Source organism: Netta rufina (assembly GCF_964035555.1).
Source record: "Netta rufina genome assembly, chromosome: 5".
NCBI classification, from domain to species: domain Eukaryota; kingdom Metazoa; phylum Chordata; class Aves; order Anseriformes; family Anatidae; genus Netta; species Netta rufina.
The window spans coordinates 23,832,247-23,965,446 of NC_140128.1; the positions used below are offsets into that span (position 1 = coordinate 23,832,247).

The 133,200-nt window shown below is 36.6% G+C and overlaps 1 protein-coding gene across 3 annotated transcripts; it reads left to right on the plus strand.

The window, feature by feature from the left end:
• Positions 1-46,477: 46,477 nt before the first annotated feature.
• On the plus strand, positions 46,478-116,898 carry STXBP6 (syntaxin binding protein 6; the record flags this gene model as incomplete). Of its 3 annotated transcripts, none has more annotated exons than XM_084288041.1 (5): positions 46,478-46,631; positions 98,694-98,824; positions 100,586-100,751; positions 111,670-111,827; positions 116,847-116,898. In XM_084288041.1, 5 exons carry the CDS (start codon positions 46,478-46,480, stop codon positions 116,868-116,870), a joined length of 633 nt encoding a protein of 210 aa, XP_084144167.1. In that variant the 3' UTR covers positions 116,871-116,898. The 3 variants fall into 3 exon arrangements, with proteins under 3 accessions (XP_084144167.1, XP_084144168.1, XP_084144169.1); XM_084288042.1 differs by having other exon boundaries at positions 111,691-111,827; XM_084288043.1 differs by lacking the exons at positions 98,694-98,824; positions 100,586-100,751.
• Positions 116,899-133,200: the final 16,302 nt, after the last annotated feature.

Consider the following 133,200-nt stretch of genomic DNA (forward strand, 5'->3'; position numbering starts at 1 on the left):
AAGGGCCCTATTTTTTTCCAGAGCTGAGCCAATAAGCGATGTTGTTTTGCACCTCTGTGAGAGCATATTTAAGACAGGGAAAAAAATGCTGCGCCACACAGCAGCTGGGAGGGAGAGAGCAGTGACAAATGGCCTTGCAGGCACCAAGGTCAGTGTAGAAGGAGGGGGAGAGGTGCTCCAGGCGCCGGAGCAGAAGTCCCCTGTGGCCTGTGGTGAGGACCATGGTGAAGCAGGATGTCCCCCTGCAGCCCATGGAGTACCACGGTGGAGCAGGGTTCCATGCTGCAGCCCATGGAAGAGACCACGGTGGAGCAGGTGGACCTGCACCGATGGAAGCTGCCGCCTGTGGAAGACCCCTGCCGGAGCAGATTCCAGGCCGGACCTGTAGCCCGTGGAGAGGAGACCACGCAGGAGCAGGTGACCTGGCAGGAGATGCTGCCCGTAGGGGAGCCAGGTTGGAGCAGTTTTCTCCTGAGGGATGGACCCCATGGTACGGACCCATATCTGGAACAGTTCTGGAAGAGCTGCTGCCTGTGGGAAGCCCACACTGGATCAGTTCATCAAGGACTGCATCCCGTGGGTGGGACCCCACAGCACAGGGGACGAGAGTGACCGAGAAGGAGCAGCAGAGAAGAAGCGCTGTAGACTGACCATAACCCCCATTCCCCTGTTCCCCTGCGCCGCTCGGGGGGGAGGAGGTGGAAGAGGGTGGATGGGGGGGGAAGGTGCTTTTGGTTTCTTTCTTTTGTTTCTCACTTCTCTAGCTTGTTAGTAATGAGCAATAAATCTTACTATCTTCTTATGCTGAGTCTGTTTTGCCCGTTACAATAATTATTGTGCGATTTTCTCGTCCTTATCTCAACCCTTGATCCCTTTTCACATATTGTCTCCCCATTCCTCTTTGAAGAAGGGGAGTGAGAGAGCTGCTGTGGTGGAGCTCGGCTGCCCACTCGAGCGGAACCACGACAGTTGTCTGACTAGCTCCCTCAGGGAATGGTGTTATTAACCAGCTAACAAGGAGTGCAAAATTATCTATTGAGCATTTGATTTGTTGTCAGAATACACAAGCCCATTTCACCTGACTTTTTTCAAATGCTTGGAGGGGATGGGTACTACACAGTGTATGATTTGAAATTTGATTTTCTTAAATATAAGATAAAATTCAAAAGTTATTGAGTATACTTTAAAATTTGTTAAGCTTGCTACTGTTTTTTTACTGTACGCAGTCAGATACCTTTAAAAGTTTGAGATATTTACAGTGCTTGAACTGATCAAACTCCAAGGCTCTTCTCTCTGAAGTCTCTTCTCCTGACGGTCCAGGTGGGTAACAGAGGGTAAGTACACAGCTTCACAATGCTCAGGCCTCACCACACAAGACTGTTCCACCTCTAGCACAGAAATCCCCAGGCACCTGTACTGAGCCTTTGAGGACTGTTATTAGCTCAGGAAGCTAATAATGTTCAATTATCTCCCCATAAATGCACACATAAATATATATGTATATAGGTTACAGATACAGATATATACATAAAAAAACATATATGTTCATTAAATAGGCTATGAATTTCATTCTTAAGACCACTGATTTCATTCTTTCTGCCTCTAAAGACAAGATTTACTTTGTTGTCATTGATATTGGCAATGTATCTTACAGCTTTCAGATTGTAATTTGGATTCTGTCCAATAATCCTAATTATGCTAAAAAAGCACATTCCCCCCTCACACATACTTTTCTATCTGTTCATCTGTCCAAGGAACCTGTTCACAGAAATTGTGACTAATATAATTTCCATGTAACCTCTAGCACTGGCTATCACTGGACCTCTTTTAGTGGTAACTAGTTAGCAGAGCCTATAGTTGATTTTATTAGAAACAGATTTAAATCTAATCCTGAATTTAACACAATTTATTTCACATGTTAAGTTTACCATACAGAGAACTTTGAAATTATTTTTAATTTGATGTGTTCTCAGAAAAAGCAGACAGATGGTAAATGGTGGAAAAAGAAAGGCAAAAAAAAAAAGGGGGGGGGGGAGGGGCAGGAACTCAGGGCATGTGCCTGTATTTGTATGTGCATACCTGTACTCAGTTATGGGCCCAGGCACTTGCACACACAAACAACATTCATCTGTCCTGCACAGTCAGCTGAAAGGCAAGACAGTTTGATCGCTGTTCTATTTTCTATGCATCCTCCAGCATGTAGTATATCTTCAGTTATCTGTCTATACTACCTTTAAATCTTGTTATTATCAAGCTGTTTCAAATATGATCTTTAACTTGAGGAAAATACATGTCTTGTATGTTTTATGTTTTAAATATAAAATCACATATTGGTTTATGCTCAAAAAAAAAAAAAAAAAAAAAGGCCTATAATCATTGCCATGATAAAAAATGAAAAATGAAAGGTTTTCTGCAAAAACAAAAATTTTCAAAATCAGTTGGATTTTTTTCCATTCACAGATTCAAGTTGAATTGAACAAGAAGGTAATCTAGGAAGTGATTTAGGAAGGAATACTACAGAGCTAATAAAATATTCTCCAAGTGCTTTGTAGAAGCATCATAGAAGCATCCAGTTCTGTCTGCTTTTTCTCCACTTTACCGTAAAATTTATTTTTCAAATAATTTATAGGTACAGATTGCTAGGTAGTCTCAACTCCAAAGCTAGAAATAAAAAATAAAATATAAAATCCACAGCTCTCATTGTTTTAAAATTAACTATTATGAAAGCACATTTCTAACAGTTCTGAACTCCTCACATTTCATACTCAGCCCAATGACCTTTAGCACTAGTCTCCACGTGGCTATGATACTAAGCACTTAGTGATGATAAACAGAAAGGCATGCCACACAAATGATAGATAATTTGCTGTTGCATTCCCCATACCGTATTACAAATCACACTACAATTTCTGTGGTCAAGTCATGTCCATCATCAGGCCAGGCAGCAGGTGACATCACACCTGTGAACTCCCCTAGTAAGCATTACACATAGACCTTATCTACTGTTCAAGAGAAACCTGCAATTAGCGTCTAAGCCAATCAGGTCTAATAAAATGTTACAGTCTTCATAGTCTCATAAGCAAGCACTAAGCAAAACCTTTTAAACCTCCTACTGGTGTCTAACCCACAGCATGACTTGAAAAGGACATCATGAGAACTTTAGGAAAATGTCACAAACTCTTCCAAGACCTCTGAGGTTCACTTGTGCTTCTTGCTGCATGTTCCAAAGCTTTCTGAAATATCACTGGTATTGAAAGACAATTCTTCTTTGTCTCATTTTTAGGTAGGTATCTTTAAACTGGTCCCTGCACATCCTGTGACAATAAACTTTCATGTGTTTATTTGAGGAAGCTGAGCAGTTCTAATGTATCCTAGTATTTTGAGATTCTGATTTTACACATACACACACACCCCTATATATATACACCTTGATGTTATCTTAATTAGATTTGAATCAAGGGCTATTTCTTTTGGACTGTGTTTATTCTTAATTAAACACTGTAATTTTCAGTTGGAGATAAGACTTAGGGGAGATCTGGGTTTGCAGCTAGGGATATTACTTTTAATCTAAACAGGAAATTAATAGACATCAGAACATACCAGTGAAAAAACCTGCTTTTTCTGTGAACACTAATAATTCCTATTAATTCTGTGTAGCAGGTTGTACACAATTTCTTTTTGTTAATCAATATTTATTAATACTGAGCACTTCCAGAAGAAAATATCATTCAGCACGGATAACAGAAACTATATTTTTATGTTAAAAACTTATTTGTATATTTTGAGAAATACCGGTGGAATCCTGCCAATTTATTTTCTTACTTATGCATGCATTCTTTCATCATCAGAAAAAGCAATACTGCTCATTTCATTCTGAAGCGAAAATAAAAGCAGAGTTACAGTCCTTCAAACAACACGCTGGGGATATGCTATATTTTTGTAGGATACACACTGCTCATTTCAGATGACTAGTTCCTGCCTGTATCTACTCTGAGTGAGGGTCTACCCCTACTGCTGCCAGCCCTCTACAGCCACCACCTGTGACTCTTCTGGCTGGCTGCTTGCCCACAAGGTAACAGCAACACCACTGGCTCTAGAGCCTGACCCTGCCACCTACCACATCCCCTGACTCACTTCGTTACTTGTAAACACAAGCTTGGATTTGCTATGCGGGGTTTTCTGATCTGAGGGCTCTGGCAATTAGCAAGAATAGCACTGCATGCAAGTGATTGCAGAAAACAATTCTGGCTTTAACTGTGCTGCAGCCTGAGAAATCCAAATGTCTGAGACACAGCTTCCCCCTCCACATAGTTCATTGTACCATGCACTTTCTTATGAGTTGTTATCACTATCTTGCACCTGTCAAGCATTTAAATTGGCTAATGACTTTAGCTATGTACATGAACACCAGCACTTGTTGTTAGCAGCCTCGTTCATTCAGTTTATGCTATCTATCTTTAAATGTTATGTTTGAACATTTCCAGCCTGCTCAATTTCCCATATAGTACTCAGGTGTCTGCATGGTCTTTTGTTAGTCCTGTGATGGACTACAGACACCCTGCTCATTACTGTTTTATCAGGCTGGTTATCAGTGACAGTCCTAGGTACTCTAGTGGTACAGCTGCACAGCTGTAATAGATTTCCTGCTTTCCAGGCCTGCACTTGGAGGCAATATTTCTGGGAAGCAGTTTATTGTCCGAAATTTGATTTTAAGAATCTTGTTTATCTCATGTACAAGCCACTTCCACAATCTCATCTGCTCCTGGAGAAAAGGCTAAATTTTGCTTTTGGATATTTGGATGAGTCTTAGGCCCGGATAGCCATCAGGAAGATCTCGGTAGCTCTGTTTCAGTGGAATTTCAGAATCTGGACCTCCCTTCTGATCCCACAGGACCACAGAATGTACGGAGAAGAAGCTCAGTGTCTTTTTTTCTGAGAACTCAGCCCTGCCAACTCTCGTGGCTCTGAAGAGACGTGCTTTGGCAGAATTATTGAAAGTGGTTTAAGACAGTATCACTTGCCAGGTTTAAGCTCTGTCTCCTGGCCAGAGATTGCTGTAAAGGATGTTTAGGTCAGAAGTGAGGTTAGTTAACACTGAGGTAGTAGAATATGGATTTGGGTAGGAGAGTCACAAATGCATGACCTGTTCTACTGTGAAGACAGTAACCTCTGTGAAAGAGTCTGGCATACTGCTGTGGGCACTAGGCTCTCAAATTTATTCATTTAATTCTACCAGACATCACTTGTCAGAACCCTTCAGCACTCAAAGTATTTTACGTGGTTGATTGACAGATCTCTGTATGAGTTATATGTACATGTAAATGCACTTACTTGCCTGGACCTCCTTGGCATGAAGGCTGAAGTCTGTTGGACAGTTTTGGTGTGTTAATCTAAGTAATAAATATATTCAGTTGTAGGATGGGAGCAATGGCTTAGCACACATGTGCCACTTGGCCTGACAAGGCCCAAGGACATTGAAGAAGGCATTTTGCAGAAACAGTACAAGTCACTGTAAATGTTTAAACATAAACTGAAGTCCGTCAACATAATTCAGCATTTGTACTAGCAACAGTTAACTTACCAAAAGTAAATACCATCAGATCAAAAGATGATGGGAGCAAAATTGAGACATATCTGAAAGGCCTGAGAGTAGCTGCGAAATTAAAAGCTGGATTTCAAGTTCTGCTCTAATTTGAAATATATCACCTGCAGAGAATCTACAGGGAAAGAAAAGAAAGAAACAACCACCACAACACACTAGAATAAGAATAAAGGAAAAAAAATTGAAGGGCTGACAAGTGTCATTTTGATTGTTCCCAAAAGCATATTCAGCTTTTTTTCATCTTGGTTTCTGGCATTAGGCAATTAAATGACCTTCTCAGCTTGTGTTACTGTTCTATGTGGTTGTGGAGACATTAGCAAAGTTTAAAAGACTCGGTATTTATGTACTAGATAAAAATAGATCACATTTCTGGACATTCCCAAGTTTATCCTTCTGAAAAATGACAGTCATGAACTCTTGAAAGGACTCAGTATGGCAACAGTTCTGATTGTCCCTGCTACTATGTGAAGGAGTAACCTTGTCTGCAGCTTTGCCTCTTGGAACTGTGGCCTGTGTTCCCGCATCCTTCTCAGGGCTGTGCATCCAGCCACAGGACCAGGAAGCCGGAGACATTTAGCTGTAACAGCAATTGGGATCACTCACACAAAACAGATCTATCTTTTGGAAATTTATTCTTAAAAACTGAAGGCCACTGGGGGCTGAACATCTTTACATTTAAGATGAGGAGGAAGTAAGGCGTTTGTGGGTGGCTGTTGCCTCCAACAAAAGTTGATCGGCCTGTTTCCAAGACACCCGTGCAAAAGCTATTGAAATTAACATGAGTCATTCACTGGATTTCAGAGCACTTTTAAGGGAGGCCTGAAGGAGCAGCAGTACGGCAGACTGTAATGGTCTGAGAGACGGAGGCCCTTGTGAACAACTGCCACTGCACTGCATCGGTAACCATTGGATTAAATGATGGGGACAAAACACACAGTGAGCAACCAATAACAGTACATTTTGTGTAACAAGCGGAAACTGTACTAACTACAGTTCAAGTTGACAATCACACAAAAATACAGTGTTATAAACACTGCAAAATACAGCACCAAAATATTTTGATACATCGAGAGTGTTTATTTTCATACTGGGCAGCACATTGTCTTTAGGCACTGGGTTCTCAGCGCTGCCACCGTGAAGAACGGCAGCAGTCCCAGCTCTGTGGCATGGGGCCGGACACCTCATAGCACCAGGAGCGGGGCGTGTGGCGACAAACTCTTTCCAGCCTCGATCTCTGGCTGTGGGCCGGGGTCTGATGCTCCAGCAGAACGTGATGGTGCTGCCCTCAGGGTCCCAGTGTGAGCCTGGGCAGTCGATCCCATTCTTTCCCGACGGGAGGTTCCCCGTCCGTGTTTCTTTCCGTGCTGTTGTTCCACCTGGGCGCTGTTTGGGCAGGCAGAGCCCGCCCCACACCGCCGGTACTCTGTGACAGCGAGCGAGCGCGCTCCAGTTTTCCTGCAAAACTCACGAGAGCGCTAAAAGGCTGCTTAACCGAGTTGTTCGGTAAAAAAAAAAAATAAAATAAAAAAAAAAAAAGCTGCTTTAGCGAGTAACTCCACTCCGCAGCTTTGTCCGCCCGAACTCCTGCAGCCGGGGCTCGGCGCTGACGTTGCCCGGCGGGGCTCCTTTGTCCCCTCCCCGCCGGCAGGTCCCAAACTCTGGTCCCAGCGCGTTGGTTTCCTCCCGCGGCCCGGAGCCTCTTCCTGTCCCCACTGCCGCCACCTCCACCGCGCAACGCCCGCTGAGCCGCCGGTTCGAGGCCGGCCCGGGCCGGGACCGGGGCCAGCGCCGGCGCCGAGGGCGCGTGCCTGCCGGCCGGCGGGGCTCTGTCTGTCGGCCGGCGGGGGTCCGTCGGTCGGCGGGCGGCGCGGATTGGCGCAGCCGGCGCACGTGGGGCCGCCCTAGCGCCTCGGCGCTGGCAGCGCGGCGGCCGCCGCCACGGGAGCTCCGTGCGGGGCGGCGCGGCACCCGGCCGCGGCGAGGAGGGCGGCGGGACCCAGCCGAGCCGAGCGCAGCCGGCACGAAGGTGAGCGGGGGGCGGCCGCGGCGCGCTGGGGATCCCCGGGGGGAGCCCGGCAGGGTCGGCTGTCGGAGCACACCCCAAAACCTGCGCAACGCCGGCGGTGGGGGTCCCCGGGTTACCCCCGGTGAGCTGCTCCGAGGGGTGGAGGGCGGCGTACAGCCGGCCGGGAGCGTTCAGAGGGATCTGCTGGGCTGCTTCCAACTGATGGTTTAGGGGTAACCTTGACAGCCCGGGGGAGCCGCCGCCGCTGCCCTCCCTGCTTTCTGCTCTCAGCGGCTCCGTTAATGGGAAAGTAAAACTTGGAGCGCCGGGCTGCTTCTATCGGCATCGCCGAGGCACTGCCGCTGCTGAAGTCTGAAGTTCGAGGAAATATTATTGACCTTTATTTAGAGAAACGTGCGGGTCTGTTTTCACCTCGTTTTGCCCTCCGCCAGGCAGAGGAGTTTGCATTTTGCGAGTTGCATCCCTTTTAGAAGCCCTGCGTCTTTCCATAAATGTAAGTGAGCTTTTGGGATATCTCCAGCTTGGCTGTTTTCCCTTTATGAGTCAGAAACAGTGTTACAGCTTTTCATTGCTTGAACGGGATCCACAGCCCCGTGGCATTCCTTTTGAGTTTTAAGAGTTCCTGCTCATGCGGTGGGAATAATCTGGCATCTCTTTGTGTTTGGCATTACTGAGGACAGGAGCAATCCTTTCTCGTTGAGCAAGGCTGGAGGATGTCAGCGTGGTGTCTCAGTTCTCTTTGGATTGCAACATCTCCAGGCTGCAGCATCTAGCTATGGAAGAGATCTTGGTGCTCTGCCATCCCTCTCATAAGAGAGGGGCAAACAGGCAGCACTGAAATTGCACCTTGGTGGTGATGTACTCTTTTTTTAGCAAGTTATAGGTTGATTTTCCTTATATCATTTCCAAGCACCCCTTGGCTCTTGAATTGTTCAGTGAGTGTAGTTGGTTTAAAGAGTCCCCCCTTGAAATACAGTTTTACAGCTTCTTGCCCTTAGGAAGAATGATCCTCCTTGGGGATGATGGTACTCTGCTTGATACATTACTGGAGAAAAGCTCTCTTTCAGTAAAATGTTTTAGGGCCTTTCTACCTGGGGGGATGCAGTTACTGCATAGTCGTGCCACATTAATTTCCCTTGTGCACATTCTTGATTTACATTAAGAATATGCCTTAAAAGTTGGATGCTACCTTTTAAAGATGCATTAAATTAAATAAAGGAAAAAGGAAGCACTGTGACGTTTTCAGGGCAGGGTGAAAGCACTCCTTTGGGAGTTAGCCCAAGCACCATTTTGTGATAGCTTCCTCAGATGAAGGAATTGCCAGGTGGAAAAAGTCTTGAAGAACTGTGCTATGGAAAGTAGGTGTTCTTTTACCACTGTGTACGAGTGTTTGCTGTGGGGACTGAGACTGCTTTGAGTTACACACGTTGATTTCACATCTCCATTTTCTTTATCTTTGCATTCCTGAGTGTCCCCTCCATATGCAGTCTGGATCTGAACACTTTGAGTTAGGGAGGCATGATGAGAATGCAGTTGAAGTGTGCCATGGGAGGCCCAGGGGTAGTAACTGCTTAGGGCTTTTTTTTTCTAGATGTGGATTCAGATCATGTCACCTCTTTTTTGTGCATGTGTGATTTTTTACGAAGTAAGGATGTATTGAAAATAAGCTAACTGTAAAATTCTTAGTATGAAGGGGGTTTTGTCCCCTCCCAATTGTGTATTTGTTCATTATGTAGGCTACTCGTACTAGAAGCTCACTTCTTAAATAAGAATTCCTCAGTAGATACTTTGTACTGTTGTTAGTGGATTAGAGCGTAAATTTTAGAGACCTTAAAAATACCTTTTATCAAAAATGTGCAGTTTTTAAAAAATATGGGACAGAAGATCTGTGTTGTATTATGAATAAAATCCTGTAAAAAGAGATTCTATAGAGCAGTAGCCATAGGTCTGTTTTTTGAAGGAGGTAAGCTGTTTGAATAATAGTGCATTTGTTCTTTCTTCCTCTTTTCATCCTCTGTAACTTAACGTTCCTTTTCAGTGTACAGCTGGTAAGTTAGCCTTGCCAAGGTTGTACAAAGTGTTTTAATCACAGTTTTGGAAGCCAGTGTTTGGATAACATGATGATAGATGACAAATTAGTTTCTCCTGTTTTTAACCAAACAGGAATGCTCTAGCTAATGTGTATACAGAGACAAATCAAGTCCTTCAAGAGAACACTTAATTTTCATGCTCTTGATTGGCAGTCTGTAGTGATGTTGGGGATTTGAAAAACAGATGAACTGAAAATCTGTGGCATTAATTTTTATCATAGCCAGATATGCCAGTGAATTCATTAATACACTTTTGGATATGACTGCAGCATGCAGTACTGTGTTAACTGTATATAAGTGTCTAAATTTAGTTGTTCGGTTTATTTCTTGTTGTTTGGAGTCAGGATACACAGACTAGGGCTATAATCTAAACTAGGATCTTACCAGTGCTGATGAGTATCACCTGATTGTTTCTGGTAGTTTGTAGTATAACATTGGTTCTCTAACTTGGTTCTACAAGTCTTTAATTGAGAATAAGTAAACCTTTTTTTATTTTTGAAAAAGTATGCTGGTATCTGAGACAAATTTCTTAAATAATAACATCAATTACAAACAATATGTTAACAAGAGACGGAAAAGGCATAAGTGTCATAGAGCATTTGAACTCTCATGTAAGTGGGGAAACTGGTTTAAGGGGACGAGGGAAGGGCAATGCCTCTTATTCCTGCCTTTTTCCTTCTTTTTTTTTTTTTTTTTCTCCACTCCTCTGACTGAAGTGCTACATCAGAAATGAATGATGGTTTCTCAGGAAGCAAATGTATTTTTAAGGCTATATATAGCAGAAATAAACTTGTGAAATGTATTCACTGGGTAATAGAGGGAAGAACAGAGACTAGATAATTTTTCAAAATCAGTGCATTCAAACTCTTCAGACTCCTGATACCCTCCCGCCATCCCCAGAGGTCATGTTCTGGAAATCTGTTTTCTTTCTCCTGTATACATTTCTTGAAGACCCAGTTGAGTTTTGTCATACACTGTTTGTTGTGACAGCCCAGACTACGTAGCTGAACATTAAGGTAAAGCTTGGGCATGTTTTTCCATCCCAATCTTAGGCAGACATCCCGTGCACCTGAGTTCTTTGACTTTGAAACACAGAATGATGCTGTGGGGCTTCTTTGTCACAAGTATGAGAGGTCCTAATTCCTTGCCAGTTAGTATTGTGTGACTGTAGATTAGCTCAAGAGTGTTCTCTTTTCTTCCTTTCCCTTCCATATTTTTTATTAGGCAAATAGTATTGGGAAAAGCATCTTGGCTGTCCTTGAGTGCTGCAAGTTTGGGAGCAGTTTGGACTGCAGTGCTCCTGGAAGGGTGGGCTGTAGTCTTTGGAAGATTTCATAGACGTTGGATTTTTTTTATGCTTGGAAGATCTACCTTTGACAATGTTAAAGGAAACATATTTAACTTCTGAATTTTTATATGCAGATTTCAGATAATACAGTTACAGTAACCCCAGGGAAAAAATCTAGACATTTCTGATCTGTAACATTTTGATTTCCATAATAAAATAAGGATTATGAGAGCTCAGTGGAGCAAAATTATGATTGCTCAGTGGAGCAAAATTCATACCAGTGGTTATGAACATGAGTTATTAAAGGTTTTAGTGTCATGAGCTGATATAGATCAAAGTCCAGCACTTAAAGGCGTTTCTTTCTTGCCCTTTAAACTTGGTTCTATACTTGCTGTGGGCATGAGAGCTCCAGGAGTTTTCTTCTTTTCATTTTTTTTTTTTTTTTTTTTTTTTTTTTTTTCCCTGTGCCTTGGCAGAATAGCTGGCATGGTAGACTTTAGACACTTTCTCTTCATTATCTTTTCCTAGAGATCGCATGTGATTTTACATCTGTGAAGTTTCCAAGTAGCATAAAACTCAAGTGATGTAATTACAGCTAGATTCGTTAATGACAGGGGGAAAAAGCAAATTATATATGTCTGTATGAAACACTTCAGATGGAGAGACTTTGCAAAGCAGTTTTCAAGGTAGGTTCAGTTTGTCTTGTTTCCACATAAACCAGTTCGGCTAAACCTGCCTCAGTAATAAATAGTAAATGTGCATGGAGAGGAGTTAACCAACTCCCACTCCAGTTAAACTGAATCAAAACTAACCTGGTTAAGTGGTGAATAAAGTTGTGCTGGAAACAGTTCATTTTGCGTGAAGCATTGCTGTAAAGTAAAGTCAGAAATACAATTTTTATAAAATTCAGTGTTTGTCTGCAGTTAATCTGTGGAAAAAAGTCCTGTAAGTGCTTTTTCTTTCTTCTTGGTAACTGTGCTGGTCAACAAGCTTGTTATTTATGGACTTTGGTTTTGAGACTCCTTTTCACAGGTGATTCTTTGCTATACATGCAGGCTGTCAGAAAGCATTTTTCATATCTTGCAATTAGTTGATTATAGAATGAAAAGAGTAATTCCCTAATTTTGCTCTACTTTTTTTTTTTCAGGATAGTAAAAGTGCAAAATTGGAAAGTGTTTCAGTTCCACTTCAACCTTGCTGGTGTTATTTTGAGGAAGGGAAGAGCAAACATTTGGCCATGTGTAATCCACACTTGGAAACTCCCTCTTGGCAGTTAGAAGTTCAAGGATGTTAACAAGCTGTCTCTTGAATCATTTGTTTTGTGGGCCATTATGCAAGGACATCGACTTGCCCTCTTGATTTAAAGATGCTTAGGTAATCATTAGTATTAGTATAGAGAAAGAAAAGATATAATCAATTACTGGCAGATTTCAGATGGTGGATTTCTGTGAGTTCATTTATTTTCTTGAACTTCTATGGCAGTTTCCTAATGCTGTAATAAAGAGCAACTGAATATACTGATATGCCCAGGGGTTAGTGACTAGTCTGTTAGCAACTTTGTGATTTCTGTATAAAACACTTCAATTAGTTTTGTAGGGAATTAATTCACTGTGGGTTAACAAACAGTTCTATACTCTAACATTATAGATAACACTTATAGAGTGTTATGTTATGTTACTATAGAGTAACACTTGGTTACTCTGTGGGACACACTGTTGGGGTCTTAGTCTTTCAGTCTTGTTGCATTGAAGAACAGATGGGTTTTCAAAGGAGGTGTGTTCCATTTACTCCTAGCAATGCAAAGGACTTCTTACCGGCTTCGTGGTGGCCCTCAGCTCCTTGCTGATACGCAGCTTCTGTACCTTTTGTTATTACCAGTTCTTTCTTCACTGAATGCAAGTTATGTGATGCAGAGAGACAAAAAATTGTCTGGTGTCAGTATGCATCTTTCCACTGGGAATGACCAATAAAAGAACATATCTTCAGCTGTCTTTTGTCTTTGAAAGCCAGATTTAGAGGTAGATATCAAAACTCAGAATTCGCACCTTAGTTTTATTAATTTTAAAATATATATATACACAAAAGTGATTGCCTGAAGAAAGCAATCTGACTTAAAAACATAAAAAGGAAGATCACAGAATCACAGATGGGTTGAAAGAGACCTCTGGAGGTCATCTTGTCCAGCCCCCCCGATTGGTTGTTGTTTTTGAGATGATTGGAATTTTTTTTTGCAGATCTATCATACCTTTCTCTTTAGAAGAAAAGCTGTGCTAAGATTAGCTTTTGTTTGTTTTGTAGGATGTTGAAAGGAAATTGCTATTTGTAAATTTTGATGTTGACTGGTTAAGAGAGAATAACAAACCTAAGAGATTTTGTTTTGTTCTTTTCCCAGTGCTTTGTATACAGATTACCAACTGAGGATAGGGAGGCATTCACAAACAGCATGGAGTTTTAATTTACCAGATCTGAAACTTTCTGAAGTTATCTTTTTTTTCTGAGCCATCTTAAACTGGGAACTTCCATTATACCACAGGTGACTTTCAGAAACAGTAATATTACTTCCCTCCTGCCTCCCTGTGGCTAACATGAGAGCAACCTTAATGCGTTGCTCTCATGTTAGGAGGTTGCATTAACAATCCACGTTGTATTAAAAGTGGTGGAAGAGTGATTTAATTTCTAGGCAGAATGAATGAAGTTCTTAGTTAATAGACCTGAAACTATGAAAAAAACAAATTATTTATTTTTATCTCATTCAGTACAGATGTTCAATTACAATATCAACACACTTCCAGTATGCCCTTTGGGGAAGGATTATTCTTGACTGATTTTAATTCAACCTAACAAAAATGAAACCATGTGTCAGTTTACTTAAATTTTAAAAACATCAGTTTCACTGTAGCCTATATATACTTGCAGCTGTTCAGAAGTGTGTGTCAGAGCAGCAAAGAATGGTTCAGTGCTGTGTCAGGTGCTGGATACTTCCTGCATCATTGGTAATGTATTAAGGTTTGTATTTGAAAAATGCAACCCAAAGTGAATATGTATGTGTGTTTAATTTTTTTTTTCTGTACAACAAACTAATCTGAGTACATTATGTTAGCAGACGGAGGTTGCTTTAAGGTAAGATATTTAGGTCACTTTCAATTTACCAGGGCCTGAAGTATACATTTGTAATTGGTTGTGGACAATTCTGACTTAACTCTTACGGAAATTAAAGAAGAGGCTGTAGTTGATTTGACTGGGAACTGAACATAGTACCTGAGCATGTTTCATCCTGTGGAGTTGCTTCACTTTTCTAGCTCCTATGGTTTTAGGTAGGTTTCAGGCAGTGCTTTAGGATGTAAATATGGGACTAAGTGATACGCATTTTTCAAATGCTAAGATGGTAGTTATGTAATCTGTTCTTGAAATGCCCAAATATACGATTAAGGATTGTTCTCATGATGATGACTTGTATCATATGAAGGTCTTCATTACCCTGTAATAGAAACAAAGTGCATTTGTGGTTCAGTCTGTGCTTAAAACTTGAGTCCTTTATGTCAGGCCTTGTCTTGCACTGCATGTTATGAGTTTATACTGTGACACCTAATTATCCCCAGGTCTATGGTGTCTGTGTTTCCTGTCTAGTCAGTGGAAGTAGTTGGAAGCCTTAAGGGCATGAATTGGAGCATTGTAGTGTTTCACAAAATAGTAATGGCATTACTTCAGTAAGCAGTGTGAGAAAGCATGGGCAGAAATAGCTTTTATGTGAGTTGGGAATAATCATAGAATCATTAAGGTTGGAAAGGACTGGGTGCTGTCCTGTTTACATGTTAGCCCACCACTCTCCATGTAAGCCCCAAGTTGATACTGAATTGTGAGTGGTTCTTTTTCCCAGCCCTGTGGATCCGCTGCTGGGCAACATCTCTGTTTGAACTGGGAAAGCCTTATGAAGGTAAGAGAATTCATTGATCTATGAAGCTTCTTTGGATTATACTAGGACTGATAATTTATATTTAATGCCTTGATGGGATTTCAGATATTATGTTTAATATTTAAAAGTAAAACGTATGTGTCTTGTGGTATTTTCACTATAAGCGCTTATCTGACAGAAGATTAATATACCAGCTCTTATAGGAGTGAGAAACTAAAAGCTTATACTTTGATTAAGGAATTTAGTAAATGTGAGCTTTGTATAGCACACCCTTAGATCATCAGAAGAATCAAGTAAAAGATTAAGGTTCTGTTCAGTTGCTACGCAGTGTTTCAGTTGGGGGGGCAAACAGCATGTGGTTAAAATTTTAAACACTGGTAGTTTAATTTATTTGGAAATCATGAGCCTTAGCCTTCTAAAAAGAGAACTTTAAAGATACCAGCTGAAAGCTGACAAATATCTTGATACTATCATCTTATTTTCTATAAAAGAAAAAAAAAAGTGTACATGTGATATGTGTACACACACTTATTAGTCTTAGTCACAGGTAAAATAAAACTGCTTTTTTTTTTTTAATGTTGTCATTGTGAAAGAGCCACTGATAGTTTTGAATGGAAGAATATCCTATTCCTAGTTACTTGTGTATTAATCTACTAACTCTTCTTACAGAAGTGACTACTTATGCATGAGAGTGTGCAGAGGTCTAGGCTTAGGTAAAGCTTGATCCTCGTGTCACTGGAGTGTAATTACAATGCTCTCCTGTGGTTATTAGGTGGGTGACAAGAATGTTTGCAACTCTGCTTCCCCTCCCTCACCACTAACTAATTAGGGAGCTGACTGCTTTGTGGATGTTTGGGTAAATGAAACTGGGAATTCTCCAGTGATACCAGACGCTCATTTATTTGATGTTTGTCCCCTATGGAAGCTTGTGAAGCAGTGTACTGTCAAGATGCTGAGTTACCATGTGATTAGATGCTTGTTTTGAATAGTAATAGCTGAAGCGAATGATATGCAATCTTCAAATTATCTACCTGAAATCTTTGGAGAGACTTTAAGTACTGTTTTTTGTGTGTGCAGAAATAATATTGTTATTAATTCAAAAGCTAGCTATGTACAGTTTCGGATTTGTTGTTTTGTATTGATTTACTGGGAAAAGTGGAGGGAGGGGGTTGTCTTTGCCAGCAGTCCAGGTAGCACTTTGAATGCTAAGTGGGCCTTCCCTACAGCTCTCCTCTGAAGAAGTAATGGGGCTGAGGAATGCAGCTGTGCAACATGTAGTCTGAGTGTTCATCAGTGGCTGTCACCTGGGGTTGCACAAGTGCTTCCCAAATGCCAAGTTTTTCAATACATCCGGGAGCTAGGTGTGGTTAACCCCAGTTTACTCCTGAAGTGCGTGACCTTACATGAGTTGTTTAGGGTCATGCCACTTCAGTGATAAAACTGCAATCATAATCCGTCATTCTTTTTCCATTTTTAAAGACTTCATTTTTATCTTTTTAAGCAATCCAGAAAAAGACTTGAAGTGTACCTCAGTGAGCATTTGAAATCCCTTGGTATTTGAAGCCGTGGATTTATGCCATGTAGAACCTTGTCCAGTTGATAATACAAACTTCTGCCCCTTTCCATTTTATAACAAAACACTTATTTATGTTTCTAGAATAAAATAGGCAATGGTGTGTATGGACTACTACGTTTCCTGCATGTGCCTGCTGTATTTTGCTCTGTCGTCTGACCTACTTTGTGTAGATACCATGCACAAGAAGGAAATGAATTTCGCAGGTGCAGCAGTAAAAGCCACCCATGTGAACACTTAGGTGTGGGTATTTCTTAGTGACTTGTTCCTGATTTGGTAGCCAGAACTAAAGGAGTGCATTTGCTCACTTCCTGCTGTTGACACAGCAGTAAATCCAGAGTTAGCTTTCTGTATGTTCCCTCCATTATGCAGATTTGTCATGTTCTTGCAACACAGGCTTCCCTGAACATGTTTTGAAGTTAGTCTCATGCTTTGATAAGAGAGCTCTTATCTGTTTCTGCCTGTTTCAAACCCATCCCTTCCACAAAGGTGGTATGAGAAAGATGTGACAGTTTCTCTCCTTCCAATATTGAAAGGGAATCCTGCTTTCCTGAAAGAGTGAAAAATGTACTTTTGCTGGTAGTGAGAGAGAAATATCCTTCTTATTTCATTATGTGTGCTAACATGAGAGTAGTGGGGATCAAAAAAGTTTAACCTGAATGGTGATACAATGTCTTGTAATAAGCTCTTCTGAATAAATTGTTCTGAAAATGGCAGAGATACTGTAAGACTTGAGAAAATACAGCAGTCCCACTGTAAACACAACCAGGATAGAAGGAGGTGAGAATTCAGTACTTCAGGAACACAAGACAAGTGCATGAGAAGCCTTTATCACACTGAGCTATGGAAGCTGGTAGGGCTGTTTATCTGACTAATGAACCAGTGGCACTGGTTCAGCTGTTCTTCTCAGCAAGGATTATTCCCATGACCTGGGCCTACATGTTACCCTGTCTAATCTCGCTCTTAACATCTTCAACCTTTATCATTTTCACTACTCTTTCAGTAGTTCTCATCATTTCATTTTGTTCTTGTCTTTTGAATGTGTCTTTAATTATCAGCCTGCTCTCTTTCAGACCTCATTTGGTGGTCCCCTGTGCCTTCTTAAAGGACTTTGTACGTGTGTATTTCCCTGTTGTGTTTCACCTTGAGCATAAAATTCTGCATCTGTGGAGAGAAGATTTTGACTAGAGATTGATTCTTCCATTGACAAGCTAGTCCTCTCCTCTCCTCTCCTTTCTTTTCCTTATCTAAATCACCATACTTCTTCATACTTCTTCAGCTTATCTTAACGCTGTCTTTTAGGAAGGGGAGAATGTGACTTCTCTAGCTCTTTGTTTCTCTGTGGTTTTCACTTCTCTTCCCTTTCACATTTTATTTTTTTTTTCTTTCTTGTGGGAGTTGCATACTTTAAATGAAACAAAGTTGTTGGTGATAAGGGATGGAAGGCAAGTGTTCTGTAAATACCATTGTGGTACATTCTGTGTCTTTCCAGATCTGCTACACTGTGGCAGGAGGTTGTGAAATATTTTACACTCATTGAGTAAATAGTAGCTGTTAAAATAAACACCGTTATCCAGGTCTGGGTATATTTTTCTAGAAAAACCTTGAACAAAAAGCTGGGAAAAGTAATATATAGAGTAAGGGGTTGAATTTGAGAATGCAGAATGGACAGAGGGCCGTGGAGATATGTTAGATAGGTAACTAATGGTTGTTCCTTCTGCTATATTGGAGCAAAAGAAGTCAATGCAGTGCTGTTGTGGAAAGGTGAAAATAGAAATAAATGTTTGTTAAAGGAAAAGACAAATTTTGGATGGTGAGTGTTTTTTTTACCTCCAAGTGTAGTGTTTACAAGTCTGAGGTAGTATGTACTTTAATACCACGCAGAGTATTCTCTATCTATAAAGCCTAAAATTGGATTAATGCAGATGTAAAGGCAAGAGAAATAGACCCGTTAGTTATCTTTTAATCTTTCATTGAAAAGAGCAATTGATTTCATTGTAAGATTATCTGTATCACAAGGTACAGGGTACTGAATAGCTGCCTCCTGCACTGGTTAGCTTTTTCTCTTGTTCCAGGAAGTCTGAGCACTTTAAACACTGTTAATATATTCATCATACTTACATATTTTTATTAAGAAAATTTCTATTTGTTACCCATAGCAATTTATTTTACCATACATATGTAAATTAATTAGACATCATCTATTTCTGAGACCTCTGCTTTTTTAGAGGGAAACTCATATCTTTTCCTCTCTATAATGTACTTATTTTTGGTGTTTTATATTTCATTCTAGTTTGAAAAATAGTCCTTATATTGAATATGGATTTTCTAAACTTAGGTATCTGTAAAAATCTTCTCTTATATAGATTATGCAGCTGAATAAAACCAATGGTCAATTTGCAGAGCTTCACTTTTAATATTAATAGTACACAAAAGAGCTTAGAACAGAAGTAACCTGAGATAAATTCTGGATTGATAATTTGAGTGCTGGTAAAGGATTTATTGATTGGGTTGATTGAGAAAAGACACATTTTTTGTCTTTGGACTGAACAGAAAGCTGAGGCAATAAGTATTTCTTGGAAGATTTATTTTGGAAGATTTTTTTCTGAAGTTTTATTAACACTGTATCCTTACTTGATTCCAGATGGAATTTTTCAGTTCTCTTTGGGATTTCTATGAAATTGTTCTTTCTACAGCAAGCAAATAATCTCTAGTCTCAAGTATATAAATGATGCTAGAATTGTCAAGCTGAGCGAGCAACTTAAAATAATGAGTTGCAAAGAATTCAAAGTATGCATCTGGCTATTAGGGCCATACCCACACTTTTCTGATATCATCCTTATTTGAAAAAATCTCTCTCTCTTCACTTACTGTGCAGATGGCCCTACAAAAGATCGCTCTTTCAAGAGAGAATGAAACGTCACTAGGCATAGTAGCTAAAAGCACAAAATGCACTTAACTCTGTCCTTCTCAATCTCTAAATCTCTCTGTCATGTGGATTAAGAAGCAGCTCTCATACAGATGAATCCTTTGACAAATTGATATGCTTGTAAAAATTAAATGAAAGCCTTTTAAGAAGTTGCAAGAGCAATGACTGTATCATTCTGTCTGCGTGCACTCGTGTATACCTTGTGTTATAGATGTTGATTTTCCCAGAGTTGCATGTCTTTTTTTTTTTTTTTTAACAACACTTTGTGTATGAAATTTTCTTGGAGAGACAGAAGATTCTCAAATGGAAGGTTCATTAGCCCTTAAGGCATGTATACTTTGCATATGAAACTTTATATACCTTTGTTGAGGCAAATGTAGTAATGGGTGTGGTTTTTGCATTCTTTTGCTGTTGCTAGTGGTTTTTTTGAGGATAAAAAAAAAAGCTAAGCTTTTTTTTTTTTTTTTTTTTACAGTGCATTTTGGGAAGTTGACTAAGCAGGAATAATGGCTATATTGAAGTACTGTAACACTGGTAGTATCCCACTTTTTTAGAGTGTCCTGCGGTGTTGGAACCTTGAAAAAATCTGAACTTCTGGAAAATTCAGCTCAGCTATGATAGTGGAGAATGGAAAGAATAAAGCATACATAGATAAGTGCATGTATCAGACCTGTAAGGGTAATGTTTAGTGGTTTTCATTTTGAAAGTTCTTTGGCTGTCTGTATGTGTGGTGATTCATCTGTGGCCTCACTGTAGTTGTTCTGCTGGATGTAGTCTGTTATATTTTAGTTCAGCATTACTCTTCAGATATGTACTCTTCATCTACACCACACATAAACTTTATTTAAAAATCATTTAATCTTTCTTGTGTGTTTGAAGACTTCAATTTTGACCTCTGAGTTCCTGTTTTTTGTTGTTGTTGTTTTGCTGCTTTTTTTTTTCCCCCACTGTTTTGCTCTGTTCTGACTGATGATGATGGAAGAATTCAGAAAGCTGGCTAGTTTTGTAGACCTGAAGAGTTATTCTGTTCTTGAAACTTGACATAATCAAATCTCAGAAAGTGACAACTGTGATATTAATATAATATGTATTAACATATTAATGATTATATCTGTGATTAAAAAAAATATGGTTGAATCTTCCTTGCATTGGGAAAGATACGTGTACTAGGAAGAGATGATAAATGTAAACATTTATCTTTGATGCTTTAAATATCTGTCCAAAGATCTCTGAGGAATTTTTCCAGTTGATGCACACAGTGGGCACAGAACATCATTAACCTTTGTCATGCTTTTAGCCCAGCAGGCAGCTAATTACCACACAGCCGCTTACTCACTTCCCCACAGTGGGGTTGGAGAGAGAATCAGAAAGGTAAAGTGCAAGAACTCATGGGCTGAGACGAAGACAGTTTACTAGGTAAAGAAAAAGCTGCACACACCAGCAAAGCAAACTCAGGAGTTCATTCTCTACTTTCCATCGGCAGGCAGGGGTTCAGCCACTCCCAGGAAAGCAGGCCTCATCTCACATAATGGTTCCTTGGGAAGGCAAACTCCATCCCTCCAGACATTTCCCTCTTCCTTTCTTTCCCCCAGCTGTTATTGCTGAGCATGTCACCATGTTGTGTGAGACATCCCTATGGCCAGTCTGTGTCAGCTGTCCTGGCTGTGTCCCCTCCAGCTCCTGGTGCACCCCCAGCCTCCCCAGTGGCAGGGCAGCACAAGAATCAATGTCCTTGTCTCTGTGTGAGCACTGTTCTGCAACAATTAAACCATTGCTGTGTTATCTCGACTATTTTCATTCAGAATTCAAAACACAGCATCATACCAGCCTCTGCAAAGAAAACTAGTTCTATTTTAGCCAAAAACATGACAACGTTAAAGAGACTTCTTCCTACAGTACAGGATACGATGAATTTGACTCCAACGAATGCATGATAGTTCAGGGTTCTCCTCCTCTCCAAGAAAGATATTTCTCTGTTCTTAAAAGTCTGTCCTGTCCCCATTGCAGGCTTGTCTTCCTGGGAAAATATAGTTCTCTTCTTTTCTTTCTTCCTATTCCAGTTTCATTCTCCTTATCCTGGTCATGCAACTGAGTTACTTTTATCTCCTTTTCCCTCCCTTCACCAAATCTCACTTTAGAAAGGATGGTTAAGAAGACTGTAGTTGCAGCAGGATGCCTCCTCAGATTACAGCATGATTATTCTGAAATTTTATTACTAAAAAGAAAACTTCAAATTAAAAGAGTGTTGAGCTATCAGCACAAATGATGTTTAAGATGATGTAGAGTATCATGCATGTTAAGATGAAGAATATTGATCGCAAAACAATATTAACAACAGTAATTGCAATAGTATTTTAACAATTCTAGGAGTTTCTAGCTTATGAAAACTTAGTTGAAAATGCTTTTGTTTTGACTTCAGCTTACATTCTTACAGCTGTTTGCCCTTCTCGCTGTATAGTGCTCAAAAATCCCTGAGTTGAGCCATTTTTCTTCCCTTTCAGAAGAGAACAGAGAAGACGATTGTTTTGTGTGAATACAGCTCTAGAACTGCGTACATGGAAATACTAGATCTGAATTGTTCTTATTGCAGTTGTGAGAAGGTACCAAAGTAGTAAATTCTATTGTGCAACAGCAAAGACAGCTAAAGGACAGTAAACATTTGGGTTTTCTCTTGAATCTGATGTGTATTTTTTATTTAACAAGGCTTCATGCTTTTGGAGTGGAAGAGTGGGGAACTTGGGGCAATTCTACGGTGAGGAGCAATTTGAGTTTTTATGTATACCTTTTTTATTTTTTATTTTTTAAACCTTAGATTTGCTGGTTGTCAAATACCTTGCAGCAGTTAACGTATTTACAAAAGGTAGAAGGAATACCACATACATCTTGAATGCTTAGCAAACATTTGTCCTTTACTTTAGACAAGCTCACAAGTGTCAGAATAAACTTATAAGGCTCCAAATGTGCTGGTATACTAAAAGCATTAGTAACCTCAGCTGGAACACAACTGTACGAAAGCATCTGAATATTATCCTTCTATGAAAGGACAGAAGCTGAACTATAAAATAACATATATATTTTACCCACACTGCTGCACAGGGTCACTGCAAAGCAATCCTTCTGAGCTGGATTGTAGGCAATGTCAAGATGATAGGAAGTTCTGTAGGTATGCGTGGTGAAGGAGTACCCCTGTTACTGACAGCTTTTTCTCTGCAAAACAGGGAAATCCAATTTGAACTACTGAAAGAACTGGGGTAGGCACAGTTCTCCTGACTTCTTAAAAAATAAGATTCTGAGGAGGGCAAGTTGTCCTTCCAGAAGGCAGAGAAAACCTAGTTGCAATAGAAGGGCCTAGTTTTTCCTGCTTTTCTGTGAAATGTAACTAGCATCTCTGCAGTTCAAGGAAGGAGAAGAGAGCATTGGGCAACATCTTTGTGAGAGCTGTGGAGTCCACAACAACTAGGTTTGAGAGTGTTGTAAGAAACAATTCTGTAATCTGATGACAGAGAATGTCCAGGGAACAGTGCTATGCTTTAGTTCGGGGTCTTCTCAGTTTATGAGAATGAAAATCAAATTACATGGGCTCGAAGGGAAAATACAATTCATCAGACTTCGTTGTCATTGAGGACAGCAGTAGTAGCCAGAACTGCTTGTTGATTTCAAGCAAACTAGGTAGTGTAATTTTATGTGATTCTAGGTCTTTTGGGATTTCTAATCTTGTTTATGAAACACGGGTAGCTTGAAGAGGTTGTGGGTGTGTGTTTCACATGCGGCCCTTTCTCCCTTTCTCTCGTCTACTCCCTCTCCATTCATATGTTGAAGTTACACCAGATTTTTACTGCGAGCTTCATTCATAAGTGGCTGCACATGTGTAGGCTTCACCTCTCCTCCCTGCTGAAATAACGCTCGGGAAAGTAAGGTAATTATTGTGCTCACTGAAAGTATGTTGTCAAGTAATAGCAACAAGACCATTTTAGTAAGGCTTAAAACTGTGCTAGATTGCTCTCTCATCAAAACACTCTTCTTCAAAGAAAACAGATTTTTAGTTCTCATTTTATGACATATTCAAAAATGTAGTCTACTAGCGTATTTGAATTGGAAGAAATAGGCTCAAAAGTCTGGTTAGTTAAGTATTTTTCCTGGAATTAAAGTTATGTAAGAAATGGCAGTTGGGACACTTTTTTTTTTTTCTTTTTTTTTTTTTCTTTTTTTTTTTCCTGTTACTGCACCTCATTCAGGGAGCACAACCCAAAAAGTCAATAAACTCAGACTAGTGTGGATCTGAGCAAGTAATGTTCCAAGGTTATGGTATTCAGATAAAATGCTTTGCTCCTAATTCCTTTTCTTCTATACCACCTGCAAAGTGCTGAAAAAAAATGTTACATACATTTAAAAAAAAAAAAAAAAAAGAAAAATTACATACATAAATTGGGCTTTTAGATAAATTATTTATTCACCTATATCAACTAAAGTTGCTATCCATTCTTTCCTGTATGGTGAAAGAATAGAGAGAAATTTCTCATAGAGAGAAATTTGGGGGGTTGAATTGTATTGAAATACAATGTACAGGTAGTCCTTTATGGAAAGGGGTCTGCTGAAAAAATTGTCAGCCAATGGGTAGGAAACTGGTGCTGAGGCTTGTTAAAGGATATGGATTGCTTAGGGCATTTTTCAAAAGTGTATCTAAATAGTAAGCACAGGTCAGGAGTTACAGCTCAACTGATGTGGAGTAGAGATATTGAACAGAATGTACTACTCGGGGTGAAAAATTGTATTTCCTTTGTGTCTGGATTATAATAATGGCAAAAGGTACAGAATGTTGGTGCTGATTTAGCATAGAGGCTAACTTTATTCTAAAACTACATAATAAGAAGCAATGTTGCAGTAGCACTGAGGAAACAAACAGCAGACGCTAGAAGGAATTATATTGATAAAGCTAGTTGGGGGAATTTATTTATTTATTTATTTATTCCTTTCTGAGGTGGAGGTTGTGGTGCCTCATAAAGGCAGATCTCTGAAATTTTCTGTTAATGTGAACAACAGTGAGACTTCCAGGATATGGTTCTCTAAAAATTCACTCTTGTAAGGCAAGTGAATGCTTCAATGCAACCAATTTTTTTTTTTTTTTTTTTTTAAGTCTTTTGATCTATGAGTCAGTAGACATCAATCTCAGTGATTCAAGCTCATGATTGTTTGAATTTTAATAGAAGCATTGGTTTCATATTGAAGCTTCTGTAATGCCAGTGGTGGTTGTTTAATGGAGTTTACTTCCATAAATCTATTTCTAAATTTTAGACTTCATTAGTAGTGCAGATACGTCACACAATCTTAGAACCCCATTCTTCTGAATTGTTTTTCCACGTGGTTTCTGGCCAGTGGACTCCGTGTTGCCCTGCCTGGGCAGGGTGTTGTGCCAGGGGACCTCCAGAGGTCCCTTACAATGTTAACCATTATGTGATATCCTTGTTTCAGAGTAAATGAAGAAGGCCCATTTGGCTACTGTTTTCTATGAGTAGCCATGGGAATATTCCCGGATATTTCCAATCTAGCCTTTGCATACTATTTTTTTCTTTCCTTCTTGGCTTAATAACATACTGGCTAGAAACCATACAACCACTCTGTCAAAATACTGTCTCAGGAGGGGAGAAGGGGTGCTGATGTGGGTCAGCAGAAAGATGCTAAAGTAGATGAACTTCCACGTCTAATGTTTTATTTCAGTATATTTTCAGTGTGTCTGTGTTCACTCAGAACAGAATTATAACTAATTAAGATTGATCTTTCCGTTTTGTGGGGTGTTTTTGGAACATCTTGTTTCTATTAGTAAGCCACCTGTTAGGCTTACCTGTTAGTATTGAGGTTTATCAGTCAAGTTCGTAGTGTTTTTGTACCTTTTCCTTACAGAAAAAGATATGCTGTCTGCTCATAGGTGACCTATTTGTTTTGTGTGATGGTGCCAGAAGGTGATAACTGGCACCTCGCTTTTCCATAAAATTTAAGGATGCTTTTTAATGAATTTCCTTTGCTGTTCTTTAAGGGAATTAATTCACATATCACAAGAAACTGCGTGGAGGTTATGTACGGTATCTTATGGCTGTTTCTCTTTTGGCAATGCTTACTAAGCATGTTTCATGATCCCAGTAATTCTGTTCAGTCTAAGCCTAATTTTGGAAAAAAGAAAAACTGATGTGTTGTCTCTGTCTGGACTCAAGGCAAAAACTTTGTAACTGAAGGAATACATGGTTTGTGTTTGAAGAAATTAATATCTAAAGGGAAAACTTCAACATGAGTTGGAATCTTATGTTTTTAGTTTGATTTCAGCTGTTATTGAAGAGGTACTGTAATTTAATACTTCATTTAACCTTTCTTCATGAATATGCTCTAACCATGTCTCTGGTCTCTCTCTCTGTTTGGATATTTGATGACTCTCATTGTGGATTTTTAATTATACGAAAATGGCAACTTTAGTATAAATGGCAGTTTTTGAATCCATTTTCAAATAGACACCTAAGATTTTTGTTCAGATTCTTGTAGATTGCTTTAATGCTGTCACACTGCTCTGATGGGTTCATAGAGTCTTGTAGCAGCTGGAAAAGAGTCTGTCTTTTATAACACTTATCAACATCGCCTTTTACAGTCCGTACAGCAAGCCATCTACTTCTTGCTGTGAAAGTGCTGAGCTATTCTAGTTTAGGCACATGTGACATGTGAGTCTGTTGGACACCTCTACCCTATGCATAAGCACTGCAATTACCTCATGCTTATGTATCACAGGCACGGGCGCTACTCCACTGCATAACACAGAATGCGTATGTAAGAGAGGAATGCCTGGTGGAGCAGTTTAATTAAGTGTGGTGCAAATAGGACACATGCATCTTTCAGACATTGACTGTATATTCTGCATCTAGTACTGATGGTTGTCTTCTGGACTATTGTTTTGATTGGCCAAATCATGATTATCAAGTACAAAATAGAAAAGTTTTTTTTTGTTTTGTTTTTTAAATGTAGATTTGGAAGACTGAGATGTAGGTTTAATCAGAATTTGAATAAAACTATTTTAAGATCAGCACAAGGACAATGTTTTCTTATTTTTAAATGCCAATTTATTAATCCTACTACTGCGTTTTAAGATACCTGTGCATGTCACATAGGCATGCAGCTTGGTGGTGGTTGTGAGTTTGAACTACTGCAGGTGGCTCAAGCAGTACAAATGACATTAGTAGGTAAGTGGGGTAAAAAGATATTAAAACTCCTGGTTTTATATCCTGGAGGAAAAAAATACCTCTGCAAGGAGGTTACCTTGGGGTGGCATTAAAAATACTTTGGACAAATACTAGTTGTAAATGTGTGCTGGAGTCCTCCCTAGGAGGGACTGGATCTTTTGAAGTGCTTTCCAAACCTGTTTTTCAGAATTTCCATGAGTTCAGCTGCTTTCTGGAGCAAAAACTTCCACAGTCTTCTAGTCCTACCTCCCAGAAATAGAAGTTGGCCAGTTGTTTCCAGTTTCTACCATCTGATTGCTTCTACCATCAGTAATTCTTCATGGGTAGTTTACCTGGCATAGGTGCTAGTTCATTTAAAAAGAGAAAATAGCAATAGAGCAATCTCAGTGTTGCTTCTCTATGCAAGAGAGATAAGCAGAATAGGTTTGTTTTATCAACAAGTGGATATATATTGGTTACAATGGGCAGTTATGCTTTCCATTTCATACAAACAAACCAAAAGCAGAGAAAACCTGTGTGAAATAATGAAATCCTTGAAGTTCACCAAGGAATTCACTGTGGAATTATGAAATTCAACGTCAAAACTTTATATGATTGTTCATGGGGAAGTTACAGTCTCATGTTTTCATGGAAATGCTCTTATGTATAGCCAGCATTTTGAGAGGTTAATTAATCTGTTAACATTTGTAACCATTGTCTTATCGATAGTTACTTACTAGTGATCTATGCAATATTTTTTAACTGCATAAATTTCTCAGAAAGAAACGATACCAAAATGTTAATTTCACTGTTTCACTTGTCAAAGAGCTATGCTATTTGAACTTCTTTTCTCTGTTCAGATGTGGTTATAGTTGCAAGGATTTATTTATTGATTTATTTATTTGTAATTCCTTTAAGTTTCCAAGACTATGTCTCCTTGGCATTCAGAAGATTGCCATTACTGACCTATACTGAAATAGAACCATATTGAACTGTGAAGCAAGACTGTTTCTTGCATAATTCTCCTTTCAGGCCTGCTTGGTTTATCTTCTCCTAGGATGGAGTTATGCTCTGAAGATGTTGATAAATATTGATAAGGGTTGTTACAGTCTGAGCAGTTACTTATATTATGCTTGAACTGTTCCTGTGTTTGAATAAGAAGGAATTTTTATTGACACTGGTATGATGTGTCAGGCTCAGTAATTACCATACTGTTGTTAGAGGGGATATCCATCTCATGATCTTGATTTCACGTGAAAGAGCTGCAAGGCTTGGCAGGCCCTTTGTCTCATTTTTTATCTTTTTTTTTTTTTTTTTTTTTTTTTTTTTTTTTTTTTTTAGCATGCTGTTATTAGGCTAGAGTTGCTTGTGTCCTTTTTCTTTCTCACTAAATTTCAGCACAGACTTGGTCAGCCTAAGAACATTCTTATGATGCTGAAGAGTGTTTTGAGGATAATCATCCTTTAGTTTTATTCTGTCCTTTCCAACTTTCCTACAGAAAACATCCTGGCTGAGAGACAGTGTGGCCTTTCTCAGTCAAAGCCAAATCATGCTGCCTCTGTCCTTCTGCAGAAGTCTAGCAGTCTTCCCTCTGAAGATCTGTATCTGCAGGTCTGAGGTCCTTATTGCCCTTGCTAAACACAAAGAAGCACAAAGTTTTCAGTTCACTGATGTAGCTTTGTGATGCGTGCTAACAGCCTTCCCTCTGCTCAGCTGCTGTGCTAGGTGGTCCGTTACCTAATTGCTTTTTTCTTTGAAAATGAAAAACAGCTCAGTCTGGCTAATGTGGCTGAATAGGAGATAGTACTCTGCAAGCTAGTGTTGAGGTGTGTGTGGGATAAGCTTCCTCCATCATGCTTCTCAGCTCTCCCTGGTTTGCTGTCATGTCGTGGTAGCCTCCACTCTCAGGTGATTTGCAGTCTGTTATTTAAAACCTTCTGAAAGCAAGTAAAAAATCAATACTGTTTGCTTGATTCCTTCTTTTGTTTTTCCCGTTCTCTGTCACAATGAGACTTGAAATAGCTGCGTGATAACAAAAGGATCCAGTATAGACTCTGGATCCTGCTTGTTTGTTAGTAAATTTGCTCAAGCTGTTGCTGATGTACATTGTCCTTGTGCAAATAGTTACTTTTGAGCCACTCTTATGTTTTCTGTGTTGATTGAACTGCCTAGGCACCCCATGGTCCTATAACTGCTAAGACTATTCAAAATGCCTATTTAAATATGAAGTTTTTTTGTTTGCTTTACATTTAAAAAAGTAAAGGATTGCAGAAACACCAGTGGCTGTTGGTTGTGCAGGAGGCTGGATTGATGGTATTGTGTGTTGGTTTTTTTTTTTTTTTTTTTTTTTTTTAACACACAGATTGTGAACAAATTCGTAATCCTTTTTGAAAACATAAACCATAGTTCTTTAAAATGCTTTACTAGCCAAATCTTTTGACATGAGTATCCTAAATTTCTTTTGTATAACAAGACTTGTTTTTCTGCTGCTAGCAGTATCTAAGTAGAAGAAGATAGTAATGGTATATATTTATCTTGTTATGGACACTGTGTAAAGGAAACAGTTTGGAAGTATTTTATCTGATGTATCAGAACAGCCTACTCCATTTGGAAGAAATGGTTTTCTGATTTATTTTAAGGTAGAGGGTAGACAAAGAGTGGCATAATTTCAATATTGCCTTTCAAAGCTCTGAAACTAGATTCATTTTGATTCTTACTGGGGAGAATAAAATGGGAACATGTTACAAAATTACATCTCTAAAGCCAGTACTTCTCTGGCTATCCGGAAGTGATCTGCTGATGGAAATGCTGGTGTCCTGAACTCTGCACAATACAGCTGTGTTGTAGCTATTACGTTCTGTGCCTTTTGCATCTTTGTCAGGTAGCTGGCAGTGCAGTTACCAGACCTGAATGTCACAGTCACACATCGTTTGCTTTGCTGCGAAAAGAGAAAATAAAGGCTGGTAGAGAAGTGGCGATTGTAATGTTGTTTTTGTATTGGTCATATCAAAATAGGCATTTTACTAAGGAATTGCTGGGTGCCTCATACAGTGGTACTAAATTCTTAAGTCTCCAACTCACATTCCATCTGTTTGATCAGAATTATTAGTCTTAGTTTGGGCTACTCCTGTATCTCACATTAAAAGTATGCACTTGTTATTTAATTGCCAGAGGGTTTCGTTGCAGATTTTCAGCATTTCAACTGTTTGGATGCATGTCTCCTCTTGCATTTGGTATGAAAAGCTGGGGGGGGTGGAAGCTTTCTTTTTAGGATTGAACCTTATCTAAGGCAATGAATAAAGAACAGAGATCCCGTTAGATGCTAGTGGAAAGTAATATATTAAGCATAAATAGGATATTTTGGAGTTATAAGTTTCTGAAGGTGTTTGGAGCTGATTTGCAGTCCTGTGGATTTCACTGAGATATAAGTGCTCAGACCTTGTTAATGTTTTGACCTGCCAGGTTTTCTTCACTGAAATGCAAATTAGACACACCTTAGAGTAGTGTTGCAAAAGAAACCGGATAAAAAGGAGGAAGTATTATGTTAGAAAACAATGAGCCATGTGCAAAGGAGGATACAGTGATGACAGGGTGGGGGAGGAGATACGTATACACAGGTAAATATCTCTGTTGAACTGGTTAATGCTGGGATTCTGTGCGTTCTAGGGTTAGACAAAAACAGATGTTTACAGAGGGAGGAGGCAAACACCATGTAGTGGTTCCTAATTTAAGTTAGTGCAACTCCACCAATATTAGGCCAGTATGTAACGAAAAACACTGTATTAAAAAATTAACAAGTTTTTCTAAATGAAAACACTCTACTGTTTGGAGATCTGATATCAAACTAAACAATTCTGAAAGTTATCAATTATTTGAGAAACTGTACTTGGGTCTTATTTGCTTCTTGTGACATTAAAATAACAAAATATTATTTTAATGTTTAGTTTTTGACGCCTAAGACCTATGGAAATAAACTTTAAAGTTCAAAACCTGTATATTTAGAAGCTTCAGAGTTTTGCAGCTCATAATTGGGGAAGTAATTCTTTATTGGCAAGAGAATGTTTTATTTTTCTTAAATAAATTTTTCAAACATCTTCAGCATCAACTGCCATTTCAGTTTTGAGACGATAGTGTTAAAAAGGATAAGGCAGGAGCATGACTGAGGTTTCTGCCATGCTTTATTTCCTGCATACAAAATGAAGCCTGATATTTTATGAGCAAGGCATACTAAAGTAATTAATTCATCATAAACAAAACAGCTGTCTCCCAGAAGAAGAAAAAAAAAATGGAAGAAAAAATGCTGGGGATAAGAATGAGTCATAGGTTTGGGAACTGTGCTAGTCTCCGTGCGGTGAGATCACCAGAAGATTTGAGGGTTTTCACTGTGCTTTCCAAGACGAAAAAACGTGAAGTCAGTAAAACCTTCTTTTTATCCATTAGGTTTTGAAATACTGGCTAGTGAGGATACTACATCCCTGTATTCTCTGCATTCTGTGCAGCAGTGCCTAAGGTCAGAGCCATCTTTTCCTGGCTCTGAGCAAGTATGACTGCACTCGGATTAGAGAATTAGATGCTGTCAGATTGTCTCAGACCAGTGGTCAGGTGGAAGAAGAAAATGACTCAAATTCTTGGGCTTGCACGGGAAACAGGGAACAAAGGACATTTCTTCTCCCTGCCCCAAAAAAATATTTCAAGTGAACAGTCTTGAAACAATGGGTTTATTTTTTCACTGAGAAGTCATTCAGTGAGGATAACCCCCAGTGAAGTTCTCTGCTTTGCAGCCATTGTTGCCTGCATGTGGCAAATTACAGTTTATGAAACAAAACGGTGTCAGTAACTGTACACAGACTTGTTCTCTGAACTGTCACCAGCATTAGCTGTTTCATCTCTTGCTCACAGAATACACTCTCTGTGGTTAAGTACTGGTTCCAGGAATTGCAACATACTGTGCATGTGTCTTGCAGAAGTAGAATTACCTAAGTGTTTCATAGAAAATACTCACAAGAGTATTTTCTCAAGAAAAGCATAGGCCAAATCATATTATGCTTACCCCATGATTCATATTATGCTTACCCTTCCTTGACCATAATCTGGAAGAATGCAGCAAGCAAATGTAATGTTCATCAACTCTATTGCGTATATTTTAAAGATCCATCCTTCTTATCTGGAATTTGTACCATCCTTTTTTCATTGTCGGGACCAAGCCTTTCTGCCATTGGCATGTTCTTTGTAAAACAAGTAAACATTAGCATCTAAACAACCTAGAGTTCACCATGGTAGGGCATGCAGAGGATCACAGTTGAGAAATAATGAAGGGGACATAATAAGCAGCATGAAAGAATACCTACCCCATATCCGTCCCTTTTCTCCTCCCCCCACCTTGTAAACTGTAAATTTAACTTAAAATTAAAATTCTTTAATTGTAAGAATTCATAGCAGGCCCTTGTGTTTTGCCAGTGGAAACTATTAACAAGTACATGAAGGATAAGAAGGTAAGTAGGAAGACCCCACTGTAGTAAATTATGCTTAACCAACCTGATTACCTTCTGTGATGAAAGAACTTTCTCAGTGCATGAGAGGAGAGCTGTAGAGAATGGACAAAATGAGGATATATGTATACCTAGTGCAATTTATTTATTCCTGTTCTGATGTTATAGCACTTTGAGAAGTAGGGCTTTGCCTCCCTTTTTCCATAGCTCCCATTCATTTTGTTTTGTCACTGGAAGAGTGTGGGTTCTGTCTTACCCTGCTCTCATTCCTTCTAGGAGATGGTGATGGGGGGGGGGGGGAAGTTTTACCTTTTCATCTTGAATGTAAAGATTGTTTTTAACTCTCTTGTGGCAAAATGTTTAACGACTGTACTACCTACCAAGAACTTTCTAATCTAGCACTTCTTGCATTTAGGATTATACTGTGCTTTTTTTTGTTGTTGTTGTTTGTTTGTTTTTTAATTGATATTTCAGTAGATGTTCTCAGTGTCTTTCTTCCTTTCTTTATTGCAAGCTGGGATTGCCTTCTTCTGTAAGCTTCTTGTCTTTACCTACACCATTTTGACAAACATACAGTTGTTTTATCCTTCCATGTAACCATGCCTCGTTAGTATCTAGATTGCAAACCTGTTAAGGTGGCTGTAGTGGGTTTTTTCTTTATTTTGTACTCAGTGTTGCTCTTTGTAACGTGGATGAATCAGGCACTGAAATGAGCCGTGATCTTGGAAGTCAGCCTTGGAACTTTTGGAATTTGTTTTTCAATTTCTTTGCTAAATCTTGGTAGCCACTATCAAGTGAACTTGTTTGAAATAAATTGTCATAGTGTTTTAGTCTAATGAGTGGACAAGTTTCCACTGGATTCTTCCATGGATTCTGGAACCATGTTTATTTAAATACTGTCCATGTGGAAAAAAATGTAAAGTAAAAGGTAAATTGAAGTTTGACTTGGATTATTCATTATTATATTAACTTTTTTTTTTTCTTGTAGTTGATTTTGTAGGTGGGTGGTTTTAAGGAGTTAGTATAAGGAGGTAATGCTACTGATACCTTTGTTTTGCTTTGTCTTGAGCTTCTCTGTCCCATAATATATGAAAGGAAAAGTCTACAGCAAAGTAAGATTACTTTGTCTAATATATCAAAGTCTAATAGCAGTGGGTAGAGCTTGGTGTGAGTAGAGTTAGAGCGGGCATGTCCTGTGGAGTATTGAAAAAGAAAAAGCTGTGGAGAGGAGTCTATAGGTTCATTGCATTGAGGCATCATAACTGATGCCTCAGAAACGATGAGGATTCAAGAGCAATCAAGTTCCTGAGTGTAGTTCTCAGGCTTGTTTCTAAAGGCATCTACAGAGCTGAGAGTGTAGTCTCAAAACTGAGTTAACACAGTGAGCTGTAGATTATTGCCCAAAGTAGTACATGTTCTCATGAATTCCAGTGTTGATACTAATGATGTGCAGCTGCAAATTTTAGTAGAGGATTAGTGTTCTGATGAATCAACAAAAAGCTGAGAGATGAAAGAGGCTGACCACTTCATTTGGCAGCATCCCACAGTTAAACTGGCATAAGCTGGTGCTGAAAAGCAGCTTTTGGCTGAGGACAGGATTAAATTGATTTCTATGTGAAATAGTTTTTCTACCTGTAATCGGATATGTCTAACTTTGAGCTATTCTATGTATTGATACTCTTGCGTAGTGGTAGCTTGGTTTTGCACACATGGAGGATTTTTTTCATAAAGCTGTTTATGCTGGAAGAAGAATATTACGTTTAAGATAAGCATGTATGTATTCACTTGGATTCCTTTTGTAGTCTGGACACCATGGTAGAGGATGCATGGCTCGCAGTTGTTAAAGATGTAATCTATTTCTTCATGTTACTCTGTCAGAAAGTATCTGTTGGATAAAAATCTTAAGATTGTGTGGGTTATGTGCTTGTTCTTTCAATTGGATGCAGTTTTATCTAATGGTGTTGCTAAGGAGTGTGCCTTTTGGTGTTTTCGTTAGATGGTTCCTGGCAGTAAAAAGTCTGGAGATGTCGTTTTCTTTGTAATATCAATGTTTACAGCTCAGCACTAGATATGGGATGTATTAAGTTGACTTTGGCACAGAACCATTGCAGAGGGTCTGTTGCTGTGGTAGTTAATTTTTATACTTCTGAAATTGATATGGAGAAATTCTTTATCCAGATGAAAATGTATATTTCTAAACTCGATGTACTTCTGGAGCTATGGCTATCTTTGTATAAACCTATGAAGATGTTTTGAGAGATGTTGCTTTAGGGTCTATAACTGCCCACCATTTAGAGAGAATGTAAATTATTCGTAGGTAAGTTGTGAGTGGGAGGATATCTGATGCATTGATTGGGCTGGGATCAGTTTGAAAAATGCCGTTGGTTTGTTTTAAAGCAGCACTCCTGCATTGACACATTAAATGGTTAGATGCCTAAGAGTTATAAATGTAAGTTCTATAAGAAAGAAGCATAGAGTCATTCTTAAACTTCTGAAATGAGTGTTGCAGGGTTTTTGTGTTGTGTGACCTCTCATATAATACTCCTTCCTCCCCTAATGTTTTTTACACAAGTGTAGGTGTAATTGTTTCAGTGTACCTTCTCATGCCATGCTGTATTGTAGTTAGACATGTAAAACATAATCCTTGAAAATGAAAGCATTGAGGGAAAGGTATACTACCATCTCTTTTTTGGGAAAATGTAAAAACATGATAGAAAACTTACTGCTTTGTGTTTGGGCTGTTTAGGTTCCTGTCTCTTGTGCATCTCTGTACTGTAATTTCAGTGTAAAACTAGAAAATGTTACAGTGTGTTGTACAGGTATCCACATATTGATTAACACAGCACTGATCTTTAAGAGTTTTCTCTTTTTTTCTTTTTTTTTTTTTTTTAATCTAAAAGTTATTGCTTTATGTAGATTCATAAACTTGATGAAAACTTTCATATCCTCAGGAAATCACTTGTGATATCTCGTGGTGTGTTTATATACATATATATTTTTTAATCTGGTTTCCAAAGGGTTATCATCACCTGACAAGATGATTTCTCGCTGCCACCTACATGTTTAATGGAAATTTTCTATCTGTTAAAATAGAATGCTAAGTTGCAATCAGTGGTAGAACTATGAAAGCATCAAGGGAGAGGAAAAAGCCAACAGTTTCCTTTCTAGCTTTCTCATATTTCTGTAAGACTAAACAACAAGATATTCATTTAAAAAAGAACTCTTTAAGTGTATAAGGTCAGTTTGCAGTAGTTTTTCCATTAATGTTGTCAGGAGTGCAGAGTCAATCCAACATAGTTGGAGGGGGGACAGGGAGAATGGATAGTGTTTCTAATGATTTCTGAGATAACATCCCTTGAACAAAACACTTAACAAAGCCTTTTTTTTTTTTTTTTTGGTAGTTTTCTTAAATTTGTAAGTCTTCTGGGGGTTTTGCAAGCTTAATTGGGCTCCCCATTTTGAAATATGTGATACTTACGCTTGGGGGATTCATGGGAAGTAGTATGCAATAAGTCAGAAATGTCTTCAACTTGTTCTTTGCCAGAAAATCATAGTTAACTGATAGAATATATCAGGACACTACTAACAGATGGTTTACTACTTCTGCATGTTTTTTGTTTTCACTCAAGTAAAATGTTGGTGTAATGCTTAAAGCATTACAGAGGTCTCTCTGCCCATACAAAGATTTTGGTATCTAAGAACTGGGTGATGGAAGAAGTCTTTTGACAATAGCCAGTAGGTACTGATATATTTAATTCTTAAAAGAATTATATATTTTGTCAGTAAGTGATTTTTTGCTGACGTATTTGGAGTGACTGAAAAAATGTTTTTATTTACCTGAAAAAGCTGATTCACCTTGTGTGGGTGAAGTAGAACACTTCAATTACTTGGAGTTATGTATCATCCCCTTGTATTGCTCTGCTTTTGTACTTTTCCCTGGTGTTAAAAGTCATATAAAAGGAACATCCCTTGAGTTTACTGAGATTACTTCCCTTTTCCTCAAGATGTGGGTGTTGCAGATTGGAAAATTGAAAATTGATCCTGAGAGACCCAAGTTTGTTTCTGGCTTCTCTTTGAGATATTTGATTTAATAGATGATGGCAATGTGAAAAAAAAAACTTACAGTTTATACCAATACTAGTTACATCAGTATGAGTGGAAATAAAACTGAAGTTTTTGGAAACATGATGAAACATGTTTTGGAAACATGAAGAGTGTATGAAATGCATTGGTTGTAGTAAGCCATTGGTAAAAGCACTGTAAGATTGCTGAAGCAGGTTTTTTCTTCAAAACACCTTCAACTAACACTGCAGTAATTTCCTCTCTTTTAGCAACCTGTATGCTAAATTATGAGTCCATTTAACACCTGGTTATTCAGTAATTAGCTAAACAGTACTTGCAGAGTTTGTCCTTGTTGAGCAGCTGTGATTGTTCATGCTAATAAGGGAAAATTGTGTTCCTCTGAGACATCTTTGCCAGAGTAGCTCCCCAGACTTAATGTGCTCTAGTTGCATGGGACATACTGCAGTAATAGCATTGCATACCATTTTTGGATATTCTCATTTGCAACAGGTTCTGATGGATTTTAGTGCAGAAATCAGAGTATATGCTAACAGAGCCTAATTTCCAGCTTTCCCTTTTGCCATGCCTCTGTTTTGCCCAACAAATAATAGAATCAGTACACCAAGAAATTTGTTCCTATCTTGAGACGTGTCCTTTCTTATCAATGAGAAACCTCTTATGAAGTCCTGTGTTTCACCATTCTTTATTTGGTTCAATTCTGTGGATTCCTTGTTGCAAGTTTTGGTTTTGAAAAAAAAATGTTTAGGTTGTCTTCAGCCAGCCAATTTCACACTTCCATCAGTTTGGTAGAAGTTCCTGACATTTCAGAATCTGTCTTTTAATCATTGCTTCTTGATCAGTACAAGCTAACACTGCTGGTGCCTAAGGCAATCCCAGTGTTATCCCTGCTTTTCCTTCCCCTGTGCTGTCACAATCAGCTGTGTAGTGCATTGAGTCAGGGAGCTGATCTGAGTAAAACCAAAACTAATTACTATTTTTCTTCTTTTAAACTGGGTTAAACCTGGATTAATTCTCTTGTCTAATTCACTGCACTACCATATAAGCACTTTTTCTTTAAGGAAGAAAAGGGCACAGGGAAATTGATCATTTCTGACAGCACAGATGCACTAGGTGGGCATAAATTAATTGTGAAACAACAGAAACCTCTGAAAGAAGCTCTGGAACACTACAAATGGCAGTCCTTCAAACTGTTTTTTCTTTCATTAGGGAAAGGGGGCTGCTCTTTCTCTCCACAGTTCTTAAATTTCATTTTTTAATAGTTTTTCTTTCCAGATAAATTCGATGAACAATGGAATAAAACCTATTTTTTAAGGAATTAGAGGGTGACTAGAGAGATCTCAATTGATTTGTTTCTATGATAAGGTATTAGACCATGTGAGTAAGTTAGAACTGGCAGATAGATCACAACTTTAAGGATGCCTTAGATACGGTCTCATGTGATATGAGTCACGAGTGAACTAGAGAAATGCAGTTTATATGGAAATAGCATAAGATGTAGGAACAGAAGAATGATTGTAGAACTGTTTTCAGAGGAGTTGGTATCTTTCTTGTTCTAACTGGAGGAGTAAAGGGTGGCTGCGTTAGCTCCCAAACTGTTACTGACTAAAACGATGGAACACAGAATGTGCATACTAACTTTCAGTGGGTGTCAATCCAGAGAGATCTGGAAATGTGGAAAGGCAGACTTGGAATTCAAAATGATCTTACAGTATTGAAGAAATAGCCTAAAAGTAGTAAATACAGAAATCTCTTGTTAAGTGGGAGTAATGAGTTACTTAGATGTCAAATGAGAAACAAGTTGTGTAATAGTAATTCTTCAGAAGATCTGAAGAATGTAGTAGACAATGGCTTTTGTTCTCATCTACATCTTTTGCTGATCTTTTGGAAAAGTGCTTCCAGTTGACTTTGCCTTAAAAGAAGCTTGAGGACTGCTGTCCAAAAAAGATGTAAGCTCATGGGAGGGAGTCTAGAGAGGTCAGGTGTCTGGAAGCAGAAATCTGTGAGGAATGACAGAAGGAACTGTGGTAACAGCCTACAAAGTCTAAAGGCAGATTTAATAACTGGTCTTAACAGCTAAAAATGCCTAAAAGGTCATAAAAATTAAGCTGACATCTTAAGACTATGATTTTCAGTGTTGCTATGTGGAAGTAGTAGCTCTTGCTGCTATGAATGTCCTGATGTCCTGAAGTAATAAATATAACTTCCCACAAACGCAAATGTGGTATCTCTGGGGCTTTGTTATAACATCTGGCAGTTCCTGAGTTTCTCTGTGAATCCCTTTGTGAGGTTAAAAACATTCCTGTTGCAAAAAGATAATTCCAAGGGCAGTATTCCAAACCAGTTCTTGGTTGTCCTTTAATAAAACAGTTCATGCTTTGAATAGTGTTGCTTAATGTGGTATTTTCTCTTCATATTTTCAAACTTGTGCTTCCTCAAACAATTGTGACTTTCAGTCCTGGGACTCTTCTAATATGAAAATACAGTAACCCGTATCCACCCATGTATCTTCTTGTACCATCTCCTACATAATTTTGTATACCTTCTGGGCAGAGTTCAAACACGGTCTCGTAAAAAGCACAGTCATCCTGCATCTTCTGCTTTTGCTAACATCTGTCTTGAGGAAGTAAGAGTAATTGATGTTGTGTGATCCCTCTTGCTCTCAGTTTTAATAGACTGGGGCACAGCTCAGGAATGAAAACGGCTGCTCTGTCTTGTGCACAAAAGTGGATGTGGTCCTCCTTAAACACTTGTAGAATTCCAGTGATATGCATGGTAATCTCTCATTGTAAGTGCGTGCTTGGAGATTGTGTGTGTGTGTGATGGAGGGAGGTAAACAAAGCTTCTAGGTGAACTTTTTGAAAAAGATTGTTATGGTCTGCCAGATTGAGGCACTTGACGATGTAGACTAAAAGTACATTTCTGGTTTGCATACCCATTTCTTTATAAATACCATTTAGAACTCTTGATGGTTTAGGTCTTCTTAGAGCTGTGGCTCCTTGCAAGTTTCACAGAACTTAAATCATATTCCTTTGGAATGAAAGGTTCACCCTGCTTAGGGTGAAGAACCATGTCAAACATTGATATTTTAGTTGCTTATTGCTTCTATTAGACATTAAAATATTACAACCATGTACTTTGCCACTCCTGTGTATTGTTTTTCTTTTTTCCTTGATTAAAAGCATCACATGTTCTCAAGCCATGAAGTATGGTACCCAGCATGTCCTTTCCCATTCCATTCAACCATTCAACTTATTCGAGAAGCCCTTTGAGAGTCATAGATCATTCAAAGCAGGATGCTTTGGGGTCAAAAACAAACAAACAAACAAAAAAAAAAAAAACAAATGCTGGGATTCTGTTGAACACCTGTAACCAATCCATAGCTTGGTTAAAAAACAGTTAAGGGTTGTAATTCTGACGTGCAGTATGGCAACCAGCCACTGGATCATGTGTTTGACTGGCATCTGTGGGATTCACTTAAGGGGCTTCTTTGTTGTTTATCTTTTGTTTTAGATGTATCTTGTTGATTTGTTGTTTTAGATTTAGGAGCCGTTGCTCTCCAGTCTGCTCGTGTCCAATTCAGCTTGATTGGGCCGGCAGATTGTTTAGTAATTATACTGCTAAGTAAAAACACATTTTGTGTGACTGAATTGCCACTTAACTTGCTGGCTGCACAAATATGTTTACAATTCCATAATTTTCATATTTTAGAATTAATTTTTATTTTAGAATTTATTCAGATGAACCAGTCATCACTGAGAGCTTATTTGAAAAAGTAAATTGGAAATGTGACTGCAAACAAAAGCTCTGGAGAGTGCTCCCCCTGCCCAGTAAATACTTGGAAAAGCCTTGAACTCTTTGTTATTAGGGTGTAATAGATTGTTTTTTTTCTGGCCTGTACAATGGTTTCCGCTAATTAAAAATTTCTCAAAGAAACTCTGTTTTCACTAATGGAGGGATCACAGAAGATACTCTGATCTGTTATTTCAATCCTTTTAAAGATTTTTACCTCAAAGTTTTAAAGCAAAGTTGGTCTACTGGTTAATCCTTGTTTGCAGAGCTAACTAAACTAGGTGTTATGCTTCTAGGATAATGTTAACTTAAAATTATCTACTGCAGACCAGCTCTAGAAACTGTATGTTCTAACATTTGGTTTTGGAGCACTTATTCGTTATTTGTCTTTGTTGTGCTATGATGCTATACTTCTCCAAAGATGTAATAGCTAGTTGTTCAAGACAACAGGAAATACAAAACTTTTGATGAATGGAAATGATCAAACACATAGTCTCAACATTTCTAACAAGTAAATACCAGATAATTATCAGAATAGAAGAAGCTGGGCCATTAATAATGTTGTCTTACAAAGATGTCTGAAGTCGAGGTCTTCTGTCAGGATGGCTAAAAGCGAATTTAAGTGCTTGTTAAAGCTATCAGCAGTAGTTGGTTGCATGCTGTAAGCAGAATTGCAGTGGTTACCCTGTCCTGCAAGCCCACCCCTGCTTGTGATTAAACAGTATCTTTGCACGTAATGACACTTAACATGCTGAACATTTTTTTTTAATCATTCATTCTCTTGTTTCTTATTTCTTCTTGCTGACTTACAAGTTCTGCATGCTGAGGATTAGTTTCCCCAGTGTGTCTGTGTACCATTACCTCAGCATGGATATTGCAACTCCTTTTCTTTGCACTTGTTTGCGTGGCCCTAGAAAACATCTGGGTGGAAAGATAAGTCAGGTGCGTGTTGGCAGGCTGCCGGAAAGCCGTCTGAATTTTTGGCTGACCAGCAAACTATTTAAGCTCATTGTTTCTGAATGTGTGGGATCTCTTCAGGTATCTTCTTAATTTTATTTAATATACTTTTAGAAATTACCTTTAATTCCTACTTCCTCCTCTGTTCCATATACTGTGGACTGGTCAGCTTGTTCTTAGGAGGAAATTTTACTGATACAAATGCCATGGGAAAGCATTGTAGCACAGAAGGGTTTGAGGTGATGCAGTGTACATCAGGCACTAGATCAAATCTGCATGGAAACCTCTTCTCTCTGGCATTTGTGTAGTGCTGCGGGTGCAGTGAGCATCCAGACATCCTGCTCCATAGGACTGCAATGGCTGGAGTGAACACCCACAGGAGGAAAATGGAATTTTCTTTGTTCAGCCAAGAGCATCATTAGAATAATTTGAGCAGAATCAAGTATGTAGAACAAAGGAAGTGTGTGAGGCAGGTTAGTGTGGGCTCTTTACTAAGACTCTTGCATTTACTGAAATACTTGAATCCCCCTTGCCTCAGAAGGGTAGGGCCTTAGAGGCTGGTCTGCCCTGCCCCTGTCAGGAATGTTTTGAGCAAAAACTCTTCTGCCTTCCCACTGCTCAGAGAGCCTGCAATAACATTTTTTACTGTAAGGCATTTTATATTTAAGCATGTTTCCAGAATTACTTTTTTGTCCTAGATATTGAAATGGATACTTCTGAAGGAAATGTGAATTTATCCAGGAGACCAGCACCTTTTTTCCTTTTTTTTTTTTTTTTTTTTTTTTGCTGAGGCACCAAGCAGCTGACATGAGAACTGTCATGTACAAAACGGAACCATTCACTGGGAAAGATCAGGTTGTTGTCCTGTTATAACCACAAGTCAGGTGGTTAAGGAATGGTTTATAGAGGTCAGCGCTTCAGTCCCTCAGGGTTATTATGATTCCCCCAACTATTGGGTAAGACCTATGCGATTAAATTCAGAGGAGACTCTGTGATTAAAAAGGATCACTCTACAGCCCTGTATAAATTGCCTAAAATTTCTCAGATGTGTATTTATGAGTTGGATCCTCTTGGATAGATTGCAGAGAGGTGGATGTTGAGTCACATATAGAAACAAATCCATTTTAAAGGGAACCACCACTCCAAATCTATCCAAAAGAGAATCCAGAAAGAGAAGAGATATTTCATATTTTGGATGCTTGAATCTGTCTCTACATTCACAGGGGGCTGATGTCTGGAATTGATAGTGATGGCTTCCATCCTCCAAACTGCATTCTGAATCTCTCTCTTTGTATCAAACAAAAAGGACAACAAAATATTGTTAAACAGTAAAATAAGAACGGTCCAGAACTGATACGAAAAAAAAAAAAAAATCACATCATGGCTTAAATTTTTTAGTTTATCCATATATTTTTAATTTTGCCTTTTACTAGTTTTTAATCTATTGACGCTCCCTGCCCCAGGAGTTGCATAGGCCTTTCTGTCAAGTAAGCTCAGGGTTTGAAATCCTCGTAGAGCTAGTAATGCGTGCTTAATAATACAGTCATGTGTTACCAATAATACAGTACATATTAATAATGATAACAATACTAATGATTTTAATCCAGGCAATATTGCCTACCTTCCTTTTTCCATCACTGAAAAAGATAATTGTAATAGAAAGTCAATATGCAGTAATTCAACTATTTCTACATCTATGTGTGTGTGTGTGTATATATATATATATATAAAATATACATACATACACAAAGACATATAAAAATTATGATGACCTGGACAGGTAATTAAAAATGAAGGTAAGAAAAAAGCTGCTGCAGGAGGCTGAGTAATTTTTATTATTATCTACCCGCTCCCCACCCCCCCCCAAGCTGAATTTTCCCTATTCAGTTTTCAGCAGAGCTTTGATATTAAGTCAAACACCAAGAGTCTGGGAATGAATTGCTTTCCTGGCGTTCTTAATAATTTCCTATGCTTTGTGAGAAAGGAGATTTTTTTTTTTCTTCTCAGTTGTAATTAGATTGCTTTTCTGTAAAGTTCAGTAGACTTCTGGTGGCCAAAATAACCTTCGTTAAAATAGCATAAGTTAAAGTGGGGGGAGAAATACTTATGTTCCAAAGTATTTGAATTCACACACAGTGGAAATCCACACAGTAGTGGAAAACTGGTAATGATTTGAATTCTTCATGGAGCTAATGCCAAGAACACTACTATATAAATAAATCTGCATGTACTACATGAAGTATTGCATGTACAGCCAGCATCTTTTTTTAATTAAAAGGTTTTTGTTGGAGGATGGAAAAAATTGAGAGTTACGTGTATTCATTGAGCAAGTCTTCCTTATTTTTTTTTTTAGTAAAACAAATAAAAATACTGTACTAAAAATGCTTTTGAAAAAGAGGAGTGCTGGAATGTTTTGCATATTTAACCAAAGGTTATATTAAAGTCTTTTACATAGATCCACCAGTAAATATGGAGAAGGTTACTTATTTATACCTAGCTGCTGGTTTTTGAACTATGAGAAACAATTCAATACAAACTATACTTACTGACAGCTGAATCTCAGAAGTCTGTTAACACATAAGGATATAACTGTTGGGTTGGTGTTTTTTCTTGTTTGTTTTGTTTGTGCTAATGTCAGTTTCCATATTAGACTCAGAAATCATGTCAAGTATTAGATTAATCTTGTTATTCTGGCATTTGAGAGAGCTATATATGTTGAGAATGATTCTTAAACTAAATCTTGAAGTATTATATGAAAGCTTTGAAGCTATAAAGAAATATTTACTGCTACAAACAACTTTAGGTAAGAAAAATTGAAAATAGGGGGCACTGAATTTAGTGCAATCACTCCTTTCTTTATAAATATATACTCTTTTAATCAAGGAGACCTTTTACATCACAGACTGTTTTTGAAATCATGCTTATTTTGCAGTGCATAAATCTGAGAATGTCTGAGAACAGCAGTGGTCCAACAGTCTAGTTGCAGAATTAACAGCCTCAGATTGTGGCTAGCTAGAGAACCTTTTTCTGTAACACAAGTTTATTTTTTACCTGAGAGAATGTGTTGGTTTTCCCATAGAACCACTTATTAGAAATAGTTTAAGCATGTGAAGGTCTGACACTGAAGTTATTTTGGTAAAGATATCAGTCTTTATCTCAGCCAGAAGGAGCTCTTTGTGATTAAAATCATAGTTATTAACAGCAACCTTGAATTTTAAATAAATAAATAAAATAGTCCTAACGTGCCAACAGCTCACATGCTGGTGTATACTGTAGTTATTTCCATAATACAGAACAGGGGAAAATTCTGGTACAATGACCACAAATGTGAAAACAGCCTTTTTTAAGTAACTTACAGGTTACTTACAGAAAAATCTTTTTGATTCTTTTTCCATGTTGATATTTGTTGTTAAAGGATAGGTAACTTTCATGGTAGCAGTTAAAAAATCACATCTTTTTGGAGAGCTGAGCATTCTTTCTTGCAAAAAAACTTTTTCTCAAATTGGTCTAGATTTGTCTTTTACAGGGGCCACTTTTAAATTAAATTGATTTATTATTTTTTTGGTAGGAATGTATGTAAAATGACTTCATGCTATGACTTGTCAGAATTTGCACAGCTCTAATGTTGGTTAACTGTTCTGAAACTGGAGAGTGTTATTGCAGTTGTGTGGTTTTTGTTTGTTTGTTTTTTGTTTTGGCAAAGGATTCTATTTGCACCCAAAATAAGTAGCTTGTTAACTTGATTTGGACCAAATTGTGTTCTCTCACCTCCATGAACACAGGTATTGAAAACAAAACCATAACAGTATCATAAATAGGTACCAACAAAATGCTGAAACGGAAAATGCTAAGACAATTCATTTGCTTATTTTACGTACACTAATATGATGGTTCCATGACTCTCTTGGATTTATTATCTAATCTGACCAGAATTTGTGTTTCTCTTGTGATTAAATTGTGGCAAATATCATCTGCCAATATCATCCCACAGGTAGAATTCATGTCTTCATTAGTTGAGACCTGAATGACCATCTTTAACTTTCCTGTAGAAAGCCTGAAAAGCATGCATCCGTTACTTGTGTAATAAAAAATGAAAATGTATCAGGAGACCTCTCATTAATTTCTGATGCAGATTTAGAGGTTCTATGAGTTTTTCTAATTATTATTATTTTATTTTAAATTTTGTAATGTGTTTTACATAGTGTCTGAAAAAGATATACCGGAGACATTTTGTGTTCTGTTTATATAAGTGAACTTAGAGTCGGAAACAAAAGATCAAGTAAGGAGAAAGCTGAAGGTAGCAGTGTCAGCATGGGACTGGTGATTCTTGGAGATAAGGAATGTTCCTGTTAGGACAGGCATTGAGCAAATAGAAAATGGTCAGAGTGAAAAATAAGTTAGGCTTGAGACATCAAAACGAACGTTGTTCATTTTAAACTTCCCTGAATAAATAATATAGGGCAAGTGATTTAAAAAGTATATGAGGATCAAAAAAGAGGATTGCTTCTGGCTATGAAGTTCCTTTAGATTTAGCAGTCTGTTAGTGGGACCTACATACTTATTAACATATTTCACTGGAGAGTTATTTTGAGTTATAAACTCTGTCATCATAAAATCAGAGTTATATCAGCTCTGTGACTGAGTTCTCTATTCTTTCGTTAGGTTCCTCTGTAAGTTGTGCTCAGATGCACATTTCTTTTGCTGGACGTGCCTGGATATGCAGCTTTCCTCCTGCTCCTTCCCTGTTATGTTTTTTTCTCTCCAAATGTCTCTCCTAAATTGATTGCGCTATTACGTGATGAAACAAATTGAGGAACTGACCTGGGTTAAAATTACTTGGCAAAAATGAAGAGGTGTGGTTTTGTCTAAGCTGATTTTTCTGATGCTGTTTTCCTATGCAGTTGCCCAATTGGCAATTACAGAGGAGTTGAGGGGATAAGTTATTAAAGCTGCAAGAATTGCAGGAGCTGCTTAAGGAGAAGCCCTGTCACTGAAAGCAATGGTCCTGAAAGAATAGTCTTACAGAGATTTTAGGCTTCATGTATTTTCTGTGAATGCTGCTACTTATGCTGCATACTGGCAGTTATACTGCCGGTATGACCTAGCTCAGAGTGGAAGCTGATGAATTTGACCACAGGCTCAGTTCAGTCCCTGTGTACATGGGACAGATGAATTTTCCACCAGTTACCAGAGAAAGAATTAATGAAGCTTTTATGCAGAATGAATTTAGGTACAAAATCTTCTCAGTGAAGAATTTGGATCACACTGAAGTGCTAGCATGGACTGCTCATGCCCAAAATAGGCTAGTTTGAGAGTTTGTGTGGATAACAACAAATAACTTCATGGATGACTACTTTGAAAATTCTACATCACAGTATATGAAATTCTCTTGTAAATTCTTTAAATCATTAAAGACTTTATTTGAAGTTCAGAGGTTCTAATGTAAGTCAGCTGGATTTCCATGTAGCTTTGGAGTAGTTCCTAATACTTTTACTTATGATTTTATTTTTAGAGAGTGTGAGTCTGCTATATCTGGTCTACAATGAATGCCAAATCTGCAATCAACAAAGAAATATTTGCCCCACATGATGAAAGGATGCTGGGAGCTGTCCAAGTAAAAAGAAGAACAAAAAAAAAGATTCCTTTTCTAGCTACTGGGGGTCAGGGTGAATATTTAACGTACATCTGCCTGTCAGGTAAGATTAAAGATTTGGACATACATTTGTCTGTTTTGGTATTTTTGATTAACTGATTAGATGTTATCCCATAGCTGCAAGGTGCTGGGTGACTTGAATCTTAATAATGGAAGCAGAGAATAATGGCACTTGAAATACAGGCTATTAATATTTATACCATATAATACATTGAACAGGTGGTTTCATTGTTCAAAAACTGAAGTGTTCTCACAGCATAGCTGCAGAATATGAACAAATAGAGTAATTGGAAACAGTCCTTGCTTATTGATGTTAAGATCTTTCTTGGAGGGCTGAACTTCATATTGTTTGTTTCTGCTTTTTATGCCCTGAAATTTCTGGTTTGAAGCAAATATATTCTTTTCATATTTGCACCTGTGTTACAAACTTTTTGTGTCCTTTAAATATGCAACTTTCAGTTAAAATATTTTCAGTTCAATGATACACAGCACCACTGTTGTGTTTGATCTCCTGACTTTAAAAGGGGTGAAGAAGGAAATAGTTGGTTTGAAGAAGAAAATGATGTATAGTGATCAGTTTTGAGGTCTCACAGGGAACAGGGAAATGATCTATTGCTGCTAATGTGCTCAGGTGAAATTCATTTGAGCTTCTCCAAAGTCAAACCAGTACCAATGAAAGTCTGAGTTTTGTGGAACAGACTATGTAGTAGTAGGTGTCTGTTTAGCATATGTTGTGCTAGGTATATTTTTACCCTTTCTAATAAAGGTAAATGTACATTTACTTATTTTAGTGTATAAATGAAATTCATTGATTGGGTAACCTGTGGTTAACTATGGTCACAGATTTTTGGCTGTTTTTTTTTTTCTTTTAAGAATGTAATTTGGCTTATTCTTTGAATACTTTCTGGTTATTATAATTGAAAGTAAGATAAATTTTACCAGGATTATGTCTTGAAGCAGTTGGACAGTTGTTTGTGACACTTGTTTGCCTGTAGATTACACCTGTTTTCAAACTTAGCATGGAATTCAGTTGCTTGTTAGGCATTCAGTGCAGTTCTAGATTTCTAGAAATACCCAGCCTCCAGGTACCTCTCTCTCAGGAATGCAGAAGTCCCCCTGTAGTTTCTGTGTCTGCCAAGTGAGTGTGTGTGATTATCTTTGATATCCTAAGGTGCTTTAGTCATATTTTTGAGTATCAGTTGCCTCCTTAGAGGGTGTGTATCTCACTGCAAGTAAAACTAGCAGTCACAGGAAGAAGTGCTCTTGCGAAGTTCGGAAGACTGATACTGTTTCTGAAGTAAATGAAAGATTATGTTTCATGGACTTTGTCAAATTTCTTTCCACGGAAAATTATATTTAACCTTTCAAAATGTACGGTGTAAAACTCAGTGACTCTACAGCTGTTAAGATATCACACACATGCACAGAAAATATACATTTATTAAATATGTTGCCAAATAACGTTTGTATATGTATGTACAAGTACTTATGTTAAATATAAGCTGCAGAGTATCTGTACACACACACTGAGGAGAATAAGACAAAACAGATTCAACACTTGTGGAGTATTCTGCTTGCCATTCTTCCCATGTACAGTAGTTTCAAGGAAGAGTTTGATTCACCTCATCTTTTCCCTAAGGTTGTGGTTTGGATACCCTTTTAAGATGTAAGGATTGCAGGCCTCAATTCCCTCAGGTTGTGAAGGAAGCTGAATCTAGGTCTTCCATCTTTGAAATAAATGTTTAGATCACTAACTTGTTTTGAAGCAAAGGCTCAACTCTTACTCGTTTGGCAGTCAATTTTTAAGAGTCTTGAAGATGTTACATGATCTTAGATGTATCTAATGCCATTCTGCAACAGGATAATGCATAATGAGTAGGGAAGAAACAGCAGATGTCCTGATTTCAGCAGAGTTTCTCACTAATGACAAAGAGAAATATTCAGCGTCCAAATAAAACTACTGTATGTTGGTCACTGAAAAGCTGCATAATTGAGCTAGGAGAGTTTTGTGTGGCTTGCTGTTAGTGAGGTTCTGCAGGGGAATGAGACTTTATTATTATTAAAATATTTAATAATAATAAAGCCTATGCTATCAAACATAATGTATGATCATTAATTTCAATTGACTGAAGAGGCTTGGGAGAGGACTGCCTGGCTGTGTTCATGTTTGAGGACAGATTCAGAATTCCAGAGTGATCAATTTGAATATGAGCCAGCAGTGTGCTCAGGTGACCAAGAAGGCCAACAGCATCCTGGCTTGTACAAGAAACAGTGTGACCAGCAGGGCTAGGGAGGTGATTGTCCCCCTGCACTCGGCTCTGGTGAGGCCGCACCTCAAGTACTGTGTTCAGTTTTGGACCCCTCACTACAAGAAGGACATCGAGATGCTTGAGCGGGTGCAGAGAAGGGCGACGAAGCTGGTGAGGGGCCTGGAGAACAAGTCCTATGAAGAGCGGCTGAGGGAGCTGGGCTTGTTCAGCCTGGAGAAGAGGAGGCTCAGGGGCGACCTTATTGCTTTCTACAGGTACCTTAAAGGAGGCTGTAGCGAGGTGAGGGTTGGTCTGTTCTCCCACGTGCCTGGTGACAGGACGAGGGGGAATGGGCTTAAGTTGCACCAGGGAAGTTTTAGGCTGGATCTTACGAAGAACTTCTTTACCGAAAGGGTTGTTAGACACTGGAACAGGCTGCCCAGGGAAGTGGTGGAGTCACCATCCCTGGAAGTCTAAAAGACGTTTAGATGTAGAGCTTAGGGATATGGTTTAGTGGGGACTGTTAGCGTTAGGTCAGAGGTTGGGCTCGATGATCTTGAGGTCTCTTCCAACCTAGAAATTCTGTGATTCTGTGATCAAAAAGTTAATGTAATGCAATAGGGTCAAGTGCAATTAGTTATTTAGTCAAGAACAATCAATAGCACAAAACTAAAGGGTGAGGAAAAAATGCTTCTGCCACTGAGGTTAAAGGAAATTGTGACAAGGATAAACTGCTTTGCTCTTCCCAATGGCTATGAAGTGATAATGGTTTTAGCTGCAACGAGTAGTTCTGTTATATTTTTAAAAAATAAATAAAAGTAAAATATAATTTAGTAAGGATATATGGGAATGGCAGTTGTGCTGTGTCCCCAGATGGTCTAAGATGAACTATATATGGGGGTTAAAGTATGTACTTGGTGACTTTCCATTTTTTCTGTGATTCAGTGCAAATTATTAGAAGCATCGACGGCTAGCTCTAGATATTAGTTTCCACTTCAAATGACGTATGCTTTAATGCTGTGTTGCAACACCTATCTTAGAAACAACTTTATAAGCCCTTTACTCTTGTCCCACTTTTTCCCCAGGTTTTGCGACATATTAGGTAAATGTAGTGAGTAGAATATATATGTTCTTAGTTTTCTTAGACTGATTTGTGTGGCCTTTACTGGAAGGAATATGATAATTTACAGGCTAGAGCTTAATATGTCAGTTGAAAGAATCCCCTTAGAAACCAATTTGTTATGAGGATTATAAATGTTTGGGGATATAAAATGTCCTGCCTACTTATAATTTCATTCAAGATAGGGCACAGAAATCTAGACGTCAGCCATTGTAAAAGCTATTTCTACATTCTACTGTTTGTAGCTGAAAAAATTACACTGTTAACAGTTGTTTTCCTTTTCTCTTTTGAATTTAAAATACATTATATCACAACTGTTGTCTACCCGCATTTTTGTAAATGAGGATAGAGATCCTGAGCAGGGGGACTGTATCACTGCCACCTGTAGGACTCAAATAGCTGGGATAGTAAAGCATTAGAAGAGTCAAATGATGAAAACAGTGAGATGGGAGAGTAAGAATGATTATTTCAAGTTTTTATTTGAAGTATGTACTGGGCTTCATATTTGACAATACTAAATATTGAATTGGTTAGAAGGAAATACCTATTGATGCTCCAAAAATGTGTACATAATGCTGTCAGCTGCAACTGAAGGTGGATTAACGTAAGGATGCTGTAGAAGGACTGTTTACTGCAACTGTGGAGACATGCAACCTGGAGCTCATTGTAGTGGCAGGGCTGACAAAGTTAGACTGGGAAGCAGCATAGCCAAGAGAGATCTTCTCAGAGATATTTAGTTGAAGAACAGCAAGCAAGGAGTAGACAGATGGGAAACACAGAGGCTGTAGGCAGAACGGAGAAGACGAAAACTGGGATTTTTTTTTTTCATGTAGGAAAGAATTTGACACAGTGAAAAAGCAAGAAATTCAGAGCTGAAAGTGGGTATTTATCACCTCCTCCACACTAGCAGACCTAGTGACAGTTATTGGATCAGATCTAAGTTTTAAATTTGTCACCATTGTCTTATGTAATTGAAACATAAATGTTTAAAATAGTTTTTAGCCTTATTTAGAATGCTGAATTAAATATGAAATACTTAAAAGGTCACTTCAGAGATACAGGATGCTGGCCATCTCTCCTAGCTGCTTGTGTGCAGTTCTGTGTGTTATTTCCTTTGACATGATATCATTATGGCTTCTAAGTAACTTTTAATATTAAAAAGGTTTTTAATTTCATATAGTGCATTGGAAGTGTTCCAGTTTATACGTATGGATGTGGCATTGACCTTTTCAGGACTAAAACTGTATTGCTGTTACAATAAACTGAATGAACCAGATTGTTCCTTTTGAACCTGAATTCCTGTGTGTGATAACACTTAGGTGTTCCACTTTTTCTAGTCCTTCTAGTTAAAAGCTTGGAATTTGAGTGTAAGTTTTAAAAGCTAATACTGTTTAAAACTGGGAGTGGAATCCTTTTTTTCTTTGCTGTCTCCAAATGAAATTAATATATTGTTAACATTGGATGGCTTTATGTGAAAGTAAATTGAGAGTGATGGGGAAAAAAAAAAAGCCCCAAAAGTGCACAGAAATTGTTAAGAAACAACATACAGATATAACATATATTCATTTTTTTTCTTTCTTCATTAAAATTTAACCTCATTGACCATGTCACAGTTATTTTCAAACAACAGGCAGCAAATAGCTTAAAAAGCTATTCGCAGTTACCACAGTATGCGGAGGTGTTGTTTGTTTTTTTTTTCCTGTTTCTAAGTATACAGAGAGACAGGTCTACCTTATTAGTTTAAATAGTTTTGTGAATACCCTCAGTTTGTGCTCTTACAGCACATTTACTTCAGCTAATATCTAACCACACTGCTTGGTTATGCTTCCAACATAAACATCGTATTCTATTTTTGTCTCTAGAGCCATAAAGTTGTCTTTCCACATATAAACTTGTTATTCCTTCTAAACAGATGGCTCATGGAATAGAATATTACCTAGGAATGGCCTATATCTCTTCTTCCTTTGAAGGTAACTTGACATGGCAGTTAGAAATTCCCCATAATTTCATGGGGATTTCCAGTGCTGATTATATGTAATTGACCTGTCCAATTTTCAGTTCAGTGACCATACAGAAAGTAGTGGGAAGGAGTTTCAGATCAAAGTAATTCGTTTTTTCTCCTATATCTTCTCATTTTTTCTTGTCAGTTTTGGTCCTGTACTGAAGTGACCATCTCCCAATTTAGTTTTTCATTTTGAAGGAAACGTTCCTTTTTCAGGAGCTTGTAGTGCAGAGGATTCTCATGTTTCTTTCTCGGATTGTGAGAAACAAAAGTGAATTTCCTTTTTCTGTTTGCTTTCAAGGAGAATGCTGTACTCACCTCACCATAGGGTGTAATGAGTAATTTGTTGGGACAGTTTCCTCTGTTTAAATGTTGTACTGGGGAATGAGAATGATACTTCAGTATTAATGGTCAGACATAGTGCATTCAATTTGGAGGTGGGTCTGGCCTCCATGGATGTCAGGCCCTCTACTGAATGTTTAATTACTTATGCAAAGTAGTACATCATCTACATGAGAGATTCAGCCAGCTCAGAAGAACATGAATACTAAATGGCAGTTTGTTCTTCTTCAAGTTTTGTGTGACTTGGACAGCTGTTTGAAGACAACTGCAGAGCAGCTGTGGTGGTTTCCCTAACCCCACAGATTTCCAGGTTGGTACAACAGGTGGAGCATCTGGGCATGCATTGGTATGTATGTTTGATCGGGGAAGATATGTCTGGTAGCTGTACTCAGCACAAGGGCTGCCAGTTACAAATCATGGCTTTAAGGTAAAAATTCATATTCTGTGTCCCAGCGTACTGGGTTTATGTGGTAAGGCTTTGGTAGCAGGGGGCTTCAGGGGTATTATCTGTGAACACAGCCCAGCAGCTGCACTGTGTCAGACAAGAGCTGGTTCCAAAAGGGACCCGCTGCTGGCCAGAGCTGAGCCAGTGAGGGAAGCTGTTTGTGCCTCTGGGAGATTAGATTTATGAAAGGCAAAATATATAAAATAAAATAATAGCCTGCTGGGCAAGAGCTGCTAGGAGAGGGGAGTGGAAAATGTAGAAAGAAACAACACTGCAGACAAGGTCATTGCAGAAGGAGGGCAGAAGGTGCTCCAGGCACACAGCCAAAGATCCCCTGAAGCCTGTGGAAAGGCCCCTGGCGGAGCAGGCTGTCCTGCTGCAGCCCATGGGTCCCACATGGAGCAAATCTCCATGCTGCAGCCCATGGAGGAGGAGCAGATGGAGCAGGTGGCTGTGGCCACATAAAGCCTGCACCCCATGGAGAGCCCTCACAGGAGCAGGTTCCAAGCCAGAGCTTGGAGTCTGTGGAGAGGAGTCCGTGTAAGAGTAAGCAGATTATCTGTTGGGGGTGCTGCACATGGGGGACCCAGGTTAGAGCAGTTTGCTCCTGGTGGATGGACCCCATGGTACGAACCCATATTGGAGCAGTTCTTGAAGAGCTGCTGTCTGTGGGAAGCCCCCACACGATCAGTTCGGGAAGGATGGCATCCTGTCGGAGGGACCCCATGTGTTGCAGCGGCAGAGTGACCATGAAGGAGCGCACAAGTGCTATAGACTGACCACAGCCCCCATTCCCTGTTCCTTTGCACCACTTGAGAGGAGGAGGTGGAAGGGGGGGGGGGGTAGGTGTTTTTAGTTTGCTTTTAGTCTCTCAGTGCTCTAGTTTGTTTCTAATTTTTAATTCTAAGTTTTGGGCCCCTCGCTACAAGAAGGACATCGAGGTGCTTGAGCGGGTGCAGAGAAGGGCAACGAAGCTGGTGAGGGGCCTGGAGAACAAGTCCTATGAGGAGCGGCTGAGGGAGCTGGGCTTGTTCAGCCTGGAGAAGAGGAGGCTCAGGGGCGACCTTATCGCTCTCTATGGGTACCTCAAGGGAGGCTGTAGCGAGGTGGGGGTTGGTCTGTTCTCCCACGTGCCTGGTGACAGGACGAGGGGGAATGGGCTTAAGTTGAGCCAGGGGAGTTTTAGGTTAGATGTTAGGAAGAACTTCTTCACTGAAAGGGTTGTTAGACATTGGAACAGGCTGCCCAGGGAAGTGGTGGAGTCACCATCCCTGGAAGTCTTCAAAAGACGTTTAGATGTAGAGCTTAGGGAAATGGTTTAGTGGGGACTGTTAGTGTTAGGTCAGAGGTTGGACTCGATGATCTTGAGGTCTCTTCCAACCTAGAAAATTCTGTGATTCTGTGATTCTGTAATAGACAACAAATTACATTAATCTCTCTTGAATCTGTTTTGCCCATGACAGTAACTGGGGAGTGATCTTCCTGTCCTCGTCCAAACCCTTGAGCCCTTTTTCATTGTATTTTCTTGCCCTCTTCCTTTGAGGAAGGGGTGTGAGAGAGCAGTTGTGGTGGAGTTTAGCTAGCTAGCCATCAGGATGAAGCCACCGCAGTCAGAGAAGAGGAATATTAAGTATTCCTCTATCTTGGATGAGTTCATTGGATACTAACCATCACTACAGAAAAGCGTAGTTCCAGTTCTTCACCTAACATTTTTTCATTTTATATGATACCTGATAACTTTCTGATGGCCTATGGAGAAACTAGTGCTGAATTCGATGGACAGGACTTTGCTGTGCAGAAAATGAAAGTAGTGTTCCTTCTGTATTGGCAGCTTTCTATGTCAAAGCACAGATTGATTGGAGACTTTCTCCTGTTGACTACTGATCCCTCTAAACCCTCTGTGTGTAATCAGTACCTGCTTTTGCTTCCAATTAGACTCAGGTGTAACCTATACAGATTTTGTGCAACTTCTGCATTCATGTTGAACAAGTCAATGATAATTTGCTAGTGTGAGTGGAGTTACTATTACAGCATTCTGTGGTTTCCAACATATGCAATTCAATGGCAACTGCTTTGTGTTTTTTCTGGAATTCTGAGGGCTGATGCCTCTCACTGCCTTCGTGGTGCCTACGCTGATGTTCATGTATCTATATAGTGAGTTGACTATCAGCTTATTGAAACTTTTTGTCATTAGTTGTGCAGCTGAGCTGGTGCAAATGCATAAGCAAGGCTCTCTGGCCTTGCTTCATGAACTTCATGAACTTGCATTGTTATGAAACCATTTAGGCAAACATTACAGTTGTGAAAAACAAAGTACAATGAGGAAGATGCTACAAGGAAAACTTTTTTTTTTTAGACAGTAAGAATAGCAAATAATTGGTGTAGACAGCTTTGAAAAAATGTATAATCTGTCATGGAGACCTTTGGGAAGAAGCTGTAGAATTGTGCCAGGAGTTGCATGAAAGGTGACAGATTTTGCCTTCAAGATAGAAAAAGAGGCTTTGAGAGATCACTTGGGTTTACTTCTAGACACTTTTTTTTTTTTGATGACCGCATGATTGCATAGAGGACATTTTTCAGAGTAGCTTCAGGGCAGAAGAAAATAGTCAATACTTATATCATATATGAAATGGCATATAAATCTTGTTTCCATATTTCCATTTTCAATACTTTCAAATTTGAATATCTGGAAAATAATTTTCTGGGTGCATATAGCACACTATATAATACTTAGTTGAAAATTGAAGCTTATAGAAGACAAATTTGTATATTTATTTTTAGTCCTTCTAGCCATGGATCAGTCTTGAAAAAACAGCTTTCCTGTGGAAATACTTAATTTACTGAAGAAGTTTTCTAGGAAGCAAGTTGAAATATGTAAGCTACATATACATAAAATTTAAGGGCATTTGCGAGACTACCTTAAAGTTAGGAGGTTATGGCAAACATTGAAAAGTGCTGAGAACTATGTTCTTTTCAGTATGTATGTTTTTTGCTTCAAAACTTTGAGTGTCTGCATGGTGGAATAGGCTCATTACACTTTCTTCTTTGCTTTGCTTCATTAATTTAGAGGCATCTTGTTTGATCATTCCAATGCTTTCTGTTCTACTTTTGAGTGAGGAGATAATGCCTTCTTGTGATTGTGTACATGACAGATAACTCTATTTTCTTTACCACTTAGTGTGTTTTAGGCTGGTGTTCATATTTTTTTTGCTTAGCAAAGTTATTTCTACTGATATTTAATGATTTTTTTTTTGATTTAATACTATTATGAAAAAAAAAGGAACAGGCTTACTGACACCTGTAAGATTGATATGAAAGCAATTTCTACATAACAAATTTGCAGTTAGAAAACATGCTTATACCATCAAATATGCAAGAATGATTATGGGCTTTCATTTTCCCCTTATTAATGTTTTTTCATAAGTCAATCTGAATGGAATTAGAATCCCTTTTAAATGCTGTAGAATTGAAGCAAATGGGTCTTTTCAATACCCCCACCTTTCTTTACTAGGGTTTCTTTTAACGTTGATTAACCACTTTAGGAATTTGGATGAATTCTGACACTTTCTCTGCCTTTACTTCACCTTTTATAATAGCTACCTAAAAATCATCAACAGCTTTTGAGTTAAAACTCTTGAAAATATTTAAATTTTGTTAATTCTGAAGTATTTTAAAATTTAAATAGAAGTGCGATTATGCAGAGGCATAATGTTATCAATGTTAACATTAGCCTTTTTATTGAGTAAACTAGGGACCATTACAGCCTTGATGATATTTTTGTTCAAATGAAACAAATTACAAGGGATGTCTCAGACTTTGTCTTCTCTAACATGAGCCTTTAACAATACACGTGTTAAGGTGTTAGCTGTTTTTCTGGTTTGTTTTGCTTTAAACAACAATATCAACATCAGTTTTGAACTGTGCTTAGTGGTGCAAATTCAAATCCTTTTTTTTCTATAACCTGGAACAGAAATTAATAACAATAATAATATTAAAAAAAAAAAAAAGGCAAGCAAAAAAAAAAAAACAAACAAGATTCTTTTCCTACCAGTTCTTCAAAGGAAAATGTTCCTGAACATCACCATCCCATCTTGGGAATGTCTTCTTTAAGACAAAGGTTTAATCTTCTAGATACCTATAGGGCAAATGTGTATCTTTGATGTTATGCTCAATGACCTATATTAACTGTTCTGTGTTGACTGTTAAGTTGGGTAAAGGAGAGTACAGATATTTTTGAATTGTTGCTTAACGTGGTTGGATTCAGACAGTATTCATATATGTATAATCTGTATAAATATACACTGAATACATACATACGTATGCATACGTATACATATGTATGAAGTTTTCATCTGTGCTTAGCTACTAGCCTCAGGGCTTGTTGAAAATGTAGCAGCAGTTGTTTGCAGTAATGCTGGTTGATACTAACTGATAGTGCTCAAACATAGCCTGTATGGTAGCTCAGAAGACTGACAGCACTGACAAGGGTAACGTTCCTCTCAAAACCAGTTTCCCTGTTGTGTCACAGCCTCATGATTTTGCCAAGATGTTGACATTGTGGGTGCACAGCTCATATGAAAATGTCAAAATATAATTACCTTCATCTACTTCCAATAGTGACTGTGATAAATTGTGATACTGAATGGAGTTCTTAGCCAAGCCTCTCCTTTATCAGAATTTGTTTTGGTTTTAATAGGTATTTTTGATATTTTAACTCCATAGTACTCAAAAGGATTTTTAGAAGTCTAAAAACCACTTTCTCTTAATGCTGATAAATGCCAACTTCCATTAAATAAAAGGAATTTCAAAAATTAATTCATGTAAGGGTCTTTGAAAATCTTTACCCGTGATCAAATTACATAGGTAGAAAACTGGTGGCTGTTACGTGGGAGCTGGATTAACTTTCTGTTCTTCATTATCAATCTTTTTTGTATTTATTTAAAATAGAGGAAGGAAGATTAATGTATTTCTTTGGTAGGTAGGCTAATTTATTGATCGTATTCAGAGTAATATTGTAATATACATTGATGCTATGATCCTTTCTGACTGTGTCCAGTTGTTCAATTTAAGGTAACCAATTCTTTTTCCATAAGAATTTTGCTTAAGAAGGAATCTTGTTATAGGAAATGTACAGAACTGTCTATTTAAAAGCATCTGGTCAGATTGTTTTTCTCCTTTCTTCTGAAAGCAGAGAAATAATGTATGTATGCTCCCATGCATACATCCTCCCAGTACACTACTTGGTCTAATTTACATGCAGGAAATGCTTTCTAAATTGCAGGCTAACGGTGTGCAGTTCTGTGTCTGACTGATGTTTGATGTTTCACACAATTGCCAGTGGTTTTGCACTTTGATTTATTTTTTTTTTTTTCATAATAGAACCGTAGCAGGTTGAAGCTTGACAGTTACCTATTGTGCATCACTTTGTTTTATAAAATGATACGTAGATCCAAGGAACTTGTATCACTAATACTACCTTCAGCTTTACTCAGAATTGAACTTCTGGAGTTGCTTTTCCCTCCACCTCACACACACATGTGTTCCTTGGAACAACTCCCAAAATACCAAATCAGATGATTTTGGAAGGAAGAAAAACAGAAAGAAAAAAAAATCACACACACACACACAAAAAAAAATCACCAAGCAAAACAAAACCATATAAATCCAGAAAACACGGTGGGAAAAGTAAGGAATCAAATCTGTTTCTTTAGTCAGACATAACTTTTGTAATAATCAAAAGGTATCCCTTTTGGTTTAATATTCATAAATATGAAGCATATATTGATGCAGTAAATTACAAACCTGTATGTTGGAAGTTTTACACTGGAAGCTGTATGTTGTCCTGTTCATCACAACTGAAGCTTAATGAGGTTATTCTTAGCTGGAATTTGTAGCCCTTCCATGGAGGAATCCCAGAATTACTAGGAAGTTTTACAGCAAGTGGTTGAGTTGCAGCATTCTTTTCCCATCCTTCCATGTTCAGAGGAGGTTGGCAACTGTATTCCTTTATCCATTCATTGGAATTATTTATGCTGGGAGGGTTAGCATTTCTAAAGAGTTGGAAGTAGCTTCCTTCAGCACATGCAACATACTTCACTGCAGTGTTTTGCCCAGAACACGGCAGATGCTTGCATCAAGTTTACTGCCAGGTTAAAATGTTTGAATGTCATGTTGTCTTTTGGAGGTGGTTCATTCATTCGTTGTCCAACTGAGTTTTTGGCAGGGGTTAATGCTATCTTATATGTGATAAAAATGCAGAACTAGAATTAAGGATACACTGAACAGTATTTTGTGGTAACTGCTCCTTCAAGTTGAAGTATGGAACCATGAACATAAGACCTGTGTATTTGCTAACTGCTAGCGTTAGAGGAAACGGTTGTCATTTTACCATGACAATTAAAATTGGTGTGTTTTGCTTTGAGGAGGGTTCAGTTTAAACAGTTTTCGTAGTTTTCATGGTACTGGAGAGCGGCCTTTACAATACTCCGCCTCCTTGTGATGTGAATTATTGAACTTTAATCATATGGGGTCGAAAGTATCTTGATCGTTTCCTTGCAGTTGCGTTTCAGAAAGCATTTCTGCCAACTACTGTGTAGTTTTGCTCTTCGTAGCTTCTAAAGAAGGTTATAAGTTCTTTCTTCCTGACCATTGATTGCTGTGTCGCAGACTTTGAGCAGATAAACATCAGATTAAAATCTTATCCTTTTATAGTACTCCAAGCTATAGGAATTGAATCCAGTATGTTGTCATAATTATGCTCTTTGAATTCTGCACAATCAAATAACTTTCAGTGTAGACCAGCCCATAAGAAGTACTTAAAAAAAAAAAAAAAATGCAAAGCCAATTAGAATATTGCATCCAGCTCTTTACTTTTGCTTTTACTGTTGCTTTGCCTGAGATGACTAATGCAGTCCTGTTCTCTAAATATTTTGTTCGTGAATTTTATTTATAAATAATAATAGAAGTGAGTTAAATAGAAACAGAACAGGTCAGGACCAATAACCTGGCTTGCTGCTGTGATTTGCCTGCATCCCCGGTTCATCCAAACTGTTGCCACAGGACCTTCAATACTGCTCAAGTAGCAGACCGTTTAGGAAACCCTGTAGGGAAGGAGGTTTGAGCTAATTCTGTCCATTTCTACCTCAGTGGTGTAATATCCAAATATTTCCAACTGTAACAATACATGTATGTATGCATATGTGATATCTGAAATAAATGTTCTGTATTTACAGCAGCCAACTTTTTCCCTTCAGTCTGCTTAGATTAAGATTTTTACATAACTTGGATTTTGTAATCTGATTATGCATATCCTAACAAGAAGGGAAAAAAAACAACAAATGAAGGGTGGGGAGGCTGAGAGAATATAAACTATGTAAAGTTTTGTTGGCCCTGTATCAAGGAGGATCTACCCATTTGTCCAAGTTAAAACAATCTCTAGTAGCTGTTTAGCTGGAACTGCTTCATAGAGAAAGTCTGCCCCACCCTTTCAGTGGTGCTTTTGCTGTGTTTATTAGAGCTCAACAGTACATAATAACCTTCTGTAGCCTCAGGGAATGATCGAGTTACAGCTGTACTGCAGCTCAAATTTTCTAACACTAGTGTTTGGAAGAATGCCTCATTTAGGTGAAATTTTCCTCGTAGCCTTTTGGCCTCATTTTCCATTATAGTAGTTTAAACAGCTACCTTCATCTTTGAATGGTTCTTCTGAAATGCAGATCACTTCTCTCTAAGCAGATGAGTACTGTGAAACTACAATATCTGTGAATATAAGAAAACCTGCATTAAATTTTTTTCATTGCTTTACAGACATCTCATTTACTATGTCAGAGCATTGTCTTGAGACACATGCAAATTTAGCTATTTTCAATAGGGGACTATATCTTGATTATTTGGTCTTCTTGAAGGTTGCTTGACACAGTCTTTTCTCTTTTCTGTTGAGGTATTTTAGGCTAATGAAGGACCTTAAAAGATTTAAGGTAAATCCCCTTTTTAGGGTGTTGGTCTGAGATACCATTATAATATTATGGAATATATGCATCACATGGTGAAGTTCCTTAGGCAATTTTATCTGCCTAAAACTAGGTGGCTATTAAAAAATTGCTTGAAGTGTCTAGTTGTCCATCTGTATTGTCTCCTCAGATGTTCAGAGGACAGGCTCAGCTGGAAGAGAAGCTGCAACATAAACTTCTTGCTGGATGAAATAACTACTAAATGCTTTTCGTGGATAATATGATATCAGCCCCTGCTGAGTTAGTTATCTTAAATCTCTGCCTCTTGTCACTCTTTGGAAAACAGTAGTGATTATAGGAGCTGTTTTCTGTGACTGGATCAATGTCCAGAAGAGAACAGAACTTTTGATTTAAAAGAATATTTTCTTGCATAATTTATACAAAGTATGCTTTTCCAGAGTGAGGTGAAAAAAATAAAAGCTGAAATAAACAAAAGCTTTCAACCTCCAGTTATAACATTCATCTGCAATCATGGCAGATTCTTAAAGAATTATTGATGGCTCAAGCACTTATTTTTTCTTAAAGTTGTCTAAAATATTGTCCAGTAGGATTTTTTGACAGCTAGAACTTGTTAGATCTACTTGGAAACAACAAGAGCCTATGTAGAGAACTTTTGAAAAAGTTCTGGAATGATTTTCTCCTTAATTCTTGTATTCAGATGTCATGGTTTCTTTTAAGAATAGGTTTCTTATATTTAGCCCCCATAAACGTAGCATACAAGTACACACAAACTATCCATCAACTGTACCATCTGCCTGATGAAGTGCTGGTTGTTTACCCAGTGATAATTGTGTAATTGAAACTACTTGAGAAGCAAAAGGACAAAAATAAGCCTCAACTATGGACAACATAAAATTGAAAAAGTTTTGAAGGGATGCTATGAAATTTGTAAGGAATTGAAAAAAGAGGATTTGAAAGGTTCTAAACTGGTAGATAGACCATTGCATTTCACTAATTAGAAAGTCATGAAGTATTAATTTTTATTCATTTCGACTCTCAAACACCATTCTAATTTGTTAGTAAATTTGCAGTACACCATGGTTTTAAAATAAAATGTTTTCTTGCTAAATTAAAAAAGAAAAGATGTAAAAAAAAAATCTTGCCTTTGAATCAGCTTCTTGAAATAAATATTGATCTGTTTCATATCAGATTGTTGAAAACAATAAGGAGATTATAAGGAGATTAATATATATAATATAAATATAATTAATATAATATATGTAATATATATATAATTAATATAATATATATTGATATATATTAATATATAAGGAGATTAATAAGGAGAGATTTTTTTTTCTTTAGCTGGAAACAGATGTAGCCTAATAAAGCATTTTTGTGCTAATGTCAAATAGCTTCTTTTCTTGGAAGAAAGGTTTAGGAGGGGAAGAGCAGAAGAGAAAGAGTTACTGTGTAACCACAAATTAGTAGAAATAAGGACTTCTCTTGACCCTAATAACGTATAATAATGTGATGATGCATTTTGAAAAACAGGTCGTTCAATCCATTCTGAAATCCTCTGAGAAATAAAGCACTTAATTGTTAACCTCCAGTGGCAGTGGGTTGTTGGTTTTTTTTGTTTGTTTGTTTTTGTTGTTGTTGTTTTTGTTTTGTTTTATCTAGTTCATGGGAACCAACATAGATTTCATTAAAGGCTCTAACTACCTTTTAAACATTACAAAACCTACTTTTTTTATTTAGTGATATTTCAGTACTTCTGTTACACTAATTAAATAGTGTATCAAAAAATTAGTGTGTAGTAAGACAATTATCATTCAAGTAGTCTTCTTAAATGATTCAGAACAGCAGTGTAATCAGTAGAATTATTGTCAAGAATTGTATTAGTTCTTCATTTAGATAAATAGCAGGAACATGTCTCCAGGACTTGAGTAATCAGGGTTGTGTTATTGCTTTGTACCACTTTGGACTTGAGGTTGAATGGAGAAAATTTCATAATTAGAAATTTTTACAGAAATCCCATGAGAGCTGTAGAAAAAGTCTCTGTCACTGAATAATCTTGGCAAGATTATGGAAAAGATCCTCCTGAAAACAATGTCAAGGCACATGCAAGACAAGGAGGTGATCCAAGACAGCCAGCATGGTTTCACTAAGGACAAATCGTACCTGAGCAGTGTGGTGGCCTTCTGTATTGGAGTGACTACGTCAATTGACAAACACAGACCAATTGATATCATCTACCAGGACTTCTTCAAGGCTTTTGACAACAGTCCCACATGACATCCTGGCCTCCAAACTGGAGAGAGATGGATTTGATGGGTGGACCATTCAGTGGATAAGGAATTGGCTTGAAGGTCACACCCAGAGAGTGGTAATCCTGGATCTATGTCCAGGTAGAGGCTACTGACAAGTGGTGTATCTCAGGGGTCTGTCCTCGGACCAGTTTAGTACCATCTATGACATTAGTAACATCTATTTAGACCATCAATGACATAGTGGGATTGAGTGTACCTTTAGCACATTTGCAGATGACACCAAGCTGAGTGGTGCAGTTGATACACCAGAAGGAAGGGATGCCATCTAAAGGGACCTGGACAAGCTTGAGAATTGGGCCCATGTGAACCTAATGAGGTTCAACAAGTCTAAATGCAGGGTTGCTGCATCTGGCCTGGAGGAATCCCAGACAGAATTATAAACTGGGAGAAGAGCTCATTAAGAGCAGCCCTACAGAGAAGGACTTGGGGGTTCTGGTGGATGAAAGGCTCAACATGAGCCAGCAGTGTGTGCTTGCAGCCCAGAAAGCCAACTGTCCTGGGCTGCATCAACAGCAGGGTGGCCAGCAAATCAAGAGAAGGGATTGTGCCCTCCTACTCTGCACTTGTAAGCCCCCCCGCCCCTAGAGTACTGTGTCCAGGCCTGGGACTTCTAGCACAGGAAAGATGTGGACCTTTTAGAGTGAGTCCAGGCTACAAGGATGATTGGAGGCCTGGAGCACCTCTCCTATGAAGAAAGGCTGAGAGAGATGGGAATGTTCAGCCTAGAGAAGAGAAAGCTCCTGGGAGACCTCATTGCGGCCTTTCAACACTTAAAGAGGACTTATTTAAATAAATAAATAAATAAATAAATAAATAAATAGGGAAGTGACTCTGCTCAAATAATGACAGGACAAGGGGAAATGGTTTTAAACTAAAACCATTAGTTTAAGCTAAAACCATTAGTGGCAGGAAGGAGTTGGGAAACTAGTTGGGAGACTTTTGTGTCAATATTCTGTCAAAGGACACAAACAGTATGTAAATATACATAACTTCCCTTTTTAAAGAGGGAAGGGAAGGGGGAAAGATGGCAAAGTAGCCAGACTCTTCAGGCTTTCTTCTTGTGTTCTTTCTATCAGTTTCCCTTTTCCACTCTCATCTTTCTTGCAATCAGTAAGTAGATCTGAGGAATGGGTATTTTTCTTTTCATAGAATCACAGAATATCACAAGTTGGAAGGGACCCATAAGGATCATCAAGTCCAACTCCTGGCACCGTACAGGTCTACCCAAAAGTTTAGACCGTGTGACTAAGAGTACAGTCCAGTTTTTGTTAACATCATTCAGCTTTGTTGGGTAGACAGCACCAGTATGCACTATAAAACTTAGGAAGTAAGTTGTCTTGAAAAGCAGGGAAAATGTAATTTTATAAATCTTGAAATGTATAGGAAATACGAGGATATGTGTTGATGGAAGTCAGACAATTATTGCTATCATTTTCCTTCCTGTTCAACAAACTTTCCTGAGCCCATAATAAGGATCTCTGAATATTTAAAAGGAAAGATCAGTCTAGGGAATATTTGTGTGAGCTTAAGTTGCACCCCATAGAATCTCTAACCGAATTATTCAGCAAGTCTGGAGACTAGTCTGCTTATACAAGAGCAGAAATCTTTTGTCCTGGGCTTATCATGTTTATCAAGTTCACTCAGACAGGTGTACAATGACTTTACAGAAAGATTTCATGACTACAGAAGAGACAGGTTGCTGGAGAGGAGGGAGAATGATTACTTCTGCAATATAATTGCATCAGCATGCTTCAGTGGAATGATTTTTGTAGGTGATGTTATTTAGTGGTATTTTTTTCTGGCATTAGCTGCAAGTAAAATTGAATAACAGTGAGGAAATGAACTTGACACCTCTTCTAGAAAAAGAGGAAGCCACTTCGTTTTCCAGAAAGTCAAGTTTCAAAACTTGGTTTGAAATTTTCATGCTTGGTAGGTAGACTTCAGCTGTTCCCTGTGTGCAACTGTCACTTAAAATTGTTAGAGGTACATTCCATGTCAGACTTTAAATTTTCAGCATGGTAGACCTTAAGTAAACTGAGTTAGTTTTTGTTTTGTGAGGCAATTACTATTGTTAAGTTGTTTGCATTAAAAAAAAAAAAAAGAAAAAAAAAGCTTTTTAAATTTTTAAATTTAAAAATTTATTTTGAACTATGACAGTCATAGTACGTATCAAATATTCTGGCAAATTTTAAAAGTTTATTTTTGAAAAGAAAACCCTATTTGTTTTCTCTACTATCTAGCAATTATGCACAGCTATTGTTTTCTGAAAGAAAATGAGTAGGGCAAGATTATGCCAGGTAAAGACAAAAATACCACCCTTCTTTCAAGTATGTCCTGTTATTTTTAATTTTGTTCCATTAGTTTGGAATGTATCAAAACATCTCTCTCCACGGATGTGTTTAACTGCATTATACTACTCTTGAGGGGAAAAGTATCAGAAGATACAATTGTTTTCAGAAACCCTTTGAAGATAAGTCAAAGTTTCACTGACATTTCTCAGAATAAAAATAGATGTTCACTTTCTTATCAAGTCTATTTATTAGAAATGTTAATAGAAGGCCCAATAATATAGCAGGCAAAAAAAAAAAAAAAATGATCTGTGTCAGAGTGTTTTCATGCAAATGACACATGTAAAATTTAAATCTCTTTAGGAAGAGATGAAGTGTGATGTGATGCTAAATTGTCTAATGTACTCAAAAAAAAAAAAAAAAAAAAGAGTTCTGTCTGTCTCTGCTTTTCCTATTTTAAGTATTTTTTCTGTAACCTATGGTTTCAGACTGTTTCAGCTCAGTCTTGGTCACTTTTTTAATAAATTTCATAAAAGCTGTTCTCATTTCTTTGCTTACTGTGAACATATTCAAACATTTATGCTTTCTAATTACCTTTTTATTTTTAAATCTGTGTGGCTTCAGAACCCTCGATTGCTGATTCAGGGGGAATAATTTGATTTCATGCTGTCCTTCCCATTTTGCATTTCTAAAATGCATTCAAAGGCTGAAAAATGTTTGAAATGCCCTTTTTATGTGAGTAGTTTCTATAAAAACTGTTGCAGACAGCTTCTTTTAGTCTTCTTATTCATGAATAACTCTAGCAAGGTTTTTCGTAATTGTTTCTACTTCTAAATTTTCTGTTTCTTCATGGCTAATTAATTGGATTATTTCTGCTACCATATATATATATATATATGCTACCATATATATATATATGCTACCATATTCTGCTACCATATATATATATATATATATATATATATATATATATATATATGCAGCCTCTTTCTAACTATTTTCTGACACCTGATCGTCTCTTGTGATTGTGTTAGACTGCAACACCTTCTTGGAGAAATTTCTGTCACTAAACATAGTTCCTCACTTCAAGTTAATTCTCATTTTAATTTTGCGCACTTCCTTCCTGAATGTGACTATTCACTAGTAACATGCCATTGTCAACTTGCCTCTGTTTCTGCTTAACTTAACTTCCAGATGTTGAACTTTACACAAGAGTCTAAGTTGTTTTTTTTTGTTTTTTTTTTTAAACAGAAATAGCACTGTTCTTTCTTTCTCAACCATTGCTTATCTCAACCTCTCTTATTCCTAGCCCTGACTAGTAATATTGATGATTGTCTTTTAATGTCATGTGATTATTCCATCTCTTTTTACCTTCTTTGCTCTTTTAAAGCAGTCCATTCCTCTGACTCTTCTGTCTTACAGCCATACTCTTTAATTCTCAATACTACTTCTGTTCCGTTGGACCATATTTTTGTTTTGCTTTGCTTTGTTTTTCTCTTTTCCTTTGTTTCTAGAATCCTGCTACAGCTGCAAACCCAGGCTTCCGTTATAGCAGTTCTGTGAAAATTTGATATCCTATCACTTGGCATCATTCCCTGCTCAGGAGGAATCATTTGGAGTTTAGAACTCCTGTTCCTTCTTCTACATGCACTCATTGCCTTCAGCACTTTTGGATGTTTGCTGTTTTCTGTTGGGTTCTGTGAATTCCATGCTCTCATTGTGTGCCTCTAATTTGAGGTCAAAAGGTATCATTCAGTTGATTTGTGTAATAATTAATGTCCTGTCTCATGAGCTCTGTATAGGGGGTTATATAGCAGAAGGGCAGAGAGGTTGTTCCTGAAAGACGTTTATTTTTGACCACAGAGACTGGTTTTAAAAACCTAGGAAATTAAGAATTAAGAAATTAAGAATCTTGCTGATCTATATTTTCAACTCTGAATGAGTGGGTCATTAGGACATGCTTGTGTGGATGGATCATTGGAAACAACTGCTACATTCTCTTGTTTATTTTTTTTGATTCAGCTGTAAGTTTCTAACATAGCTAGTTCTGATTTGTCTTCCTTTTCACTTGTTAAAACATATTACTAAATCCTCCAGCAGTGCAAAGAGAGCTTTTGTTGGCTCTGCAGTTGTTCATGCTTTCCTTCTTTTTTGCATATGAATCTCAAGAGAAAGAGAATTCACAGCTTCTTCCCCTCTTTTTGCACAGTGGTCTGCATAAATAAATGCATACGCTTTTTTTTTTTTTTTTTTTTTTGAAAAAAAGGTATGTTATATCATCCATGTGTTGAAGCTACATTGAACAACACAGGAAAGGAATACAAATTGATCTCTTGACACATCCATCCTCATATATTTTAAAGCTAACTTCAGTCATAGTTCCTCTGTTTGTTATAAACTGTCTCACAGCATTTCTTGAAAGAGATTGCAGATAAAATTTGAGTAATATGGTGACTTAATTTTTTCCATAAAATGCTTTCTCTGATAGTGTGACAAGTTAATAACACAGTTTGTCAAACATCTGTGTGTATATAGAAAACAGAATAAAAGAAATGCAAATTATTTGGGCCTTAAAGTGATGCCAAAGCAGATAATTTCTCTTACACCATAACAAGAATGCATCATTTTGAGGGCTGATTTAAAATTAAATAAAACTATTTTACCTAAATATGTAAATTATTCTGAAAGGATAAATGTTTTCTTTCATTTTTAGCATTATACAAATACCTCAAGAACTGGATGGATTTTATATTCAATAAATTCTGGATATTTAATAGTGCACATGTAACTTTGTCAGGCTATGTCTTGACTATATGCTTCATCTGTCAAAGCAATCTGACTCAGAGTACACATAGAATTTCCTAGAATAGGAATAACTTGACTGACATGCCCTTTATTTAAGATGTTATTTTTACTGAGCCAGTAGTTTCATAGCCTAGTTATCCTGAAACAAAGACAGTTACCACCAAGTTGCTAAGTGACTGTAAACTTGCATAAGGGGTAAGTAGTACTGTAAGGACAAGAAGTAGACAGCTCACTTTTAATGGTTCTGGTATTAAGCTAAGAATACATGTATTTGTCTGACTTCTCAAGTTCTTGTTTGACACTGACGTGGATACAACTGTGATGGAAATCAGTTTTATCTTACTGGACTGTAAGTACCATGAGATATGTTAGAAGAACCTTGGGATCATAACGTGGCCCATTGCAGGGCCACCTTACACAGGGAATGCTGCTTCCATATTACCCAAAGAGGTTGGCTTGTGCTCTGATATACATGTAGGAAGGCATTCTTAATGTTTCACTAATTACATTACTACAAGCAGACTGAGGCAGGCAAAAGGAGATTGATTTATTAAACTGATGAATATCCAAACATACAAAACCTGTGCTGGTAGGATTCTAGGATCAGGACAGGGTCATGATATTTGAGGAGCAAAAGGTAATTGTTATACATATCTCTAAGAAATAGTGTGTCCTTGGAAAGCAAACACTAAGTGGTGTAATGAATATTGTCCTTTTTTTTACCTGGACATCTTTAGAGCTGTTTTGTTGCTCTGAAACACAGAAAATATTCTTAAATGGTTTTTGTCATTTTTGCCTGAAATTACTTTTGTCTTGTACCAGTAGTGCCTGACATACAGCTGATAACAGTATCTGATAACAGACTTCTAAAGAATTTCATATGGTTTTCTACCAGCTTCAGTGCAACACTTGTTTGAGGTACATTGTCAAAGGAAGTTGGTGAGGTGTCAAGAAGCATACTCCAGACAAAGGGGAGTGGAGAAAGAGAAGAGAGCTGCAGCATATCTGTTCATATCTGCAGCAACTGTATCCTGCTGACAGTACAGCCAACCTATAAAATTAGATGAATATTACCATATCCAGTTCCACCAAGTCTTGTTTTATTTTGCTGCGTTTGTTCAGAATGTCATTAAAGTTATTACACAGATGTTTAGGTGTCTGTGTCCAACCTTCTGTTTGATTGCATTCAAACTTGGTTATTGCTGTTCCACAGAAGCTCTAGCTAGGATAATAGCACACTATTTGAGATGTGTTTGTTGTTTTTTTTTTTTTTTTGTTGTTGTCTTGTTTTGTTTTAAGATAAAGCATTTGTATTTATTTTGCTAGGAAACCTTGACCTCTTGTTCATATAAATGTTTTGATATGGTGCAGGAGAACAGAAATTATTATTTTCCCAACAGAAATTCCTAGTCTCAGGAGTTCTGAGCCACTACTTCACCCAACTAATGGGATATTCAGTGTACTCTGACATACTGTATGGAACATCTTCCTTTGAAGACTGAAAGGTTTTGGATAAGTATGCTGTAAGGTCCTGCCATTCTGATTCCTGTTTCACGTAGGAAAAGGAAACGTTTACTTCCAGTTGTATGTGGTATATAAACACTAAGAAAAAAGAGCCCCGAGACCTAAATCCTGTTATCTAGAACCTCCATCTGTGATAACAATATACTGTGGTCTTGTAATGGTAAATTATTCATCAGCAAGATCTTTTTAGTCAGAGGTTATGGATTACGTAAGTATTGTTTATCATAATTTAGTAATAAAATGTAATAATTTCCTGCTCACATGCTGTTGTATTTTTTAACTCTACAGGGTCATCCACATGATAATCATTCTTGGCTGTATCTCATCTGTATTATGTATTCCACAAGATCTGTGCTGGTGACATTTGTATAAGCTTTCAAGATGCAGCTGCTGTTTATGTTGTTAAATCCTTTTGATTACGTATTCCTTTGAATAAGTTAAGCAACAATGGCAAGAGTGAAGTCTGGGGCTAAACAACTGCAATTTGTGTAGTACTGTCCAGTATACTATGATCAATTTTAAATTTCAGCATTATTAATATACCCAGAATCCACTATGAATGTGCTATATAACTTCTAAAATTAAACTTCTTAAAGCTGAGCTTCATAGGATGGTACAATGAATTCGTAAAAAGGCTGGGATTCTTATTGAAGTTAACTATTATACTATATTGGCAAAAGGAAGCCCTCAGGGTAATATTAATCTGAGGACAATGGTGGTAGTTACAGTATGAGATTGTAGTTTAAAAATAAACCAGTGATAAATCCACATATCTTTAGAATTTATTACTTGTTCACAGAAAGTCTCCTAAACAAGAGAGCCACCCCTCTGCAAAACCCTACCTATAATATCATGCATTTTCTAATCTCTAAAGAAACAACCCTATCTGAGAATTGTTCAGCACAAAAACTGGTCTGCGCTGCATGTGTGGAAGGCTAAGAAATTCCAGGAACTCTAAGTAGATATTGAGATGGTTGACTTTTCTCCAACACGTACAAACAGGAAAAAAATGTAAATAATTTTCAGTCAAGTATCAGTTTGTTTCTGCTTAGAGTACTTGAGCTATCTGGTATGCATCATTCAAAATCCTGTGGGCTTTTGAATCCATGTTTATTTGCTCCATTGAGAGGAATATATGCAGCTCTCATAACTCTTTATATTTCTCAGTAAAGGCATACTCAGATGAGATTTTGTCCTAGTGAGGAGGAATCCAGGCAACCTAAAGCAGAATTCCTGTATTTCTAAGTAGTTCCAGACCAGCATGTATAAATGCACATGTATTGCAAGTCCTGCAGTACATTTTATGATCTTTGTGCATGTAATCGATGCATATACTGTACAGGTGTTTTTGGGATCTTGGGGTATTATTCAATCTCCTCATCTCACTTGAGCAATAAATTTGTGGTAGATCATGCATGTAGTAGATCCTCTTTCTTCATACATAAAACACAATATCTTAAGCAACTTTATATAAGTGGGGTTTCCCATTCCTATCTGAACAAGAATATCCCTAGCAATGACCCAGAGAACTTGCCACAGCATTGACACAGGTACATACTGACATATTTATGCTCTTGTTAACTGTAATGATTTGGATGAGTTTTGTAATATATTCAGTGATGCTTATTAATTTCAAGGTTGTAAGGCTTTAATTACATATTACGTTTTGGCATTGTTAGCGGCAGTTAGGTCCAAGTCCTAACTGCCAGTTCTGGTGTGGGAAGGGGTATTCTCGCACGTCATAGTTGATGCTTTTGCTAAAGAGAGTAGCTTCTGGGTAATCCAGTAGTAAAAGGTAGATTAGATATTCCTCCTGAACAAAAATTGTACTTAACAATAGCTCCAAAACATGACTATTTGCTGGAATAAATAGTCCCCTTTTAAAATTTCGTATATTAAGCTGTCATGATTTTAGAAGCAGCTTCACAAGAAGCCCAATTTTTAGTCTGTCTAGTCCTCTCCTTGTGGCATAGGTCACAGAATATTGCCCTGATGTTAAATTGAAATTTAGTCATCTGTTATCCAGGGGGTACTGATTGACACAGTCCTGGTCATGGAAAGCGAGGTATTAGCTCAATAGTGTATTGGGGGATGCGTCTCAATGCAAAGAACACAGGTCTGAAAGGAGCCTGCACAGCAAGTCTTTCAGCATGAGTCTTCACTCTTAATGTTTTGATGGTAGCTCTGGTGTTGCAATTTTCTCCCTCTCCGATGGCACTGCAGTTTGTGTAGTTGCGTACTGACCTACAGGAGCTAACTCAACTGCAAACTGATTTCTTTTCATGCATTTTTTTTTATCTTGCTCACTTATGATTCCTTTTGTGACTGTGAAACCCGCAGTATGGGACACAGTAAATGCTGAGACAACGGGAGGAGACAGCTGACAGCAGTACCTGACTTAAGCCATAGAATTACTGAGCTTCTAACCACTCTCTGTGCTGTCTCTGCTCTGCAGCTCTTGGTGCTGCTACAAATCCTGCACAAACTGATTCCAGTCATTTGTCCAGAGCTGTATTTGAGATTAGTAAGATCAAGTGAGGTCCTTGATAAACAAGACGTGTAAAAGTGAAATTATATATATATATATATAGTGTGTAAATTGTAACAAGAACAAAGTGAAATTCACATGGTGGAGGTATTAGGCAAGGAGATTTCCTAAGCAGTAGCTATAACCATTATATCATTATTTACTTCAGATGTGCTTTTTTCAAAGATTAGAATGGTAGTTTGCAGAGAGTGCCTCTAAACAATTTGTCATATATACTACTATACGTATTCCAAAGGAGCTAAGGGACACAGCTGCCCATTAAATAAAGATGATGTGGGCAAGCTGCTCAGTATTCTCAGCCACAGAAGGGTTGTTCACAACCCAAATAAGTATTCCAAGCTGGTCACTCAAGCCTCTCAAAGCATCTCAGCAATTGTTGCGTGTGTCCCATTGTGAAGATGATGCCTGTCATATAGGCATTTAACCTTGCCAGATTTATGTGAAATGTGGGCTATATTTTATTTGCCACTAATTTAAGATTTAGTATGTATCAACCTTGTTTGTAGGTGGTCTCAAATCTTCATATTTATAATTTATTGCAATATCTTAATTTTGTATTTATTGGAAAAGTCACTGTATAATTATCCTCCATCCTCATCTTCCTCAGGATAAATGTTTTGATTGCCAGTATTGGACTAGTTCGGGGAGAACATCTGGCATTATTACTTTTGTTGTCACATTCTAATCCTTTTGAATGTCTCATGGTACAATACAAGTACAGAACTGTTTCCTTGTTAAGCAAAAGTATTGCTTCAGATTACATCTCTTGTCCTGCATTTGTCTGCGAGCATGATGCTAACGTGTTCCATGGGTATAAAAGAAAGTTATATAGCTTGAAGGACTTTTATTACTGCACAGAAGACCTTCCTGCAAAACAGCAGGTTATTTAAAATGAAATCAGTGACTTGTGGACAATTTCACAAACACAGAAGGGTGGAAAAGTTTCTGCCATTTTTTGAGATCACTTCTTTAATGTTCAGTGTGTGTGGGTGATGTAGCTGTGAATCATCACTTGACTGATGATGCATTTCACCTTTGCTTAAAAGAAATTGATGTGGTTCAATTACTTGCTTTAAAGTAATCTGATCCCAGTTATTTTCTTCTGGCCACTTACAATACCTATTATTCTGGGAAAGGTACATCCTAATTCAACACAAAAAACAGCAGTATGAGACATCCCTTTAAGCTATAATTAAAAACAAGAAGCCTTATTATTCCTGTATTATTGTCCAGTAATCTTTGAGCGTTTGTGATCTACTGAGACGCTTTTTTAAGCACTCTGTTCATCCCTACCGTAGCTGCTGTTATGCTTCACGCTTTTGAGTTTGACAATGGAGATTGAGAGATTGAGATAAAACCCTTTCAAAATGGATGGGGCTGTTCAGCGCCCTTCCCCTGTAATCTTAGTCCTTGCACCCTTTCAATCCAAATGCCTTTTCCCTGATGTTACTTGTAGTTTCTGTAGCTATTCAGTTTACTCTGGATCACATTAAATTTCTTGTGTTGGCAGTCTTTGCAATTATACTGCATTCAGTAAATCTCTGACAAGGCTAAATTGACTTCTGAAGAGCCTTTTGAAGGCCTCATTACCATTAGTTTTTGTCCTGACATGCTAATAGGAACATATTCCTGCACTTCTAGCAGTGCCAGAGAATTAAGTGCTTGAATACCTGTCCTTATGCAGTATAAATTTTCTGGGTTAATGTTTATTTCTCTTTGTTTCAAATAGCATATTCTTTACAGTCATGGTAGAAGTGGGTCTGTATAACCCCTGGAACTGGGATGCAGATGTGGTTGCATAAGAAAAATTAAACCAATTGATAAAGCAACATACTGCTTGTACTCTTTCTAGCTGGCAAAATGTATTTAGGTTCATAGATAACTGTAGATTTAAGATTTCTAGTTCATATAAGGGTAAACCATTTCAGTATTCTCAGCCCTGGGAAGAGAACAGCAAGGTTCACTGATTGTCTCTTACCATGGTGATGGGAGGTTTTTGTCAGCAAATATCATAGACAGCTGCGTAGTAGTTAGAGAAGTCAGGTTATGCATGCTAATTACTTTATCACAGTGTTTCGCAGATATCCTGATGTCCAATTTATAATTTTTTGAACAGTTTGGATTCTGAAGCAAAACTTGTTGATTCTTGAAAATGTAATGACAGAAAAGGTGCCAGGGAAGAAAGAATATTCTAAGAATAATGCTTCACTGTTGTTTGTTTGCTTTTATGCATAATTTTTATTGTTTACCCTTTGATTTCTGAAATTTTCACATAAAGAGGTTGAGAGGGGGTATTAAGTCCTTTAAAGTGAGGGGTCCTATTTCTTCAATTTTTATTTGATTATTTCAAAGGGAAGCAAAGTACACTGGTTTTATTAAAGCATCTTACTCAGCAGTAGGATGCTCTTTCTGTACTGAAACTTCAATATTTTAAGCAGGTTACAAGCTAGGAATAATTACTGGATGGAAGAAGCAGAAATCTGTGAAACAATGAAAGATTTCTCATTAAGGGAATTAGTCTCAAGGGTAGGTTGGTTTTGGTCTTTTCTTTTTTCTTTTAAGATGCTATGTCTTATTCCTACTATTAATGCATACTCAAGTACTGAACGCTGGAAAATTTTTAAAACTTGTATTTCAAGGAGACGTCTGTGGTGGTGTTCTCTCTTAAATCTTAATCTGAAGCAGCTTAAAAATTAGAATGGCTTTGTTGCTCATTTTCTTTTTTTTTATTTATATTTTTTACTTAGGCTTGGGACTCAAACTTCCCACTGATTGTCCAGGTTAGTTTTCATGGGAGGCAGGATTCCGACCTGCAGGAGCTACAGTAGCTCTTGCAAATATGATGCTACTATAAATTCACAAAGATGCGAACATGAATCTTTATGGTGTGGAGCAAATCCTTTGGCTCTTCTATGTGAAACTAAAAACTGAACTAAATACCTAGAGAACTTTTAAGTTGCTGGGGTTTTGCATTTTCAACTCTATTTTTTTACCTTTCAGTTCTGTTTCTGGTTCATAACACTGTTCTGAATTGAAATTTGTATACTCAACGAAGATGAAAGGGAAAAAAATCTATTATGGAAAGTAAAGGTTCATTGAATAAGGTGTGTGTTTGCAGGGATCAATCTGTGAAAATTAATATTTTTACTGCTTTTGTGCACTTGTTTCTCTTTAATGGAAGTTCTGTCACAGTGTTTCTGTCCTGCTTTTTTCTTTTCAGATAAATTTAATAAGTACTACATGAGACTTTTGTAGAAGGAAAGTATGGAAGCACACTGTACCTCCTTAATGGGTTGAGAAGAGCAGAGGTAGAAGCCAGCTATAGATGTGCCGTGTTTGACCTGCTTTGAATTACCTCTGTCCACTGAAAATGTGTGCTTATCTGCAGGAAACAAAGTTCTTAAGTGATTCATTAGGCAAGAACTTTTTGTACCAAAATTGATTCCTACAGCCAATCATAAATTGTAAGCCATGGTAACATGGTAATAAAGCAGGACTTGATACAGTGCAGCAAGTTCTTCCAGGCTGAGCAAATCAAAGCAGTTATTTATGACTGAAGCAGGATATGGTTTGACACTGCATGGTTGAAATTTTTCTCAGTTTAAACAAGAAATTAGCCTTAGGCCAAGAGTATAGAACAGTGGCTTGGAACTGTTTTCCTCCTGAAACATCAGCCAGAGATGTTGGCTGGCGATAGCTGGCTGTGAAATGGTGCAGAAGAGGAACCGTTAAGGAAAAAGATTGTGCCAAAACTTCCTGTCTTGTTCTCTTCTTATCTTGACTAAAGAAAGTTGTCATGCTGTTGTTGCAGGACTCAGATAGGAAAGGGAAGTGTTACAAGTCTGAACTCTGCAGACAGTACTGGCATATAATAAAAATGTGCAGTTCAGTTAAGCGTTAAGAAACAGTGATATATTGGGCACTAACAGTGAATTTCCCAGCTCAACTTCCGGGAACGGCATACAGCTGAGCTCAGTAAAAGAAATAACCTTTTTTCTAGATGAAAGATACTTTCCCTTGCTTGTACCAGTATACCCAAGACTTCTGTAGTATTCTTTTCAGCTCAGCATCTTGCTTAAGCCTTCAGTCCTGTAAGGGCTTCAGAGAAAGCAGCTAAGAAATACTTCTCTCAGTATTATTTGTTTTGGTTTGGTTTTTGTTTTTCTCTGAGTCAACAAAGTATTTACTATCTTTAAAGGAAATACACATTAAACATGTTTACATTATGTAGTATAGTGGGGTTTGTCTGAATAGCTTTATTGATACTCCTCTATAAGGAAGAAGTAGTTTGTCTATGGCTAGTGTACACAGTGTAGCAATAATGAGAAACAGCCATCTAGTCCTGCTTTCCTTGATACTGGCTAATAATACTTGGAAAGCAAATATAAGAAAATGGCAGTTTAATTATGAACTGTGTGCATAAATACAGTGTTGTTTTTTTTTATTATTATTATTAAACTAATTTGATGCCTTATTGTTACTTTGAGAATTTTTGAGAAAAGGGAGTAGTTCTTCCGTATTCTTCATCTTCTTGCCATCCTTAAAGTTAGGAATTAAACTCCTCCACTGCCTTCACTCTGTAAGTGCTTGGTTTGTCTTGATACCACATAGCAAATGTAGCTTCAGAAAATGTTGTCCAATAGCTTTCTTTTTTCTTATATAAACTTAATATCTTATGCCTCTTCTAAAATGTATTTTCAATTTATGTAGCATAAGAAAATGCATCAATATTTCATCTCACCTCTTAGATGTCTTGTTAATTTTGATCAATATTCAGATTTTTTCTGAATTGCTACAGCTGAATACATGCGCATCTGTTCAGTAATATGGATATGCTTCATGAACACATCACTCGGGACACAGTCCCACTTTTGAGGGTTTTCTACAAGTATTAATAAATTAACAGATGCAACTGTCTTTTTATAGTATTTAATAACTTTATTATATACTTCAAATACATTTTATACCAAGCTTTTTATTTTAGAAGGGCAAACTTATGTGTTTGAGGAGAACATGGCTAATTATTAGGGTCTCTAGCTACTGCTATTAGGATTTGATATGTCTACGATTTTCAGCAAGCTGTGAAAGAGTTTTATTTCAGATAGCATAATGGTTTAAAGAAACTGAAAAAGCTATGGAGTTATTGCTGCCAGCACTATAGTTCAAGGTCAAGCTATATAGTTCAATCTGTAGTTCAGTTACGTTCACATCTTAAATAATAAATTTTGATGTAGTTTTAAGCCACTGAAAAAAGTTCTGATACATATAAACCAAGTAATTTACAGTAAGGACAGCAGATACATTTTGTTTTTTGCTGCACCATTTTACTGGTTTTATCCATGAGTATTTAGGCATGGGGCTAAGAGGGTAATTATAGGAAAGCCTTCATAGTGTAGACAGCAGACAAGCCACCGTTCCTGTAGATTTTTAACCTGTAAATTATACATTAGGTAGGAGCAAATTTTTGAACAATGAGGTTTAAAATAACAGAATATATTAATACAGTGTATTAGAGAATAGGAAGATCAAGAAAATGTTCTCTTATATGTGTGGTATCAGTTTAGTTAGGCTCTTTCCTTTCAGGATGGCGTCTGATTTAGGGGGTATGAAAGCAGGGAACTAAAAAGAAACCCTTAAAGGGTCATAATCAAGTGATGATGTTTAAAAAGGCAAATATAGACACAAAAATGCATGTAGTTAACATGGTAATAAATTTCATAACAGTAATATAGGGGTTGGTTTGCTAAATGCTGACATTTCAGTTAGACCTGGTGTTTGGAAATTTTTAAGTTTCGTGATGTGAATTTGAGTGTGAATGGGGAGAAGCGGGGGAACAAGTAATTTGGTAGAAATGTTCTGGAGTTTTGTTTTTCTTTTACTTAATTCTCTCACTTCAAAGTAACTGCAGTTTTTAGAGTAGTCAGCACACTAAAAATAGTTGTGATGTAAACGTTAAGAATATAGAATGTATTTGAACAGAAGTAAATGCTGATGCTAAGATGGCAGGTAGTTGAATAACAGCATTATTTCTGACTAGTAGGTACATAAATTATGTGTACAATTAGAGTCCATTCGAGCTTTCACTGTAGGCTTATGTAACTATTACTTAAGTTGAAATGTGTAAATTCTCTGCTTACTGTAAGGCTCTTAGACTCAATGTGTGGTGTTAAATAATTGGTCTGATCTTAAGTGTTAGGCCTGTAGCCTGCTGTAATTAAGTAACATTGAAAGAGGCTATTGGTTAGGGTAAAAAATTTATATTATGCAAAACTCATACCAAAAGCAAAAGATTACTAGCTCACTGCTTCAGACTACAACAGTAAATCTATGTATTGGTTTGAATGGAATTTATAAATCTTGATGTAAATCTAATAGTGACATTATGGGAATGCAGTCACATAGAAGACTAGCAAAGGTTTCAATTCTCTGCCTTTCCATCCTTGCAAGCAAATAGGTACTTTGGGTTGAACATCAGGACTGCAAGGTGAGGGAAAGAGCTGGCTGAACCATAGGGGTCCAGGGTGTGATTCTGACCTCAGTGTCTCAGAGTCCCTCCGTCCAGCAGTGAATGATATTATGCAGAGGCCGATCCTAGTTCATGCACTTGTCTATGACCAGGACCATGGGATGTGTTGTGTTTCCCTCAGGTTTGCAGATGATACCAGACTGGAGGGGAACAGTCGATAGATGGGGAGGGGATAGGACTGTTAACAGGCTGCCTCTAGTTGGAGGAGCAGGATGACAGGCACCTTGTGACATTCAGCAAAGGCAAACACAGAGTGCCCAAGGCTGTCACTGATACCAGTGGACATCTTTTCCTCAAGACTGGGTTTGGAGATGTCTCCAAGTCCTGAATCAACTCTGCTTTTAATGACAGGTGCATTACCTAGGAACTAGGATGCCGGTAAATGCAGAGCACTTAGAGAGAGGGAAGCTTCTATTACGACAAAACTGAAGTGATTTTATCCTTGCTCCTGAGAACTATTGTCCAAAGTATTGCTGCTGGGTCATAAATTTGTTTATTATCTTATTCAACATTTAGTAGTGAAGTGTTGCAAGACTGTAAGAATATCATGCTGTGAAAGAAATGGCACTTGAATTTAACCTTCCCAAATCAATTAGTCTCCCTTTAAGGAAATTCCACAGCAATTTCTTATTTGTTGAAGTTGATAATTGAAGCTTACTTTACAATTATAGCTTTCCTGTATTCATTGAGAAGCTATTGGTTAGACATGGTTTTATTTAGTGTGTTCATGTACCTCAATGTAGAACAGGTGGACCTAAGGTTGTGTGCTTTAGGTTAAGTGTTGTTGCAACAGGCGTATGAAGCTGAACACAAATCTATTTTTTTCCATGTGATGTCTACAGCAAGCGTACTGAGACTATATTGCTGTGGACACAAAATATAAGTAGTCTCATTTCAGGACTCCTCTTTCAAAGAAGTCTGAATAATTATTTTGACCTGGCCTAGTTTGATTCTTCTGGTTCCAGGTTGGAAGAAACCAAATGCATGCTTCGAGAGGGTTTCTTGTGAGATATGTGGAGTGCTATAGGTTATCTGTGCTGTTACCTCAAATGCACTAGGATGGACTGAAAAAGAAGTTCGTCATGAGACAAGAAAATGTCATGAGGCAAGAAAACTGCACTGTCAGATTTCACTTTGAAGGTTGTGCATCTCTTTAGGGGTGGTTGTAATTATAGTTCATAATTTCAAACGTGTTTAGAAAATCTTCTGGAATTTGTTGCATTTTATCACATCTTAACAGTGCCAGTTACCAGATTTGCCTGAGTTTATGCTGGTCTGCACCTCATTTCTTACCACAGAGAAGCTATAATTTGGCCAGAAGAATTAAGTACGGGGAGGCATAATGAGCAGTTCATCCATTTTAGAATAAATCGCACTAATTGCAATGTGCAATGATTATATAGTGACAACAGTAGGAACAAATCTGCAAGGTGTTACAGTGTTGCTTGTAGCTTGTTCTCTTTATGTTCAGACTTCGGTTTCATGTGATGAGACATTTAATGGCACACTGCTTGTTTGTTTGCTTATTTTTGGCAGCATTTCTGCATACCCAGATTCTTAACTTTTTTTGCTGTTTAAAGTGATCCTACTCTATTTCTCCCTGGGCTGGGGAGGTGTTTGTCTTCCACATACTAGGACCTTTTTTCAGTATTGGAGCACTGTGGTTTTCTTCTTCTGATAAGGTGCTTGTTTGTGGGGATAAATCATTTTTTATTTAATTGCAGTAGTACTAGTTTCCTCTGTTATTAAAAGCAAACAAACAAAACATCAGGACAATAGCTCTACACCTCTGTAGCTATCATAACAACAATCACAGTGTGGTTCTAAATTACAAAGGCATACCTGCTGCCCAAAGTTTGTGTCCTAGTTGTATAGTTGCCCCTTGATAGGGGCGAACATAGTGAAACTGTTTTTGAATATTTGGTATTCCTGATTTCTTTGATCTATATCTTCATTTTTCAGATCTGCCCTTTTTATTCATTTCACTTTTGAAGTCTTTCAACTGTTGCCTTTATTTATCTGTTTCAAGATATATTTAGTTTTAACCTTCGAAGGTTAATGAAATCATGATCTGAGGTTGTTTTTTTTTTCCTTTCCATGGCTATAAATATAAATGTATTACTCATGCACACAAATTGTAAAAGAAAACATACAGTTTTCCCATCTCAAGGACTGATATCAGAGTCCTGTGTCTGGAAACACTATGGATATCGCTTTAAAAAAAAAATAAAATCCTGTGCATGTGTTTCCTTTATCTTGTCTCTTGTTTACTGCCCATTCACTTACACTTTCACTGGTTGTTTTCCGGTAGGAAACTGATCTAATTCAGTCATGGAAAACACACGCCTTCTTCAAATAATTCACATTTATCTGTGTGGACAGAAACAGTCTGAAGAATGATGAAAAAAACAAAACAAAAAAACACTAGTACTTCTAACAGTCAAGGTTTGATTTCAGTTTTGGTGGTGGGGTCATTTTTGGTGCTGCTTTTTTTGTTTGTGTGGGGTTTTTAGCAAAGCAGATGCATAGGCTTAAATTTTATGAGTAAATTGAGCTTTAGAGTTTTGATGTTTTATATTTTTCTGAGGAAGACTTTTTTTCTCTTTGTTTGCCACAGCAGACCAATCTAAAGTGAGATTGTATTCAAACACTAATCTGCTGCTATGTTTCAAACCAGGCATTAGTATTCCTTCCCTGTCCATATACCTTGACGTAGAGGACCAGAACCTTCAGCTCAGTTGACCCTGTGTAAAGAGGATTAATAGCCCTTCCAAAGGCCACCCCAGTTGTTCATAAAACATGGCTGTTGATGTCTTCTTTTTCAGCTTCTGAGGTATCCTTCACTAATCTATGTTCTGATTCCATCATTCAGCCTCTAAAAACAGAGTACTAGTATCTATGCAAGAGAAATGTTGAAAATAATGGCAAGTTGTCCTGTGAAGGAGGAGGAGTTTTTTAGTTATACCTTATTGGCAAAGGGAGAGTGGCTTTTTTTTTTGATGTTTCAGGAAAAAAATGATATATCAGTAAAGTCTGCTTGACAGTCTTAAATTGTCTTTGGTGGTAGAAAGAAGTACGTGGGTTTTGTTGGGTTTATTTATTTATTTTAATGAAGTACAGAGAATAGCAACATGGTGACAGTAATTTGTAAAATAAAAAAAAAAAAAACAAGAAACTATATAATGTGTTTGGGTGGTTACAGTACTTTTGCCAGTGAGATATTTACTGTTTTCAGTTTTTCTTTGAAAAAATAGTTGTTGTCACAGGTAGGCATAGATGCAACCCAACTAAAGCAGTAGCAAACTATTAATCCACTGAAGAGCAAACAATGAAGCCTGTCTGATGTAGAATGCACAAATCTTATCGTGAAATATAGTCACATCATATGGATTTCAGCAAACCTGTTTGATAAAAAAGTAAAGGAAGTTATGATCCTAAAAGATACAGGAAGTTACGATCTTAAAGACATTGCTAGTGATCATGGCAATTACTTGCAAACAGGTCTTTTCAGTTACAACCAATGTGTCTCTAGGGTGGTAATAAGTTTGTGTTCCTTTTGGTGGATTTGGTGTGGAATACTAAGAATCATTTTTGTTTGATTTTCTGAAATGTAATTAAAAAATGTTTTCCCCCATAATAGCCCAGTACAATAAGTACAGTACAATAAAAAAAAAAAAAAGGTTGATGAACAGCATGTCAGCTGCTATCAAGATCTATAATGTGCAAAGAAGTAAGGTTAAGCTGCTCATTTTTATGCTCTAAAATAAATTAATGAAGAAAACTTCTTTTGTAGCACTGACAGCATAGATTGTTTATTTTTTGGAGCAGTTTTTAGAGGAAAAGTTTCCAGAAGAACTACTATGAACGGTAAAATACATTACCACAAATGAAAAATTAATGCTGTATTACCATAGTAAATTATTAAGGTTTTTAAGATATTCTTTTCTGCTTAAAATGTTAGAGTTATTTCTGCATTCTGCTGTGGGCTTTTGAGACATTTGTGTCTGCAGTATATCAACATTTTTCTCATTAATCACAAGTCATTTGTATCCTAAACCTGTTTTAGATTTTTTTCTTTGGTTTAAAGTGTCATGTGCTATGTTATGGTCAGGACAAAGTTCAGTTTAGGTCTTTGTATCTTTGCAGTAAAGAGATTAAATCTGAAACCAAAATTAATTTAATTGATAGACTCATAAATAAACAGAAGACAATAGTCTTCCATATTAATGGCAAGAAGATTAGGGGCCAATAAGGACTCTATGGCATATACTCCTATGAGGACTATGCCTATGAAGCAGCAGTATATAATCCTGTAATGTAAGGAGCTATACATCTTAAAATACATAAATTAATAGTCCTTAAATGGAAAAGAAAAGCAAAGTTGAAAAAAAAAAAAAAAAAAAAAAAGGAGCTGGTGGTATGCACTTGAGTTGTTTAGTCTTACCTTTGTATGTATGCCCATATGCAAACATAGCGAGGAAGGTAATTAGCTGGATGTACATAAAAAAAAAAAAAAAAAAAAAAAAAAAGTTGTATTTACTATACAACATTTATTATTATTTGAGCAGTCTGAGAATGTACCTTTTCAAAGTAAGTTTTCAAAATAGTTGTTTAAATACATAGTCATCAATCACTCCTCTATGTGACTTCAGGAAGTTAGCCTGTTATGTGAATTTTTGAAGACATGGCTCAGGTAATCTTCCAATCTGTGACAGTGGTCTTCACCTTAAACTAGGGCTAGTCAATATTCTGGGGTATGGAAGTTGTTAGGAAAGTCCTTCAGCCATCTTCTAACTGCATATCAAAATGAGACCTATGTGCACATAACTCTGTCCCATCACAAAATGGATGATGGCCTCTATCTATGTCTTACTTTCTACAACAAATTTTCACCAGATTCTGGGGTTTGTTTTTCTTTAACGGCTAGGAAGGCTCTCTGTTATCCTTGGAAAAGAGAGGCAACTGATGCTTTTTGAAACTTTCTGTGAAAGTTTTCCTGATGAACAGTACAGATGAGAAAGTGATAGTGATGACTGCAGCTATCACTTAAGTCAAATTTTCAGCCCTGTCATTTCAAGATTGTGCAATGGCATATGAGAATAGTTTTGTTGAAATAAAACTATTAGACGTAAAAGTGGCAGTTGATGCATGTTTGGTGTTCTTTAAACTGAAATGTCTTCAACTGGAAGCATCACAAGATACTTTTTCTTAGGATCCTCCCCCAACGTATGTACAGAAGGAAGCACCTACTTACAGAACAAATTGATTCTAAAACACCTTTGCTGTCATTCACTGTCATAAAAAATGGGAAGATATGAGAGGGTTATATTTAATGAATATAAATAAAATTGAAATTGTTTTCACAGGAGCTCCTTCTACTGCCAGTGGGAATCTATGATGTGCACTTAAAGTTCATCTCTCAATAGTTAACTGAAAGTTTTCTGTTTTCAGTCTTTTCCAAATAAAAGCGTCTTTATTTATAGGAATTAGATCCATTTACTGACTCTAGCTGCAATAGAAAATTTTCTTCAGAGCAGCCTGTATGGTGCTGTGTATGGGATTTGCGAATGAAATGGTGTTGATAACACCTGCGTTTTGGCTGTTGTGGGCAGTTCTTACACAGCATCAAGCCCTTCATGTTTTCCCCGCTACGCTCCTCTCCTTTACGCCAAGCAAGTGAGCTGGGAGTAAGCAAGAAGTTGGGAGGGGACACAGCTGGGAGAGCTGATCCAAATTGGCCAAATATATAAATGCCGTGCCATATAACATCATACTCAGCCATAATACTGGGGGTAGAGAGAGAGAAAGGCAGGGGGCTGTCTTCCAACGTGGTTGTGGCTTGGCTGGGCACTGATCTACTTGTGATGGGGGGCCTTTGTGTCACTTTCTGTTGTTTTCTTCAGTTATTGAACCGTCTTTATCTGGATCCAAGAGTTTTCTTGTTTTTGCTCTTCCCTAGCAGAACAGGAGAGAGAAATGGTGGGGGAGTGAGCGGCTGTCTGGGTGCTTGACTGCTGACTGGGATCAACTCACCACAGCTGTGGGTACAAGAAAAAGCTATGAAAGGGACAAACCCCTGTTTAAACAGTGTCATCAGAGTAGTACGGTTCAGTTTACTCTCTTTAGTGTTTCTGCCAGCAGTTCTTTCATTGTTTTTTTCCAAAAATGCAAAGAATGCAATGGAATAAGAAGGATATATTCCATATAACCAGTTTAGAAATACGTAAGCTTAGTATGCACTGATGCGTGAAGTGAATGCTCTTTCTCCCAACTTTCTTTGTATGCGTGTATCTTGAGCGTTCTTCATCAACTTTAAATGAGCCATTTGACTAACTTGTAAAAGTCTAGCTTTATCCTCTTTGTAACATTGATTTCTGAACTGCTTTCCTGTGATTTTGTTTTTTCATGCTACTGGTATGCTTTGTCACCTGTTGTTGCCAGAAAGTGGTGGTGCATTGGAAAAAGCTTTGTATGGATTCAGGAAAACCTTTTACATCACCAAATTTTTGCTGTTTTCTGTTGTAATGTGAAGTGCCTCCAGCAAAAATGTAATAAGCACTGGTACCTGAGCAAAGGAAGAAAAAATTATAACAGCTTAATGTTAAATCTCTGAATGTTTCAATCCACTGGATGCTAAATCTATATATAAATAATACTTTATGTTACAGTCAAAGAAATATATTTTCAGTTAGGATTGGACAGTTTTTCAATAACAGTCTGTCTTTCCTTGAGGTAGGTGGAAGTTCAGAGTGTGGATTTTATGTATGAAGTGAATTGCTTGTGTTGAATCAGCAACATGCAATTCTTTACTATTTTCAGGATCCCTATGAGAGGATTTTTGGTAGAGCTTTTCCCAGTTTTTACTCCTGTGTCTTACAGAAAGTTTAGACGTGAGAATCATTCTGTGTTGTGTGACTTTGAGAAATTCACTCTCTGAGTATCATCTATGAAATGGTAATACTACTTATTTTATGGTGGTGCTCTGAGATTCAGTGCTTTGCATAGGACTTAGAGAGAGTAGAATAAGAACTACAATAACAATTCAGTCACTAAATATTTTAGTAGATGTTCTAGCCACTTACAAAGAAATCCTGTATGTTAATAAAAGTAACCATATGCAATATTTCATATTCCAAGTATTTAAAATACTACATGCAGTAACTCAGTGCTATCTGCTCATAGCACCTTCACATAAAATCTACTCCAGCATAGTTGTGAAATTTGTAACGTAGAGTGTAGAGTGAAAATTTTTCTTGCAGTTCAAACACGTTTCTAGAGTCTCATGAGGGATCGATTCCTTCTGAGCGTTTGATCTTTAAGCATACCTAGGATCCAAGTATTAAGAAAAATGAGTGGCTGTTTATGTAAGACCTGATGTGCTGTAATCCCAGATGTCTAAAAACTATTTCTCATAACATGTTTTGCTGTTAATTTCAGCAAATGCTATGAAGTAACTATTGAAGTAACTAAGCAGTCTTTAATATATGTGTAGTATAAATTATCTGTGTAGTAGGAAATGAGATGTTAACTTGCTTTTGAAGTAGGACACTCTTCAAAATATTGTTCTTCTTCAACTAAGAATTCTGCAGAGTTTTCTGGGGGAGCTTTTTTTGTTTGTATCTAGTGATACTAGTGATAGAATACTTTTCCTTAGTTCATATACTAGCAATGCTTCTATGCTCTCTCTTTACAACCCTTTAGTATGAAAATGGAAGATGTGTATCACTTGATTCACTGACCTGAAGTCTTACTGGCTATCTAATTATTTCTTTCCCGCAAAAATCATATCGCTTAGATGCACTTCCAATTAATGAGATCAGGAACTCAGAAGCTTGCTTTTTGGGCATGTTGATTATTTTGGAACATGCAGTCAGTATTTATCACTCACTTCTGGATTTGTCTGCAGCTCCTTGGTCATTTTCAGTGCAGTGAATTACAGGCTTCTAGCTCAGTCTCTAAGTGTGGGTTTGTATAGCACAAGTACCAAAGTACAGGTGTGCTTCAGTTTCTAGGCACTTCAATTTTCTCCCTCATGTCTGCAAGCTGAAACAATCTCAGTGGGTAGCTACGATAAATCAAGTGAAAGAAAAATAAAGTTTAAAAATGTTACTGTTACACAAATTTTAAATGGAGCATGAACATAAAGCATGGTGGAAAGGGATGAAGGGCCAAAACATTGGGCCCTAGTTCACCAAAACATCGGGCCCTAGTTCAGCAAGACACTTTTTTCTGGAAAATATATTTTCAGCATTTTTGAACATAGCTTTCAGTTCCTCTTCGTTTTCAAATCACTGTTTGTATTCTTTAAGACTTTAAATTTTTAAATATTCCTTCCATCATTTTTGCTCTCAAAGTGCTTTTTGTCAAAGTGCTAAATTGGAATAAAAATAGGTGGTGATGACTTCTGACCCTGAAATGGTGTTGAAAAGGAAATAGTGCCTGAATATCTTGGCAAGGATCAATACTATGTCTATTCGGATAACTGAAACTGTAGGGAATGTTTGTGAAGGTTTTAGGAAGTCTTGATTTAGTGGTTCATGTCAAGAATATGTGTTGGTTGATACCCACTGAAAAGTTGAGGGCTTCGCCATTGAACTTGGTGTTTGCAAGAGCAAGGATTGAAGAGACTTATTGGGTGGGTGGAGAAGAACAGCACTATAGGCATTCGAAGTGTGACAAGGATGCTGTCTGCTGAACTGTCTGTAAAACACTGCACAGTATTCCATACTGTGGAGTTTTTTGGTCTCACCTCTTAACCATCTCAATAGCGTTTAATAAGTAAATTTGCAAAGACTGGCGGCTAATGTTGTTTTGTTGCTTCCATGCTTCTTAAAGCTGTTAAAAATTGCCAGGTATGAATGCATTTCAAAAGTGCGCATACACACACTACTCTGTGGAATACTGTTGGATAGGTAGGATATCAAAATGAGACTTATTGATACGTAAAATATTATTTGGATATTTTGAAGACACATATAACAGATGAACATTCTCCTAAATCTAGTAGTAGCGGTGCTGGTGGTAAGAAGTGGTGATAGTCATATTTTTATGAACTTAATACAAGTTCAGAATGTTCATTATTATACTCACTTCAGAGATTTTCCTACTTTTACATCTCAGGCAATGCGCTACGTGAAATGTGGGTGTTGCTTGCTGTATTCATTTTAGTTGTATGCAGAAAATAATTCAGACCTCTTAAAAAAAAAAAAAAAAAAAAGTCAGCATGTGAAAACGTCCCTTCATTGCAGTTATTACACTTCTAGGCATAAAATGCAAGAAGGGATGGATATTAGGTTTCTATTGTGTAAATGCATTGTGGTTTATATATACTCTGGTAAAGTACTTTCTAGGTTGAGATATGTTTTATTTTTTTTGTTTGTTTGTTTTTGTTTTGTTTTTGTTTTTTGTTTTTCTGTTAGTGAATGGATAAGATTTAAATAACTGACTTCAGTTAAAATTGTATGATGATAACTTGGTACTGCAGTTGTTGGACCACTCGTTTTTCTTCCTACTTGGTCTTTTCCTTCAGTAACACTCTGTATTCTTTCACAGATGTGTTTGTGAATTTTTGGTTTGGTTTGACTTCTGGTTTTGTTTGTTTGATTTAACTTCATAATCTGAAATGGTTGAAGTGCACTTTTATAGTTGCTTATACTGAGAACTGGATGCTATCATGCCACATGTGAATGTGATTTTTTTTTGTAGAATTGTCATCAGAAACTTAGTCATGAATATGCAAGAATCTTTCCACCAAGGTTCTGTCTTAGGCTCCTATGTAGTAGAAGATAAGGATTTTGTATTGAACAGTTATAGTAGAATCCTTAGGTGCATCTGTTGTATGCAAAGTATTTACAGGTAGTCTCTTTTACTGTCTTTCAAGTAATTGATTCAGTTCAAAATCAAGGAAAAAGCACAGTTTTAAAAATCATTTTTTTTTTTAAAAAAAAACTCCTGCAAATATCTATTCTGTTGCAATGGTTCCTTTTACATTCTAGAATCTTAAGTCATTGAGCAATTTATTCCAGCACCTGAAGACTGTCCAGTTATCTAAGCAAACTTACAAATGGAAAACTATTCCCTAATACAGTACTTTTTGTGAGATATTGAGAACAAATTGGAACTTCAGTTTTCCAGAGCCTCTTCCTGCCCCTCAGGACACTTGCTGTGAGGTTCAAACATTGTTTTCAGGCTGATGAGGTAATTCCTAGTGTACTCCCTGCATGCGGATGCACATCTGTTAAATTGTATGGGAATTATGCCAAATTCCACTTTTTAAGAGAAGTACTTAAGTGGTATTGTCTTTAACCATAGTTGCTGGTGCTGAAATGACTAGAATGTAGCAAAAAGAATATCTCGAGACACCTTCATGGACATTCAATGTGGTCAATATTTTCAGACTTGATTTCTAATGTAGATTGAAGTGAGATTTTCTGAAGTATGCATGAGTGTTTGCAAGGCTACATAAAGTATCCTCGGCAATGTTTGTGTAGGTTGCCGTCTTCATTTTAATGAAAAGAAAGTGAATAATATTGAAACTGTAAGTGATCCAGGCTAATTCTCAGTCACCAAATAACTTCTAGTTTTGAGGTGAGGCTCCACCATGCTCAATGAGGTAAAATGCTAATGCAGAATGCTTTTAGCCAGGATCAACAGTAGTTCTGGGCTGGTTGAGAGGTCTCTGATGATGACTTTGGTCCCTGGGTTGTAAGGAAGTTATCTTTCTTCCCTGGGACATGGCAGACATACCTAATACCTTTTTGTGCAGCCGCAATGCCTTGGTAGATAGATCTGTCTGAGCACTATCTTGTTCCTCTTAGCTAGATTTTAATTTAAAAACATCTAAAGAACTTTTTTTTTTTTTTTTACTTTTTTTTTTTTTTGTATTTGAATGGAAATAATTCGAGTTGCAGTTGACTATCTGTATGCAGGAAAAAGGAGGTGGGAAGAGTTTGAAAGTTGGCTACTCTGCAATGTGGAATAGTAAAAGGCAATTCCAACAAAACCTGGAAGTTCAGTCGTCATTCTGGAAGTGAATATGTGTTTAATAAGATTCCTTTCCAAATATTTGCAGTTAAGCAGAAGCATTTTCTCTGGCTATAAAACAAAGTCTGCCATTCTTTCCACTATTAACTGCATCTGTTTATACAACTGTGCCAAAATGAAAAACAATTACTTTGGTATCAATACATTAAACTATATAAAGAATAATTTTAAAAAGCCATTAATTTATAACTGTAATGCTTCTACTTCTCTAGCTTTAAAAGTTTGGTAAGAGTAAAAAAAGAGGCTGTCAAACTGCAGTGGCTGGATTTTATATGATGTTATGGGAGTGGGGGGTTAAAGTGATTAAATAGGCATAAAAAAAAGCATTTATAAGGGCATGTATATACATTGTTCTGTGAAAATAAAAAATGGAAAACCAGGTGAAAAACTGAAGGGAAGGGCACTGGTAATGGGAAAGAGTTTGTTGTTAATGCACTTTGTGGTATGTTTGGAAAGCATACACGCACTCATATATCACTTCACATTGTCTTACACAACATAAACTGTGTTTTCATGTATGTATTGTAACCCAAAGTATTTTTTTCCTTTGAAGACACAACAAAAATTTTCCTTAAATTGTATGTTGAACAATGTATGATTAAATCTTACTTAGAGATACATATTGCTTCCCTTGCCATATATTTTATCTGGAAAGCAGTGAGGCTGGCATCTTATTCTGGACAGTAATACAGAAGGTGTTTATTTAAGCAGGTGGGTAACAAAAACTGTTTTTTGTTTGACCTTCTGGGAAGGACTCCGGGAAAAAGTATGTGTTTAAACTTAGGATTGGTTTGCCTCTGTTGCATTTGAAAACTTTTCCTTGTATTTTTCAAATTGGTGTCAAAACGTACTGTCATGCCTGAAGAAATGGAAGAAATTCATCTTTGATTAAACTGCTGTGTATTTAGGGTTATTGACATCCACTTGCCCTATTTAGTAAGTGGAGAAGATGGGAGCTATGCAGCTGTTCTATGCTTTTAGCTCTTTACATTTCTGATGGTGACAAAAAGCAGAATTGCCAAAGAAAGGAAAGAGGAAAATGGGTAAAAGGAGGAAATGCAATTCTAAGAAATGAAGTGACTTACAAGCCATTTTGACACCTGGCAACCCTTGAGGAGCAAGCAGGCATTTAAAAAAGCCCCCTATCCCTTGCTTCATTTTTAGCTCCTTTTGCTTATTTTTGGTAAGGATTCAAGTCTTTCTCAGCTCACACTGTTGAATGGAAGAGTAAATAGGAAGTGCAAGATGCAGAAAGTCAGGACTAGTGGGAGTGCAAGACCAAGAACACAAGTTTTAATTTGTGCAGTGCTTGTGATAACTACCAATGCAAAATAAGGATGAGAATAATATTGAGGTGAAAGTTTAGTAGGTATTTTGTGACTTTGGGGGAGGTGATGGAGAGGTAAAGTCTGTAAGGTTCTGGAAAAGTACAGAAGATCCTGCATATGTTCTCTTCTCATTCTGTTAATACCCTATGTTGTTCAGGTATCTAACCTGGAATCTCTTCTGTCCCACACACTTTTTAAATGAAACCTGTTCCCCAGAAAAAACTCCTTTTTTTTTTTTTTTTTTTTTTTTTTTTTAAGAAGGAAGATGCAGAACTGAGCTGCAAAACCGCAGACAGTGCTCGCAGCAGTACAACTAGTCCCAAGAACTATATACAAATAACTATACGCAGTTCCGAAGAACTGTATCTGCATAGAACTCTTAGTGGGACTACCTATTTTCAGTTGTGAGCATTTTTTTTTATTTTTTTTTTTCCTGTGCCTAAAATTAATTTTGGAGGTGACCTGGCTACTTAGTAGCACTGCTGTCTCAGAGCATCTCTTTGTATTAGTAGCTGAGGTCTAAGAACAGTGGCGGGTCTCAAGGTTGCAGGAAGTTGGACAACCACAGTGGTAATGCTCAAAGTTCTACAAGAATTAATTTGGTCCCTGTGTTAAATCAGTATTTAGTTGCAAATGCTGAAAACTGGAATTCATAGCAAAGCTCACAACTGTCATGTGAAGCTGCCTAGAAATAGTTTTCCTGAAATCCACATGGTATGCGAAGAGAATTTCATGCATCTGGTCCTTATTCTTTAGTACCTAAGTATGCTAGAATGCACCTTATTTAATTAATCAGCTTTATTTGTCTGACTGTTGAAACGCTATTTGGGGAAATTCGGGAAGTCTTTTATTTGAGCCTTTGTCCATTTCCAAAATGAAATCTGTTGTGTGTTTCTTTAAACATTTGAGACATTTCCATCAGTTACTCTTGCCTTGTTCTCTGAATACAAAACCTCAGACTTGTGCAATGGAGAAGCAATTGAACAGAGGAAAAGAAAGGTCACTGTTCTTTTGAAGGTCAGAAACTACAGATCACCTGACTAACTAGTAGCCATAGCTTGCTAGAATTCTGCACAAGACTGTCAGAATTTTAGTCAATGAGCTTTTGCAAGCGCATGAAACGGTTGTTCCTTTGGAGGCTGGTACTGAAGGGACTTGTTGAATTAGAATTAGATTTAATTGCACAAACAGAACTCTGGAGGGAAAAGGCAGCTTTTCAATATGTAACCCTGGAGAACTGAAAAGTATGGAGGAGTAATTACCTCTTTCACGGTCTGTTCATAACCTACTTTTTTTTTTCTTTAGGAGCGAGGTTTAAAAAGAAAGCATTTCTACCACAAGTACCAAGTCATTTTTATTTATTAGAAAAAATGTATAAAATCTGTATCTGATATTAAATACTATGTTAATAAAAATGTGCTGCTTCTTTTAAATTTACTGTTTTTATTGTGATTAACTGAAAAGTTTCGAAAACTCTTGGCATCTAACTCTGAGAAGTTTTTGCTTTAGGGCAACAATTCTACAACAAGGTAGGAATTATTAAATTCTAGGTGCAGTGACAATGAACTTGCATCACACTGCCATGGTATCCAGTTCAACATTTTCCTCACCAAAGATTTATTTTGAAGAAGTGTTTAGGCTCTCTTGCATTTTAAAGATTTTTTTCCCCATTGTTATTATTATTATTATATAACATATAATATATAATAATAATTGATAATATATATCATATAATTATACATCATATAATATAACATATTATAGCATAATAATATAAATTATATGATATGTCACATAATATAATTTATATTATAGCATAATAATGTTACATATATTATATAATGTTATATAATCATATGTCATATAAATTATATTATTTATTATTTTTATTTATTTATTATTTATTTTATTTTTTATTTATTATTATTTATAGCATAATAATATAAATTATATGATATATAATATATGATTATATAATGATATTATATTATTATTACTATCTGTTATTATTAACAGCTACTTTTCATCATTGGTTATTTGTGAGCTGAGGGATGAATATCCACTGCAGCTCTACAAGATGTGATATACAGCTAGCTTATGCTGACCTAACATTAAATTGATGGGTAGTTTTGAATTGAACTACAGATACAGCCAAGTATATTCAGTAGAATTCTTCACTCAAAAGCAATCTTCAGTCTGTCAGTCTTACAAATGAAAGTAATTTTTTACTAATTTTAATTTTTTTTCTCCTACTTCATTTGTACTATTACCTTTTCTGAAGAACTAGTGACACAATAGCAATAAAAGCTTGGGCTACTGTAAGAGCTATGGAGTACTTGTGTAGTGTCCAGTTATTTAAAAAATAAAAATTTAAAATATCCTGTTATAATGTGAACAGATGCAGCAATCACTAACTGCTTCAAGACTGTACTTAATTTCTCCCTTCAGTAGATACTTCAATCACTCAGCAGTTTAGAAATATACTGAGATATGACTAGAAATTCTGTGAGGCAATCAAACTATTTTTCATAAGATTCCTAATTACCTAAAGAGTTTAAAAGTTATATAATAAACATATCCAAATTTAAAGAACATCCAAAGCAGATATACAGAGTCAAGGCTTCAAGTAAAGATGTTTTTTAGATATGCATTTCAAATATGATACAGTAAATTTCATAATGGGATGGTTTAGAACCTTCACACTATAACTCAGGAACAGGTATTTTGGTGCAGGTATTTAAGAAACTATAACTTCTCATCCTTTTGTCTTTTCTGTACATGATGTACATTTCTGAAAACTGACAAAAAAAAAATATATTCTGGGTTGCAGATGCAATGAATTTTGACTGTGACTTTTTTCTGCCTTAGCTTTCTTTCTGTGTGAAGAGCTGTATAGATTCACTGATTCTAGTGACATGTGGCACTGGATTCTAGCTTAGGTCTGGAGTTCAAATACATTCATTTTAGTGTGCTCTAAGTTATGGGAGCAGTGACTTTATTAACTGTCACAACATGATCTAAACTTAATTATTTCTGCCTCTTAGTTTTGATCTGCTTTTGAAACAGAGTGTTTTACTTAAATACATGTCCTTAAACTTTAACAACATCTTTGAAACTTAATGCTGTGTCTTATTTTTATTTATGACACAAAAGAGTTAGTAACGTCTTAAATCCCAGAAGTAATGCTGTTTCTGGCTCAGTGCTTTTTGGTTATTTGTTAATATACTGTTCTGTATACTGTTTTTTTCTTTTTTTTTTTTTTTCCTTTTCTTTTCTTTTAAGGAAAGGTCCTCAGTGTCTTCAGTTGTAAATTGCTATAGTTGACTTTTCACACATTCTTTCTTAACTTAATGTTAAGTGTATATTCCCAGAAATCAGATAAATAAATCTGTTTTCCCTGTGTCATCATCAGATGCACATAAATACTGTGTGGACCTATCTATTGATGATTTTCAAGCAAATACGTTTTGTCCGCACTGTTCCAACTTCATATTTTCAAGGTCTAATGTTCTTCTACCAAAGCAAACAAACAAAAGCAAACAGTAACACACACACGTACGCACACACACACACACACACAAAATTGAAGCATAATTTTAACATTGTCTCTTACTAAGGTAGATAAAGATTTTAGCAAACACATCTGTATGACTTGTCAGAAAGTGTGGCTAGAAGCATGTAATTGCTTCCAATTTTTTTCAAATTTTTTCAGATCTATGAAAAGACTTCTTACATGTTTGCAATTTAACACCCACCCAGTGGCTTGTGTGAAAGTGCTCTAGTTTGCAAAGCAATGTAATGAGCAGCTGGTGAGGATGGCTTTTCCAGCTTCAAGGGAGTCTGTGCAGAGTTTTAATGACTTCCATGCTACTGTCAAGCTGTCATGGAGGCTTTAAATGAAGGCTTTAAAGCATGTTTGGTGGGTTTGTTAGTAGTTGTGCTTAGAATGGTCTGGAACATCTAGCTTTTTCCCCTAATACAGAGACACAAAAGGTGAAATGCAACTAAGTCTATTTTGCTGCAGACAGTAATTACGAATGAGAGACCTAACGCAAACTGCCGGTATTCCAGGAGTGGCACAACAGCTAACTTAAGACCAAATTTTTATCTAAAACAACAACTGAGATGTTCAAGAGCCTTATAAGTTCCGTAGGACTCAGCCTTTCCAAGCTTTAGTGTGTTGTGGATGATATAGGACCACTCTTCCACTCAAGATGTTTTTATACTTTATCACTAATAGGAATTTTCAAGACTTGCTGAAGCTTAGACACTCAATGTGATCTTTTTGCTGAAATGCTGACTACTAGCAGCTCCAGCTGAAGAGAAAGCTGCTGTTCATTGATTGTTAAAAGTGCTATACAAAGAAATTTAAATAATTAGATTATTCAAATAGGAAAATGTAAACTTAGCCAAGCAATACATGGAGTTTTTGACATTGTTTCACCATCAAATCTGTAAAATCTGGTATTTTTCACCTTGAAAGAATAAATTACCTCTGTTTTGCAAAAACACCAGAATGGATGTCACGTATGAGCCTTCAGAGCAGTGAGAAGTTTGTTGAAATCAAATTTAGGGTTGTAGATCTCACAATCTGTTATCCATAAGATTCTGAGAAAAAAAAAAAAAAAAAAAAAAAAAAAACATTTGATTATACGATTGTTTTGTTTAGTGCTTCCTATTTTTAAATGCTTTGTTTTGCAACACTGCTGGTGTTGATTCTATACGTGGCTTACATATAGTATGCATGTTTTTACTTTTAACATGTCTAATTCAGCTGTATATTATTGTGTAAATTTTCATAGAAGTGAATAAACCACAGAAGGAATAAACCAGAGATCCTAAAATTTGAGCCACTCTTAGATAGCCTTCTACTATTAGTATTACATAGAAAATATATGGAACTGAGTCCAACATAAGAGAAAATGTATGGAACTAAAGTTTCGTATTTCAGAGAGGTCCAAGCATTGAGACCATTGAGCAATCACTGAATCTTTAATACTCATCTCACTCACTTCTAGTCTTTGCATTTCAATAGTTATTCTGATCTAAGTTTGCTGCTACTTTTCTGATACTGTGTTGATTTCCCCCGTTCTGTAACATTTGACCTGCGATTCTGAATCACATACTATGTCAATTTGATTCTCAGTTGTCGTGGTTTAACCCGGCTGGCAGCTAAATACCACGCAGCCGTTCGCTCACCCTCCCCCCTCCCTCTCTGGGACGGGGGAGAGAAATGGAAAGTGAAGCCCGTGAGTTGAGATAAAGACAGTTTAATAAGACAGGAAAATAATAATAACAAAATAATAATAATAATAATAACAATAATGTTACAATGGTGATAATAGGAAAGTAATAATAATATGTACAAACAAGTGATGCACAATGCAATTGCTCACCACCCGCTGACCGATGCCCAGCTTAACCCCGAGCAGTCCGGCCCCCCTCCCCCCGGCTAACCACCCCTATATATTGTTTAGCATGACGTCAGATGGTATGGAATACCCCTTTGGCTAGTTTGGGTCACCTGTCCTGGGTCTGTCCCCTCCCAGCTCTTACTGCAGCCCCAGCCTGCCTGTTGGCAGGACAGAGCAAAAGGCTGAGATGTCCTTGGTTTGGTATAAGCACTGCTCTGCAACAATTAAAACATCAGGGTGTTATCAGCACTCTTCTCATCCTAAGCCAAAACACAGCATTCCACCAGCTACTAGGAAGAGAATTAATTCTGTTCTAACTGAAACCAGGACATCAGTGTTTCAGCTGCTGATTAAGAGACTTCTGGCAATGTGTTCATTATATTGTCATCAATAATCTTGTCAATTTATTGAGTCCAGCTGTGCTTTCTAGTCTGAGATAATTTCTCAGAAACAATTATCTACCATGTAGAACATTAATATTTGATTTGATTTAATGTACTAAATCTTCCATGTAAATAAATTTTCTGTTAATAACAAATTAAGTTCCCGTAAAGCTGCTTAAGCTTTTACCATAGCCATACATTGAAAACACATAAATCTGAGATCTTGAAAAAGAACTTATCATATTAATCAGAAATTCTGTTCTAAAGTACATTGAACATCAAGCCATGGACCTCTGCAATAGTAAATTTTCATCCTAAAAAGCAATGTTAGCTCTTTTCACCATGTGGAATGATGAGGCATTACATCAATATTTAGTTACTGTACACCTGTGCCCCTGAGTGCAGAAGCGTATGCAGTATGTGTCTTCAGCTTTAGAAGCCTGTTAGCTTGTTAGTTTTCCTGGTAATTTGGGTAAAGTGAGTGCACAAAAAGAAGCAATCCTTACTACATAAGTCTTGATTATTTAAGAAGCCTTCTAACTGCCAGCATCTAAAACCAAAGAGGAAAGTAACCATTCCCAATACTACTCTTTTTGGAAGGCCATATGGATTAAAAGGATTTTAGGAAATAGATCTTAGCATGGAAAACAAATAACACACTAGCCTTAGTATACTGTGTGGTACAGTCATTCAAAAAAAAAATTATTTTTTCACTGAGAGTGAAAATATGTTTTGAAGTTGACTTAACATACATCAGCAGAAAAATAACATGAATGTAATAGTGAGTGTGATTATATAAAACACCTAAAATTGTTTTAAACAAATTTGCAGTGGTTTAAAGTATGTGTAGTTATACTGATGAAAAGAAAATGCATTTGTTTAGAGAGAAAGTATAGTACAGGAAGCCATTTTTCCTGCTGTTGAAAAGTTATCTGTAATGTTTAAGTACGCTTTGAATACCTGATGCTGAGTCAAAGATGCACTATTTTGAGTATCTTATATTGACTTTTTTTTCCCCCAAAAGCAGAACTTTCATGTATGACTTATTCCCATTGTTTATAATTTTTAACGTACTTTGTTTGTAACATGCAAGACTGTTCTTTTTTATGGGCTTTGATTATGGTACCTACTATTTGGAGGAACAGGATGGAACGATTTCCACAGGCTGTTTTTGGTTTGGTGGGTTTACTATCTTAGTGCAGTAAGTGTGTATACTTAAGTCTGACTGTAACATGGGAATTGATGTCATAGATGTTAGATAAATGAGAGCTACATGTAGCATCTTATGAAAAGACTGGAGAAACCTGTAGCTTTTTCAGTGCTTCACCAATATTGAAGTCAGTCCAAAGTAATAGTTAAATAAATACATTCATGCGTATATGGACAGTTGTCATGTTTGTTCTCTTATCTTAAAAAAAAAAAAAAAAAAAAAAAAATGAGAGAGAGAGAGAAATAAACAAATAAGAGGCTGGATTTGAGAATTAGCATCTTTAACTCAGCATCAGGTATCCAAAGCGTACTTAAACATTAGCTAATTAGCATGGTGAAACAAAAATACTAAGGTCACAGTAAAAATGCAGACAGGAAGAGCTCAGCTTTAGTTATGTTTTTTACAAACTGTTGGGAAATAAAGCTGATAATGGCTGTAGTGTATCTAATTTTGAGTTGTATAACGCTTGTGTGAAATTGTACCATCACATATAGAAAATACACTGTCAAAATTGCTACTGATATGGTGAACTAAACAACACGTTTCTGAAATATTAAACCCATTTCAGTTGCATGCTTTTTCTTTTATATGTTTAGTGACAAACAAGAAACCGGCTCAAGCTTCTATTACGAAGGTCAAGCAATTTGAAGGCTCTACATCTTTTGTCAGGAGAACGCAGTGGATGCTCGAGCAGCTACGCCAGGTCAATGGTATAGATCCTAACCGGGTAAGTCTGAACGGTTATGGCAAATGAAAACTGAACTTTTAACACCTGATTCACAAATCAGTTACATCTTTCATTATCCAAAAGGCAGATGGAATGATGAGATACAGGATTAAATGCAAATTCTCAAAAAAGAAATAACTTAGTGTGGTATGTGAAATAGATTTTAATGGGAAAGATGGGAGGAGGCCAAAGCTCATAATCAGGTATTTTCTTCTTTCCTTCCTGTCTTCCCCTACTCTTCCTCCTGTTCACTCTCTTCTTTGTAAAGAAAAATAAGAGCTGTGTTTGTCTTGTTTTCAGCTATAAGCCTCTCGGGTTCCATTTTGGCATGCAGCTCTGTTGTAAGAGAAGTAAGCAGATGCAAAGACAAGAGAGGTTACTGAGGTTCAAGTGCATGGAAATATTTTGAATCTTGCTTTTTTTTCTAGGACAGTCCTCTCCTCAGATTCTTCTGCAGTTTTTATCATTCTGTACAAAGGGCTGTGATGTAGTTTATCTGCTAGTTTAAATTTAAAGCAATTTTTTTCTTTTTGATTTAAAACAAAAATTAAAGCAAACAAAACCCCACAAAGTGTTTTGGAACTCCTTCCAGAATGTTTGCCTCAAACATATTTTTTTAATGTGGAATATACAGAGTGCCTTGGGCTGTCTTGACAAAGCCACACAAATATGTAATAAGCTTACGAATACAAATCAGAAAATGATCACAAAGCAACTTAACCGTGTTCGTTGTACAGCAGAATGTTTGTAGATAACTCCATTGGTTTGCTCAGGGCTGTGCTCTGATCAGCTGCCTAAATCTTAGCGGCTTAGTGGTGCAGACTGCTGTTTCAGTATAGTCTTGTTAACAAAAATGAAGCCTTTGGAGTTTTGTGGAATTTTCTTTGAGTAAACGAGCACTGAAAATGAGAGCAATGATAATACAGATATGGGATATGAGTTTTAGGCCCTTTCCCATCAACTGTTAAGCAGCTCTCTAAATAGCAGCTTGAGATACTTTCACATTGAAAGTCCTATCAAATTCTTCAACTTATACGCATTCCTCTAGGACTTGTTTTCCTGTGATTCCTAGTGCCACTGACTCAAAATAGTTTTTTGTATTAGTTTACGAAATGAATTCTAGCAAATATCACTAAATGTATAGCAGCAGTACTCTTACAGAATCCATTTACTTTTGTTGTTGATGCATGGTACGGAGGTGGGGTGTTATTTTATTCTGGCAGTGCTCTTTTGTTCTTGTTATCTTGAGATCTATACAACAGTTTATGATAATAAGTTAAATACAATAACTGCAACTTGCTATTTATTTTCCTTTTTTGGGTGAATATAAAGAGCAGAACCACATCTTCTATAATACATTGCGAGAGCAATTTTGAGACTGAGAGGCTGAACACATTAAAATAAAAATGCCTATGTTAATACAGAAGAAACATAGTAACTATATATCTGTAGCTAAAAAGGATTTCTTATGAGATTCCAACTTCTAATTCCTTGGTCTAAAACCCATTATTTTCAGGTATTTTTTTTCATAGCTGAATATTCCTCACTAAAAGAAAAAAATATCTGCGAGAAAAAATATCCTGCCTGTGTTTTCATCCAAAAATGTGCAAAAGAACAATAATCATAGGATGGTCTTTAGTTGCATGATCTTTGTCTTTTTTTCCTACATAACTGCTTTTTAAACAATGGCAGCTATACATCTTTTTCCAAATCATTAATAAAACCAAAGTAGTAGTAATGTTTCGTTTTTTTTTCTTCTAGGATTCCCCAGAATTTGATTTACTATTTGAAAATGCTTTTGACCAGTGGGTAGCAAGCACAGCTTCAGAAAAATGCACATTCTTTCAGGTTCTTCATCACACTTGTCAGCGATACCTGACAGACAAGAAACCAGAATTTATCAACTGCCAATCTAAAATTATGGGAGGTAAGTCAGTTGAAGCTGGAGTACTTACAATTGAAGCTGGAGTACACAACCATGCAGTTGGACATGAAATGATTTGCACCTGAGTTATTTTATGTCCAAATGAGCTTGCTACCTATCTACATCTTGAAATCATGGGTCTGAATACGCTGATTTCACAGTGGTGAAATACAGGCTTCACAGTTTCTCCATCAAGCACCACTTCAAATTCTTACAATATTTTTTTCTTATGTTTAGTTCTAGAGGTAATATCCACTACCTCCCTTGTGAGAAGTCATTTTTCTCCCACTCTTAGTAGCATTCAATTTGTTTCCAAAAATATTTCTGGGCTGCCTGGAATATTTCCCACCCAAAATCTGTTCTACAGGGTCATTTCCTAACAAGTGTTCCCAAAAGTGTTTATTACCAAGTTCCTGTAGGTTTTTTGAAATTTACTTTGATCTTGACAGAAATCAGTTAAGTTTTATTTTCATAATTTGTTCATCCTAAGGTATCCGTCTGATGTCTATCCAGTATTAGACATCAGGTTTAAAAAGAAAGAAATAAAGGGAGAGGGCAGACACAGGGGGACACCATCTGGTCGATATATAGAATTGTTGTTTACCATCTACTTCATGAACCACAAACACTACTTTTGGGGAAGGATTTTTCACTTATTTCACAAAATATTCTTTGGGAAAATAAAGCTTACGGAAGGTAGGTTACCTTATTTCTAAAAATAGTCACCTTTTTATCTGCTCTAAACCAGAACACTTCTAAAACCTTTTATGCCTTCTCTGTTCCACTCAGCTGGAATAAAAAGTTACTTTTGCTTTTTCATTGAGTTTTGTAGCATTTGATATCTCTAAACTGTCAGAGATGCACAGGCTGGCTTGGGGTTTGGTTTGTTTGTTTTCCCCCAAGATATCAAATACAGATACTGCCAGCCTTACTCAACTCTTTCTGGTAGTTCTGTCTTATAAAACTAGTATCTGTTCCAGTACACCATCAGAAGTACATTTTGTGCACCCACCTTTGCTTTTACAGCAGAGTTTTGCTGTAACTTTGTCTTCCATCCCTTTCTTCTAAAATACCAATGGTAAAACTTGAGGAAGGGGGGGGAATCATCTCCAGTTTGGCGCGTACGTTTTGGGTAGTGACACTGAGGTTACCACCAACTTTGCAGTCAGAGCTGTTCTGTCAATCATATTTTGCTTTTAGTGTCTTCTAAAACTAAGATAAAAGGCACAAAATTTTCTTCTAAATGTCCTTTTTTTTTCCTTCCTGTTCCATTAATCTTCTTTCCATCATCTTCAAAAGCTTTTGGATTACATTATATTTAAAACCTCAAAATGTGTTTATCTTACAGAGGCATGCTTCCTGTGCTGAGTAAAAATAGACAAATAACTGTCATTGCAACTTTGAAATATCTCCAGTTAAAGGCAGTCCTCCTTCATGATATCTAGTGCCATGAAGTTAGTTCGGTTTACTGGTTTATTCTAGTTGGTCAATTACTTTGAGGCAAACAGAGAAATTCAGTGACCAGAAATAACACTATTCATTGACTTTAGAAGCTCTTCTGTTAGTTCACTGGTTCAGATGCTCAGCATCTGCAGTTCTGCTAGTTCTCCTGGTAAGCCCAGAGATGGGCCAACAACACACCAAAATCCAGTTAGTCTGAAACCTGCAGTATCAGAGATCTGCATGAAAAATACAGGGAAGTATGTAACAGATTTCAAATTCATCCTCACTGGAGAAAACGGGGCATCAGTATAGCCAAGCAAGCCAAACAATGTATACCTGAGGATATATCTTGAATTACATTACAATCAGTTTAGAATTTGCAACTCTTCCCCTCCATTTTCCCCTGGTAACTAACCAAAGCAATAGATTCAAATCATTCTGAAACCTTAGCACTGTCAGATTATGGAGGGAGCTTGTCACTTTGTGCCCTTTATGTTTTAAAATAGCCTTCGTTTTAAGTGACATTCTTTTGACTTTTCTGGGGGATATGCACAGTAATTTCCTCTTGGATGGTTTAACTTCTAATACCAAACCAGTATGTTTTAAATAAATTATTACAATATATGCTCACGTAATGTTCTAGATATGCACATCAAAGATGTAACCGTAACTATACATATTCTCTTAAAAAAAAAAAAAAAAAAAAAAAAGACCTAACTTCTTCCCAACCGGAACTGAAGATGAATGAACTCGAAGGGTTTGTTTACAAGCTTACTGATTGAGCCTTAGTCCTTCCTAAAGGATGCAAGTGAAGAAAGTGAAATTCATGCTGTTTCTGCAGGAAGTGCTTAAGAGCTTATCCTTAAGTGAATAGGTGTCATCCTGTGGAACTGGAGACCCTCTTCATTGACTTCCTGAATTTACTACACGCATACATGTGCACACACACACACTTCCTCCTACTGGCCTGATTCTTCTTTTCCAGAACTATTTTTTGTGTTGAGTATGGTGTAAGGGTGTAGTCTGTGGAATTACATAGTCTACGCTGTTTTCTGTAACTTGCTTAATGACATTAATTATAGTGATAATGAGAACTGATGACAGGAGTGGGTGCTAATTCTCAGAACAAAGAACAAATTCAAATTTGTAAAGACTGTAATGAGATTCTTCCCTGTATTATCTTGTATGAAATAGTTTATTTTTTGTTTGGAAGAGGCCTCTCTATTGCTTACATGTGATTTCTAGGTGTTGCTTTGGGAAGTGGAAGACAGGCATTTGGAAAGAGGGTTTTTTTGATTCAAGTAGGAAAAACTTTCTCCTTCCATGTCTTAATGACACAGTGTTTGAAACCTCAGATTCTGTGCCAGTAACAATTAGCAGTTGCTGCCACCTTTAGACACACATCAGAAGTGCAGAATCCTTGGAAAGACAGGTTGAAGGAAGATATGTTCCTGTATTTTTGTTTGTTTGTTTTAAGCTTTGTCCTACAAGCTTTGGTTACCCTGTCAATTTAATTAAAATATTCTTAGAAGTTCAAAGTAGTGATATCTTTGCCTCTAACCTTTCCTCTAGGACAGCTGGCAAGAGTTACTAATGGATCATTTTTTCTCTTCTCCAAAAATATATTGCCAATGTGAGAATAGTAATGAGTTTCTTTTTTCGTAAGCTATTGATGCATCTTAGCTTCAGCGATCTAGGAATAGGGCTTTATGATGTTTTCATTAATTCTTTGGACTTATTTGAAGATGAAATTTCTACATGAAAAAGCCAGTTTGCATTCAGTTTTAGAATGCAGATCTATACTATTTTAGAAAGTAGGCCACTGGGTCTTATTTCCAAATAAAAACAAGGACAAACAGTTATTGCAAGGCTGTATTTTGGAAAGCAGATTTCACAGAGGTTTTAAAGTTTGCTAGTAACTACAAGCTTTAAAGCAAAATATTTTTGTTCATGTTGTCTGAAAACCTTCTGTATGTTGAAAGAGATGTTCCTGTGGTGGATGATATGTGGTAGAATACCACATTTGGGACCTGGTAAACATATAGTAGTTTTTACCATACTGTGCAAGTTTAATGAATAACTAAATGAGACAAATGGAATTAGGATAGGAAGAAAGACTATTGCTCCCCCCCCCCCCCCCCGCCTCATTCCTTTCACATATCTGATACTTTTTTTCACCTCTTACCTGATATAGTCATAGAAGAAATGTGTGCTTGAGCATATTACCCTTACAGACTTCTACTTGTAAATTAATTCTGTTGCAAGTGACTTTGACAGATCTAAATTTAAAAAAATAAATAAATAAATAATCTATCACTTCATTTTGGCAGCATTTTGGTATTTTCAAATTACTGACCTGATTAATCTTAGCAATCTTTCTTTATGGGAACTGCAAAATTCTTTGCATTGAGTTAAGATATTTTTTGCCAAGAAAATAAAGGTCAATGTCAGTCTAGAGACTGAAATATTATAAATTATTTTCTTTTTACTGTCAGAGACCATTTCAGGCACTTGCTTTTTTTTTTTTTTTTCTTATAAAATTAGCTGCTTATATAAAAACATCTAAAATATTAGCTATCCACAGATATGAATATAATAATTTTATTAATATGCAAACTTTGGAAGTAATCTATTATGCTCTTGTTCTTCTGATCATCAAGAAAAGTAGTAATTATTGAGCCCTCATTGTGTGTAGTTATTACAGTTCTCCTGTTGCAATACTACATATCTTTGAGAAGGTGGTAATGCATACTGGTAGATAAACAAGTAGACAGACCACAAGTCTGATCCACTCTGACAATTATATTTACTTACTTGCTGTTTTTCTCTCCTTTATAAATCAAATACAATTGATTTATAATGCAGTGCTCCTGAACTGCTATATTTTATCTGTAATATGTTCCAGCACCTTTGAGCCATAAGCTTGTTTGTATTTTGTTTTGTTGTGTGTCTGTGCCTCTGTTGTGATTTTTTTTTTCCCTAGGAAATTACTGCATTTAAACTGAATGTGTTGTTTATTGTGGCTTGACAGTTACTGTACCGTTGGTTTGGGTGTTGTGTTTTTTTTTGTTTGTTTGTTTTTTGGCATGAATTCTGCTTGAAAAAATGTTTGTGTGTGAAAGAAAGTGAACAGTCTGTAAAATCAAATTGACAGAGAAATCAGTTTCTGAATGTCAGTCATGTTAGGAATCTGATTCCAGGACGAAGTAGTGTCACAGCTCCATCTATGACAACAATAAGCTTGTGTGGTTCCACTGTTGCAGTTCAGTGAAGACAAGAGATCACAGCCTCCAGTTGTAATGAAAGTTACTGTATCTGAGATAAAATACAACTGCCCGGACTCAAACTAATGATGTCATTGATGAGAACTTTGGAACATCTTTGAAGTACTCCCTCTGGGGAGCTGAGATTTGCTTTACATTTCTAAAGAAAATTGCTGAAGAAAAGTTAATTTGATAGCCATTTCAGAATGCCCGTTGTAGCATGACAGTAGTTTTCTAAGGGTATAATTTACTGATTTTCTGTCTTTGTCTTCACAGTATTTAAACTCCCTCATAAAATTCAAAACAGATCAGATTTGCATCACCTTCACTCAATATGGACCTAACGCATTGTATTGCATCTCTGCAGCTGTAGAATATCTTGTGGGGATAAGAGGCACAATACTGGCATCGCTGTATTGATTTCCAGGAGCAAAGTCAGATCAAGTCTGAAATAACAATCACTAAAAACACCTAACTCTCCCATTGTTGAAGGTATAAATGAGAAGCTGGTCCAAACTACTGCAAGACCAGTTTCACCTGCTAATTGTGACAGATCCTGTGCTACTATCATACTATGAACAAATTATGTAGTAATTTGTCTCATCTCTACATTCCACTAGAAATTTTTCTTCAATGAAAGGATACATAGCTGATGAATTTACGTTAGTATTTTCTATTCCATCTGCACTGCCAGACCTCTGACAAGATAAACATCAAATGACTTCTTTGCCTCTTTGGGAAGGCCTACCAGCACATAACCTTGGTTTACATGTATGTATGTATCTATATAACCAATATTTTTTTCTTGTCCTTCTCCTCTCCTTCCCTCCCTCTAGAGGACTAAAGCTGAAATGGTGCATTAAAGCCAGTTTTGGATTTGGACAGGAAGGTATTGAAAGTACAGTTCTCTCAAGTGTCTTCTTAAGCTTGCAGTTAGGAATGTCATTGCTGTTCTGACCTGAACAGATTATTTAATAGTATATCCTTCCACTCCTAACATTATTCTTCAAAGATAAATTGAGAAAATAATATTCTGATTTCAGTCTGCTGATTCAAGTATTTTAAATTGTAATTAAATTAATAAGTTTAGTAAAGGTACTACTTTAGTGAATGTTCTGTATTTCAGAACACTTGGTCATCCTTTCTGGCTGATAATTTAAATATTGAAATTATCTAGAGACTAACTGGGGGGGTGATTTTGGGAGGGCGAGAATGTGGTGGTGAAGATGTTTCCTAAGTGCTTTCTAAAGGAAAAACAGCACTAAATAGCACTATACTGTATATCTTCTTCCCTTCTTCAGACTATTTTACTGCTTACAAAAAAAAATTCTTTTTTTATCTGCAAATTGTTCAATATCTTTCTCTTCTCTCCCAAGACCCTTAGATTTGTATTGATACTATAATTACACAATGCCTTTGGCTCTTAGGTGATCAGTGCAGTCAACAAAACACAAAACAGTAAAAATAAAGGAAAGCCATTCTTCACTTTGTTTCCAAACTTCTGTTCAACTTGTAGTGACAACAGTATATCCTAGTGTAAATCATACATTGTCATACAGGCGGTCTTGTTAATAAATTTGAACTGATTGCTGTTATACTTTTAACTGTACTTTATTCATTGATGCAGCTCCAGTTTTATGCCATTCAGTGGGAACAACATATAGCTCATTTTCTTATATAAATAGTTTTGGTGTGATGAACAGAACTTCTTAATTACCATAGCAATTCATGGTTATTTCCTTCTGGAAACAGAAGGTAATTGCTAAATGCTGTGTTAATGCATGTGCAATTAAAAATTAAATGCTTGTGTTTACAAATCAGTCACTGTAAAGTCTTATCACTGTTGTACAGATAAAGCTCTGGATTAAACTGAAATAATTTTTATATGGCTAATAGAGAATGTGATGAACCTTTTATGAATGTGTGTTAAAACAGATCATGCAAACTGCAATAATGATATCTCAGGAGCCCAATTAGTTTCATCATTAAATAGACCAATTTCCATACTGATTGATGATAGTGTCTGTTTATCTTTCAGGTACTGTGTATGACAGGTTAAGAATGTTCTTTGTGCATTCTCTGATGCAGCTTGTGATCATAAGAAGAAAAATAAAAATTATAAATGAGGCTGACAGGAGCTGTGTGGTGCTTCCTGCAAAGTTTTGTTTCTTCAGTTTTTCTGTCCATCAGCAAGTAATGTTTCCAGAATTACTGGTCTGAAGCACTTTCCCAAAGGCCACTCTGCCTCTCCATTGTTTCTGCATCTTTGGGCCCAATCTGTTATGTATAATTGTACAGGTCACTAACAGAATTTTCGAAGGAGAAAGGAGAATTTAATTCCAGCAGTTCATATTCTGCTACAAGAAATTCAAAATGAAATGTCTGACTTGCTAAGCAAACTGGATTACCAAGCTGTGTAGCTATTAATCAGTTTGGAAATCTGAATGTCAGAAAATAAGACAATTTCAGATAAAAGGACAAAATATCATAGAGAAAAAAGAAAGCTATATTAAAAGCCACCCTATTAAGCCACTTATTTGAGTAACTAAAAATAAGTAGTATGCTTCTGTGCTTTTATATATAGCAAACATACTGTTGAAAAACATTGAATGAAATCCAACATCTTTCTTGATTTTAGTTTGACTGAAATTGACCTAAACATACACATTTTGCTGATATTAGAAATTAATATTAACCTAATTCTTTAGATTAAACTCAATATAAATGCGTATTTTCCCCATGTCATCTGGCAGTATTTATTTGCTCCACCTAGTGCGTGAGTCAGCAAATACTGCTGGGTTAAAAATACAGGTTGCCCTTTCATAAAATGATGAAGTATCTTTACTTCTCTATTTTCCTTTCTTGTTTATTTGAAAGAGAAAAGTCTGTAGTCTTAACTGCTGGGATCTGCTCTACACAGCTAAAGAAAGTTGCATATGCTTCAGAAACTGGAACACTTATGCATACCATGGTTGGGGGGTTTGGGGGGGGGGAACAAACACCACAAGTATGTGACTCTACATACAATGAAGACTGTAGGCATGCAAAATCTGCAAACACAGGACCTTCTAGATGAACATTCTGGGAATTATGCAAGTGGCCTCCTACTAAAAGCAACCCAGAACATCAGCTGATCCATACACATATTTTGGTTATATTTATCTCAACTTGCAAGTGTTACAAAATCTCTTTCCTGAGAAGATGTTACATGAAAAGGGGTTTCAAGTCTGTTGTTGAGGGGACTCTGTATCTGATCTAATAGATGAGACCTGAAACCTTCAAAGAGACAGAAAAAAAAAAAATGTTAATAGTTTTCACATCAGTAGAAACTAAGCAAGGATGAAAGACAGTTTTACCAGACTCTAGGAAAGAGGTACTGACTACTACTCTATTTATCTATTTATTTTTAAGTGATTGTCAGTCGACGGGGAGAAGTTTACATCTAAGTGGGTACAGCTCAGGCAGTTTTGGTATTCAGTCAGAGAACTAACTTCTCTAGAAATTTTGCATCATGTAGTTACCTCCTGAAGAAAAGCTTGAAATTTTTACAAGTTATAAGAAGAATGCTATGTGATTAGTTCATAGGAATGATTCTCCAATATATCCAGTACAAATTTTGCTATTCAGGGATACAAATGTAAGGACAGTCAATCATACCAGAAACCACCTACATATGCTCTAGAAATACACTGATTAAATTCAGTAGGCTACTGAGATATGGATTTCTGTGTTCCTCATAGATTAGCATGGATTTTATTTTTTTGGTTTGCTGATGTTTCAGCTCAGCAATCTGTATTAACTAATATTCACCAACAAATTTTAAGACGATGTCTTAAGATGGTGATGAGTTTTATAAAGCTCTCTACACACTTTGATTCCCTTAAATTCAGTGGAAGCTTTCTGGTTGTGAAAAGTACCAACAGAGTTAATCCAGTGTTTGGGAGCTTTTAGAAATATTTTCCTAGAAAACTAATGCTGATTTTAGATCAAGCCATGAAAAAAAAAGGAAACCATTTCCAATGCATTATTGCCCAGTACATGTGTTTACAGGAAAAGTGACCTGAACAAAAGCCAAAATAAGCTTCTTAGAAAAATCAGTGGAACTGGCTTTAAACAAGCAAATTATGAAAAAAGTAACGACTGACTGAAGAACTGTTGAAGTAAGAAAGTGCATGATATTTAAAGTGGTTTCACTGGTTTTGTCAGACTCCTCAGGGGCTGAAGAGAAACCACTTGAAAAGATCAAGTTTTACTTCCATCTTGACAAATTCCAGCACACAGTATTCTTAAATATTCATCTCTTCAGTATTAATGCCAATTTTCTTTTCTAAACGCAACTTATTTTTTCCTTACTTGAAGTAAATAAATAAAAACATCTGGAGATGTTCCACATCCTATACATTTTGTGTTTTTAATTAGTAATGTGAATAGTGTAACAACATTGGCAGGCATGATATCGCATGGCATGCCTATTAAGTGTTGGCTTGATATTTCTTTAATTGATTCATCATTCATGAGTCAATGTGTGTAGGTTCTTAGGTCCCTTCCACCTCCTCCCCTTCTCCCCCCCCTTCCCAATAACTTAGTAATAGTTTTTATTTAGTTCAATGAATCTGGAAGATATTGTTTTTTCACAGGAATTAGTGCATGTAGCTTGCGCTGCTGTATCATAGGCTACTTGGAGCAAATTCTGGTTTCACTCTTCATTGTTTGTTTGCAGTTTCGAAGGAAAGAAGTATTATCTGTAACATTAGTCTCAATGGATCTTTTGTTCTTGGCTTTCCTCATGAAAATTAGTAGCAAAATAACCGTTCAAAAATAATTTTGGGGTTTTATTTATTAACCTGAGAATATTTTTCAGTAGAAACACTTTTCAGATTAATTATAAAATTGGTAGGTAGGTGTTTATTTTCAGTTGTCTTTGTATGTCTGTAAGAATAACAGACTGTTGTAACACAGATTTGCTGTGGTGCTCACATAAGTTTTGTGTATTGAACTAGTTTTATAGTTTCACCAGCATAATGCATTTAACTATTGTATATTTGTTTTTAATTCTGTGAAAAAAGGGATCTGGGTGAATGTAACATTCAGGGTTCTAGTTCAGAAAATTAGCAGTGACAGTATGCCTCCTGGTTAATACTCTGTGTATTGGCTTTCTGACTCTCACAGTGCCTTTGTATATGTCCAGATAATTGATTCCCTGTGACGTAGATTGTTTTAAAGCTTTTGGAGTTCTAATGAAAGCTACCAAGGAACTCTCATACTACCGTATTGTGGAAAGTTTAATTTTTACTAGTCCTTTTGCTGAAAAGAATAAAGGACAGGACATAATTTTTTGTTATGCATGGGTTCTAATACGTATACCAGTTCATGCTGATGATATGCAACTTTACATAAGGAGTTTTCAGTTTGTACTGTTGTATGTGTTGTTAACATTCATTGTCAGTTCCTTCAAGAAAGAGAATAAGCCGTTTCTTGGGGCTCCTACACTGTATGCCAGAGAAGAATCAGATAAATTATTAAGCAGATGTGGACGATAAGGCTAAGGGTTTAGATGATACTGAGTCTTACTTTGGCTTTAAATATGAAGGTTTCAATTTAATTCAGTATGCTGTGACATGGAGCATAACCACTGTTTCACATGGAGAAGGGATGAAGATAGATCAAAGCAGCATAAGATGACTGTAGCAATAGTGTTTGGGTGGAATTGTAAATGAAAGATGATTATTATGATTATAGTACAGAAGAAAACGGTGCACTCCTACAGAATTGTCCTGCAGAGTTTTTCGTTTATTCTACATGGACATAGTGTGACTGTTTCAAAGAAAGTCACTCAATATAAAGATAAGAGTGTTTGGAAGAAGCTGTGCACTTGTAATCTGTGTCATGGATATAATAGAGTAAGCTCCTGAAATGGTGTAAGAGCACAACACTGGAAAAAAAAAAAAAAAAAAAAGTCCAAAAAAACCTGTTTCCTTATATTTCCCAAGTACTACGTTGCAATACTGTCTTTTTTATGACACAATTTGATTGAAAAAACAGTAACTTATCCGCGTAACGATTACTGAACTAGATGACAAACATGACAAACTGGCAGATAACACGTTAACTCAAGAACATTATAAATGAAAATATATTATTTACATTTATACTTTGTGTGTAATATAAAGTATATCTGCATTTGTGTATTTTAACAGCTTATTTTGATATTGCAGGAAACAGCATACTCCATTCAGCAGCAGACAGTGTGACAAGTGCAGTGCAGAAGGCAAGTCAAGCTTTGAATGAGCGTGGTGAAAGGCTAGGTCGAGCAGAAGAAAAGACAGAGGAGCTGAAAAACAGTGCTCAGCAGTTTGCAGAAACTGCACACAAGGTAGGACTTTGGGACAAGGCTCTCACATTCCAAGTCACACATTCCTTTCTCATGAGGAAGCTCTAGAAAGAAATACAGTCAGTCACTGTTTAGAAACAGCATACACTTTTCCTTGTAATTGTTCCTCATTTGGCTGATTTCTGATTTATAAATTCTGTGAATGGATCTGAGGTTTACTGAATTCCTACTTGGATTGAAATGAAACTACCTGTCCTAACCTTTCTGAAGCATATTTCAAATCCATCTTTCCACTCCTTTTATAAGACGTTGTAAATAGGAACAATTGGTACCTTCAGGCTGTTTGTTTTAGTTTGGTGTGGGTTTTTTTGCTACAAAAAATATTCCATATTAGGATCCAATTTTGCAATTCTACTGTCTGTTCTGTGATTAAGTGGAGAGCAGGGAGTAACAAATACTGTCAAAGAGCATTCTGGATGCTCTTCCAGAATTCTGTTATTAAGTATGAATTTCTTCATGCTTCCTTCTAACACTGAGATGGGAGAAGATAGATCTTCCTTCTGATTTAAGGAAACAGCTACTTATTCCTGCAAGAATGATTGCTTTACAATCAGAAATGCTGATAATGCTGCTCACACAAAATAGGAACTAACTTCTTCAGAGCATAGATTCTTTAATCTATTAGTTTCTGATCCCAGTCTCTAATCTGGCAATTTTTTTTTTATTCTTTTATTTTTTAGCTTTAGATAAGGAAGCAGTTCATTGCTACATTAGTGTGACAAAAAAATTAATGAGCTGGTGGTCAAGAAACATTTCACTGAGGCTTCAGACATTCTTTAGTCATATATTGAATGTCTGCCTGATGTCACAGTGGAGGAAATAGGGGAAAAAAGAGTAATACGGAAGAGCAAATCTGAAGAGCAGCTAGACACACCTATTGTGTCTAGACACACCTTTTTACATTGATGTGAATACCCACCCCTTTTTTACGTACATTTTAAGATATCTTGGTTTTACTACTAGTAAAAATTCCAGTCAATCTGCTTCTTGGCAGTCTTATTTTTGTTTTATTTTACTTTATTGTATCTCATTTATATACCAAGTTTTGAGGATATTTCTTTTCAGTATGACTCAAACTGATTAAGTGCTATGTTGATAAATGATAACAAAACCATGACACCCTTTTATGTAAGGATATAAGAATATCTTAGGTTGCTCAGAATATCCTTAAGTGTAAATTTAACACTACAGTGATTAAAAAGTCATCTGTTAAAAGGCCATGGCAAAAACAATAGGAAAAAAAATGAGGATGAGGACAATCAGAGGAAAAAGAAATCAGTACTTTTGCAGTAATTATTATCAATAACTGCATTTCAGATATAAACTTTGCAATAATTTATGGCATATTTTTGGTGTTTTTTTATGGGGAGTTTTTTGTTTGCTTTTTTATTCGTTTTGTTGTGGGTTTTTTTTTTTTTTTTTAAACATCTGGTGCATATGGAATGAGATAATGCTAGTGTTGAGAAGGCTTTAAAATTCAACTGTGTATCAGTAAACTGTTGTGAAACTGTCCGGCTCTGTACAGACTGCAAAAACACACTGCGTGCAGCAATACAGTAAAATTATTGTTAATCCACCTTTGATTAGAAGTCATAGGCTTGTGACTGTTTCTGAAGAGGTATCTTTTTATATCTGCAAATGTTATGAGGATTTTGAGTAACAGTTCCATCTCAGGAACATATGGGTATTGCCTATTTTTGTGGAAGATATTGATAATACTGTGCCTGTTGCTTCTGCATGTGCATAATGGTGTTCAACTTCCATCTATCTCGGTGACAGAAGTTGTGGGCATCTACAGAATTTGATTTGTTGACTTTATAATACATCCACAGCAGGCAGAATGCTTTTCAAAAAAAAAAAAATTAAAAAAAAAAAAACTAAATATTATAAATGAGGTCTCAACTAAATCTGAATTTTGTAATATTTATAAAACAAATATTTCTAAAAAATATTTCTAAAAGGTATAAAAGGCAAGTAAACAGCGCTGGGTGTGTGGGGAGTCTACGCTCCACCAACACGCACACACAAACATCAAACATTATAAATATACAGAACATTGCTTTACATACTAAACACAAGTATGCCTATACATACGTACAATCAGGAAAGGTAACAAACAATCCTCTGAGTTTCATGACTTACTAAACTTGAGTACACCTATACATATGTGATTCAGTGATTCAAAGATTGAAGCCGAAATTCCTTTAAGTGGTATATTCTTTATTGCAGCGCTGGATGCACGGGGGATCTCTCCACCTATCGTGCATACCCAAAGCAGAAAGCAGTCTTGAATTTATACAATCAACCAATATTCTACAAGCGCCTATACATATTCATCACCTATCCCCGCCTTCCCTCGCTTCTCATGCTAATTAGCCTTTTGGCACCTTGCGCCTGCATAGAGCCTCCCAAGAATTGTGGGCAGGGGTCTTTGGGAGGAAGACCCCGAGTCTTCCTCACAGTGTACTTTTCACCTTTGGCCAGGAATCTGCTGAGTTGGCAGGTTTCTTAATTGCAAGAGCTGGTTGTTGCTAATTCTTCCGTTTGTTGTATCTTTATAATGAATTCCAATGTCCAGTTTTGAGATTTATAGTCCTTACATTTGTTTCTCTGTCTGTCTGTCGCTTCATGATTTCCAGTGTCTTGTTTTGAGATATACAGTCCTTGTCTGGGGATTGTTCTTGCCTCCCCAATGCCTCCTTAATCATCAGAAAAGGTAACAAACAATCCTCCAAGTTCCATGACTCAACAGTCTCCATTTTCCACTCCTTTTCTTGATTACATACAAGTCTCCGTTTTCCATTCCCTTTGAACAATATGTCTTGCTTTAAGTTGTCAAGCAACTCAGTCTTCAGGCCTTATGTATCCCGTTCTTCCCGGATCGAAGAAAAGCATATCCATCTCCTTTTCAAGGCCAATAGGGCCTGGGTCAAAAGGCACGTCCAGGTCACCAGGGGGCATAACAGCAAAAGCCTTCGATGGCAGTAGCTGTGGGGGGCCCATGGCATAGCAGTCAGATCAGTAAAGGAGCCCACAGCTCCCTCACTGTCTGGTAAACCACACGTTTCTGACTGTGGTCCCACATGGCTCTTTAAGGCCTCAGAGACTGCTCGCCAGGTGCCGAGCAGTCCCACTGCAACCTTGCCATTTTTAGTTGCAGAGTCCCACACCTTGACCTCAATTTGGTTCCATATTTCAGGCTCATAATCTGTCCAATTGTTAATAAGGAGAATAAGCTGTAAGGTTACCAGGACAGTCTTTGTTCCTAAGGACGTATGATCCCCTGTAATGCACAACTGCTTACCAGCGAGGGGCAGTTGTGTGCGCAGGTCTGCTTCTCTCAGCTCGAGCTTCTCTCCAGCTCCAGTGCGCCTATTTCCAGCGACTTTCTGTACAAGCTTCTCTGAGCAGTTTGCTGAGTTTGGCCGAACCTATCTTCATGAGGCAATCAAAGTGCCTGTTTCCGTCCTGGTCTCCATTCTGTGAGCCTGTTCCTCTTCACTTCTTTTTTTCTTTTTCCTGCTTCCTTATTGATGTAACTTCATCGTGCTGCCTTTTGGTTTTTTTTTTTTTTTTTTTTTTTTTTTTTTATCTTGAAGGCAGGTTCCCCTCTTATACCCTTCTCTCCACAGCAGTTCTTTTCAAAACAACTTTTCATTGATCAAACAACTTTGAATGTAATAACAACAGCAAACACCCAGAAACTTCCATGCCTCAATGGCTGGAGAACAAGAAACCCTGAGACTGCATGTAGTCTCCTGAATCACCCTTCTTTGTTCCCTCAAAACTCTTTTATATTCCTGATGGCCTCGTCATTAAGAGTCTAATGTTATCTCAACCACCGGGCTTTTGCTGCTTTGTTGCATTAGGACCAGAAGTCCTGGATTGGTACTTTGCAGTTCTATACAAGCCAACTCTCAGGACCCATGGATTTATCTCATCAGGTCCTGTGAGCTTTCAGGTTCCTTATATGATCTCAAACCTGATCATCTCCTACAGTGAGCAGTTAATCTTTCTCCCAGTCCCTGCCTTTGCCTTCTGGGGCCCAGGCTATGTGGCTGGATCTCTTGCCAGTGAAGACTGAGGCAGAAGAGTCATTGAGTACCTCAGCCTTTTCCATATCCCAGGTAACCAAGTCTCCCATTTCCTTATGGAGAGGGCCTACAATTTCCCTAGTCTATTTCCCTAGTCTTTTATGGCTAGATCCTTGAGTATGAAAGGTTCGTGTCAATTAAATTTGAGTTATTTGTTAGTCGTCATTTCACTGTTAGCAAATGACATGTTAGCTGCACCTACCAGTTCAGGTTTCTAGACAACTCATCTCAGCTTTATATAGCATGCTGTTATCTACAGATATCTTTTTTTATATTATACAGAGTCTAAAACTAAGTTCTCTAGTTGATTTGGCAAAGTCAGTTTGCCTACAGTTTTTATACAGGATTTATCTCACTTTAGCTCTTTCTTCTCTCTTATTCCTAGTTTTCAGTCCATTTTTAATTATTTGAACTATTCAGTAATTGTAGAGGTAGAAAGACAATCCTTAAAAAAATCCTTAAAATCAATCTTTAATTTTTCATCATCATGTAAAAGCAGAGCTGCTGAACAGGTGTTTTAAACTCTCTAGAATTTCTGATTGTAATAATCCAAATCATTAGGCCTAAATGACCTTTCTTACATGCATGTCTCTGTATCTAGGCTCTTGCTTACCCACATAGTTCTCATCACACATAGCAAAATAATGGAACATTGGGAGACATAGCTCTGAAAACAGATAAATTCTGCCTCCTCACCATAGCAAACGAAAACTTTTAGATATCTAGCACAGAGACAATTTGTTTGCCTATCTCTGTGCAAAGAAGTTCACGATTTCTGGCTTCTTTTGGAGAATCCAGTTTAGAAACTCTTCTGATCCAAACCAGCCATGTTAGCTTTATATAGCCATTGGTACAAATGATGCCTCTCTAATTCTTTTTTTCCTTTTTTTTTTTTTTTTTTTTCCAGCTTGCAATGAAGCACAAATGCTGAGATACTGCCCAATGCTGAAATCTTCCTGAGAGAAACTGAAAAGTCTAGATTCAGCAGTTTTTACAGGAGATTAAGACTTGTGTGCTTTTTTCCTTCCAGTTCAGTGGAAATGCATTCTTTCAAATTTCTGTGCAGGAAAAAATGTTGCATTTCTACCTTTTTGACTTACATTTTGTTCCTTTTTTGTGATACTGCTACACAGTCCAGCAGTACTTTGTACCTGTATTTCTGTTGTTACAGGAGCCTAAAGCAAACGGGAACTGGACCAAATGACAAGCTGATCAGGATTAAAATAATAATATTCTTCCCCAATACTCTTTTCTGATACTGTATGATACTTTATCCTGATATTGTATAGCAAAGTTGTTAACTGGGTGTTGACGTTTGTGTGGAAATAAAATCCAAAGAAGGGATACACTTTCCTTCATTTTATGTAGCATCAACAGAATTTGAATGTTGGAGTTGATCACCTGAGATTGTAACTATGGTGGAGATTACTGCTTTGTCCTGGAAAACACTCTTATCCTACCCAGTGTAGGAAGTTTTGCATGTGCCATCACCAGCATTCAGATATGCATATTTGAATTTCATAGGGGAATCATTTGAAGGCATTTTGAATATTCCTATTTTACCTTCCAGATGGATTATTTGAGCAGTAGAGTGAAACATAAAGAATGTATTCTTGAAGTTTCAACACTGAGAAAGGAAGTAAATTATGCGTCTAAACACATATAGCTGTGCCTCAGTCGAGTATTTAGCAATCTGCTGTAAAATAACGTTTCATTTTCTTTATACCTATGATTCTCTGGCCTAAAGGCCTACATAATTGAGAATTCATTTTCCACATCATATTTTTCATAATCTTTCATAAAGTAAGATTTTTTGGGAACACTCCTGAGAAATTTGGTTAGAATGACTTCTGTCTTTAGTTAATCATCTGATTTTTAAAATGGAGGCTTTGAAAAAGCATGTCTCAGTATATTAGAATCGTACCTTCTAGTTTGTTTCATTTTTCAACATTTACATTATCGCTGGAAGTGTGACTTCATACATCATATTATATGCACTGTATGCAATATATGGCCTGTAATCTTTTACAAAGATAAGCAGGTTACTCTTTTTTCTTTTTTACTTCACAGATGATTTCGTAACATTTTTAAAACATTCTAATATGCTTTAAAATTAAAAAAAAAAAAATAAAAAATGCTTTGTTTGTTTTACACCATTAAGGAAGAAATAGAAATCCTAGCAGAAGTTTCAGCCTTCATCTTCCAGAGACGCAGCTCTTTAAAAGCAAAGCACATCAGAATCTTCTGTCCTCATCTTACCAGAGATCCAGAAAGCTGTCATTAAATGAATGTACTGTAGTTTTCATTTTCAATGTAGAATTAGATATTTGCATTATTAATGACACTTTAAACAGTCTAAAGTCTTCAGAGCAGTGCTTGAAAGAAAGATAAAAGCTGCTGTAGTCATTGAGAATATCTTGGTTACTGTAAGCTGAAGCAACTTAAATTCTGTCTTGGAAACACTCATCGTTAAAAGATGTTTGGCTTTAGGGAAACATTCTTATATGAATTTAGAGACATCACATTGTTAAAACTGATTGCATTCAAACTTTACGTCTACTTTTTCATGTATTTTAAACTGTTTTATATGAAGCTTGTTATTTAACATCACAGTGGGAATTGACAGAAGGCATAAATTTGTCATCTGTGTAGTACCATACGATCGTTTAGACAGATTTAGCATCAGCTCTAACAGTTACCACATTGTGCACTGTCAATTGAAAAGGAGTTTGGCCAGCTCTGTGTTACAAGTCAGAACAGGCTCATTAACAACATGAGCTCTGCACACTCAGTCAAGTTACTTACAATTAATGCTTGCCCTGGACATGTCAGTAGCTTTCTGAGTGCCATTGTAATGACTATGGATATTTCTGCAAATCAATCAGGAAAACAGTCCCTCATTGGAAATTAAATTTCTACTAGAAACAAAATGTTAGACGAATTTTTAAAAATAGCTGCATTAGAATTCAGTCTGGGAGTACATATTTGACCACATAGGTTCTGTCATCATCTTTTCCACTCTTTTTTTTTTTTTTTTTTTTTTTTTTTAAACTTTATCCTGCTGCTAACTTCCAAGTCCGTCTCCTGAGAGAAGGAATAGATTTTGAACTGCTGCCACCTAGCTGGCCTTCTGAGCTTGTCAATAATTCAGAAGAAATGTTGAAACCCCAGATCAGATAAACCTGAAAAGAATTACTTGTCTAAACTGATATAAAAAGGCATAGGTTTTCAGGTGTTTACATGAGTATCAGCTGAACAGGTCAAGGTCACAGCTGCACTGCTAAGTTCTAGGTCATTTGTGAGCTGAACTGTTCTAAGGCATTGCTTTAATCTTAATGATAGTTTTTCAGGATATTTTTTTTATATATCCTCCAGTAAAATGTATTGTGTTATGTATCATAACTCAGGACTTCTATCTCACCATCAAAAGCCATTTACTGTGGGAATTCTGAGTAACCTAGTGTTATTGAATGAAGGCAAAGGGGGTTATTTGTGTGTTCACTTTGTTCTTGCTATTCATTAAACTACTATATTTGGTAGTTTTTAGAAGAAAAAAAATAGAGGTGTATAAATATCTATCCGAAGGTAAATCTTAGAGCATTGCAATTTCCTTCTGGAACTTAGCTTGTAGTGTATACAATATAGTATTAGATAGTCATGTACATAACATATACTATGATTCAGGTTAATGTTTCATATGAAAGAATGTATTTGTAAATTGTAACAATATCAATAGTTTCTTTATCCTTTTAAAGTTCTGCAAAGAATAAAAATAATGCATTGTTAGACTTGAAACTACTGTACTGCAAACTCTGTCTTAAAAGGCTACTTTTGTGTCTAGCAAAAGTTGTGCATTATGTGAAATATTAACCAAAATGTGCTCTCTAAAAAGTGATCTTAAAGGTTTTGCTATGATATGGCAGAATTGTAATACTTGCTGGTATCTATTGTAACCAATTCCTCAAGAAGTTCTCAGAGATGTAGAAATTTTGTGCCATTATGGGTAAAAAAATAAATAAGAGTGGGACCTGCTCTCTAGGGTAATTACTGGAAACCATAGTTTTGTCATTAAATACTTTAACTGTGATCAAAAGAAAGCTGTCCTTGGATTTTTTCTATATGTCTATTAGAATTTGTTCATTCAAAATACAAATGATTTTTAAAAAACATCTTTCTCTTTCACTCTAGGAGAATTATATTTCACTCTAGTAGAACTGAACAAAAAATTAGTATCCACTAAGATGAAAGGTTTCGGGAGGGGGGGGGGGGGGGGAGTAATGGGAACTAGGTAGAATGATTTCATGTCCAAGGAGATTCCAGACCATACTTAACACAAGTAAGAATCCAACGTAAAAGCAGGTTGAAAAGAATTCCATGTTAAATTTTATTTCAATTTTCTATAAAATGCTTATTGATAAATTGTTGTTTTCTTTTGCTCATCTACTTTTACTGATATTTTTTTAATCAAAATAAAAGCAATTCTGATTGTCCAGTGGGAATAAAGCTATAAAGGCTGTGTTCTTAAACTTCTATAAACACAGAGAAGCAATGTTATTTTATTAACAAAATATTAAAATGAGGGCTGCTTGTAGATTTACATCAAGTATGAACTGATTCTGATGCCATCTGTTTGTTTTTTTTTTCCAGGCTTTTACAAGGTCTCTACTATTTCAGCTACTAAGAGAAATTTGCTAGAACGCTTGTCAAAAGTCTGATGTTGAACACAGTATGTGCTCAGTGCCCAAACTGCTTGAAACTTTTACTAAAAAGAAATAGATTTCTGGTGGATCAGAACAGAAATTGATCAGAAGAGCATTTTATTATAATTAACAAATCATAATTTGGCCAATGTAAAGAAGTTCTTTTCTATACAGTGGTGAGCAGATCAGTAAGATGTAACCAATATTCACTAAGGATGTCTCAGGTTAAGAAATTGCTTTAATTTTTTTTTCAAAACTAATCACATGAAAGTGGTCAACTACCAGTGGGCTAAGGACATGGACTTACCTAAAAATTGTTTTTTTTTTTTTTCCAGTAATTCTAAAACTGAGCAACCAGCTCATAACCTCAGCTTGTTTTGTGCGTCATATGAAGCACTGTATGATGTTATATGTTTCGACTCTCTCTTTTTTTTTTTTTTTTTTTTCTGAGTGTTTCTTTTTATTTGCTGTTATCTCATAAAGTCTGCATTGTCACAATGACTGGGTAACTCCAGACTGAGTGTAAGCGTACTGTTTCATGTATCTTGATTCATCATCAATGTTAGGCCTAAGTATTCTGGGTATAAAAGTAAACTTGTTAGCTAGGGAAATTGTATGGCTTTAGAAACACAGAAGATAGATATCTAACAAAATTCCAAATGATGTTTTAAGTCCTTTCACAGCTCTCTGATGGTAGCTAAAATGATAGTTGCTTTTGCAGGGGAACTGACGTTCTAGCCCATATTGTGTTGGAATTTCGTTGCTGCTAAAGATGTGAGGACAAAGTTTTGTTTGATCATAAGTGTTCTCTTCTGAATAGAACAGAAAGGAAACCTGGAAAAAAAACCAGATTTTGGTAATGTTTCATAATATATCAAAATGAAAATCTTTGTATGGAACTAAAATTAATTAACAAGCTGGTTTCCAGTCAAATCAATGAGTCAGTTTTTTTTTTTTTTTTTGTCTTTCCCCACCCCCATCGCATTTCAGAAAGATACAGGAAAGCTTTCCTTGCATAATAAATTTATAGCATGATCAGAAAAGAAGGATTTCTACAAAAAAGTATTTGTGGGAAGTATTAAGATTTTAATGAGAATCATCTTTCTTTCCAAAATGTTTACCAGTTTTATTAAACATGACATCTATTAACATTTACAACAGCTGTGAGATCCTTTATGCAGCTATGGTTGGCCCTCTGATAAAAAGCATTTGGCTTTAATAATAAATTGCTACATTCAGTTGTATGAGCCTTGTAAGAGAGCTTAGCTCAGTCTGAAGCATTCCAATATTGCTTTTTAGGGATAAAGTATGAGTACTATTCATACTGCAAATCAAGAGCAGCTAAATTCTGAGGTGAGAGTGGACAAGATGAGGAGCATCTTGAGCAAGTCAGGAGAGGTTATAAAGTAACTGCCAAGTGAGCTCTGTGAGCTCAAGTGAGCCAAGCATCTCCAAGGAAAAAGAACAGCAGTGGTAGAGAGCTTGCCATTAGTGTTTTCTCACAAGTCGGCAGAGAACCATCTGTGCTTTTAGCAGCCAGTTCTAGCAAAATTCTTTCAGGATGTTCCCAAGTAGTCTTTACACCTATGTATTGAGAAATGAGTGCCATGGGTTTTTATCTCGTCTGTTCGTTTCTGTTGCTTTTCCACGTGCAGTCCTTCAGCATTTCCGACAAGCTGAAAACAGGTCTTTTAAGTCAGAGCACTCAAACAGCATGACAGGTACTATTCTTCATGGAGAACATGAACAGTCGTAGAGCTGCCAGTGTCTGGCTGAAATAATAGCTGTACATACAGGATCATTTGTAAGACAGATGGCTGAGAAAGGTACCATTTATCTGCCAGGCAAGGTTTCATAACCCTTAGCATCCATTCATGAGGGAAGCATCATTAACAGCTAGATGTTGCCAATTACCTCATCTTAGTGTTAAAATCCTTTCTTCTGAAGTCTCTATTCAATCTCTGCAACAGCACTGAAAGAGGAAAAGGAGGTGGGGCGAGGTAGGGTATGTTTTCATGTTCATTGACATGGTAATGCTTCACAGAACGCACTCCTCTGTCTTTACATGTAAACAGTCTTTGAACAGTCTTTCCATATTCAGTAACATGTTTCTCTCTTACTGGCACACTTGCAACTCCCTCATCCAAAGAGGTGGCTCCATGGCTTGCCTCTCATTTTTTTAAGACCATTTTGAAGCATGATCTTTAGCCCTTGCTTGCCCTTTGGTGTTTAACAGCTCTTGTGTTATTTATTGACTGCAGTTTGTTACTGTTTGTAGATGAAGACGGAGACGTGTATTGCACATAAAATGAGAACTCTCTATAAGGGCAAAGTTGTAGTGAAAGATTGAGGAGGACAAGATTTGTTAAATGTTAGATGTACATAGTGCTAGGCTAGTCATGCTCTTCCTTAATCTTACTAAAGGTTTTTTCCAAAGTCTGGGCAGAGGCTGTAATAATACAACATATTTATCTTCAATGTAACATTTTTCACCCTTCTGTAACAATTCAAAGAGAAATATCATCTTTATTTTTTTTATAATTTTATTATTATAAACTAAGGTTTGCAAGCAAGTAATTTAAAATAAAATAATGGTCAGGATAATATAATAATAGGGATCCGAGAATATAAAAACCAGATTCTCTTGTGCATCAGAAATAACAGCAGACTTCTGGCAAAGACTTTTTTTTTTCCTTTTTTTTTCTTTTTTTCTCCTGCTCCAGCAATATATCTTTCATAGTATGCACTCTGCAAAGCCTGTGAAGCATGACCAGTTGTTGCAAATTTTTTTTTCTGGAGAGAGACCCGGGGGTCGCAACACTAGGGAAGGCTGGGCAAAGAAGGCAGTAAAACTGCATCACTTCTCTACTTGGATTTTACAAGCACCACAAGAACTGCTCAAGCAGTTCTCTGACAGTTGCTGGTTTAGTGTAAGGGACAAAAGTGTCTGTGTCAGAGCCACACAGACTGCATTGTTGGTATCAACTTGCGTTAAATATTGCCCTTTTGAAGCACACTGAACCCTCCCTCCTAAATGGACAATATAATTCAAGGAAAAGAAGCCAAATCCTAATAAATATTTAAAATATTCATATTCTGCAATACTGTAGTGGTATGTGCCATAGCAATTCATATTGCATACAGTATTTCAGGAAGACAAATTTAAGTTGTTTTCTTAACTCAGATGAATAAATTTAAAAAGCTGTTCAAATTCTTTCCTGTCCCTACTTCTGGAATTGAGAAATAAGGCATTGGGATTGAGAATTGAAGTGAAAGACACTGTGCTATGAAAGCACAACATAGAAAAGAAGACTTAACCACTACCTGTATGTGAATGATGCCCGATAGGGCAGACATGCAGTGAACAAAATGTGGCAAAATGTTATGGAAAACAAATTAGGATAAACTGTAACACCTGGCTCTCAAAGGGCTGCAAAACTCTATATCTGAGGGAAGAAGTGACAGTCTGTGAACAGGATGTGATTTATGGTTGTCAAGAAAGAAATAAGGCAATCATGTACTGTTAAATTTCCTAAGATCTTGCAGAAATATTTACAAATAGAAAAGTGGGTAATGCTTATCTTATTATAATAGCTTAGCTGTCTCTAATGAACAGGGCAGGGCTTCATTTTAAGTTATACTCATAACAACATTAACTGGACCATTTTCAATTTACATGCACTAAACTGTTGGTACGTTTTCCATTTCTAATCAAATGCTAACATAACATTTACCTTTCATTTGGGTTAAATGTCTTAATTTTCATTCTAACTGGTCAAAAACATTATCCCTTCCATACAAAAATATCTTTGCAGTGTTGATAGTTTATTGTTTCACCAGCTCTGCTGTTTCCTTGTCCTGTAGTGAGGTTACGTGAAAACTTTCAGTATCTCCTGTCTTCAGACTTCTTTGGTTCTGAGATTCATAAAAATGTTACTTCTTGAATGACACAAAGCTCTCACTTCCTTTTTGTTAATTTACAACAGTTTTTATATGAGTGCATGGTGGATTTAGTGACTGTTAGCTCATGTATTTCTCCGATGATTTATCAAACCAGTGTGGTGTTGCCAAGTTCCAATCAAATTCTTTATAATGATAAATAAATATTATTTTTTGTTTTGCTAAAAATTGAGTTTTAAACCATTATTTCACCAATGCAAGGACTGTAAAGCAGCAGACTGGCATTATGCCAGATAGGCAGTAATTCCACAAGTAAGATTGCAAGTGCATCAGGGAATTCTAGAAATCTCTCCAAGTAAAATACCTTCAGGATTTTTGTTGCTAAGAAAGTCAATGTGAAACAATGATGGAAAGGCTTTGGGAATGGTAGTAATAAGGTATTTTATTTTTTAAAATTGAAAGGAATAAAGAGAATGACTGGTTGGAATCCCAAGAGAGCACTGAGCAGAAGCATTCTAGGCAGTGAATAATAGGTAAGGGTTATTTTGTATGAACGATTGGATGTAGGCTTGTTTGTAAAAATCATAGACTCCCTAGACAATTTTTGTGCTTCATCAAAAAATGCTATATAAAGTTACAGATTCCTGCCACATGTACAACTTAAAAGCAATGCCTCTACTGTTTCATTTTCTTTACCATAGACTCATAGAAAAGTTGAAACTCAGGCAGGATACTGATAATCTTCCACTGTTATTTGCACTGCAGTTGCCTTGAACATACACATTCAACTACACAAACAAGACAAAGGTCAAGGGAAACTTTATCTCTCCTTAAATCCTGTTCAGTCCAGGAAGACTGATGGATAGACCATGGAATTAGGTCCCTTGGTTTTGGAACATGATTCACAGCTTCAGCTCTGAGATTTCTGTGAGTTTCAGTATAGTACATTGTCCTGAAATCTCTGAGTCTCTGAATAGGATTTGTAAAAACCAACATGCCATCCAGGTAAACCTTCAAAGATTTCATATTATGCTTCTAAAAACAAAGAAAATATGCAGGTACACTTTTAACGTGTCTTTTACTGAAGACTAGACTACATGTACAGATGAGCGTTAAAAATTCATTTTAATGGATCAAGTTAGCAAAAACATATTATTATATGAAAATGCCTATTTGCCAGACATACCTGTGGGTTAACTACTCATTATAAAAATACTCATATGTTCAAATCAAATACAAGAATATTTTCCAGCAAGAAGGTGCAAATCATACAGCTTTCACCCTATCAGTTGTGGCTGATCCCTAGGAAGATGTTATAGGTACATTAGAAGCAATTGATACCATGGTTTAATGAGCTCCCTAGTTACATTCTGACCACTAACTGGGTTTAGGCTTCACTAATAAAACAGATGTGCTTAAATTGCTCATGTAGGTATCTAGCTTTTTCTGTGTTTTAAGCAGTAAATTCCATTTAACCATGTAAACCTAGTCTTTTTGTGGATTTTTCAAGACCCTGTCAGAACAGTTCTGAATAAAGAAAGGAACAATGTTCTCTGCAGAAAGTATGCTGAGCTGAAAAGAGAGAATACCATAAGTAGGTACCATTTCTACTGTCAAAAGGCACTTATTGAGTTAATTGGCCTATTTACTACAATGAAAAGGAAAATGCAATTTCTTATAATGTTTGATAATTCTATCATGCTGATTAATAGGAGCAATAACGATAATGTGCTTTGTTCCCTGTGTACTATGTAGACAATGGGATCCTAGAGGAGAATCCAAAAATAACTGGAATCTCTTAACTAGAAAAAATATATATTGCCATAGTGACATTTTGTTGTCCTAAATTAAATGCTATCTACAAAAAAAGTTGATCCTTCAGTTGTTGGTATTGAAAGGGTGTACAACTATACTCTCATTTCTAAGGGTGCAAAATGTGTTTTAGAAATTTATAATTTATCAGAGATTAAAAGTTATTTGAGCAAGCTACATATAGAAAACTGCTCTGTCAAGTGAGAAACTGATTATTTCCTTTATGAAGTATCAGAGAAAGAAAAAAATTAGTGGTAAGAAATTGTATGTGTTTTTTTGTTATGGTTTGTTTTGTGTTTTTTTTTTTTTTTTTACTATATTTTTAACCACCTTAGTTTAACAGCCTCACTCTAGTTCTATTGATTTATCATCTCAACATTTTTTATTATGTAATGTAACATATACTGCCAAGTATGTGTGTCAAAATTTACATAAGATGTGTTCCTCTTCAACAAATATTTACATATTTTCAAGTATTTCAAACCCTCTTTGAAAAGGTGTATCCTACCCTCATTGTGACTTCTGCTGTAGGCATTCATGTTCATCAGCCATTTGCTTTAAGAGAAATTCTCTGAAATATTTTCATTTATGATAGTATGTTTTAATTGCTAGTATTTAATTAATTTAATAGTATTTAATTGCTTTTTTGCTGATGATGCCTTTCTGTGTGTATTAGACATATTTTGTCAACCTTCTGCTGTATCTTCCACAAGCTCCTCATGAGTTTTTCTCTTTTCCTATTTCATATGCATAATTAGAATAATGGAGCAGGGCTGAAACATAAAAATATTGATGTAGTGTATGTTTTGTTTTGTTTTGTTTTTAATATTTATTAGTCATTTGGAATTGAAATAATATAAATATTCCTACAGCCTTCCAATAAAATTATTCAAGTGAGGCCATCAACAGTTAGTTCATTACCTTTATAAAAAGTCAGATCTGACCTCTTATAACAAAAATGCGGTGCAATATGACATCAAATTCAAGATTGATGAAATGGCACTTTGGATATTTTCAAGACATTTTGAAACTGCCTCAAGTATCCATGTATATGCAGAGACTAGACTCTTCCTTTTATGCAATTGGATTTATAAATTATTTTAAGTTTATTGCTTCAAGCTACGTGACTGGTCCGATACTGGATCCAAAACAATACTGTTTTTTGGTGAGAAATATTAAAGTGAGGCTATGAATGATCATATATACTTTAAAGTAATGAAAAGTCATGATTAAGGCTATCCACTTCATGTCAATGTAAACTAAATTCTCAAATTTAACTATTTTTAATTAGTCAGCTGCCAAATATAAATATTTTTTTCCTTAATTTTCTGAGCATGACTATTACCTGAAGAAAAAACTGAAAAATACAAAAATAATATTGCTTCATTATCCTTTTTTCTTTTTTCATCCTAAATCAGTATGTGTGATTTTTTACATGGAATTATTAAATCATGACTATTGTCTTTTGAAGTAATTAAAACTGATAAACAGTTCTATTTATCAGTGGTCTTTTAACAACCACCACAGCTATGCTAGACAGTTATAATGTCTGTTATATGGTTCTGAAAAAGCTGTTTCTCTCCCAAGTACAATATTTAATGTATAAATTATTAGGATAGTCAATTGTAGAAAATAAAATAAAATAAATTTAAAAAGGGAAAACTTAATGACCATACCAGCTAACTTTACTGTTGTAGTTGTCACCTCTTATTTCATGGTCATTCTGTTTCAGATGCAATTATTTTACATTGTCACTTCTGTTTTAGCTTATGCTCTGCCATCTTCTAACAGCATTTTTTTTTCTATAGTTCTTCAATAACATTCTGTACGTTAAGCTAGGACAAATGTTTTTTTCTATGTTACAATAACAAAGAAAATATGAAGAGAAACAATAGAAACAAATTTATTTTGTTAAGAAACATGAGGAATCTGGGATTGTTCTTGCTAACTAATTGTAACTGACAAATCGTCATACTTATCAACATACTTATCTGTTACATAATTTGATTGCCTATTATTGGGATATAAATTTTAAGTTAAACAAAGCTCTAAAATCCCTAAATTCTTTTGAATATGTATATTTCTTACTCTCTAAATGCAATATGCAAAAAAATAGAATTAAGTTAATGCATTAGTTACTTTTTTATGTAGAAAAAATAGAGTGGTTTCTTCATCCGAATTTAATCTGTTCTTTCAGTTGTATCTCTGAACTATAATGTAGTAAGTGTCCTTCAAAACTGAGGTTGCTAGTCAGGTAGAGGAGTTAGTTAACTATTTTTTCCTAAACATTCTTCACAAGTAATGTGGCTCTTCACCTTGCCTTACATATCTACTATTGATTAGCTGCTTTCTGTTAAATTCTACTTCTATGCAGCAGCAAAGGGCTGCGTAGAATTCTGACAGATTGATTGGGATGTGCAGGATGCAGTTCAAGGAGATAATAACTCTGACCTTCAGCTGAGAAGCCAAACCAAGTTTCTGTGTGAAGTATATTCTCTAATTACCCAAACAATTACATTGATATTTTATCTAATTTCAGAGATAAATGTGGCATTTATGTAAGTTGCTATATGTGGTAAGCAAAGTTACACAAAGAAGAGTTAATCATTCCTGCTATTAAAAAAAATAAATAAATAAATAAATAAAAAACACTCAATTTTGAAATATTGAATTTGAATTTATTTTGAAAAATAAGTTAAATAAAGTTGCTAGAAATAATATAGGAATACAATGCAAAGGACATAGTTATAACAAACTTATATTGACAGTATTGCATATCTAGCAGACAAAGCACTTGACTTAGAAAAAGTAGTAAAGGAGTCTTGTCTCTTGGAAAAAAGAGCCATGAATATGGTAAGTCTCAAAATGCTTTTTGGTTCAAATGCATAGATATTAAGTTTGTATTTGGGAGTGAAACAGGCTAAAAAATCCCAACAACAAAAGATATTAATGGCACATTCCAAGTAATATAAATAAAGGGCAGAAGATGAATAATATAACTGTAAGAACACTGAAGTAGCATTTATTAAGCTCAATGATATCTGAATACGTCACTAAAAAAATAATGAGAACGTACAGTGGGATATTGAATTGTCAGCCAACCTTACGCACCATGAAAATGTGGACATCGAGAAAGAGGAGTAAGAAATGCCTGGAAGTGGTTTAGTTACCTGTGTCCTGGAAGTATCTCAGAAGTGTCTTCGAACTGTATGTTAATCTGAGGAAGAAAAAAAAAAATGAAGAGGAGTCTGTACTGTTCTTTAAAAAGCATCATAATATCAATACCATGTTTACATACATTGTAAGACAGTAGAGGTAGATGACAGTTGGACACCAGAGGTTCCTGTATGGAAAAAAGAGCAGTATTCTCTCTCTGATACAACAATGTGTTCTCATCTGGGTGTGTAATTTAGGAGTTAACAGATAGCACTCCACTAAGTGTAGAGATACAAAAAAGGAAAACAAAAACAACAAAACCTCGCCCTGGCCAAAACTAAACCAAGACAAAGTTAGTAGCATTTCTGTTCATTTATTGTATATTTTATTATGACTATGTTAATAGACTTGCTATTTCTGAAATAATTCAAGATCCACAGAGAGAGACAAAGAAAAGAATTTAACCAGTAGTCATAAGGGCTCTATTTTCCTGCTTACAATATGATATGCCTGTATCTCAGACCTCTAAAGATTTCAAAATGTTAGGTCTGATGTGTTCAGAATTTCTATTTTGACAATGGAAGTTGTCTTACATCTATTCCTATATTCCATTTCTAATACTCTGAGGTCCGAAGATTTTGCTATCATTCTGATGAACAAAAGAGCCTAGAAATAGTTTTTAACTTCCAGCAAGTACTAGCATAACAAACAATGTTTGCTTGGGGATTGGTGGTGGAGTTAAGATGTGGTTCTGTGATTGCTGAGATCTAGTTGTGAGTAAATGACAACTGTTAAAAAAAAACACTATTCTGAGTGTAACTTATTTCAAAGCAAGATACTGGTTTGCTGTGTCATGAGGTTGTCCTGGCTCTTCTTATTAGATATAAATGTAAGCACGCTCACTTCAGTCCACTTAAGTGGCAATAATTAGATGCCATTGTTTTCACATCAGTGTTGATTATTGTTGCTGTCAGAGATGAAGACTACAAAATAAATGGTGTGAGTTCTGAAACCAGAAATGCTAGAGATATATTTATCTTCTTTTGGGGGCAGGCAACCTCAATATCCTTTTTATCCATAGTATTAATGGTTCTGTGAATTCTGATCTCTTTTCTATTCGCTGTTCATTTAAATAGACTCAGTCAAACTGTATTTTACGTAATCATTATCCTTGTACTGGCTCCTTAAATGTACTCATTACATTGTGATTTAAATTAGATTGTAATTGACCTTTCCTTGAGGACTGCTTTAAAGTGTCAGTTCAGTATAGGGCACAGTAGAAAAATCTATTCAGGTTACTCTGAAGTACTTCACTCTCTATGCAGAGAAATTCTGAGGAACCTTGAAAATTATGAAAAAAAAAATTGAAATGAAAAGTTATGAAAAACTATGAGGAATTAAAAATATGAAGATCGAGGAAAAGGAAAAACAGTAAAATTGACTGCCTTATCACACTTTTAAATGGTCTTGGACTGTGTCACAGAATGTAGTAAGCAGGGTCTGAAGTTCTCAGTTGTCTTTCATCAAGGCTGACACGTTAAGATCTTGGTAAGTGTAACTGAACAGTTATGTTGAAAAAGTGAAAAATAAAAATAAAATAAAAATCAAGCAACATTGCATAGCTCCACAGAAACCAAAAATACCACAACTTTGTACCCAGCAGAATTAGTGTGTTATTTTACAATGGTTTCTTTTCTTATTTTATTCATATTTATTATTAAGTATGAATGAAGAAATATAATTATAAATGCAAAGAATCTCAGAAAGTGATTAATAAACTGCACATACACATATTTTATGCTGCCTACAGAAGATTTTGAAAAACTACTCTTTTGTGTTATATTTCAAAACATCCAGAGCAAAAGACAGAGATAAGATTGAAGCTTATATATCAATATTAAATATCTTGAGCTGTGTCCATTGCAATAAATGTCTCTAGGAATCACACAGAAGTTGTGCAAATCAGTATCTCATGTTGCCTGCTGGGATGAAAGTAAAGAGCCAGCCATTTTGGTCCAAGAGTTCTGATGCCAGTTTTGCAAAAGCTAGTGATGGTAAGGAATACCTCCTTGTTTGAACTAGAGGTTGTCCCAGTCCCAGCAGCCTCTGAAAGTCATTTGATTTTATAGTTGGAGACCACATTACCTCAACTAACAGAGGTAAGGTGAAGAGATAACAACACAACAGGCCTTCAGGAACTGAGGTTGGAAGATTGTCCACTAAAATTGCTTATAATCTATCTGTTATTTAGCCAAATAAATGAACTTCCATCTGAAGAAATTCATGTCTGATACCATATGATCCATACTAGTCATTTTTAAAGTAAATATGAAAAATAGATTGCAAACTTTCCAGGCATTTGAAGGTTTTACACTGTGGTTTCTGCAAATTTTGTGAAATAGTCGCATAAATCTACTTGAATACATTCTACCCAATATTAGGATTTGTTCTTTTTTATTAATTATGCTTGTGTCTTACCCAGTTCCCAGGCCTCTTAAAACACATGCAAAATTTTTGAGTAAATATTTGTTGATTATTTTAATTCAGTCCTACAGACTTTGGTCTATATCTTGTACATTTATTTCCTGAATGTTGATGCTCACATATATACCTTGAGCTGCATTTCTGTTTAAACAAGATTAACCCTGCGAGGATACCTGTGGTTCTAATCAGTGATCAAATAGGCCATTTCTTAACTCCAGTGAAAGGAAGTAAGTGTTGTTGTTACTGCATATCAAAAGATTAAACTGAAAATATGTATCCAATTGCTAGTTTTGTCTTTTAAAAAACAAGAGTGTTCAGAAATGAATTACTAATCATGATATTTTTTCACTTTTTTTGAAACATGATTAATTACATTAATAAAATATTGTATTAAGAAATTATGCTTGCAGTTAATTAGTTAAACTTTTTTCTTCACCTTTATTTTTTTTTTCATTCTTCTTTGCTATACTTTAGCATAAGAATTTTTACATTATACTTTGCAGGTTTAAATAGAAGGTCATGCTTGGTAAAGGTCTAGTTTAAATCATGTCCATTAAAATAACTCCTACTGTTCTGCAAGTGATTGGAACAGTGGGTGCATTTGCTGAAATCTATTTTTCTTCTTCCTGTTAGAATGTATCAAAAAGAAACGGGATTAAAAAAAAAAAAAAATGTCCTTTCTACCATGGAGTTCAAATTTAAAAGGATAACACTTTAAAGATATTTTTGGAAGTATGCTTAAGGAGCTACACTTGTACCTGATAAAACTCTTTATCTAAGGGAGGGTGATTTTGGTCAAATAATACTGAATTCCTGGATCCTGTGTTTTTACTCTCTGGTACCCGCTGTTTTCAGAAAGCAGATCCTTCTTTTTAGGATAAGGTATTAATTCAATCCTGAAGACAAATCACCTCAGTACTTCTAAGCTCACATCTGTGTTCATCATTAAAACCACTTCCATATCATCTTCAGTGATGCAGTAACTGCATTTACACTAATGTATGTGAGAGGAAAGTTCAGCTTAAGATATCTTGATTAACAGAACTTCATCCTCTTAGTTGGCTGTTTGTGCAGAAGCAAAAGAAAACTCTACATTTGTATCATATACAATTAAAATGTAGATCAAATGTTGAACATAAGAAGTATGACAATTTGTCTTGCTCTTTCCTTTAATATTTTTCTATTCAATTACTTAAATAACTTCACTGT